Genomic DNA, 139,533 nt, shown 5'->3' with positions numbered 1-139,533 from the left:
GGGAACGTGCCGAGAGAGAGAAATAAACAAAAGGGAGGTTAGTCATGGTTACAGGTTAGTGTGTGAAGTCCATTTGGGAGACAATCCCACAGAAAGCAGCGATCCCTTGGCAGGGAGAAGAGGAGGGATATGGGATGGGGCTGTTAGCAGGGGCACGTGGGCACTTGGACTCCAGCAGTCTTCTCAGGGCATCCCCTGCAGAGGTGAGTGGTCTGGAAGGCTATGAGCTGCCCGTGGGGGCAGGGTTTGGGGAATGAGGGCTGGCAGGAATAGAGAAGACACAGCAATGGGGGGCAGAAGGCATCTTCTGGCTGAGACATGAACAGTCATTAAAAGAAAGGCACGAGTGTTACGCAGCATTAGTTAGACTGAGGGAGAGAAGGGGCCAAGGAGGAACACACAGATGGAGCCAAGTGCTCAACAGCTTCCTCTGTCTGCAGCCCTTGTCCCCAGGCTCCTCGTCACTGAGGGGCATTAAGGCAGCAAGGATGGGGAGTTGGGGAATAGTGTGTTGTATTCTTCCTGAAAAGTAATGTCTCTAAGCCGTCGGACAGCCAGAAAGGCAAGGAAGCCCTGTGAGGAGAGAGAGGGGTGGGAGGAGGATCAGTGAGAAAGATCAGAACAGAGCATTTGAATGAAACTGAAAAACAAACACAAAGATCCAGGGAAGAGGATGCCTTCAAGCACACGCAGCTCATGTGTCCAGGAGGACCCTGCAAGTGCTGCAAACACCCCTCTCCAAAAGGGTCCTTGCACAAGGCTTGGTTCCCAACATGCCTTCTGCTAGAGCTTGAGGAATGCTGCTGCTTGTCTTTGGCTCTCAAGGTGGGGGTCACACTGCTGTCCCTTGTCTCTACTGCCACCCACCTCGGTGCAGTGCCCAACTACTGCAGTCACAGGTGCAGACTGCATCCCTAGAGATGGGAGAGATGCGACTGCAGCCTCTTGTGGCCACTGAGGACATTTCAGGTGAGCCCCCAGCCTGCAGCTCCCTTCTCTGCTTAGCCTCATTGACCTACAAGTGCTGTTCAAAATCCTTTCATGGACAAGAAAATGCAATGGAGCTGCTGCCCATGGGGACCTATGCTGGAGCAACTCCTGAAGGATGGGCCTCATACTACAGAGCCATGTTGGTGCAATGCTTAGAAAGCTGCAGCCTGTGGGAAGCCCACGTGGGGTCAGTCTGGAAAGGATGGTATTCCATGGGAAGGCCCATGTGGAGCAGGGGCACGGAATGACCACGGAGATGACAGTGGTATAGACTGACCACAGCTCCCATCCCCACCCTCTGTGCTGCTTGAGGAGGAGGAGGTAGGTGGGTTGGATGGGGAGGAAGGTATTTTTAGTTCACTTTTAGTTCTTACTGCTACAATCTATTATTAGTAGACAACAAATGCTATTAATCTCCATATGCTGAGCCTGTTCTGCCCGTGACTGTAACTGGTGAGTGATCTCCTTGTCTTTATTTCAGCCAACCAGCTTTTTCCAATGCATTTTCTTCCCCTGTTCTTTAGAGGAGGAGAAAGTGGTATAAAGGAGCCGTGCAGCCCGAAACCACCACACTAGGCTTCCCTCCTAACTGCCTCCGCTCCTCCATTTCCTTCCCCAAGGCCATGTCATTTCCAGAAGGAATCACTTATCTTGTCACCTCCCATTCCCGCCAATACAATTGCAGAAGAGCCTCAAACTGACACTGTGGTTGCTTTACTCACCCAGGTGAAAATGGAGAAGAATGAGAATGTGATGGCTGCTCGGGCTGCGTCTCCTCCCTCGTTCATTGGGTTGTCTTCTTCTTTTGAAGCTTGCCACTGGTTAGTCAGAAAGCAGAAGCCAACAAACCAGAGGAATGCCCAAAATGCTTCAGGGGACAGAGATCAAGAAAGTGCGTGTGAGCAGAACATAAAGACATCACACTGATCTGCAAACTACAACCCCAAGCAACCCATCATCATGCTGCAAACTGGGCCATGTGTTGGTCATGAGGGCTTTCTAAGCCCAAATGAGCTTGCAGGTTCACTGAGGTATCATATCAAGCTGCGCTGGGTCCCTCTCCTTTTCTGCCCTGTTGGCTGCATGTGGGACTGCTAGGCTAAACATGAACCAACTTGGAAGACAGAAGTCCTTGACAAATTCAGATGCTGTGCTCTTGCTCCACTTGTGGTTCCATCACACCACTGTGGATGTAGGGATCTAGGTAAATTGAGCTAACCTTCAGGGCTGGATAAGATCTGGACAAGATCCTGCACAGCTATCAGGATGGGGAACGCCAGGGATCTGGCAGCAGCCCACCATCAGCAGCAAGACAGCAAGGAAAGGGCAGAGAAAGCCATTTGGGAAGCACACCTGAGACGCCGATATCTGAGAGCACTGCCTTCTTGCGGTCCTTGACGCTGCTGATCTGTGGGAAGTAGGCATCCAGAGCCAGGTAGAGAAGGCAGCTGAGGAAGGCGAGGACACCCACGGTAATGCCATAGTTGCAGGCGTTGCGGTTGCGGTTGAAAATGCAGTGCTCCTCTGATTCGTCCAGGCGGTTCACATACCCCTCATTGACAATGGAGCCAAACACCACGATGGAGAACACCTGGGGGACAGGCAGAGGGACATCAGCGCAGGTTGCTCTGGATGAGCTCCACGGAACTTGGGTGAGCCCCCATCCCGCTGCCTCTCCTCAACTGCGGCAGTTTAGCACGGGTGGTTTTATTTGATTTCAGAGGACTAGCTTAAAATAGGGCACATCTAGATGGAGTCTGTTCATCCATCTGATCCAAACCGATGTGAAGCAGCCTCAGCCTGGAGGAAGGGCGGCTTCCCGCAGACACACAGTGAGGCGATGCACAGTGTAAATGCAGATACAGCTTGGGTGCGGGTGCCTGCGTGCAAGGGCTCCCAGCAGCAGAAATCCGCTTAGTCTGCACTTATTTTCCCACCCACTCCTTTCCCTTCTAGGAATTCCTTGTCTCACTACACATTTACGCTCCAATTTTATCCATCTGGCTACTGTGCTCCTTTCCTTCTTCGCCTTCCCACAGCCCCAGATCTTCCTGCTGACCCATAGGCTCCTGCTCTGCCCATCTCCTTGCACATAAGCCCCCTCTCCCCATTGCCCTGCTTCAGCCCAGCCCGTGACACATTCTAACCTTCCCCACAGATTTTGCAGAAGCACCAGGAGTCTTCCCTACCCACCAACAATACTGCAGCAGCGCATTATGTTATATCAGGTAGAATTAAGGATGAGGCAGAGATGCCATAATCCACACCTGCCAGTTTAATCTTTGCTCATCGAATTAGCCTTTCCTCCTGCTGCATGGCCAGCCATCTCACACAGCAGGAGGAAGAAGGAAGGAAAAGAAAGGAAGGAAGAGAAAAGGAAGGAAGGAGAGAGACGAAGGCAGCATGCACAAGTTTCTCTTTGCAGGGTGTCTTGAGATCTTTAGGTCTCAAGACAACCCAAAAAGCAAAGCAGCAGCAGCTTGGTGAGCACAGGGAAAATTAAGTGTTGATAAACACCAAGCCCATACACAGTCTCAGGCTGCTTAGAGAAGCTGTGAATATCCCATTTCTAGAAGTGCTCAAGCCCAGGTTAGATGGGGCTCTGGAAAGCCTGATCTTGTTGGGGGCAGACCTGCTCAGGGCACGGAGTGGATTTTACTTTAAGGTCCCTTCCAAGCCAAACAGTTCTATGACTCAATGATTTCCCACCGGTGGGGTGGATGTCTCCGGCCCATAGCCCAGATCTCTGCTGTTTGGCCAGTGGCATCCCTGTACTCAGCACTGGTGAGGCTGCACCTCAAGTGCTGTGTTCAGTTTTGGGCCTCTCACTACCAGAAAGACATGGAGGCCCTACAGTGTGTCCAGAGAAGGGCAGCAGAGCTGTGAGGGGTCTGGAACACGAGTCTGACAGGGAGCAGCTGAAGAAACTGGGGTTGTTCAGTCTGGAGGAAGCTCGAGACCTCATCACTCTCTACAGTGACCTGAAAGAGGCAGTGAGGTGGGGTTGGCCTCTGTTCCCAGGGAACAGCAACAGAGCTAGAGGGAATGGCTTCAAATTGTGCCAGGGGAGGTTCAGGTTGGACATTAGGAGGGATTTCTTCTCTGAAAGAGCGGTGCTGCAGTGGCACAGGCTGCCCAGGGAGGTGGTGCAGTCACCGTCCCTGGAGGTGTTCCAGAGCCGTGTGGATGTGGCACTGAGGACATGGTCAGTGGGCATGGTGGGGGTGGGCTGGTGGTTGGACCGGGTGATCTTAGAGGCCTTTTCCAACCTCAATAATTCCATGATTCTATGATTCCAAGAACCAGAGGAACCCTATTCACTAGCCCTGACAGCTCTCAACTGGCCACAATGCAGCTGCCAAGCTTGAACAAGTATCTACTGATTCCAGTGTTGTTTTTTTTCACCCAAAGCCTCATCATTCAGTCCCATTTGGATTGCTGACCCTGGGTGTGTTTTTGACAGCAATATGACATAGATGGGGATCCTGCTCCTAACCATTGGGACCACATGGTTTCTTTGAAAGACATTTCTATGCTAGGAAATAAAATGACTGATTTGCCCTCCTCCTTCTTCTATCTGAAAATGAAAACTGTTCCTTTACTCAAATCGCCATGAAAAACAAAAGCCAGTAAAAATTATTTCTTCCTGAAGCAAAGTTTTGTCTTCAAAATTTTGGTCTGAATGGTTGAGAAAGGCAGCAAAATTGCTGACAATTACACACATGGTCTTTCCTTGGGAAATCTTGCACACCTTAACTGCCAGCAGGGCTGGCTGATCTGCCTGGCATCACTTGCAGTAGTTGCTGTGTTCCTCTGACTTACAGCAGGGCCATCTCCTGGAGATGAGATCCAGGTGCTCCCAGGGCTCACATGACTATGGTAGGATTAGATGACCTTGGTGGTTTTTCCAGCCTTCATGATTTTTTATGATGCTATGACCAACTAAGGCGTAAGCCTCCTGGTACTGGGGCTACAAAGTGTGTGCCTGGTTTTCTGCAGCACTAGGCAGAAAGCATACCTTCTCTTTGGAAGATGAGAACAAATTCCAAAGAGACACAGTCCAGTGTTCACTTTCAGTTTAGGGCTCAAAAATGGTGAAATGTCAATTGTCCGAGTCAGGCCAACCTTTGCAACAAGCTGCATTGAATCTCTGCTTGTCCATTTTTGGTTGAGTGAACCTCTTACTCCCCAGAGACACTTCTGTTTACTCTGACTCTGCCTTGACACACATCTCTCCTCTCATCTTCGGGTTTGCTGCTGACCTAGAAGGGCTCTCCCTGAGCAAAAGCAGCAGAATTATTCTTTTTTGCACTTGCTCCTTCACAGCTGTCCATGTCAACACTTCCTGATGAATCAGCTGCATGCATGAGACTGAAGGGACTGGTTGGAAAAGACCTCTAAGATCACCTGGTCCAACTGCCAGCCCATTCCCACCATGCCCAGGTCCTCAGTGCCACATCCACACGGTTCTGGAACACCTCCAGGGATGGTGACTGCACCACCTCCCTGGGCAGCCTGTGCCACTGCAGCACCACTCCTTCTGAGAAGAAGCTTTTCCTAACATCCAACCTGAACCTCCCCTGGCACAATTTGAGATCATTACCTTAAGGCCATTCCACAGATTGGGAAGAGAAGCTTGGCAAGATGTCTCCTTACCTTGGTGCCACTCCCCTGGGGACTGAATCCAGAAGTTTTACTGCACACTTAACCCCAGCTGTGTCTTTGGCACAGGTGGTGGGTGGAAGCTCAATGTCTTTGCAAGGCATTTCAGACCAATTAAATACTCAATATTTCCTAGGTTGCACAAGTTGTGCATGTGCCAAGATAATCCAGGCAGCAGGTGCAGTGTGAATGCCTGCCTGGATTATAAACAAAACACCACAAGCCTGCAAGAATAAAGCGTTTATGTTTCTGTCATCAGCACATCTGCATCACTTAAAAAGAAATGCCAGCCACCCTCCTTCCCCTGTGCACTGCCATTCCTCATTATCTGTTGGACTACAGCACCCTCATTTTCCACTGCAAGTGCCTGGTAGCATCCAGGGAAGCCCAGAGCCAGGCACCTTGTACAGCTGACACAGACAGAGGAACCAAAAAATGAACTGCATCCCACCATACAAAGCCTTGTTTAAATCCTGCCGGATCTGCTCTGGCTAGGCAGAACCTGCTGAGCATCATGTGAGGTCTGTGCAATGCGCCCATCCCCATCCCCAGGCATCATGTGATGTGCCCCGGCACCCTGCGGGGATTTTCCGGCACCTCCTCCCAGGAATTTGCCACAGTTTCTTCCCCAAAAGACCTATGACAGCCTGAGCAGGGACAAGGCTATTGAGTTAGGGTGCCCTCCAGCCATGGGCCCTGCTGCTTCCTCCCCTGCTTTATTCCATTAGGGAGAGGAAACAGTTCAGTGACATAACATCACCCGTGGGACTTCAAATCCAATCCACCTCAGGCAGAACAAAGCGATGACCTCTCCCATGCTGATCTGGCAGCAACGAGCAAGAATAAATCTATTTAAAAACACGAGGATGAGGAAGAGAGCAAACTGAGGAGATGATGGGGTTTCCATCTGCACTCATTCACCCGCAAACACAGCTTCTGGAAAGCATCAGAGAGCCCTGTACAGACGTGGATTATTATTATCATCCCCATCGTTAAATCTGCTTGTATTTAGCTCATTTTGAAGAAAAACACACGCGGCTTTGGGTGCATGTGGGAGCAGCAGCCTGAAAGCAGAAGGCCTCTGTTTAACTCCCAGCATTCTGGTAAGCTCTGATCCCAGAGCACTGCCCACCCCTGTGAATCCCCCCTGCTTTTCTCAGCTCCTGGAGGCAGTCCTGGCCAGCAGCCATGTGGCACTCGCCTCTCAGCTGAGCTGGAGCAGGTGATGCTGGGGGGAGCAGCTCCACATCCCTAATTCCTGCCCTGGGATCAGAGCAAGGCTCTCCCTGCCAGGCAGGTTTTGTTCACCATTAACCCTTCCGCTGACCACCATCGCCTCTCCTCCATCATGCTGGGACCACATAGCACACTTTTCTCCATCAGGGCCTGGCCCTCAGGACCCTCTGGAAGGATTCACTTTTATTTCAGAGCAACCACAGCCATTTGCTTTGGCTCCAAGATCCTTCCTGGCAGTGTTGCGCTGGGAAAAGCACTACATGCCATACTCAGCCCCAAACTGGCTGCACACATCCACCACCCTTCTGCTGGCACAGCCTGGTGCCCTATTCCCAAAATCCTCATCTCACCATGAGTCCTAGCAGCACACAGTGGCCATGGCAGCCAAAGCCATCCAAGGTGCACACAGTAAGGGCAGGAATAAGGTGGGGACTACAGTTGGCCCCAGACTCATCTGCTCCAATGCTAGGACAGCGTTTCAGTTCACACTTTACTTATTTATGGAGTTGGTGCTATGTTCAAAGCCTGAGGGTTGCATCCTTCCGTTGGTGTCGAGCTGCTCTGTTGGCCAGCTCTGAGCAAATCACAAGTGGAAAATTTTGCTTAGCAGGTACTATTTTGGACAAAGTCAGCCATAAGCAAAGAGGCAGTATGGGGAGTAATGCCTTAAAAAAGCCTCCAGAGCATCCAAGTAATCTGAGCTCGCTGGATGGGCTCTCCAGAATTGCTAGCCTTTGCCACAGCTTAGCATCCTCCTTTCCAAATATACCCCATCCCTTCCTCCTCTGCCAGCCCATCTGCTCCTGACCCCATGGCCCTCCACTGCTGGCAAAAGCCAGCATGGCCACCTGTTGGTACAACGCCCTACACTCATCCACACCTCGATGTCGCAACCAAGTTTGCTACAAGGCATGACCCAAGCACAAGGTCACTTCCTTGGGAAGCAACCATGGGATGTTCTGCTCCTTGTTAAAGCTCATCACATGAAAGTGGCTACATGGAGCCTCCAGCCTTGAGCATTTGAACTCCCTCCCACAGGGAGTGAGAAGGGCAAAACAACCATGAACTTGTATTTTTTGAGTGAAATTACACCAATTCATGGAAGGGCCCTGGAGGTGCTCAAGAACCATGTGACACTGGTTAGTGGGCAAGGTGAGGGTGGGCTAATGTCTGGACTAGGTAATCTTAGAGGTTAGAAATAACCTTAATGATTCTATGATTCTATAACGGTTCTGGTGCTAGTCACAACTTGAGACAGGACTTCAACACCCGTTAGAACCCTTCATGGTCTCAAGGCTGAAAGACAAATTCAGGACTAAATACATGGGAGGCAGCTTGTGGCTCCCTGGCCAGGAAAAGTAGGCGGAGGAATCCATGGCTGGGGAGAGAAAAGGCGGATGTGCCACTCAGGACCACCTTGCCAGGTCTTGGCTGACCCACAATGGATGTGACCTCCTCAGTACCGTGCAGGGCTGGTGAGCCCCATCCTGTCCTCTGCCAAGGTCAGAACAGCAGCCATAGGGGAACGTTATGGGGAGATGCTGGTCCCCAGAACGTTCTCCTTGCTGTGTGCTCAGGGAGCACTGAGATACTCCGGAGCAGAGCAGGTGCCTAATAAAAATACAGATAACCTGCTCTCTCTTTGTCTCACCTTTGGGAAGCCAGAACCCCGCAGTGCTCGAATGAAGTCATGAAGGAAAAAAAAAAAAAAAGAAAGGCAGAGAGGGTGAGAGAGAGAGAGAGAGAGAAAGAGGGAGGAAATTCTGCCACAGAGATTAGAAGCGGGAGAGCCTTTGTAGGTCACACTCCGTCCATCATACTCGGGCAGGCAAAGGGATGGGGCTACGCACCCCATCTCAGCCCCAAGCCTGATGTCAGTGAATCCAGACATACGGACAGATGGATAGACACCTGCATTAATGACATCCTCAGCCATCCCAGGGCTCTACAGCCCCCCTCACGTCGCAGAACCCTGAGGGACAGACAGCAGCCCCATACCCAGCTTCAATTCCCCGTTCCCGCTTCGGTGCTTATTTCATTTTATTTCATTTATTTTGCCCCGTGGGTGCCAGCACGCTCGTGCCCTCTCTCCTCCTCCCTCCTCCGCTCCCGACCCAGACCTCAATCTCTCCCGCGCCGGCTCCTGCCGCAGCTCACTGCCTTAATCCCAATGACCTTCGTATGGAGACGCGCGGGGCCGGCAGCCATAGGATGGGGGAACGCATTAGGAAGAGCAGCAGACTGAGAGGGGAAAGGAAGAGGAGGGAGCACAGACTCCCTCAAGCTCACCTCTGCCACTCTGTATACCCCAAGGCATCACCTCCAGCCTGCTGGCACCCCGCATCCCATAAATCCCCCAGCCAGGCGGAAGAACGCATAGATCCCCCAAGCAGATGGAGATGGACGGAGAGCCCATCCCGGCTCACCCCATCCCTCCCCAGGGCTGCAGTAGAGTGCTCTCACCCCGCACGGCCCCATGTGTGGCCCTATTGCCCTGCACATCTGCGTACCTATAGCTGTGCATCTATGGGGCTGTATGCATATGGATGGAGCTATGTACGGAGATCGGCACACCTGGAGGCAGACGCGGGCATGCGGAGATATATGTCTATGGATGGAGACGGATCCCTATGGAGACGTGCGTGTGCGCGGATATGCCTCTCCAATACATGCGGAGAGCTATGCGTGCACGCACGGATGACAAGCAATACGTATTACAGCATACATAACATCCAAAGCAACACGATAATCTGTATTATATAACCGCACACACACACGCACATGCATGCGCGGGGGGAGCAGAGGGCCCCGCCGCTGCGCCCCGCACCCCCGTCCCGCTCCCCCCCGCTCCGTGCCGCGGCCTCACCCAGGAGAGCAGCCGCAGCAACGTGTGCGGCTGCCGGAGGAAGGCCTGCGGATCGAAGGCGCCGCCGGCTTTCCCCGCTCCGAAGGCGCCCCCGTCCATGGCGGGGCCCGCGGTGTGGTGCTGCGCGGGGGGCTCGGCGGGGCCGTGCCGTGCCGTGCCGAGCCGGGCAGCGCCGCGCCTGGCAGCACGGCGGCGGCGGAGGCGAGCCGCGCGCTCCCGCCGCGGGGCCGCGCCGCACGCGAGCGCGCACTCCCCCTCCCCACCTCCCTCCTGTTTTGCGGCCGCGCGCGGAGCTCTGAAGCGGAGAGCTTACAGAGCAGATCCCACCTCGCCTCCCGCCGCTCCAGCCCGCGTGGGCCCGCGTTTCCCGCGGTGATGCGCTCTTAGGCAGTTAGCATTAGGGTTTGGGATGCTTTTGGGGGTGTCCCCAGTCGTCAGCCACCTCTGAGGGGAGTGGAGAGAGTTTTGGGCTGTTGGGGGGCATCTGGGAGATGTCCCAGCTGTCAGCGAGGTGCCTGCGCTCTCCACTCCGTCATAGAGAATCATAGGATGGTTTGAGATAGAAGGGACCCTTAAAAGCCATCTGCTCCAACTCCCCTGCAATGAACAGGACACCTACAGCTTGATCAGGGTGCTCAGAGACCCTCGAGCCTGACCTTGAAATTCTCTATGGATGGGACATCTGCACCTCTCTGGGCAACTTGTGCCAGTGCCTCACCATCCTTAACATAAACACCTTTTTCCTTTTATCCAATCTAAATCTCCGCTCTTTTAATTCAAAACCATTTCCCCTTGTCCTGTCCCAACAGATCCACTACAGATTCTGTCCCCCTCTTATAGCCCCCCCCTAGATACTGAAGCATCCCTATAAAATGGTGGCAGGTATGGGGTGGCCCTTCATTGTGTGAAGACACTCTGCACCACATCTCCACTGGGCCAACCACACCTCCAGCCCTTCTGAGAAACTGAGCTCAAAGGCTGATGAAGCAGCATGACAGGTCGGACCGCTTCTGGGCCTGTCACCTCCGGCTCATGCCTGAACACAACCAGTTCCATGGGGAACGTGCTCAGCTTGCTCCAAGCATGGGCTTGTGTTTTTGGCAGAACCTATGAGCCAGCCCTGCAATGTGACCCACCTGTGCTTTGTCTTTAGCTCTCAGAGCAGGATCTGGCTCTATAGGTCGGTGTTTGCTTCAACTCTTTAATTAATGTTTGCAGTAACTCGGTATAACCATAATGTGCAGCCCTTCTGCTGCCATCAGCATCCCAGCAGTGGGAATACAGGTGGCTTTGGCAAGAGGTGTGTGCACGGAGGAAGTGGCTGGCCCAGGGGACACCACCAGCCTACAGGATGCTGCCCCAGTGATCTCCCTGCAGGACACTCCTGATGTCTCAGCCACCCAGCCCCAGAATTACAAGCTTTGGGACCTCGATCAAGCTGTTTTTGTCACCTGCCCTGGAGCTCCCTACTCCCTTTGCTTTTCCATCCACAGAGTGGGTGTCTTGTGTCTCAACCACGTAAAAAACATGACAGCCACACACTGACCATTGTTATTGCAAGCGGTGACTGGTTCCTTGTGCTTTTACTGTCCAGGTAGCACTTGGGATTAAAGATGACAAGCCTACAACCCCACACCAAGGATCAGAGCCACTTCAGGTCATATTTCAGCCAGAGTCATGTGTCAAATCAGTTATCCTGCAATGGCACTCACACCGTTTCAGGTCTAGGGAAGTCTGAGTTTCAGCAGCCTGGTCCTATCCGATTTCCTGGTGCCCACAGAGGGAAAGTGAATAATTTAGCTTCCATCCTCCATCTCCCTTCCTGTTCAGGTTTCATCTGTGTTTCACCCCTGTGCTGATGTTTCTGTGGAACAGCAGAGCCAGCATCAGCAGTACATGGAGCAAGAGAAATAATGCGTGTACAGTATGAATGATAAGATCTCCAGACAGGTCCCACAGTAAGCCTTATTTTTAGTTCCTCTTCTGAGGCATAACTTTAGCACTTACGTTGTTGATATTGTCTATTACTAATTCAGCAGTAGCACAGAGAGGCCCTAATTGAATTTGGAGCTGCGTTGTACCGAGCGCCATGGAAATACACAGTGGGACACAGTTCCTGGAGAACACACTATCTGCTTGAGAACGTATCCCTGTGAGAAGGAATTTATTTGATCTCCCTCAGTGTTTTAAGATATGCAAATAAGCAAAACGGGTGCCAATGTTAGCAGGAAAACCTATTTTGTCTTATGAATTTTTAAATATCGTGTTTCCATTTCTTTGTTGTTCCTCTGTTTCTTCACATTGCCTAACATCTTTTTTTTTTTTAAAGTGTGATGAAGATTTGTCAAGCACTGTTTGAGTTACAGATCATTAGGAGATTCATTCAAGAAGTTGCAGGTGTTTTACTATATACTACTCTTTTTTTTTGTTGTTTAATGAAAATATAACATTGTCTGTATGTGTGTACACACGTTTTCAATAAATTCAGTAAGGTATTTAATTTTTTTTTTTTCATGGTTCTGTTACAGAAGCTTCATTGCAGGAAAGACTTATTTGCTTCAACGCTTTTACCTAAGGCACTCTTCATTGGCTGCTCTGTATATTCAGTGCTGTGGAAGAAAACCAAACACATCCAAAACTAATTCATAAAATTCAGCTAATTCATATTTCCAAGCTGGCTCAGCAAACTTTGTTATGCTGTGACAACCGTGGGTAGCTTTGCATAAAGCTTCCAGCAGCACAGCCCGCCTCTGCCTTGGGCTTTCCATTCTTATGGATGCTGGTGGGCAAGTTACAAACCACCAATGCCAGCAAAGCTCCTGCTGCTCCCTGCCTCATATTCTCCCGCATTTCATAAAATCATTGAGGTTGGAAAAGACCTCTAAGATCACCTGGCCCACTCCCATGATGTCCTCTGACCATGTCCTCAGTGCCACATCCACATGGCTCTGGAACACCTCCAGGGATGGTGACTGCACCACCTCCCTGGGCAGCCTGTGCCGCTGCAGCACCGCTCTTTCAGAGAAGAAATCTTTCCTAATATCCAATATGAGCCTCTCCTGGTGCAACTTGCAGCTCCACAGGCTGAAAACCTCCCAGCAGTCTGACTGCTTTCTGCTCCTGATACCATCCAATGTGCAAGCAAAGGAGCAGTAAGCCGTGCCAGTGCCATTCTTTTTCCAGGACACTGCTATGGGAAAGGTGAGTTGTGCATTCATGGTGGGGTCACCGTCCCTGGAGGTGTTCCAGAGCGGTGTGGATGTGGCACTGAGGACATGGTCATTGGGCATGGTGAGGATGGGCTGGCGGTTGGACCAGGTGATCTTAAAGGTGTTTTCCAACCTCCATGATTCTGTGGATGCATATGAAGGCCACATCTGCATGTGAGAGGCTGCTACGCTTCTGTTAGGAAAATTTCTGCCGCAATCAGCTTGCTCAATCATCTTTATCAAAAAAGAGACAGAATAGAGTCTTCAGCTCTCTTCATTTGAATAACGAGAACCCATAGGGAGCATCCACTGTGTGTAAGTTTTTTTAACCAGATCCTTGTGACTGAAATTCTTCTCAGCTTTTTCTTTAATTTGCTTTGCAGGGACCTCCTGTCCTTCCTTTTTTCTTCCCAAATTTTATTTGGGAGGATATTCCCGACATTTATTTGGCAAGGACACCTTCTCCTTGTTTTTCCTTCACCATGCCAAGCCTTACTGCCGCCTGGAAAAAGCAGGTCGACGTGGAAAGAGGAACGCAGACATAGGTGCGTAGCAGCAGCGGGTGAAGAAGACGAGGTGAGCACCTAAGAAATGTCAATGCTTTCTCCGGGACAAGATGGCGCTCGCTACCCTAGTGCGAGCCTGCTGCGCCTTCGCCACCATTCTGACCCCGCTCCCCTCCCGTAGCTCTGCGCTCCCCTTGCTCTCGCGAGATCTCGCACGCGGCGTGTTGCGTCACCTGGGGCGGGGCGATTATAAATACAGCGTGCGCGCAGTAACTCGCTCCTTCCGGCCAGGCGCGGGGACAAAATGGTGGGTGTGCGTTGTGGCGGTGGCTGGGCCCGGCCTTGCCATCCCTCTGGTATCGCTGCCATCCCTGCCCCAGTGGCTGCCAGGCCCTCATCCAGCTGCCACACCGCCCCTGCGGGAGGTGGTGCGGAGCTCATTTGGGGGCTCTGTCACCGTGGGTGGGTGAGGCCTTAGCGTGGGATCGTGGGCGGGCCTGGTGCCCGCGAGTGTGGGATCTCTGGCGAGATGGTAGGCAGCTGCGAGCTCGTGGTCACTGGTGAGGTTTGCGTGCCTCTTTCAGGAGGGGCTGGGGTGTTTTTCTGAGGAACTGCCGGCAGTACGGGCTGCTTGCTATGATAACCAGGCCGCGGTGTGCTCCAAGGTCAGGAGTGCCGATGTCAGTGCTTAGAGTTGAGCTTTGTCCCTCTGTTGGCTCCTGCTTGAATGGCGTGGCGTGGCTGTGGAGAGGAGCCGAGTGCCCGCATAACTGCATAACGATCCCTCTTTCAGCTGTGGGATCGAATTGCATGGTGAGGAGTGTCGCTCCCATGCAGTGGTATTGTGCTGGCAGCCTTTAGTCTTACTTAAGAGTCAGAACTACATTCTGGGCCTTGCCACGAGGTTCCCAATCCCAGCAGAAAGCCCTTTTGGAGACTGATATGCTTCTTAATGCAACTTCTGTGCTGGTGCATTTTTTAAAGCCTTTTCATTATTACTGTTTGCATATTGGATATTAGTGAATCTCTGAAGTAAGCATTATATATTTATTTTCTCTTTTTAGTCTCACCGCAAATTCTCAGCTCCCAGGCATGGGTCCCTGGGCTTCCTGCCCCGTAAGCGCAGCAGCAGGCACAGGGGCAAGGTGAAGAGCTTTCCCAAAGATGATCCCAGCAAGCCTGTCCATCTCACTGCCTTTTTGGGGTACAAAGCTGGGATGACTCACATTGTCCGTGAAGTCGACAGACCTGGGTCCAGTACGTATGACTCTTCCCTTATAAAAGGCAAAAGATAACCTACTTCTCATAGGTAGCTGTGACTTTAATCCTGCCTTAGCTTCGCACCTTGTTCAGTAGGTAATTCTGCTGAGTGGAGTGAGGTATAAAGAAAGCATCCCAAACCATTCCTACTTCATCATGAATGATATCTAGCAGCAAGATCTGGCACTAGTTGTCTTGTTAGTGGTCCTCTTTCTGACATGCATGACAACTTGCATAGGAGCCTCATGTTTTAGTTTAGCTGTACTCTCATGTGCTATTTAAGGATTTTTCTTGATGGACAGGTCTAATTAAATCACCTGCATCATACCTTTGTGAAAGGAATTTGTCTCCTTTAGGCTTGAAACTGTCTGAGAGTGAGGGAGAGCTGCTGCTGCTGGTGTTAACCCATATTTTTGTCTCACTGCAGAGGTGAACAAGAAGGAAGTGGTTGAGGCAGTCACTATAGTAGAGACTCCTCCCATGGTCATTGTGGGCATTGTGGGCTATGTGCAGACTCCTCGTGGTCTCCGCAGCTTCAAGACCATCTTTGCTGAGCACATCAGCGATGAGTGTAAGCGTCGCTTTTACAAGAACTGGTAAGAGAGCAGGACTTTTCACTCGTTGACCTATTTTTCTTCTAGGTTGCAAATTACTGCAGTGTAGCTTCTTGATTCAGTTTTTCCACTGGTGGCATTTGGCCTTAATGTGAGCCAGTGTAATATTATGGCGTGCCAGAGCGGGGCTTCTGGGAAGGTGACAGCATAGCATTAGTGCTATTCTTGACACGGGGTGACAACCCTAGTTTTGGCCTGAGCTCTCCTTAATAGGCTACATGTGATGATACTTCGACGGGCGGACATAAGGAAATCGCCTCTGGCGTTTGTTGTTGAATGTCGAGTCCTGACTGTAGCCCTGTTTTCTCAGGAAAGGGGAGGATGAATGTTACTTTTGATTACTGTTCCGGGCACTGTTGCTGTGATTTCAAGTATGCAGTTTGCCTGAGAGTGGCTCCAGCGTGTCTAGAGCTCACAGCTTGTTTATGAACTTTGCAGGCGGGGAAAATGTCAGAGTAGTGCGACGATTGTCTCACGGGTGTTACAGTGATGACCTTACTGTCAGGCATGGCTCAGGCTTACGGGGGGGAACTGCGGTGTTGTGTAGCAGATAGCAGTCATCTGACGCAGTTGCTTTAAAGATCTGTTTTTCTGTTATTGTTCGACATCTCTCTACAGTCTTTTGTCTTCTGTACTGTGAATATTAATGTGCTTTGGGATTCATGGCAGCTCCGCTCAGCTTTGGCAATCTTGCCTTTGTCTGATGAGCTCCAGGCTCCGCTTGCCAGTGGAAAAGACTGCTTAGAAGCTGGCAATGAGCCACAACTGGCTAAGGTGGCAGCTCCTTCCGCTCGTCCCCTTTCCCTGCGGGATCGATGAAGGGCTTAGCCAAACCTTGTCTCTGCTCTGCTCCTGAAGGCACAAATCCAAGAAGAAGGCCTTCACCAAGTACTGCAAGAAATGGCAAGATGACGAAGGCAAAAAGCAGTTGGAGAAGGATTTCAATAGCATGAAGAAATACTGCCAGGTTATTAGAGTCATGGCTCACACTCAGGTAAGTTTCCAGAGTTCAGGTACACAGTAGGAACAACTGAGATGGCAAGAATAAAGCCTGATCAATCTCAGCAGTGAGATTTCTACCCACCCCACAGTGTAATGATAACTGTTAAGCATTGAATCCCAATGGTCTTCATTCTTTATTAAGTGTACACTCACAGTGTGCATGAGTAGCCTTGAGGGGAACCACAGACAGTCTTCTACAGCTGTGCTCAAAAGAGGCTGAACCATAATGGGCGCTGCTTGGACTCGGTCCTTGTTGATGCCTGGCTCTCAATTCAGCAACAGATGGAAATAGACCAGATACTTAACTTTGTGTGGTCGTGGAATTTGAAGCTGTTCTGCAGGGGCTGGAGTTACTCAGGCTTTCAGTGGCTTCTGTGGGGAGCCAGTGGAGGAGGTGTTTTGAATGGTGCTGGTGTCTGCCTGGCTGTCGAGTGTTGTGTCAGGCTTTCTTGAGGTGTAATTAAATCTATGAGTTAGCTATAAGCACGGTAAGATGTCTAATTACAACTTTGCTGATTTTAATAAACTAGTTTCCAATATTAGACACCAAAGACAGCATTGAAGCTGCTGTTAGTAGTCCTAGCAATCCCTCTGTTCTAAATATGGACTATAAATGTGGCTGCTGTTCAGTTAAAAAAAAAAAAAAAGATAAGGCCAGACTGGAATGGTACTGGAATAGTTGATACAAGATCAATCTGGAAGAACAGAAACTAAATGCCATCCTTTGTTTTCCAGATGCGTCTGCTTCCCCTGAGACAGAAGAAGTCTCACCTGATGGAGATCCAGGTGAATGGTGGCACTGTTGCTGAGAAAGTGGATTGGGCTCGGGAGAAACTGGAACAGCAGGTCCCTGTGTCAAGTGTCTTTGGCCAGGATGAGATGATAGATGTCATTGGAGTCACCAAGGGCAAGGGATATAAAGGTAATTACATGGAAGCTCTGTGGAGTCAGAGTACGCGTTTTAATAAAATCCTGGCCTTTGGTTCTCACAGCTGAGTGGGCCAAGAGCTGAGGAGGTATTGCTGTCACAGTTCGGTGATGAAACCATGGAATAAGCGCTGGGCACAGCGCCTGACATCTGTGAGGAGTCATTCCATGCTGCCTTCCTTCTGAGAACACTTCCTAGGGACAGCCAGGGAGGGAACACTCACAACTTTAGGACAGTGTGCTTCAAGAAGAGCAATTCCTGGAGTGCTGTGTCTAGGCTTCCCTTTTGTTGCTCAGGGACAGTGCTCAAAAGGTCTTCTGAGCTCAGTTTGAAAACAGAAGTCGTCACAGCTTGACAAGAAACATAAACACTGCTTGGGTTTCTTGTTCCAGGTGTTACCAGCCGTTGGCACACCAAGAAGCTGCCTCGCAAGACTCACAGGGGTCTGCGCAAGGTGGCCTGTATTGGTGCGTGGCATCCTGCTCGTGTGGCTTTCTCTGTGGCCCGTGCTGGTCAGAAAGGGTATCACCATCGGACCGAAATCAACAAGAAAATCTACAAGATTGGCCAGGGTTACCAAATCAAGGATGGAAAGCTGATCAAAAACAATGCGTCGACTGATTATGACTTGTCTGACAAGAGCATTAACCCTCTGGTGAGTTGTAACAGCTGTGTGGAAAGAGTTGCTGTCTTCTGAGGCAATTGGGTGTGGTACAAGATGTGAAACGATTGAATGAAGAGCACTTGAGGAAAAAACTCAGCTGCTGTGGGTGGTGGTGCTGCTGAGTCATTCTCAGTATTGACTTGCGTAACTTTTGCTTACTGCATTTAATAATTGGCAGCTGTATTAAAGGATGCTAGGAATGACACTCATGTAAATGAGGAATAATTCAGCCATGAAAGCAGTTTGTTTTGTCGGCCTCAACATTGCCAGTGTTCTTAGCAGAATTCATATAGCAGCAGGTAAACTGCTGTAGCGAGAAACTTCTACAGTGAAAGACAACAGAAAAAGGGGTTCTCAGTGAGTGAAGGAATGGCCAAGTTGCAGAATTGGTGCAGGAACCTCAGGCTGTGGGCACATGTAATGGCTGATCTCACTTCACGGTGTGCGCTGACTGTTTTCTCCCTATCCAGGGTGGCTTCGTCCACTATGGTGAGGTGACCAATGATTTCATCATGCTGAAAGGCTGCGTTGTTGGGACCAAGAAGAGGGTCCTAACCCTGCGCAAGGTAAGTAGGGTTGGAACAGCTTCTGTCAGCTGCATTGCCTCTGGTTCAAGTATCTTTGCTTGCTGCTGTGGGGATTCTTAGATTCTTTGCTGGTGGGGGCTGATCACTGTTGTACAAACTATGAGTTGGCTTGTTAGCAAATGCTCCTTGTGTAATAGCAGCTGAAATAGGAAGTCAGAGTGACTTAAGTGGTGTTCTGGAGATGATGAGGAGAAAGTCGCCAGCTTTCTGGCAGGTTGAAAGGGTGCTGCTGCTGGACTCACCTGGCATCTCTCTTGTAGTCCCTGCTTGTGCAGACCAAGCGTCGGGCCCTGGAGAAGATTGACCTGAAGTTCATTGACACAACCTCCAAATTTGGTCACGGCCGCTTCCAGACAGCTGAGGAAAAGAAGTCTTTCATGGTAAGGATATTTTCTAAAGCTGGCAAGTCTCTGGGTGTTGCACACATCTTTTTGTGGTGGCACTGCCTTTGGCTTAAAACAGCTCCTGGTGGTAGTGTTTGCAGTGGACTGTGGGTGGCATTTCCCATGTGGCACGCGAGGAGGTGGAGCTGTAGTCCCTGTGCTGCTTCAATGTCAGTCCTTTGCAAGGGCAGTGTGCTGGTCAGCAGCTTGGTAGATGCACAGGTGCTTCCCCACTAGGTGGCACCAATGTTTCTTAATTAAATTTGAAGTCTAATTTGATGCAGCCTGTCAAGTTTGGCTTTCTGCTGAAGCTTTTCGCTTCCAGCAGGTGGCATCATTGAGGCATTTTATTTGTAGTAAGCAGAGAAGAGTTTATTTAAAAAAAGAAATGTGATGAAACTGCAAAAAGTTAATTGGTTGTGGTTATCAGTGGAATAGACTATTAACATTTCTTCTTCTTTCTCTTCCAGGGACCACTCAAGAAAGATCGTATTGCAAAAGAGGAGGCAGCTTAATCTGTGGAGTTGTCTTGTGTTCTGCAGCCTGTGTGCTGCCAGATCAAAAAATAAAGATTTTAAAGAATCTAACTTTGTTTCTTGGTTTACATATAGCTGCATCAAGTCAGGCACTCTGGCTGCAGGTCTTATGCATGGGATCAACTAAACAAAAACCTCCCATTCATCAATAGCCCAGTTCTAACAGGATTCCTGTAATGAGTAAGGGACTGCCCATTGCTCTCCTCACCCAGAGAAGATTTTGGTGCAGAGCAGGGCTCTATGTGGTCGTGAGAAGTAATGTAGAATACCTTGGTAGCTGCAAACACCGATCCTCTGCGTGGCAGCTAGGGCTCCTTTGCATTGAACTGTGGTTAGAATTAATGGAACTGTTTTAGGTAGCTGGTACAGCCCTGAATTTTGCATAAGTGCCTGTAGTGGGTGGCTGGCAACTTCCAAGTGATAAATGGAACTTGTGTAGTACTCTCAAGCTTCTTGGTGATGGGAAATGGGCCTGCCTGGGAGGAGAGGAGGGTGATATTTTCGCCATGATCCCTCAGTCTAATGCCAAGGAGGGAGCGCTGTGTGTGCTGCTGGTGTTGCATTACCGGCTGGCTGAAAATATGCCTCTGATCTTGGGGGGAGGGGGGGCAGTTTGGCTGCTGTTTCCAGCTGGGTTTCCTTGGTGTAGGATTGGAGATGCAGCTCTTGTGTACAGACTCAGCTCTTTATAGCAGGAGTCCTGACAAGCATTGCGTTTATGGGAGCTGTGGTGTTATACCAAGAAAGGCAGCACAGCCCTGAGCGCCTGGGTGCCTCCAGCCACAATAGTGAGATCACTCGTGCTTTGGGCCATAGCCTGACTGAAGGCTCATGTAAATTTAGATAACTGTGCTGGTGTAGTCTTTGCTGCCCATAATTGGAGAGGAGACTGTGATTAAGGCAATAACCCTCCAGATTTACACACCAAATGAATTGGCACGTGGATCTGCACTGAGATATATCCAGGGCAGTGCTATTTGCTTTGATAGGAATGGAAAAGGATGGATGTAGAAAATACTTTTCACTGTGATGCGTAAGAACCTTCTAAGAGTTAAAAGGTGGCCAGGAGGAGGAAAAACATTTACCTTGTTTCCCTAGAAACCAGACTCCATGACTGCACAATCTGGCTGGCTCGCTGTCAGCCTCGCTTAACACATGAACCTGTTGGCTGCTTTCAGCCAAGTGTAACAAGAGAGGTCTCAACGACCAATTTTAACTTTATTTTTTTCATAAGTCCCCTCAAACTGGCAGGCAGGTAAAACGAAATCCTAAATTAGTAATTCTCCAGTGCAGGAAAGTGGGATTTCCAACCAGCAGCCATCTCAAGGTGACAGCTTCATGAGCAGCTCTGAAGATGGAGGTTTCCCTTAGAGAGCCTTGCTCTTTTTGGTTGGCTGTGAGTTGATCATTTCACACATGTACATATGCAGAGCTCTTAGCCAGCCGTACCTGCTGCTGCTATTTGATCAGACCAGCCTGAGGTATCGGAGGGGACTGGGATTAGCAGTGAGCTGCTGGGGATGAAAACCCATGATGAAATATGCGCTGCTAATTCTGCCTCTTCCAAAATCTCAGAGACCTTGTTTTCCCAAACTGCACTTGGTGGCAGGGTCTCCAGTGGCAGCTAAGAAGCTGGTGAGTTTATTTTAAAGCAGCAATGACAATGGGGGGAATTTTTGGTCAAATTAGCACCTAATTAAAAAGAAGCAATCCTGAAGAAATGCCATCTGTGTTAGGGATACTCAGCACCCATCTCGCAGGAGGACCTCTTTCATTCAGCTGGGGACCTGGTGCCAAGCTTTCATTAGTTTATGCTTGAAGTGGTGGTTGCTGTTAAAACACTGACTGGGTAAGAAAACAATACTGCAAAAGTATTTTTTAATCCTTTTTCCTCCTGAAAACTTGGGGACGGGAGGACATCCAACGTCAGGAGATGGCGCTCGTCCCTCTCCAGAAGGTGGTGGCAGAGGGTGTCCATGACACTTGTCCCCAAGTCCAGTTGTGCCCTACTGGGAAAAAGCCCCACTTGACTGAGATTGGTCACCTAGTGCTCCTTGAAATGATTGGAAGCTGCCTGGTACAGAACAGCAGGCTTAGGTGTAAAGCAACTGAGATCATGGCAGGGCCACATGGATGGGAGAAGCTGTGGAGCACCAAGTTGTGCCTCTGTCACGTCGGTGTGACTTGCATCTCCTGAGCCTTCCCACTTCTACAGACCTCCATTCATCCCCCCCCTCCATCCACACATCCATTCCTCCATCTACCCCTCCCTCCATCCCTCTCCACCCATCCATCCCTCAATCCATCCATCCGTCCATCCAGGATGACAAGGACAGTCCCCATAGAAATGCTTAGAAGTCAAAGCAGGTCACACATTCGTCCCCCAGCCAGGGGACAAAAGATGGGCTTCTCTTCCCCAGAGCCAAGATCTTTATCATTATTATTATTGCTGTTACTATTATTTTAATCACTTATCTTCACTCTGAGCTTTTTCTATCACTGCCAACCCCAACCATATCTGTGGGTCAGAAGGTCAGGGAGGATCCTGCATCCTGACGATGCTCGGGGAGACCTGCTTGTCCTTGAGCCTTGGGGAGCAAGCAGAACTGTGGGAACATGCCTGGCCCCAGCTGGATGGCTGGGAAGTGAGGCCGACTTTCACCCCCGGCACCTGAAAGCCCCAGCACTCCCCAGCTGCCGGCAGCACGGGGGTTGGGATCGGGGGAGGGGGGGTGCTTTCACAGCTTCCCGCAGCACATCTGGGTCGGAGCTCTTCCCAGCGCCTTTCCTCACTGGAGATGAAACGAGGTGCAGCTGTGACACTCCAGCAGAGACGTTAGAAGTGTGTGAGGCTGCCCGGGGGGCACGGAGTGGGTTCAAGCTGGGGGTCTTGGCTCTTGCAATTAGCTCTGCAAGCAGCCCAGCTGACACCGCGCCTTTGATCTGAGTGACAGGCTCTGAGCTTCAATCGTGCTCGACATGGAAGAGGAGATCATGAACGTGCCCTGGGGTGGTGAGACTGGGTTCACGCAGTGCACACTGAGCCCAGCAGCACATGTCTGTGGGTCAGAGCAGGCAGGTTGGAGGCTGTTGCTCCCCATCTCACTGCCTCTTCAAGTTGCTGTTTGCTTCGTAGGGCCCCTGAGCACAGTGGACCCCAGCCCCTAGCTTCACACTCAGCGGAACCCAAAGGGACCCAAAGGGACCCTCAGACTGCAGCACCGCTGTCCCTCCAGCCCCTGATGCAGCACAACTGACTGGGTGGCATAGGACTTACAGGAGGCCATGTGGCTTTTGGGAAGTCCCCACAGCCATCACCAAGCTGGACAACCAGGCGGTGTTGCTGTGGCAGCCATGGGATGAAGCAAAGAAGACTAAATGTATCCCCCACCACACCACCTTTTCCATAAAGCATGGGTGCAGGGCTGGGATGGCCACCATGAGATCCCCAGGGTTCCTCAGTGCCATGCTGGAGCTTGATCCCATCCACCACCTCAAAGAGCTTTTATTATTACCATTATTTTGAATTTCCTTCTTGGCACCAGCAGCAGTGGGGACTGAGTTCAAGCAGCTACATGAGTGCGTGGATGCAGTCATTGAGCATCCTCCTGCCTCGGCTACAAGAAGACCCCCTCAGTTTTACTGATGCACATCGCTCTTATCTGCCACCATTGTCTGGTTCTGGATGGAGCCCAAAGCCCATTTGTTCCATTGGGAATGGACAAGCCAGCAGGCCTGGGAGATGCTGCTGGCGGGAGGTGTTTATAATCTTTGTTTAGTTACAGAGAGCCTGGACACCCACTGCCGCTTCCCTACACACAATAGGATCAAACGGCTCCGGGACATTTCCTCGCTCCTTGCAGATGAAATCGCTGCATCTGCTGCCCTGCTGCAGCCCCTGCTCCTGGCTTTGTGGGTCCCACACCCCATCAGTGCCCTGGCTCTCAGAGGGCTGTGGGGAATTTCTTGTTGCTGCCATCTCTGCCTCAAAATGGGGCATTTCCTCATTTCCTATCCCTGTTTCTGTTTTCAGAACCTGTGGGCGAGGGGAAGTGGTGTTGCTCATGTGGAAGAAATCATGTCACCACCTGCCCCCAGGGCAGAAGATAAAACACCCACCGGTGGTGCCCTGCCCATGTTTTCGGGAGAATGGAAATCTTCACACCTCCCTCCCCTATTGGTGTCAGGCTCTGGTACAGACTTTCCCTGCCCAGACCTTACCTGTTGGACCTCTGCGGATCTGTTGTTGGAGTGGAGCAGGAGCATCCTCCTGGCACCCACCTGCTTCACCATCTTATCCCAACCTCCTCTTCCTCCTCAGGATGCCCTCTTTGCCCTCCCTGGGTGCCACGGAGTTCAAATCCCAATCCCATCTGCTGGTGGTGTGCCTTGGGGAGGGGGCATTTCCCCTATGCCAGCTTTGGGAATACAAAAAATAGGAATAGTCCCTCTTCTTGCAGGCAACTTTCTCTCTCCCTTCCGTCTCCACCAAGGGTTAAATCTCCTCCTGGGTAAGTAATGTTTAACCTAACCCATTACTAATTAAATGGATGACTTCAGGCAGGTTTTGTTATCGTCTTGGAACACCTGATGCATGTGTCACTGGCAAGAGCTCTGCTTGTCTCAAGTTCACCGGCAATCCTTGAACTCCCGATGCCTTCTCTCTTCCCGTCCCGCTGCAGCAAAGCCCTGTCAGCTGGGGGACCCCCATCCCCACATTCCCTTTGGGGGGACACCACTGAGAGGGACAGGATGGAGATAAAGCATGGGCAGCCCCATACTGGAGGACATCTCAGCCCCACAGAAAGCCTCAGGGCTGGTTGACATCATTCTCATGCTTCAAGGTATAAATAACCAACCTGGTAAACAAAGGAAACTCCCCACGAAGACCATGTAAGGCAGAGCCGCTGTTGTACCATTTATTTATTAGCTCACCATTGCTATTTCCTGCCTCTGTTGGTCAGAGACCTCCTATGTTGGCCAAAAGTCAACTTTTCCTCCCCCGCCACGAATTTACAGTAACCCTTGGCTTACAGCTCAGGCTCTCAGGGTTGGTCCTTGGTTGGTCAGCACTTGGTCCTGGTCCTAAGGAGGACCAGCATCTCTGGTGGATCTTCCAAGCCATAAGTCTGGGGGATCATCACTCAGGAGAGCTTTATCTTGCAAGTCTTTGCTGCGGGAGGCAAAGGGAGCACTCGGTTAAGGGTGAACACACACCTGCAAGGGGGCTGGGAGTTGCTCACTCAACAAGACAGAGCGAGGCCATGCACGCGTCCTCTCCAGGACCCAGCTGTGCTCCCACTCCTCAGCCTGTCACTGCCTTCAGAGCTGCCAGTAGATTGGTCCGTGCATGTGCTTCCCATCTTGCTGCAGGCAACAGCAGTCAGGCTCGTGTGGGCCCCTTCTATCCTTATATCAGATGTGCACCAGCTGGTTTGCATGGAGAGAAGCTGGAGGACACTGGGGAATGGTGCAGAGTACCTGGGGATGGATGGGAGCTGCTCCAGATCCACAGCTAAATCTGGCTGAGGATTTGGGGCCATGGGAGAGGATTGTCCATGTTTTGAGGATGCTAAGCAATTCCAGCTCTCATTTGGGAATGCCCAGGGTGGAGGGACAGAGCGGCAGATCCAGGATCATCGGAGTACCTGTGGGCATCCGTATCCCTCCATCCCAAACTGAGATCTGCCCATGGATCTTGGGTGGGCTTCTGTGGAGCCAGGGAGCTGGACTCAATGAAAGATCTGGAGCAGAAGTCATATGGGGAGCGGCTGAGTGAATGGGGTTGTTCAGTCTGGAGAAGAGGAGGCTCAGTGGAGACCTTATGGTTCTCTACAACAACCTGAAGGGAAGTTGTGGTGAGGTGGGTGTCAGCCTCTTCTCCCAGGTAACAGCAATAGGATGAGAGGGAATGGCTTAATGTTGCACCAGGGGAGGTTCAGGTTGCATATGAGTAAACACTTATTCTCTGACAGAGCTGTAATACACTGGCACAGGCTGCCCAGGGAGGTGGTGCAGTCACCATCCGTGGAGGTGTTCCAGAACCGTGTGGATGTGGCACTGAGGACATGGTCAGTGGGCATGGAGGGGATGGGCTGGCAGTTGGACTGGGTGATCCTAGAAGTCTTTTCCAACATTCATAATTCTGTGATTCTATGGCCCTTATGGGTCCATTCCAACTTGAGATATTCTATGATTATGCGGATCACCATCTATCTTGGCTGCTCCTTCCCTCAGAAAGGAAGAGCATGGCTTGGTCCTTGCTAGCTGCAGGTGGGCTTGGAGCCATGGAGGGACAGTGCATTTGCTTTGCCATTGTGGGGATGAATGGAGCTGCCAGTAGGCTTGGGGGTCTCCCTGGATTTCTCCTTTCTGGCTGCTCATTCCCTACCCTAAATCAATACCTTAGGGCTGTTCAGGAGCAGGGAGGTGGTGTTCACCCCATCCAGTGCTGTCTCCTCTGTCATTGTTATTGAGGCAATTCTCAAGCAGCTTGGATCCTGTTTTTGTGCTGATGCTGCCTGGCCCTACAGGAGAGAGAAACACAGGAAATGGCTGCGACGGAAGCAGAATCATCTCCTGGAGAGAGCAAGGAGCAGCCCTTGCAGCCGCTGAGGGAACAAAGAGAGGGATTCAGAGGGGCTGTGTTATTGCCAGCCCCACTGCCAACCCATGGCTTCCCTCCACCCCGATCCCCTGGGATGAGCTCATGGACACGCTGCCTTCATGGAGGGCACAGCAGTTGTGCCCTTTCCCCGTGGTTAAACAAACTGGGATTTCTGCAGAGCTCTGCACTTGGATCCTTGCAGCACCATGGCTGCATGGGCACGGGTCTCATTGCCATCCCGGAGCTCTGTCCCTCCTCCCCAGAGTGCTCCTGTGCACACAACAGGCCCTCTGTCCCGCAGGCACAAAAGGAAATGTTGAGCCAAAAGGCCATTGGGAGCGTGCGAGAATATTCCTCGTGGCGTCATGGGCTGTCCCAGCCCTGTCCCCAGTGTGTCCCAGCACACGTCCTCTTCTCTAGGTGCTACTCATCCCAAAGAACAAGGATATCTCCTTATTCCCTGCACTAAGACCATATCCAATGGGACTTCTGTCCACATGGCTCCAGTGCAGGAAACTGCTGCTGCACTCTTGTGCGTCCCAGCCCTGGGACAGCAGCATGGATCATGGGGATGTGAAGGTACCTAAGGGGTGGCGCTGCTGGGGGAAGCTTACAGCACTGCTACCCTAAAGGCCAGCAGCTGGAGGGCTTCCATTGCTGGGGAGCGCAGCAATTCCCAGGCTCTGCCTTTGTGCAGTGTTTGTGGCTGCAGCATGAGCGCCAAAATGTCATCGGCCCCTTATCTGCAATGTATCCGGGTCCTTTTGGTACCCACACAGCCTCCAAAAATAGCCCCAGCAGAGGAAAAAAATACATCCCTAAAATAGCACTGCCATTCAGGCTGTCCAGCACCAGGCTTTACACCTGGTCAAGTGCCATTATGACTCTGCAAGGGGACAGTGGCTCCTCTCCCCTGTGCTTTCCCACCCTTCCCAAACCAGTACTGGGAGCTCTGGGACACACCAGGACACTGCCACCAACTGTTCCTTGCATAGGTTCTGTGCAGCCTGAGCCAGGTGTCCCCCACCACGGGATGCTGACACTGCTGCAAGAGGAGTGATCCTGCTGAAAGCCTCTCCTGAAAAGGAGTGCTGGTGAGGAGGAGGAAGCCAAGAGGAAGGAAGGCCTTGTTTGCCTGTTCCCAAAGCACCGCAGGAACTGCTATATGAGGCATTACCTGACCTCACTTACAACTCCGGATACCATTCTCCTGCTCCCCGCTGGAGCCTCCCCCAGCTCCCACCACCTTGCACTGTGCCACTCCTCCGAGCTGCCCTGACACCCACAGCTGCTTTCCGCCAAGCTGCAAGTTCTCTTCCGGCTCCTTGTGCTCCAAATTTATCTGCACCTGCTCTTCCTCACGGATGGACCAGGTTCAGTCCCTGCATGTGGACGCAGGAGCATCTGATGACCCAGGGCAAAACTGTTACGCGTGGTGGTCCACGCAATGTGGGCTTCCAGTTCTGGGGAGGAGTGGTTGTGCTGCTTTACATGAACACAGCTTGAAAACTGGGGGCTCGCGAAGAGGGAAACCACGGCTCTGCATCTGTCACTGACACATATTGGCTTCAGTACCATATTCAGCCAGGATGGATATTAGGAAATTCAGTTCAGGTTGGATGTTAGGAAAGATTTCTTCTCAGAAAGAGTGGTGCTGCAGTGGCACAGGCTGCACAGGGAGGTGGTGCAGTCACCATCCCTGGAGATGCTCCAGAACCGTGTGGATTTGCCATTGTGGTCAGTGGGCATGGTGGGGATGGGCTGGCTGTTGGACTGGGTGATCTTAGAGGTCGTTTTCAACTTAATGACTCTATGATTCTATATCTCAGTTTGCTCCCTGCCTCCTACAGTGCCGTGCAGCTGGACTTGTCAGTGTCCACAAAGGGCTAACAGACAAGACCACGACACAAAAGCTTCATGCTCTTTGTAGACTATTGCTTCCTCTGACGCCCTTCAGAAGAGCTTGGAAAAGATGTTTATGCAGAACACAAAAGGTCTGAGGATGTGAATTGGATGCGGAGGGATGAAGCCCAGCGTGACATAAATGCTCTGCAAGTTGAATGTTCCCATTGATCAGCATCTTCCGCTTTGTCTGTGGGGATGCTTTCCACCACGGATGACCTATTCATCCAGGGACTGCTACAGTTGCAACCTCACAGCACCTCACCAATCCCTGGTTAAATTTGGGGCTGCAGGAGGAAGAGGAGGAAGAAGGGGGTACATGAGTCAAAGCAGCAAAACACAGCAGCCTTGAGGAGGATGATTTCAGGACTGGAAAGGATCCTCTGAAATAACAGGTTATTTCCAGGCTTAGGAAATGAACCAAGCAGCCCACTGGCCCAAAGGGGACCATGGAGAGGTCTTGCATCCCTGTAATCAACAACCCGGTGAGCGAGCTGAGGTCACCACTCGTTCCAGAGGACAGGAACTCAGGGAGAGGAAGAGGGGACCGGATGCTTGGCCAAAATACCTTAAGAAGTGATGTTAAGGATATCCCCTCTCCTCCCAAGCCAAGCAGTGACGGTACATTCCTGGGGCTCCTCTGGGAGCAGTAGTGGGGGGTGGCTTCCATCAGGTGCCCCCTGGAGGGGTTGCCCTGCACCTCTTCCCACCACATTTCTCCTAGCCTTCCTCCACCCATACTGTGTTTCCACCTACCCACCTTCTTCATTCTGAAAGGAGAACCAGTGATGGAAAGATTCCAAACGCACACAAACAGGATGCAAGCGGATTGTGGCCCAGTGGGGAGTAGAGTGGGGCAGAGGCATGAAACTGCTGACCAAGGAGAGGCCGTGGGGAGCGTGGCTCTGGGGGGCTGAAAGAGCAGGACACCAGTGTGAATATCACCTTTGCCCTCACTTATCTACCAAGGACCATAAGAGCACAAGCCCGTTCATTACCACTGCACTGTTCAAGTCAATTGTGAGCCACAGTGGTGCCATCCCAAGGTGGCACGACGAAGCTCTGCCAGTGTGGAGATCAGAGGTCCTAGGCAGCCATGCTCACACATCTTCATCCTCTGTCCTGCAGTCACTGTTCCAAGCTGGAAGGACATGGGTCACCTTGTGCAGGTGTCACTCTCCAGGGTCCCTTGGCTCTCTGGACTGACAAGAGTGAATGTCTGAACTTTAAAACATTCCGTAAAGCCTTGTCGGTTGCTTGCTAACAGTTATCCAAAAAGGATGTGTGTATGTGTGTGAGGTTGTGAGTGGAGATGCTGCAGACCAAGGGGAGAGATGCACAGCTTCTGTACCTGGGGGACCATGTTGTTCAGATCATGTCCCCAGAACAAAGCACAACTTGTCAAGGGCCGAGGGGTTCCCAGAGTAACCAGACAAGCTATGTGCAGCCCCGCTTTGCTCTGTGGGCTGAGATCTGATGGAGGCCCAGCTTAGCACAGGCTGTGGCAGCTGCGTCATCCTTCCCCTCTCCCCACCCCCTTTTTCCCCTGAAAAAATCTCTAAGAGATTTTTTTTTTAATTGGCATTGTCCATTGGATCTCTAGTTCCTAGCCAGGCAAAACAAGGCATGCATCTTACTGGAGACAGGATAGAGGACTCTTGGAGTTAATCGTTTTCTCCATTGTCTTTCCAATGTGTGCTGAGATGTCCGTGGCTGAGGAACCCATTGTGCTGCCTTCCTGCTTGTTTTTCTAGCAGTCTCCAGTGAATAAAAGCAATGCAGGGCTCGTAATACACTTTCCGTGACCTCTAATCTCGCTGTACGATCTATCTCAATGCTAGGTTGCATACAGTATTCATTAACAGCAGTTCCACCTCCGACTCACTGACTTCTCCAAATCCCAGCTTAGAATCATAGAACCATAGAATAGCTTAGGTTGGAGGGGATTTTAAAGCCCACCCAGCACCAATCACCTGCAGTGGGCAGGGCTGCAGCCTACCAGACCAGGTAGACCAAGGCCCCATCCAACCTGGCTTTGAACACCTCCAAAAAGCTTCCCCCAACTTTCTCAAGCTTCCCGTATCTGGAGCACTGCCTCCTCTATTTCCATCTGCTCTCTCCTTGGCCGGCAGAGCATGCTTGCCGAGGACCATCCCACCACGAGCAGATCGGTGTGATGCAGTGGCAGTAACGCAGCTCCCTCCCAGTGTCAGCGGCAGCACAAGGAGCCAAAAGGCTGGAGGCAGTTTTGGGGTAGACAAAGCCTGCAGGTTTGCCTTCCCACCCTGGCTATGAGCTCATTTTGCCACACGGGCTTGATGAGATTCCCAGATGCAGAGGCACAATGAGGCAGGGAAGCCCTTGTTATTCGGTGGTTATTCCGCACGGCTCCTCTGGGAATATTTGCTTTTCCTAGCTTTTTCCTGCCACGCCGGAAGCCCTCAGGTGTCCCTGGGCTAGGACGGCCACCTGGGCTTCAGGCCTGAGTCATCCCGTCTTCCCTCAGCCTTCCTTTTTGCAAGTAGTGGTGAGAAACAACAAGAATGAATCACTCAGAGGAGGAGATGGCTAAGGCACCGGCAGCCCTATCCAGGTGCCCTGGTACATGGCGTCCCAGTCCTGGCATCACAGGGGACCACAGTCTAGGCACCATGCATCACCGAGTGACAATGGGCTGGGGACTGCAGGGGACAAGGAAATCTCTGAGTCATCTCACTGGAAGCTGTGATCACAAGTCCCTCCCTAAATGGACTGAGTTCAGTCTTTCCCAGCTCGAAAGGGCCATTCTTAGAACCAGAGCCAAATCCCACTTCAGGGTTTTGTGCTCAGACCTGGCTCCAGCAAAGAAAAAATGCTAGCTCCGTGTTTATCATAGAATCACAGAATGGTTGGATTGGAAGGGACCTTAAAGCCCACCCAGTCCCAACCCGTGCCTTGGGCAGGGCTGCCTCCCACCAGCTCAGGCTGCCACAGAGCCCCATCCAAACTGGCCTTTTCTCCTTGGTTTTTCTCTCCTTTGCTTCTTCACACCAAGCAATTACGGACAAGACCCCAGCCTGCCATGTCTGTGCCCACCTTGAAGAACCTGTGCACCCTTTCTCTCAAATTGCCAGGGCAATCTGCCTGCTGTTAGCAAGTGGGCACAGGCAGCACAGGGAGGCGTGGAGCTGGGACACCACCACAACCCATCTCCAGCCAAACTCACACTCCATGTTTGTCAGCCACATCTGCCACGGAGGCAACCAGCAAGTCTGTTCATGCTCTGGGATTCCCAAGAGCTGTGCAGCTGAGCTTGCTATGAGAAAACTGGCAATAGGCTGAGCTGCGCTGGGTCTGGCTGTTTGTGGATTCTCTGTTCTCTTCCCAGGTCTCAGGGAGGTTACCCAAGCTGGCCACTAAGCACATGGGGTGCTTGTATCTTGCTGTTTCACGCTGCTAGGAGCTGGCCCTGGAGCCATCACAACCACAGTAATATGGCCTGGGGAAGGGCTTGGCAAGCCAGAATATTTAGACTGTGCCATGCATGGCTGAAGAAAGAGGAGGAAGAGGTCAGTTGTTATCTTTGTATTTAGGAAGGCAGTCTGGAGATCAGCCTCATCTGAAGATGGTTCGGGCAGTTACAGAAGGGACTTATGGTTTGGAAGAACTGCTCTTCTGAATGAGATCAGACATGGCCTCTTCTGCCAGATAACAGCAACAGGATGAGGTGCAATGGCCTCAAGTTGTGCCAGGAGAGGTTCAGATTGAATATAAGGAAATTTTTTTTCCCAGGAGGAGCAGTGCTGCAGTGGCACCAGGGAGGTGGTGCAGTCACCTTCCCTGGAGGTGTTCCAGAACCACATGGATGTGGCACTGAGGGACGTGGCTTGTGGGCATGGTGGGGATGGGCTGGAGGTTGGAGTACGTGATATTAGAGGTCTTTTCCAACCAAAATGATTTTATGGTTGCATTACTCTACGAACAGACGATCATCGTGCTGTGTAGCTTGAGGACTGTGAGGGTCAGTAGATATCGATTTTCCTGATGCCCAAGGCAGGCCAGAGACAGCTCCCCCTCTGACAGACCCATAGTGAAACACTGCCCAAACATTCTGCCATCATTATCAGTCTTGGCTGTACTGTTCATAATCTCATTTCTCTTTTCCGAGCTGCTCCTTGGGTTACAGCTCCTGGCAGTGACCAACCGGAGGGGACATGGGTCAGCTGTGGAGGTAAGGACTGGGGGCTGTGGCTAGGCTGCTCCCCTCACAGGGCACACAGAAGGTGTGGGTGCTGCTGGGGGTGCTGGGGCTGCCCCTTCTTGCACTGGCCTCCAGGTAAGCTGCCTGAGCCTTGTGTTATCTCCGATGAAAAGCAAACAGGGGAAAGTGAGAAGGAATTCCTCATTCGAGAGGGCTCTTATCGCCTTTCCGCTTCCCGTGCCCCAGAGAGATACGGTGGGCTCAATGCTCCCTTGTTCCCCAGGTAGCCTCTCCACCCCTGTCCCCAGCACAGCATGGATACGATGAGGTCGGATCTCACTGCTCTCTCGTCATCTCCCATTGTACCTTCGTATGGGTGTTGCACACATTGGTCCTCCCTGAGCACCCACCAGCACCCTTCTCACCATCAGGGGGTCCCTCCAGGAGATGGAGGCCATCTGCTTGGGTTTCACTCCAGTCCCCCAGGCGGTGGTGCACAGTGGCCCCAGCCACGTGATGGTGACAGAGCTCTCCACAATCTTGAGCAGCAGATGTAATTGAGGCCAAGAAATCAGAACGAAGGTTGTTATCAGCAGTGCAGTGACCAAAGTCACCGGAACCTGCTGGCTGCGGGTGGAGGAGGTGTGGAGGTGTTCAGATGTCCCTCCAGCAGTGGGGAAGCAGAATTAATTAAATAGTTCATGTGGCCACCTGTGGGAGAGGCAGAGATACTGGAAACCCATCCTCCATGCTGGTGGCAGCAGGAGGAAACTACTGGTCAACACCATCATGAAACGGCAAGGCTCCTTCCACTCCACTCATGTAAGACGAGAACTTGGGAATGATTTTACGCGGCATGCCAGCTGCCAGGAATGGAGAAGCTATTGATCATCGGGTTACAGAGCTACCAAGTGAAACTGTGTGAATCCCAAGAGTGAACAGATGGCCAGCCCGAGTGGGGAAGAAATTGTTTTGTCGCAGAACTGACAAGCAGCTCAACTCAGTGCTAGCGCAGGAACTGGGTTGGGTTTGGCAGAGAAGACAGAGCGCCTGCAAGGCTCAGCAGTGCCACAGTTTTCTCAGTGCTCGGATTTTTATTCATCCTGGAGTTGTTTCACTTGAGTTGGGGATGCACTCACAGATCGCTCAGCAGTGAGTTGAGGTAGTTACCCAGATACCAGCATCCAGTTTGGCTTTGGATGAGGTGGTACATCCTGGCTGGCTTCCTGCTGCTGCTCTGGAAGGGTGTAGATCTCCAACAAGTCCTATGGCAAGTCATAGAATCACAGATTATGTTTGGAAAGGACTTCTAAGATCACCTAATTCAACCATCCACCAACCACCAGTATTGCCCAGTGAAGTCCACCAGCATCTTACATACACAAAGGTACCTCAGATGGCTTTGTAGCACAGACAACTCCCTGACAGCATGTTCATAAGGCAACTAATAAAAAAGATTTTGCTCATCATGGGGTTAAGGGACAAGATTTTTGTAGAGTGAAAGCAACAGGAAGCACACATATCTCCAAACTCTTGTCACACATTGGAGGCTGTGGGTGCTGGATTCTCCTCTTGATACCTGAGGTCTCCCACGGCAGAATGTTTCTGGCAGGTCTTGAGAGTCATGGAATCATAGAATCACCAAGGTTGGAAAAGATCTCCAAGATCATCCAGTCCAACCATCTACCTATCACCAATATTTACCCAGTAAAACATGTCCCTCAGTACAACATCTAAATATTTCTCTAACACCTCCGGGGGACAGTGATTCCACCACCTCCCTGGGAAGCCTGTGCCACTGCAGCACTGCGTTTTCTGAGAAGACATTTTTCCTCATATCCAACCTGAACCTTCTCTGGCACAGCTTAAGGTAATCACCTCTCATTCTATCACTGTTACCTGGGAGAAGGGACTAACCCCCACCTTGCTACAACTTCCTTCTGAGATGCTGTAGAGAGGAATAAGCTGAGATTCCTCCAGATTGAACAACCCCAGTTCCTCCAGCCGCTCCCCATCAGACTCGTGCTCCAGACCCCTCACAGCTCCGCTGCCCTTCTCTGGACACACTCCTGGCCTCCATGTCTTCCTGGTAGTGAGGGGCCCAGACCTGTGCACAGCACTTGAACTCAGTACTCACAGTGCTCAGCCTCATAGTGCCAAGTACAGAGGGATGGTCACGTTCCTGCTCCTGCTGGCTGCACTATTTCTGATACAAGCCAGGATGCTGTTGGCCTTCTTGGCCACCTGGGCACACTGCTGGCTCGTGTTCCATTTTGGAACAAAACTGAACAGAAATCATAACTGCAGACTAAAGAAGAAACATGCCAAATAGAGGAATTTTGCCCCAGCAGCAGAGCTCCTTGCAGCATCAAGTCTGGAGAAGGCAGAGGGATACGGGTAGCTCCGAACAGCTCACTCTCAGAGCTGTCTCATTGTGGTACCACTGCAGCAGGATGTCTGGGAAAGTCCCCTTATTTTTTCGTTGAAGAGGAGCTGGTGCCAACCTAAAGAAGCCTGGCAGAAAGCAGGGGCAGGTTCCAGCAGGTCCAGCCAGGGAAGCAGGGCTCTGCAGGCTCTGCCAACTTGGTGCAGGCAGCACGGCCCAGCCTGCTCTCTGGAGCCTGCTATTGGCTACAGGCTTTGGTGGACCTCACTTTGCTGGCAACAAAAGCAGAATCAGCTCTGGTTTCTCCTCGGCTGGTGAGGAAGGGCAGGGAGAAGGCTGGGATGCAACATTTTGGGAAGAAGGATCCCAAAGCAGAGGAGACTCCTGCTGACCTGCAGGCGTGTGTGGGGCATGGTGAGGTTCCACAGGGTCTGGGGCAGAAACCAGCTCTGTGATCTCTTCCAAATGAGGATGGCTCCTAACGTAATGAGCTGGGGCTCTCTCAGTGGGCACCTGGGGGCAAACTGCTCTTGCTTTTCTTTTTCCCCAGCTGCCCTGCAGCTCATCCTGGGCATGTTACCTGAATTACAATTAAACACATCCCTAATTTATCTCCATTCTATTCTCCCTGGAGAATGATTGTCCCAGGGCGATCTCTCCGATAATGAGAACAGCTTGTGAAAATTAACAAAATACTTGTTACAGAAACCCCAAAACCAAATACCTTGACATTAACAGAGGCTGTAAAACTGGGTGGATGCAAATTTGCACAGACTAGCAGCTGTTCACGTGCAAGATGATCACCCAGTTCTTCCAGAGCATTGACTGAAGCCCTACAGAACTATGAATAGATTAGGAAAATATGCTGGCAATGGCTCTGCTCTGCAAGTGGTTCCATGGCTATAGGGAGGCACAAGGCAGTGGAGCTGCACACCCACCCTTGGGCTGCTAGGGGCTGTGATACAGACATTCAGTGGTGAAAAAAGGAGAAATATTTGTTACTGAAATTCCAGTGAATTTTCCAGAGAGAAGGGATGAGGGAAAAGGAGACGACTGCCAGGACGGCCCTGGTGCTACAGTGCAAAGCATGACATGACTCGCCAGGCTGAGGGGTGTAAGGAGAGATGGACTGGGTGATGCTGCTGTAGTGGTGGTGCTAAAGCCATTAAAACCTTGAGAACAGAGTGTGGCCAGTTATAGGAAAAGCAGATCTCCACAGGGAGCCCTCAGTTAGACATTCCCAGAGAGGCTGTGCATTTGTCATTTACTCTGGGAGCTGTGGGTGCCCCCTCCCTGGAGGTTCAAGGCCAGCTTGGATGGGGCCCCGGGCCGCCTGAGCCAGTAGGTGACAGCTCTGCCTGTGTTGTGGGATGGGGGCTGGGTGGGCTTTGAGGTCCCTTCCAACCCAACCATTCTGTGATTCTATGATTCTGTGATTCCACACCATGGGTCTGGGTGCTGCCCACACTGACACAAAGCTCCATTCTGCGGAAACCAGCCACACTCTGCACGGATCCACCCAGACCTCCTCCAACCCCTGTCCCCTGTTGTCCCCACGGCCACCCCCTGCCCTCATCCCTTCCCCATGCCCAGCTGCTCCAGCAGAAGCCTCACACTCTCTGCCGCCCGCTCAGCTGACCTTTCCAGGACAATGCATGCTATTGAAGCCGGCGATGACACGGAGCTGCGGTCCCCCTGGCTGCAGGGAGGACCCTGCCCAGCCCCAGCACAGCTGGCCATGGGGGAGGCTGGCCTGGGAAAAGGGCTTCAGGCCCTGGCATCGCCCCATGCACGATGGCTTTGTGCGTCACGCAGATGGCTCGGCGTTTAGATGCGCAGCTTAGCCGAGTTAGTCCCACTGCAGTGTGCCAGAGTGCAGCACTGAGCCCAGAACGTGACCTCGGGAGCTCGTGGCAATAGTGAATGCCTTCCTGTGTGCCCACGCAGGGAAGAAATCATCTCAAATAGTTTTGGAGAGATGTACTTTGATGTGCTGAGTTGGACTGTGCTGGGATGGCTTAGAAGCAACTTACCGTGGCAAGGTTGGTTTCGCAGCAGACACTGATCACACCAAGCCTTCTGAACATGAAACGAGAGGACAGGAACCGATTTATCGACCGAACCCCTCTCTGGAGGGGATATCTGCTTCCCCACGTCTGCCTTGGGCTAACAATTCCTCCCTGTCTCACCCGGGAAAAGAAATGAGTCAGTGCGCACGCAGAAGCTGCAAGATGGAAATTGATATCTGAGGGCTGTGATGATGATGAATATTACTATTGTTGCGATTTTTCCTAGTTCCAGACAGGGCTAAAGGATCTGTTCTGTGCAACTCATGCTCCCTCCCCCCCCCACCCCCCAGCTCCCTCTCTTGCCTGCATTTTTGCTGAAACACCAGCCCCAGTCTGGCATTCCTACCCAGCACCATCTCCAGGCAGAATCATAGAGCCCATCATTATTTCCCTGCCCAGAGCTGGAGGAGGACTGGGGAACACTGTGATGCCACTGGCTCCTGATAAAGCCAGAATCTCTGCAGAATGAGGGACCAGATCACCTAGCACAACTATCAGCCCATCCCCACCATGCCCACTAACCATGTCCCTCAGTGCCACATCCTCACGGATCTGGATCACCTTCAGGGACAGTGATTCCACCACCTCCCTGGGCAGCCTGTGCCACTGCAGCACCACAGTCACACATTAACCTTCAGACTGGTTATTTTCCATCAATGTTAAAGGCAAATAAAAGATGTCTCTGGAAACAAAGGCATTGCAAAATGCCCTGCTAGCCCAGAACCAGCAGCTCTGACTCTGATGCACATCCCATCACCCCCAGTGCATCCCCTAGGGTGCTGCATGGGGTCAATGTCCCTGCTCCGTGCCAACCACCCACTGCCCCCAGCCCTCCCCGCTAGATTCCCATGGGTGTCCTTGGGAATAGGCTTCCTTTGGAACCAATAACACATCCCTAGTATCTGTTTTGCCACTGGGATGGTTTCCCTGTAGAGGGAGGAGGAAAGGGAGGGCTGGCTCAGGGTTTCATTAACCTGAAAGCTCATTGCAACAGCGACTTGTCCTAGTTAGGAACTGTGTCAGGGAACAGGCTGGAGATGAGGCAGAAGACCTGGAGATGCACACACCCCATAGAGCTGCCTGGCAGGGAGAGAGGGGGACTCGGTGTGGATGGTTTCAGGGCTGCTGTCAGATTCTGCCACCAGCAGCCAGCAGTGAAGCTGGTGCCTCAGTCCCGGCCATGCAGTCCAGCTTCCTTGCCAACAGGGCAGCAAGGTGACACCGATCCACCTAAAAACGACCTCCGTAAAAAAGAATAAACCCCCCAAACATCCAGAGGGAATGCTTTGCCAGAGGGAGAGGGGTGCAGGAGGAGAGCCGCTTTCTCCAGAAGCTTTTTCCAAGCGGCTCACGCCAATTCCGAAACCACACCCTCGGTCACAGACAGAGATGTAAATGTGTCTGTTCCTGCAGCGCCAGTGCACCCCTCCTCCCCAAAAGCCCCTGTTTGGCTGCTCTGTATGGCTGGAGGACAGGAGAGGATTTCTGTCCAGGGCTTGCTGAAAGACCTTGGATGTGGATCTAAGAGTGCATGAGAGCTGCAGAGGTGGAAGGATGGATGTGGGGAGGAAGGAAGGAGCTATTGTCACTGTGTGGGCTTCATGGGACCGGTGTTCCTGAAACCTCTGTGGCTACAAGGCTGTCCTGGCAGGGGAAGGAGAACGAGGCAGGTTGGCCAGAGGTGTTGCGTTGTTCTTGGAGCTGTGTTTTCTTGAGATAAGTCTGACCTATTTGCCAGACTTTACGTCTGACTTGACCTTCTATTGTGGCTCAGACAGCGATCGAGTGGCTTCCAAACTTCAGGATCCACAACCATGGGCAGTGCAGGGCTGCCCATGGTTCCCAGCTCCAAAGTAGCATATATCCAAAACCCAGGTGTTGAGTGGGGCTTTCGGTGGGAAGGAGGTGTGGTTGCACCTTGGAGCATGAGTCCAGCAAAAAAGGACCCTGGGGTGCAGGCTGGGTGCAAGGGGTTGTGCAACATGAGCGTTATAGCTGTGCCACACTCTTCTCCTTTGTCCAGGTTCTTCCATTTTTCTATTCTCAGTCTTCCCTCTGCCCAAGATAATGGAGAGGCAACAGAAGTGGCATTTTAAACTCTTGGCTCCAACCATCCACAATCAAACAAAGCAAAGAGGCAGGATGGGAGAAACTGCCTCTCTGGAAACTTCAGTTTGATGGCATGGGGTCACACCCCCTCAATGGAGCTCAGAGTCGGGGGTCATTTTACATCTGCCTTTGAGGAAGAATGGTGGGAAGGGAAATTTAGCTTCGATGAGCTAATTAAATATATATATAATTTCCACTCTGCTACCAAGAAGAAGAAAAAAAACACACACACACACAAAAAAAACCCTCAGAGCAGCTGCTAGGTCATTGTTTGTGAATTTAAAAATAAAAGCTTCTTGGCATAGGTTGCTGAGGTGGAGGCAGCATCTTGTGCTGTCATTCCAGAAAGGGAGAGCAAGTGAAGGAGGGACGAGGCCAGGCGAGGATAGCTCAGCCCGGTTACGTGTTGCTCAGGTGTGTCTTGGCTCTGAAGCCTCTTTTCCCTCTGGCTGGCTTAGGTAATCCACATCCTGCCCAGATGGTGTGCCTCACCAGGGACAGATTTACAGGCCCCACGCCCTGAAGAGCTGGGAATATCCTACCAGGGGATGGTGAATGGTTGTTGGCACCCCAAGGGCAGCAGTGTGACTCTGTGGCCCCAGCCAGGCTCTCCTTGCTTCCTATTGCTCTGCCCAGGGACAAGGAGGTCTAGGTGAGCTCAGGTGCTGCTGCTGGCCTGGGCCGTGCTGTGACTGGTCTCAGAATCAACCACAGAATCATAAAATCATTAAGGTTGGAAAAGACCACTAAGACCATCTAGTCCAACCGCCATGCCCACTAACCTTGCCCCTCAGTGTCACACCCACGTGGCTCTCGACAACCTCCAGGGACAGTGACTGCACCACATCCCTGGGCAGCCTGTTCCAGTGTGTTACCTTGTCCCCTGCTGTCCTGGTACCCTCATGGGTTGTCCTGGATGGACTCCATCCTCTAAGCTGCTGGTAGCTTTGTCCTCAGGATGCACCTTGGACCTCCCGCGCATCTCCTGTTGGGGCCTGGGCCTGACTCATCAACAACCATCAGCCGAGGAATTACCCTTTGAGCCCAGGTCTCCATAATGTGTGAGAACCCAACCTGCTGGTCATCAGGACCCTTGGTGTACTACTGTTCCTTGTGAGCCTCAACAAGACCCACCTCGGACTAGCTCTCATAGCCCCATTTAAGCCAAGCTGTGCTGTAGGTGCACCCAAAACCAGGCTTACTGACTGGTTTTCCCACATGGGCTCTTAGAATCACTTTGAAATGTGGCATCATAGAACCACAGAATGGTTGGGTTGAAGGGGACCTCAAAGCCACTTCAGCCCCAATCCTGCGCCATGGGCAGGGCCGCAACCCAGCAGCTCAGGCTGCCCAGGGCCTTATCCAACCTTGCCTTGAGCCTCCAGGGATGGGGCTTCATCTCTGGTCCTGTCTCTGTCTCTGCTCAGATGCTGTGGGGCTGCACCCAGATCAGCAGGGTCACAGCCTGGGCTGGTGTCACCTCTTGGGCTGGGATCTCCCAGCTCTTGGCTTGTTCCTCTCTTGTGCAGTAGCCCCACATTTGCTTCTGGTTGCGGGCCAGCTCATGGCAGGCGGCCTCATCTCCAGCAGCCTTCAGTGCTGATTTTTCCCTCCCCGCCCTGCTGCATCCATTAGCCTGATGCTTTCTGGCACCGGCTACACGTGGGATGGGAGACCTGAACTTTTCCATTCCCCCTGCCCCGGTGGGTGCAGCCCCACTCTGTTTTTCTACCCGCTCACATGGTGTTGGCTGGGGCTGCAGTGGCCGTCCCCATCCTCGTGAACATCCAGCTCTGCTCCTTTCCCCTCCTGTCCCACGCCTGGATTGCTGTCCTTGGCAGAGGCGAGCATCACTTCAAAGAGCTGCCCCTATATTCTTGGCAAAAGAGAAATAAGAATTAAAAAAAAAAAAGAAAAAAAAGGCTTGTAACTCCCCCTGCCAGATTACGCAGCCAGGGAAAGGGAGCAGAGCGTGGGAGAGCCTGGCTGCCTTCAAAGCCCTGCTCTATCCACCTGCTCGCTGCTCCAGCACCCAGCTGGAGGGATGGTCTGCCCAGGCACCCCCCTGCCCACCTGCACATGTCCCACTGTGGGAACAGAGCTCTGCACCTCCAGACACCCCACTGATGCACCAGCGCACTGCTCCTGTCCCTCCGCTGGCAGTGCGCAGGGCTGTCCGCACTCACATCCTGGGCTCCTTCCTCCCCAGGAGCAGGACAGAGAGGCTTCCCGCGTGAGCACTTCAGACAAGGCTGTTCATCAAGAGCTGTTGGCTCCCTCCTCACTGCGCTTATGGGAAGGCCTTTTTGTTTAAAAAGGAAAACAGATGAATAGATTTCCCTGACACCCAGCTTATCAGGCATGGGCCCAAGGGAGTCCCTTGTTTAAACATTGGGAGTGCATTGCTGGATAACACCCTCTCGGCCTTTTTTTTTTGTATGTGTGTGTGTGTGTTATTGTTGTTGTTGCACTGGGTTTTTTTTTCTGCCTCTATCTGCTCTTTTTGAGCCCATTTCTGCTGTGCCAGATCCACACAGGAGAAGCAGGAGGATGTTGAGGGCCCTTTACCATGGAGCTGTGAGGGGTCTGGAGCACAAGTCTGATGGGGAGTAGCTGAGGGAACTGGGGTTGTTCAGTCTGGAGATGAGGAGGCTCAGGGGAGACCTCATTGCTCTCTATAATGACCTGAAAGGAGGCTGTGGTGAGGTGAAGGTCACTGTGTTCCCTGGTGACAGCAATAGGTTGAGAGGGAATGGCCTCAGGTTTCTTCAGGGGAGGTTCAGGTTGGATATGAGGAAGAATTCCAATTCAGAGAATTCTATTCTCAGAAAGAGCGGTGCTGCAGCGGCACATTCTGCCCAGGGAGGTGGTGCAGTCACCTCCTGGACATCCCCAGAGGTGTTCCAGAACCATGTGGGTGTGGATGCGGCACTGAGGGATGTGGTCAGTGGGCATGGTGGGGACAGGCTGGCCGTTGGACTAGGTGATCTTAGACACCTTTTCCAACTGTAATGATTCCATGATTCTATGATTCTATGATTCTATAAGCCTTGGCATGAGCGCTGGAGCAGCTCTCTTCAAGGGGAAAGCCTGGGGCCAAGGATGGCTGCAGGTAGAGATACCGGGATGGAGCATAGGGACACTATGACACATTCCCACAGGCTGAGGTGGGAACGTTCGCTTTTTCCTGACCTTAAGTCTCCCTCCCGTCCATGCATATCTAAGCTGGTGAGGCAAAAAAATGCCTTGCTTCCCCCTCCCTCCTTGCAGAAATAGAGTTGGACTTGGAATTCCCCTCTGTCTCATGGCTGGGGACACAGGGTCTCGCTGGTGATCTCAGCCCAGCAGAAACCTTTCTGTGCTGAGGGCAGGCAGCAGCGGAGCAGGAGGCTGGGAAGGAGGAGGGGAGCCATGGCAGGAAACCAAGAACACATCAGACACTCTAAATTTAGATCTTTTTATTCAGCTCGGACAATATTGCTTGATTTCTCATTGTTCGGCAGAGGGCAGAGGGCAGGGGATCTATTGAAAGGCTTTGTCCTGAGAGATGCCACTTTGTCTGGGCACAGGGGGCTGGAGGAGCCGCACATTGGGGCGGATGGGGGCACCCATCCCACTGCTCCAGTGATGCTCGGGCACCTGCTCAGTCCCACTACCCGCAGGGTACCCCCTGTGCCCCATCCAAGCTGGGGAGTGCCGGCTGCGGGGCCCCATGGTAGGAGGTCCCAGTGCCAGCGGGGCAGCGGGCGCAGGGTGTGTAAATACAGGGTAAATACACACCCGCTCTATACGTCTCGCTGCCTTTCCGGCACTGCAGCTCAAAGTCTATTTTTAAACTCCCTCCTTTATTACACACGCCAGCAGATAGCCACGGCCTGCCCACCCCCATAGCAAGGTGCTGCTCTATTGTGTGCCCAGCACGAGGACAGGGCATGTGGTGGACCACCGACCCGCTCCTCTGCCCATTGCCATTGGGCGATCTGGGTGCCCGACTGCATGTGTGCTGTTGCAATGCAGCTGCAGGGTGCACATTGCCTGGGATGATGGCTGTGCAGAGCCTGTGGTTGATGCCAGGTCGATGGGAGTGGGATGCAGCATCACCAGAGCCACCCAGACTGAGGTGGGCACATCCAAATTGGGTGGGCAGAAGGATCTCATGGGGCTTCCCCTCTCCAGCCTGCTCTCTGCCCTGACCCCACCAGCAGGGCTCGTAGCTCGTCTTGCTTCAGCACACACACACATAGCAGGTGGAGGGGGAGGCAGAGCCGCTTGCTTTTGGTTTTCGACCCTCATATCTTCATTTCACATCATGAGTCATGTTACGTTCTGAGCTGAGTAACTGCTGGGGCTATTTTTACTCTGGCTCAGCGAGCTTCCTTCTCACCGCCGCCACCGCCACTCACTGCGTACCCAGGGGCAGAGGATGGGGATGAGGTGAGTGGAGGGGCTGCGGGCAGGGATGGGGCCGGGGTTGTGAAGGGGAAGGATGCCCACCTCCTCGCCCTGGGAACAAAAATAGCCGATGCCTCGTCAAAAACAGCAGCTGACCCGCGGTGCGTGGCGCGTTCACACACACGTATATATATTTGCTACACTGGGAGAGGGGAAAAGGGGGAGGGAGAGAAATTCCTTTCGAGTGCTATTCACCAGTCTGGAAAAATAAAGAAGGAAAGCAGAACATTTTTTCCTTTCATCAAAACAGGAAAGAGAGGGGGAATGGGGTGGGGAGCAGCTCCATAGACATAATGGATGGTTGCCAGAGTAAGGAAATTGTTCCCTTCTACCCTAAACTTGTGGGGGGGGGGGGGGGGGGGGGGGGGGGAAGAAATATCTGGTGGTGTGAACAGAGAAGGCTGCACTCCCTCCTCCCTGTTATATGTCTGCAGGAAAGCAATGGGAAATCAGTGTCCCCAGTTTTGCCTTCCATCCCTGTATCCTACTTGACCTGCATGCTCCTAGAATCATAGAATCGTTGGAGTTGGGAGAGACCCTAATAGGTCAGCCAGTCCCACTCCCCTGCAATGAACAGGCACAGTTCAATCAGGTTGGCAGTGGATGGTGGTGCTTTGATTCTCCTTCACCCATGGACTGGCACAAGCTCTCTCCCATCTCCCACTGTCAGGGTCAGTGCACTGTCCCAGGGATGTATCATGCTCACCTTTGACAGGTTTCTGCTGGGAAGGGGTGAGCAGACAGACACGGTGAGGGACAGAAGGAATTCCTCTGCCATGAAGCTCCTGGAGGAAGCCAGGCAGGTCCCACCAAACTCCCTGCCCTGGGGTCAAGTGCTTTACTCATCCTTGGAAAGCACTTTCCCTGCCAGCGCCAAGGGCAAGAAGGCGAATTGTGCAAGCCATGCATGCCCTGAGGCTCTGCTTTTCTCAGGCACCACATATAAACAGCAGGCTGCCTGCCTGTCTCTGCCTCCTTCCTTCGCTCCTCTTCCCCTTTCCTCCTGTCTTCCTCTGATAGACTAAACCCAGCCATCAGGAAGCCATGGCAGCTCCATCCTGATGGCTCTGCTTGGGATAAACCCAACGAGACTGTCCCCCTTGGCGTAAAACCGATGCGCCCTGAGAACCTCCTGATGCAAAGCTGCTCCCCTCCATTAACAGCAGCCACGGGGAGGAGGTGGGGGATGGCTCACCCTGCCCTGGGAGCAGTGCAACACCTAAACTAGGTGCCTTGAGTGGGCGGGCTGACTACACGCGGGCTGTCAACACCTCCTAATTTCTTTCCATTGATGTTTTGCAAAGTAGGATTCATCACGGAGAGGCTGAAACACCTCAGTTGTTTGGATTGATTCTTGCTTTCCATTGTGAACCCTGTTTTGTTTCCTGCTGTTTCACAATGCTCAAAAAAAAAAGGGGGGGGGGGGGAGGGAGGAAAAAAGAGATATCACCCTAAAATTATGCCTCTGTGGATGGTGGCAAGTGGATCATTTTTTCCACCAATGTAAGATGAGGGGATGGTGGCCCCACATCAAGGAGCCACGTGTTGCCCTAGGGCATGTCCTGACCTCCTCCCTTGCGATAAGAAAATAAATGAAGAGATGAGCACAGCTGTTTGCAGCTGAGGAGCTGCTGTGGTGGTGAAAGTGTTTAAATGAGAAACAACACTACAGGCTCTTAGGAAACCTGTTTGTGCTGCAGTTTGCCCGAGGAGCCACTGCCAGCTACCATGGTTGCAACAGCACCTTGTCAGGTTGCAGTGCTCCAATGGAACATGGAGTGGCCGCTCTACATAGCCTTGAAGCACCTTCCACTGCAATGCAACGGTGCTGGGCTCCAAGCCCACGTGCTGTGACATCTGTGGCACTGATCAGAGAATCACAGAATTATTAAAGTTGGTAAAGACCATGAGGACTATCGGGTCCAATTGTAAGCTCATCCCCACCATGCCCACTGACCACGTCCCTCAGTGCCACATCCACACGGTTTCTGAACACTTCTGGGGATGGTGACTCCACCACCTCCCTGAGCAGCCTGTGCCACTGCAGCATCGCTCTGTCTGGGAAGAAAGTTTTCCTGAGACCTCCATTGGTGGACTTGGCAGGCCTCCACCCCACAGGTCGTGAGAGGGGACGATAATGGTCCCTATTAAATTTAGGGGTTCATAGTGTAGATCATGAGCTGATTTCACAAAAGCAAGAGAATAAAGGGAACGCTAATCTCAGGGCACAGCAGTGTGTGCGTGCGGCCATGCTGATCTCAACCCCAATGAACTTGGTGGAGTGAGACTGGCACGGTCTGAATCTCAATACCTCACTGCAGAAAAATCTGTTCCTGTCTTAAAAGCAGAAAGAGCAAGGCAACACGTCTGAAGCCCGAGCATATCGCATATCGTCTTGCTCTATTTCCAGGCAGGGTCATAGGTAGATGATTAGTCAAATTCCAAACATCCTCTTCCTTGCTGTCTGGAGATTCGGCGGGGATTAGCTTTTTGTTTCTGATGTCGAGCTTCTAAAAACCGCCCTGCATCATCCACGTGAAAATAAATAACTCTATTTCTATCCCAGCTCACATGTAACATAGCCGGATATTATAAAAAAAATAAGCACGTAGCCCCCCAAAAGCAGGCCCTTGCAGCAGCTCTTGCTCCTACCAAGCAAGAAAATTAGCAGCACTCCCTGCTAGCTGCATCCTTCTCCTCTCTGATGGTGACAGATCTCCCTGCTGAGGAGTTTAATCAGCCCTCCCACGCGCAGGCTGTTCTGCCCTGGCACGGCGGCCAACACTATGGCACGGGGCAGCCTTGCACAACTGGAATGAGGCCACACAAGTTGTTTCAGAGCTCCTCGAAGGGCACATCGTGAACATCAAACGTGTTATGGGGTCACCCAGAAGCTGGTTTGGCCATCCTCCATCATCAGTGTTCCCCCACTGACCTCTATGGTTATAGTCTTCCTTCAGCTGGTGTTACCTGGAGTGAGGTGAGGTAGACCCGGACCCTTCCCAAATCCTTTTTTTGGAGTCTCTTACAGATCTAACCCAGGTAGAGAGTAGGGCAGCAGCTCCATTGAGGGGTTGGAGAAATAACTAGTATGCTATGGAGAATGAGTGGAATTCTGAGAGTTCCCAGAGGAATGTGAGGTGGGACAGGGCTAGCACTGCTGGAGCATCTAAGGTGAAGTCCTTGCTAAAGTGTCCGGCGGTGGACACAAGAGCAAAGGTATGTGTTGCATTTCCGCTTCCTCCCACTTGAGCTTCAGGCTGGGACTGAGCCACGTGAGGAACTTCCAGGACAATCTTCATGTTCTACTCCTGCAGACTCCCTGGGCTCTGGGACTGGCACAGCTCTGCTGAATGCCCCATTGGTGGAGAAATCCTCCCCTCGTCTTCCACGGTAGGGACAAGTGCTGTGATCTTATGCAACCTAAAGGCATCTTGATCCCTTGCAACCCAAGGGTTGCAAGCATCCAAGGGCATCTTGACGAGCTGCCCAACCATAAGGTCCTTCCATTTTGCGATTGAATTCTGTGACTCCGAAAGGGAAAGCTGCAGAGGGTCCCCAGCCTCATTATGACCTTCCAGACCAACCCTTGGGTCCAAAGTCAGGTTGGGGGCATAACTATCCAACTCGGAGGCGTTGTCACGCCTACTGTGCAAGGACGCTTGATGACACCTCGCATAGTGTATATGTGAGGGCTGGCGTGAGGTGGCGTGTTTCAGAGAGGATTGGCTGCATGAGAAACCCAGATAGTCTGAGAGAGAGTGTGTGATGCTGTGAGATGAGGCCATGAGGGTGTGCGCATGTGAGAAAGGAAGGGAGAGGGGGAGAGTGAAGGAGAACACATGGATGCTCAGGGATGTGTGAATGAGATGAAATCTGCACGTAGCCGAGCATGCGACGTAGCAGAGAGGAGGAGAGGGAGATGCTTGGGATGCAGAGCGATCGCCTGCTGAGTGCCTGCAGTGCATGACACTGCAGGAATGTGTCGGCGCAGAGCAGGCTGCACAAAGACGTGTGCTTTGCGAGTGTGCAACTCCGCACCGGGAGATCGCCCGTATGCACATGAGAGGGCGTGCGTACGTGTGTTTTTGCAATAGGTTGTGACTCTTTCCTGAACTCACCTGTTAGCAGCCTTCCCTCCCCCCCCCCAGCACTCAGCTGCTGGCTCAATTTCCCTTCAGATGTTTATTACATTGTGGGGATAATCACGCGGCAAAACACCTCCCGGTGCCACGAGCAACACCAGATTGCCTTGCAGCAATGTTTCGATTTCTCTGGCTTTTTTTTTTTTTTCCCTTGCTTTTTTTTCCCCCTGCACACAAAGAGATGCAGCTATGAAAGCCAGCTCCCTCCTCGCAGTAAGTATTACAAGGGAAGGAATCAGGGGAAACGGGCTCCCAAGAACCCAGGGCAAAAAAATAAACTCCCGCGCCGGGAACTCCGCTCTGCTTATCTCTGCCTGAGGAGAAAGGAATTGCCGTCCCTGTTCCTCCAAGCCACGTTAAAAGGGGTATCGTAGAGTTAGTCATTTTTAATTAATTAATCATTCCAATGAACACACTTTTATTTTGTCAGCCAGCAGCAGCTAGATTTTTCCCTTGATACTCGGCGAAGAGGAGGATGGCAAGTTATGCTCCACCCATCTCTCCTTTTAAAAGCGGCAGCCCCGGGTGCCAGTTCAGTCTCTCCCAGCTCGCTGCTGCCACAAAGCCTCACCAGCTCGCTCTGCTCCCGTTGCATTTCACTTTTTCGCTTTTCCCTCAGCAGGGTGCAGGAGGTGGCCGGGCTCTGAGGCTCATCGAGGCTTGCACACACAATCCGGAGCAATAAAACCCCTCTGATTGCCCTCACCTGTCTCCAAACCAAAGCAAAACCAATTGCCGGTGTTGGGAAAGGGACGGCACCAGAGCCAGCGCCCGGCGTGGGGATCCTATCTAAAGGGGAAGATCCGATCTAAATGGGCAGGTCTGATCTAAAGGGGAAGATCTGATCTAAAGGGGAAGATCCAATGTGCAGGAACGTCTGGAGGAACAAGAAGAAAGAAAAAGAGAATTTTAAAACAGAAAGACGCTGAGGAAGACTTTATTTTTGGATTTTGCAGCAAACTTAGGAAAAGTTGTTTTTATTTTAATACATCTTTTTTTTTTTTTTTTTTTTTTCCCCCCCAAGAACACTGCTGCCTGTTCCTAAAAGCTCTTCTTTTTCAATGCGCATGCATTTAAGAAAGCAAGAAGACCAAGAGGGAAAATAGCACACGGACTACCTGCTAAGGAGCCACTCATTGGAACACATAGCTGGATGCCCGGTGCTCAGAGGAGCTTCTCCCCATCCACCCTATGAGATAGCAGAGCCCCTCAGCCCTGCTCCCCGCACCCCCCGGTGCTGAGGCGATGGGGACCGGCAGCCTGCTTGCTGCCTGAGGCCGGCTGCCACTGCTTCCCTCCCAGGGCTCTCCGTCCATGTGCCCGCAGCCGGCGGGGCCTGAAGCCGGCATGAATTTCGGCGTGGTCTTCGCCGTCATCCTGTCCCTGCCCCTGGCCCGCCTGGAGGTGAGTCCCATAGAGGGAGCCCGGGGGAAAACGGGGGGAGGTGGGGAGCGTGCATGGAGGAGGAATGCGGGGAGGGGATCTCGGTCGTGCTGCCACAGATGGGGGAGGGCTGTGCCTGCAGGGTGTGAGGGCTGTAGGGTGTTTTGCCCCAGTTCCTCAGGAATATGAGTGAGGGCTGGGGCTGGGAAGGGGCTGCCCTTGTGGGTATCCTGGCAACTGGAGCCCTGGGACCCCAAGACATGCTGTGTCCTTCGGTCTCACGTAGGATTTTGGTGCTGCATAGGCTTCCCAGGGAGGTGGTGGACTCACTGTACCTGGAGGTGTTCCAGGGCCGTGTGGATGTGGCACTGAGGGACGTGGTCAGTGGGCATGGTGGGGATGGGCTGGCAGCTGGACTAGGTGATCTTAGAAAGCTTTTGCAATCTAAATAATTCTGTGACTGAAAGGATCAAAAAGATGCAGTGCCCAGTTCCCACTGCAGCCCTAGACAACCAAGCCATGTGTCAGTGAGTAGCTCAGCTCAATCTTCCACCCCAACTTTCCTCCCTTTGCATCATGTCTGCCTCTTCCTTCTCCATTTTCAGGCAGTCCCATTCATGGGTGGCAGGGAAGGGACCAGATGATGGCATCACCACCCCAGAGGCCCATTTTGCCTAAGCCACAAAGGGAAGCAGCTAGAGCTGCGGGCTGCCCAGTGGTTAAGTTTGTTTTTGGCAGAAGATGACATTTCCTCTATGAGTGGCTCAGATTTTGCTCTCCTATGCAATACCAAACATCAGCTCTGGTTGGTGCTGGGGTAGGGCAGATGTGCCCAATCCCAGGGCCCTGCTGATATGCATGGTTAGAGTTTGGCAATTCTGGTTCTCCTCTGGGTTTCTTAGGAGGAATAGTGACATTTATCATTTTATGACTGGAGAACTGAGAAGGCTTCTGCACGAGCAGGCAGAATCACAGAATCATTAACGTTGGAAAAGACCTCTAAGGTCACCCAGTCCAACCTCCAGCCCATCTCCACCATGCCTACTGACCATCAGTGCCACATCCACACGGTTCTGGAACACCTCCAGGGACGGTGACTGCACCACCTCCCTGGACAGTCTGTGCCAGAGCTCAGTCAGTCCCAGCATCTGCTTCAACGGTGGCATGTCACCTCCGCATCAGAAGCACAGTATGACTGCTACCAGGCTGCAAACAGGCTCCAGAGGGGGCTTGCACCCACACTCAGCTCTGCCAGGGACAGTGCAGCAGAGACTGAGACAGGGTCTCCCCAGTCTCTCTCCCTTTTCCGTAACACCCATTGGGAGCTGGAGGGCCCTGGAGCCCCTTCAGAGGGAGGGAGCGGGAGCACGCGCCCCAGCGGGAAAATATTTGCCAGTTGGAAAGTGAGGATGCAAACTGATTTGCATTTGCCCCACGGGCTGCAATAGCTGCCTTGCAACATTTACGGAGATGGGCTGAGCCAGGCGTGGCTTTGCCTGGGTGAAGCCCTGTTGGCAGGGCTTTCTGGAATTCCCAAGGAATGGGGTGCGGCTGAGCATTCAGCAAGGTAGCTTGGGTTCTGCCGTGCCTCTTCCTGCTGGGAGGTGACAGGGCTCATCCCAAGCATGAGGGAGTGACAAGGACACTGAAAGCTAAGGCAGCCAGTGATGGATGGATGGGTGGATGGATGGATGGCATGGCAGGGGTAAGCTGGTGGATGGAGCCAGGACCCGTGCTTTGTGCCATGGCAGCATCCCACCTGAAAGTGGTTCTTGCAAGGAAAGTTGTCCCCTCCTGCCATGACCCTTGGCATAGTCAGCATGGAAATTCTCAGAAAGTTTCCTTTGCTGGGCAGAGGAGCAGATAGCTGGGTGTTCGCCTACCTGAGACCAGCACATGGGTATATAGAAACAGTGCCCAGAAAGAGTGCTTGAGCATGTCCTCAGCTTCTTTCTCCAGGCTTGGAGGGTCTCCCTTCCCTCCCTGTTGCAGTCTCTCCTCCATACTACCTCTGCTAGTCATAGAGATGCTGCACCACCAGGAAGGACTCAGCAGCTCTTGCCTGTACATTGAACCATTCAGCATCCCCGGTGCTCAAAATCCTACATTGGCAGAAAGCTCCAGAAGTGGTGGGGCTGGGGGCAAGGCTAATTTTACAGTGACATAGGACAGAGGCAGCTTGTGGCTGTGTGCATGCGGGTTCACAGCAACCCCAGCTGCTGAGATCTGGGAGGAGGTCCTGTCCTTGCACCTACAACCTGCACATGGCTCTGCTGTAGGACGTGCATGGCACTGGGAGAAGGGGAGGGGACATCCCTGTGGGTGTAGTTCGGGGGAGAGCCAGGCACTGGGGGCAGAGGGAGGGAGGGAGGGAAAAACAAACTTGCTTTCTTCTAGGAATTCAGCAGCCATGCAGGAATACGGGGCCAGGCCTTGGGGCACTTGACAGCCAGCCAGGAGTCCATTGAGACAAAAGTCTTCTTTGATCTGCCGCACAGTTAAAAAAAAAGAAGATTGTTAACCTGTGTTAGACAAATAACTCCGAGGAGCTGTTAAGCAGGAAAAGCACCAGCTGCTTGGGCTGTGCTGCTGGGAATCCCTCCTCCTTCACTGCTCCCCACCTCCCGACCCCATGGGATCAGGTGGTGCTGGACCCTAAAACGTCCACACCAGGTACTCCTAGGTGTGCAGCCCTTGGTTGGGCTCAGGAGGCAGCAGCAAGGTGACACCCAACCTTGTCACACCTACCGACGCTCTCCCCCAGCGGGTGGTGGAGTCTAAAATAAAAGTCCCATTTCCTACACGTATTAAGTATCAGGAAGGAGCAGGGGCATCAGTGCACAGCAGTGTTCATGCACAAATGCTCTCAGCTGACAGGTGCAAGCACTAAAAAGCATTTCACCACCTGGTGCTGAGAAATTGCAAATGACTACTTTGCACCATGCATGGCGCAGGTTGGGGAGGTGCCCCAGAGCTCTCATTGCTGGGCTGCTGGTCCTGTTCGTCCTCACACCACGGGGTTGTCAGAAGGCATCTTCATTGCGCAGCGATTCAGTGATCCCTGAATGATGTGAGTCACTCCCTTGCTGTGCATCCATCACTGAGGCTGAAGAAGTGACGCCTGGGGCTCTGAAATCTGCATCCAGACCTGCTGTGAGATGTGACAGGGACAGAGCGGGGCACAGAGGCTTGAGGGGGTCACCTGCACCATCCCTGCTTGTGTTGCCCCACGCATGCAGGGCTCAAGGGGCTCTGAGTAGTGGGTCCAGCTGTGCACCTGACATCTGTCCCAGGAGGTTTCTGTCTCATAGCATTCAGCACGTTTGTCACCATATGAAGTACCCGCTCAATGGGATGGGAGCACTCCCGCTGCCCTATCAGTAGAGGTGATGGGTGGGTGGCCAAAGGATCCATGTGTTTGGGATTGTGCCACCCACCTGCTGCTTTTCCCCAGGCAGAAAAGAAACGTTCCGCCCTGAACCCATGCAGGGAAGGAGCAGCACTGCACCGGAGGGACCACACACATGCCACTGACCGCCCATAAAAGCCCACATGAAAATCCTGATGCTTCGCAGGCGCACGAGCCAAGCTCTGCTCTCAGTTACAGGGCACAGCTCGGGGCTGTGCCTCCAGAGGCATCCAGCACCCCGCTGAAAGAGCTGCTTTTCCACATGAGTAGCCCTGAATGGAGAAAGCTAGGAGCTAAGCAAACACTCCGGCCAGCACTTTCCTCCTCTCTTTTTATCCTCTTTCGGAAGTGTGCTTCAATCAGTGCTTGCTTTCCCACACCACTCCTTTGTTGTTGCCTTGCGTGCTGCCAACTGGACCCATTTAAGGTTGCGTAAGATTCCCAAGAGATTGATAGTGTTGCACCTGCCTGCAGGTCTGTCATCGGATGTCTACAGACCTGGTGACTTCAGGTTGTTGGCACCAGCGCCTGGTGACGTCCCAAACCAGCCCCTCTGCCCATCCCCGTTGTCCTCCCAGCACTGTTTGCAGTTGCGCCCGAGCTACGAGCTCAGCTGCAAAGGTCCTTGTGCCTCTCCGCCCCAAAGGTCTGTTTTTTAAGAGTATGCAAATGGTGGATATAATTGGGCCGCTGTGGTTTGAAAACACGCGCATGCACACGCACATACACCCGGTAATCTCACAAAGCCTGCGAGGGAGTTTCATAACGGAGGGAAATATTGGGAAGGTTTTATCTGATAGCGTAAGGGAAGTCTGTTAAAACGCCTGTACTGCAGGCAGCAGGAATGAGGGGCCACCTGGAGAAGTCATACGGTACCGGAGGAGGAAGCATTGCTGACTGCGTTTGTCGTGCTCAGGACTTCAGTGCAGAGCTGTGGCATTTCCTTGCATTTTTTAGGGTCTACCAACCACTTTGGTAGTGGTTTCAGGTTCATACTTTCATGAGGCTGTGTCTTTCTTACTATATCACTGGTTCTGCTGAGCTTTCCCCACGCTGCTTCGACTCCCCACACTCCATGATGCAGCATTTGCACATCACCCCTCTAATGTTCATTTTCCTTCTTTTTTTTTTCTTGTCATCTGGCAGGGGGACCCCATACCTGAAGATATTTATGAGATTTTGGGTGGCAGCTCCGTGCGCTCCATCAGTGACCTCCAGCGTGCCCTGCGGATAGACTCCGTAGGTAAATCTCCTCTTCACCAAACACTCTTCTCTCTTTCCTTTGCTCTTTCGGGAGAAGGGAGGGAGCAATCCATCTTCCTGCAGGCGCACTCCCTCATACCCCACTATCAATGCAGCAACCAGGAGCACGCCCATGTTGGGGTCGGAACTCGATGATCTTTGAGGTCCCTTCGAATCCAAGCCATTCTATAATTCTGTATTTCCATGATTCTGTAATTCCTTAACCACTCAGGGTCTGAGCCCTGGGCATTTACATACCCAATCCCCCTGAACCTACGGGAGTTAGGCAAGTAGATGCTTCTGTGGATCTCCAAACCTGCCAGGTCTACAAAAATGGTAGGGGATGTGTGAGGGGGGGAGTACTTGGAACACGGGCCAGCACTTCTCACCTTGCAAGACGCACATGCAGCACGGCTCGCTCTGGCCAAGGGTCAAGTTGGGAGGTGGAGAAAGGCGAGGTGGAAGCAGGAGAAAGAGGGCTGAACGATTCTCCGCTTGAGCTTGCAAGAGAAGCCACGTGCCCGGGGGTGAAATCGGGTTGGCCGGGGTAGCCCTGCCTCACCTCCTGCCCCCAGATAAGAGCTCCGGGGGCTGCAGTGCCGCGGGGTCACTTGGCGCAGAGCGATGGAGCGCGCAGGGGTCGGCACGTGTGGGAATTGGAGCACGCGCCACGGCGGCTGGGCTGGCCCAGGAATTTATTTATAAACGGTCTCTTCAGAGCAAATTCCTTTCTATTCTAACCCTGCTCCCGCCTGTCGTCCCCCGGCCCCCCCCAGCTCGCCTTCTTTCTCGTGTTTTGTCTGTTTGGAGCTTTGTAATCCTTGCCGAGACACTATCTACGGGGGAACAGAATTTCCTGCTTTTGTTTCCTATGCCAGTCCAACCACTGGCGCAGTCTCAAAAGCATTCCCGCTGCCTTTCAAAACGGCCCTGGAGGGGCAGGGGGGGGGGAACGCGAGGGGGAGGGCACCAGCTGCGTTCTGCTATTGTTTGCCTTAGAAAGAGGCGACGAGGCTCCCCACCACCGCCACGGCCGCTCCCTGCCCTCGCCCGTTCCCTCCTCCTCATCCACCAGCCGCACAATGGGGCAACTTCCAAAATTAGCCCCTCCGGATTGATTGTCCCAAGCCGGTTCCCCCCCACCCCGCCCCGAGCCTCTTCGGTGCCGGCCCGGCGTGTAGAAGGACAACCTGAAGAGGGAGGGACTCGCTTTTTCAATAGGAGATTTGTTTCGAGTCAACAGTTGTTGCTATTTTTCTCCCTCCCTCTCCTCTCATCAGCTTAACCTTTGCACAAAAGGCAGCCCCCACCCTCGCTGGATGAAATGCAGGATGGAGGGGTGGGGAGATGCATGCTGTCTGTCTGTCATCTCCCGGTGCCCAAGGAACAGATACATCTCTATCGCAGCCACCAGCTGCCTTCAAGGCTGAGAAATACAGCGAGCAGTCTCTTGCTGGCTTGGAGAGCCAAAGGGTACAGAGCAGGCTAGAGAGCTTGGAGTCATCAGTTTCACTTGAGGTTCCTGGCACTGAGCACAGGGACACAGAGAGCCAGGATCAGGAATTCCAGGAGCCAAGTGGACTGAGACGTTTCTTTCCTGACCTTAAAAACTCCCATAAGACCCAACAACTAAGGTGTGTTGGGTGGGAGTCATCTCCATTAACACTGGCTAGCTGTGGCCACTTAAGCCAGTCACCCAAACACCCTCTGTAGCCCTTGGAGATCTGTAGGTCCTTATAAAGCCCACCAGATTCTGGGTGTCTGCCTCTGGATGAAATAAATGGTGATCCAGAAGTGATCACACCTCTCCAGACACTCTGAAGGGAGTTCCCCTCATGCACAGGTGAAGGTGTTCCCCTCATGCACAATTCCTTCTCATGTATGCAGCCTCTGTGCACTATGCAAATCCTTCAGTAGCTGCTTCAGAGCTGAGCAGAGAGCAACATCCCTACTGGGAGGGCTCAGATAGCGCTGAGGAAGAGGGATGGGATGGGATGGGTATGGGAAGTCTGCTCCAGCGCATATCTGATAAACAGAGATCTTCCACTGGCCCAGATCTCCTGTAAGAATATTGCTCCCTCGATGCTGACGTCCATTCAGCTTCCTTCAGCTGCTAAAGCAGGCCAGAGAAGGAAAGAGCTGTGGCCGGGTGGGAGCTATCTCTGAGCACAGCCATTGTCCATAGCTCAGGAGGGGCTGCATGTTGGAGTGCTCCGTAGGGACTATGGGCATTTCTCTATTGAGCACTTCCTATGGGAAAAAGTGGAGGGGTGGGAGGGCCCTGCACAGAGCCGGGCTGAATGCGATCTGCTTTCCTCTCCCATCTTTGACAGAGCTACCTCCTGCTCCTGCAGCTTACCGTAGAGCAGTAGAGGGGAAAAACGGCCATTTTAGCTTCACTTTCATGTTCTGCTATCAAACTGACTCTAGCCTAGAGATTCTTAAGCTGGGCTGTGAACCCGCTTGCCACATCCTGGTTGCAGAAGACCAATCTGAACCTCTTGGCTGCTCCTTTCCCACTCCAGGTCATAGCTGTGATTTCGCTGTGCATTTACACATGCTTGACACCCCAGGGCCTTGGCCCATACCACTGCGCTGTATTTGGAGGGCAAAGCACCAGTGTCCAATGGTTGGACTAGATGATCACAGTGAGCTTTCCAACCTTCATGATTCTATGATTCTATTGTTGCATGATTCTATGATTCTTCTCCTGCCTCTACCCACTACTACCAACTTTCTCCTTCCTTTTGCAGAACAAGACAGCTCTAGCCTGGACCTGAATGCAACTCAGCCCAGCCAAAACCATGCGTCCCTGGCTCGAGAGAGGCGAAGCCTTGGTGAGTGTGGGGTGCTGCACCTCATATGTGTGCTGGGGTACAGATTATAGTACATGTGGAGGCACTGTTTCCAGGAGGGAGGTTGGCAGGTGAGCAAAGGGGAAGAGCACGTGAGTGTGGCAAAGCCATATGGGCTCTGTTCCTCTCCCCACTGATGGCTGCAGCAGGTTGATAACAGTTGCACAGCCTCTTTCATCCTCCCTCCTCCTCTCGGCCTCCACAGATGCTCTGGCAGCAGCAGAGCCAGCTGTCCTCGCCGAGTGCAAGACGCGGACGGTGGTCTTTGAGATCTCCCGCGACATGGTGGACAGCACCAACGCCAACTTCGTGGTGTGGCCGCCCTGCGTGGAGGTGCAGCGGTGCTCCGGCTGCTGCAACAACCGCAACGTGCAGTGCCGCCCCATGCAGATTCGCGTCCGGCACGTCCAGGTAAGGCAGCTCTCCCTAAACCCCAAACCCTCGTGCAAGGCTTGCATAGTTGCCCTTTCCCTGATGCTTTCTTTATGGTCACGTGGTTCTGCATGATCCATACAGTGCTGCAGTCTCTGGCATGGTGATGTCTGTGCTTTTGCTGTCCAGCAGTTGGGAACTGTCACTGCAGCAGTGTTCCCTTGCTGTTTCTATGTCTTGAGAGGGCCTCGTCTTCTGTGTTAGAGCAGAAGAACCAGGATGAGGCACTGGCACAGGCTGCCCAGAGAGGTGGTGGATGCCCCATCCCTGGAGACATCCAAGGTCAGGCTGGAGGGGCTCTGAGCACCCTGACTGAACTGTAAGCATCCCTGTTCATTGCAGGGGAGTTGGGCGAGATGACCTTTAAGGGTCCTTTCCAACTCAAATGATAAATCAAACAAACCAGGATACTTTCATTGCAGGAACTGTTTTCAGTGCAGAAAGAGGAGGGCTTGGTGATGTCAAGGCTCCATCCCTCCTCTGCAACAGGTGTTGCAGCAGCTTCTCCTCTTTGCCAGCCCCACAGTTACCTCCTGAGCCAGTCCAGAAGAAAACAGACACCTGACAGCTCACCTCTCTGTCCTCCTCTCTGCTAACAGTGATCTTCTTTCAGCTTCCTCCCACACAGCTCTTTTAAAAATAATATTCATCCCGCATTAATCCCCTGCCTGAGCCTTAGGAGACTCCCCCAGGCAGAGGCTGACTGGGAGATATTGCATTCAGGCAGCTCTGTTCATCAGGAAATTCCTTTCTCAGAAAAGCCAGGCTGAAATGAGGGAAAAGCAGGGGGTGCAGGAGTTGTTTTTGTGGAAAAAGCAAGCGAGAGGTCAAAAGCCAGCCACAAAAAGTGACCTGGAAATGGTTTCTTTGAGGACAGAGGTCTCACTATTGTTTGGCTGGAAGTGTTTGTCTAGTGAGCAGCGTGTGGTCTGAAGCGCATGGAGTGGGCTTTCAAGGAAAGATAAACAGCGGGGCCGCTGCAGTGCTGCCCTAGGGATGCTGCTGGGGGCAGTGGGTTTGCAGGAATTCAATCCCACATGCAACTATTTATAGCTGCAGAGCACTTAGGGACTGTGTGCTTGTCAGATAAGCTGAATGGGGTCAGACCCAGAGTGGGAGAACCCCAGGCTGTGGTGGGATGCAGCGTGAGCCTTCCCTGAGTCAGCACTGGTGGAGAGTCCGAGGGAATTTCCAGAGCACCGCCTTCCTCTGAAACAGAGGGCTTCAGCCCCATGAGTTGTTAAAGAGATGCAGACAGATTCAGACAGGCCTGGTGAGGCTATGTCTGCTCACATCGAGCACAGGCTGTTCTCCTTTTGCCCTTCCTGCAGGATCCTGCAGCGATTAATTCTGGTTGCCCCCAGGTGCACACTATCCCGGCCGTACAAACAGTTTCTGCATGTGGTCAGCCACGCATTCTTCTCCCCACCAGCAGCAGGGACAAGTTAGGAATGGGAGAAACAAGCAGTCAAATCCAAGTTTAGCTCTGCCCTGCTGGTGTGTGCAAAATTAGCTCTATATGCACCACCCCTGGTCTCAAACTGTGTGCTCTCCGCTGCCTTTTGCCCTGATAGGAAGAGAGCCAGTATGTAAGTGTACAGACATTGATGATTTTTGCAGAGCGGGAGCTACAGCCACGTTCATCTTTGGGCTGCATCTCTCTTCACATAGGTGAACAAGATCGAGTTTGTCCAGAAGAAGCCAGTATTCAAAAAAGTCGTTGTGCCTTTGGAGGACCATGTGCAGTGCCGGTGTGAAGCAGTGTCCCGGCCGCCCCCCAGGAGCAGCCGGCCAGCACCCCGTGAGCAGAGACGTAAGGACCTCGGCCTTTGTAGTGCAGGGGAAGGCTGGGGAGGGAGGAATGAGCTCCTCCATGCTGGGTGCTGGGCGGTGAGGCGCTGGCACAGGCTGCCCAGAGAAGCAGTGGTGCCCATCCCTGGAGGTTCAAGGCCAGGTTGGAGCTGGTGGGTGGCAGCTCTGCTTACAGCAGGAGGTGGGATTGGGTGAGACTGCAGACCTCTTTGGTGACAGTATGTGGGGAAAGGCACTCCAGCATGAATCCAGCTTCCCCACTCTGTACGCTCTCCCTTCTCTTTTGGCAGGCTTGTCGCCGTCGTTCACCACAGCCGCCGTCTCCCAGAGGAAGCGGGTACGCCGGCCGCTAGCACAGAAGAGAAAACACAAGAAATACAAGCATGTCAACGATAAGAAAGTGCTGAAAGAAATCCTCATAGCATAGAAGTGCTGGCAGGGGAGAGAGAGAGAACAAGGCAAGTGACAGCAAGCTGTTTTTCCCTGGGTCAGGGTTCTGTCCTGGTGCCTTGGACCCTTCCCACAGCACCTACAGCAACTCAGCATGGGCCCGCAGCAGGACCTGAGCGTGGGAACAGCCCAGTGCACATGTTCCATGTATGGCTTTGTGGCTCTTGGGTTTCAGCCTCCCCTTTGCCTCCCTTAAAGGCAGACAGCAAGCCCAACTTCTCTCCACACCTAAATTCCCGTGGGATCTGTGTTATTCATCTCTTCTGTGGAACAGCTCCTGTTCTCCTTTCTCTATTGATTCTCTGTTGAAAGAAGAGAATTAATGTTGCTCTGGGGATCCCTTTTCCTTTCATTTCATTAGTTTAGTTGGCAGAAGGACTCCAAAGCAGCAAAGCGCTTGGTTCATCCCTCTCCTAGCGGGAAGCCTGTGTGCTTGAGAGAGGTCACACCAGGGAAAGAAGAGCTGGAATCTCAGGCAATAGATCTGGACTTTGTCAGTCCAAGGCCTGATTCTTCTCTCTCTGACTTGTGTAAACAGGAGTAATTCCCTCATCATCAGAAGAATTTTACCCCGCCACAGCTGTTTGGAGGAGCCTGGGCCGTGCCCCACTCAGGACAGGGGGACAATGACTCTTGGTATCTGGGAACAGATCAGTTCAGCTCTGGCTTGAACTATCTAGAAGGAAATACAAAGAATGTCAAAAGCCCTCCTGAGCTCTTCTGTTTGGTACTTGAGCATTTCCGGAGGAAATGGCAGAGGGTTATAGGCTGCCCAGGGAGGTGGTGCATTCACCATCCCTGGAGGTGTTCCAGAACCGTGTGGATGTGGCACTGAGGGACGTGGTCAGTGGGCATGGGGATGGGCTTGCAGTTGGACTGGGTGATCTTAGAGACCTTTTCCAACCTTAATGATTCTGTGATACTTTATCCTAATGCTGTGCCTGTTTTTGTTTTCACTCCAGGTTTATTTAATATATTTGCTGTATTGCCCCCATGGGGTCCTTGGAGTGATAACTTTTCCTCTTTGCCAGTCTGCCTCAACGACTGATTCAGGCGGCAAATGGTGCTTCCCTTTCCATCAGTGGACCTTCTCCTACCGAAGCCTCTCCCTTCTTTCATTTATTAACATTTTAAAGTTTTACAAAAAAAACAAAACAAAACAAAAAAAACAACCAAAAAAAAGAAAAAAAAAAGACAAACACAGCTTATATATATATACATATATATATATACATATGAGAAAAGAACAAAGTAGAAATGAAACCACAAACCCCCCCAACAGTCAACGAGGACAGGACAATGCCCTCCCTGCTCAGGTGGACAGGATGGAAAATGTGAAAAGGAGAGTGGGGCCAAATCCTTACTGTGGGGAGGAGGAAAATGAATGGACTGAAGGAAGAAGGGGCATTTTCTTCCTTCCTCATGTGTTTCTGTACGGCCGGGGCCCGGCTGAGATCAGCACTTGCACTGGACCTGCGATTTGACACAGGCATATCTCAGACTGCGGACGGCATCCCATGATGGAAAATGCACTATATGGACTTTTATCACCCTACCTGGACAGAGATTTATTTTTAACGTGCGTGTGTATATTTTATTTGAAAAACCAAAACCACTGAAATATACGACATCTCGGGGAACAGAAGAAAAAAAAAAAAAGCAACAAAGCAAAATGAAAACAAAGAAGCCAAATGCCATTCCCTCCCTTTTCCTCTCCTGCTCCTGGTGCTGACTGGAAGGTGTTCCGACCGAGGGGAAGGAGCAGCCGGCGGCAGAGCCGTCCCCGTGCCCCGGCCCTGCCGAGGAGCTGTCTTTGCACATGCTGGTGGAGAACTCAACTTTCCAGGCTTGGACTCAGAGTATTTTTTCAATTTGCTCTGTATGTGTGCGCGTGTCTATGTGTGTATATGTATACGTGTGTGTGCGTGTGCGTGCGTATTTATACATACCTATATAAATATATATATATATGTTCTTAAATGGATTTCATTCCCGGCGGTGGGCAGTTTGGAGGCACACGTTGCCGTTGGCTCTATTGGGTTGGCATTGCACTGCTCATTGCCTGCGAGTTTGGGGCCGAGACGGGCAGATCCCTGCCCGCAGCTCTCTGCCTCGGGTTCCCTTTTCTCTCTCTTTCCACCGACACTCAGCACCACTTCCTCGCAGGAGGTGAAGCGGCGGTGCAAGGCGATGAACAACAGCCAAACTTAGAAGCATGACTTAATTTCATCAAGCTGTCCTCGCCTGCTCTGTGGTCCTGAGAGCAGAATCATGTCATTCCCCCGGGCTCTTTAACTCCTTCGTGGGTGTCCTGTGCACCGTGCCTTCATTGGTCTTCAGTTCTCCCATCTTTTGTTCTTTTCCCTCTCAAACTCCATCAGGATTTTACCCACTGGATGTTCCAAGCTCCTGCAGAGAAAGTTGTGCACCCCTTCATCATCTCCATCCAAAATGGGAATTCCCACTGTGGGACTTTGGCACTCCTGCTCCAACTTGGCAGCGTCATGCATGGCGTCACCCAGCAAAGCCCCAGGGGAGCTGGGGATGGGAGCAGAGCCACAACGTGGGGCTTCTCAGGTTGTGTATGGGGTCAGACCCCAGCCGTCGAGTCTTAATGCGCTTCGCTTTCCTCTTCCAAAATTTTTCCTTCAGTTTGTAAAGATGGTGAGGCTTTATTTTAATTTTAATTTTTTTTTTTTGCTTTTTTTTAACGTAAGATTAATTTATATTCAATACTGTATTTAAAGTTGTAAAAAAAAAAAAAAAAAAAAAAACAAAACAAACGAACAAAAAAAAAACGGAAAGCAAACCAAACCTCTCCTTTTCTCTCAAACCTTTTCTTTTGTGAGCTTGAAGGAATTACAGCAGAGACACACACAGCTCATGGTCAGACACAGTGGGATTCCCAGCGCCTCCTGTTTCGTTTTCAGACGCTTACACCCAGGCTGCAGCACAGAGCGAGTGCTGCAGGGACAGTCCTGCTCGCTCCCACGAGGGCAGCTCGGCATGCACCTGCCTGCAGCATCTTTGCCAGCTCATGGGCTTCTCCGAAATGAGTCAGGCCTTGGGGATTTCTTATAGAGGGTCCCCTTCTCGTTAGCAGCTCTACTTAGAGGCACAGCAGAATTTCCCTGCGCTTTCTTCGCAGCACCGGATTCCTCTGCTTTGAAGGAGCTGGGCCGGTGTTTATGCTCTTCAAAGCTGTGCAAACATTCAGCCAGGTCCCCCTTAGTCACACCGTCTAGACGCCGTCAGTCCTTCCCTTCTTCAGAAGGGCTGCTGCCTTTCCTGTTCCCCCGAGCAAAGGAGTGTTGCACAGTCAGTGGGTGCAAGACTTGGCAAAGCCGCTCGCTGGGTTTGAGTCTGGGTTTGAAGTTGTGTTTGGGTTTGAGTTTGGGTTTGGGTTTCAGTTTGGTTTTAGGTTTCAGTTTGGGTTTAGGTTTTAGGTTTAGGTTTGGGAGAAGCATTCTCTCCTTCCAGGAAGGTGGCATCTCGAAGCCACACTTGGAGCCCCCGTCGTGACATCATATCCACACATGGCAGGGAGTTTGGACACTTGGGACACCGAGGCAAGGCAGGACATGGAGGGGAGAGGGGATGCATCCTATAGTGGTTCCACCATGCTGTTCATGCAGAAGAACCCAGTGGGTCCTGGGGGTGGAGGAGCTGCCTGTGCCAAACAAGGCACACAGAGGGAGGAAAATATGAAGAATTAAAATCTACTTAGGAAAAAAGAGCCCACAAAGCTCTTCTCAAAGTGGTGCAGCTGTTCATAGCTGGCCTTTACACAGCCTGTGACCAAGCAGAGCCGTGTCCCCCCTGAGCTGTAATTTGCTGTGACCAAGCAAACACGTTGCAGACCTGGGAATTTCCCCTCTTAAAAGGCATCGGGAAGGAGCCAAATAGCCTCGGCTGCTTCCAGCTTTCATCCTGGGATTAGCGGAACGAGGAACCCCTGGGCCCCAAAATCCAAGTGGGCTGCCAACGTTTTGGAAGCACAATAGACTTGGAAAACACAGCCCCTTGGAATTACCAACTCAGCCAAAGGAACTGTTTGCAAACAATTAAGCAGTGACCCAGAAGTAGGGAGCGGGGAGGTTTGTGGCTTGACAGTCAATGTCGAAACATTTGCTGTGATTTTTTCTGCAGGCACTGCAAAAGCCAAGAGGCAGCACAGTCAGTTTGGGGATGCCGAGCAGCTTGGGAAACTCGCAGGTTCCCAAATCTGCTGACCTTCAGCCAATGCAGTCACTGAACTGCAGCTCCATGCCCCAAAAGCCTAGCTCACAGGGTTCTCCTGCAGGAGTAAAGAGAAGTGTTGAAGGTCAGATTAGATGGGGACCTGGGCAATCTGATCCATTGCCTGATTTAGTGGCTGGCAGTCCTGCTCACAGCAGGATGTTGGAAATGGATGATCTTTGAGGTTCCTTTCAACCCACACCGTTCTATGACTCTGTGGGGTCAGAGCAGAGCATGATGATGGATGAACTGCAGCATGCATCCCTCAGGTGGAGGCTGCAGGGGGACCTGTGCCTTTAAAGCATGCAGAGGTGTTATTTCAGTGGAAAAAGTGTTTCATGGCCATGATGGAAATTGTATCTAACTGACTGACCAAAGAGAGAGAAAGAGAGAAAAGACCTTCCTTCCCTGCATGGATTTAGGATTTTTTTTTCCACTAATCAAGAAGAAAAACAGAAATAATGTGCTGGGGGGGCTGGGAGGAAAAGGAGGCCTCTCTGATGTCCTATAAACTTGGGGGTTGTGAACAACACATGGTGATGGGAGCACAGTTGGCCCTGTGGAAAATGTGAGGCAGCCAAGAAGCACGGTACAGGGGCAGGAGCCCTGGCACTGTGTGGAGACATGGCAGCATGGCTTTGACCAGACCAAATCTGTGCTTCCAGGGGATACACAAACACAGATGAGGTCCACAAAGGACAGGATCAGAGATCTCTGCCATAAGGTTTTTCCCAAGGGAGGGATGGATCTCATCAGAATGTCCCTCAACTTTGTTATGGGCTCATCATCTACCTGGTGCAGCTCTCACCAGCGGGGCTGAACCTGGAGCTGAGTCCTGGCACTGGGTTTTGGCACAGATGATGCTCCTCCCCTGGCTGCTGTGAACAGCCCCATAACCAAATAAAGGATTTTCTCAGCACAGCCACCTCCAAGTGAGTTAAATGAAACAAAAAGGAGCAGCTGAACAGGATCTGCACTTTTCCCCCATGATACGCATTTTCCCTTTTTCATGGATAGTTCTACCAGCTGAGCTGCAACCTATGTTGTGCTTCTTTATTTACTTAAGTTTCAAAGCCTGTGGCCAAGAAGGAGCCACCAGAAGACGTGCTCTTGTCATGGGCGTCCACATTCCACTACCAGAGCTGCAACAGCTCCCATCCATCCATTCATGGATCTGCAAATGAATGTGGGGTGCAGGCGAGGAGTTGCAAGAAACAGCTATAGTGAGCTTGCAAAGGAGCAGGAGAGTGTATAAAGCTCAAGTAGGGTGGAAGTTGCTTTTGGGGGACTTTTTCTTCTACTCATTTCTACCTTTCACTCAGAGATCCCCCGTGCTTGCCAGGAAGCCCAATGGGGGCAAGCATTTTGCCACCTGGCTTATGCACGCACCGGTCGAGGAAACAATTCTGCAACTGAAGGAGGAAATCTCCATCCCAGCTATTTCCAACCTCTATTGTTTGTTCCCCTGCTCATGCATTACACAGCGCAGCAAGCAGAGCGGTGAGATTGCGACACTGTGCATGTGCTTTCAGACATTTAATTTTAGCCTTGTAAGAAGGATTTGTGGTATCGAGAAAGCCCAGTTCTAAGGAAAGAGGAAACCTGTGATTCTGACACTTGACTTTGACCAAAAAAGGAAGCAACTCATGTTGGTGACCTAATGGCTTTAGTAATCTGTGCTGCAATGCTCAGGAACACAGTGGGTGCCCAGGGGGGTTTTCTCACCCCAAGGGCCTGTGGCAAGGCTGGAGCCCTTCTGCACCCAGAGCTTCATGCTTTGGGCTCTGGAGAGCCTGGGACCTACCTGTCTCATAAGGACAGCATCAGTAGGGCTCTCTCAAGAGCCTTCCTAGAACTGGGGCACATCTCTGCTTCCTCAAAGGCAGAAGCATGATTGGTGTCCTTTCCCGGATATTATTATGTATATTTTTTTGAAATCTTGCAGATATAACAGTCTTTCAATTCCTCAAAACCTGCTTCTGCATGTGACCAGAGATGTCTCCTTTCCTGCCTGTCCCTTCCCCTTCTAACAGCACATGTGTACAACGGGTGGCTGGAGCCAGGGCGTCTCCTTCTCCTTTTGAACAGCCCACAGGGTACGATGTGTACATTTCACTGAGAAAGCCACCAAACCCCAGTATGGCATGGAAGGGGAGAGCTCAGCACCTTGCTTTGACCATGAGGGAAGACCAACGAAATGTAGTTTTAGCCCTGTTTGTTTTACTGTGTCAATGAAAGAAGGGGAAGAGGAAGATGCTGATTGAGTGCTAAATACTATACAAAATGAATCAGGGAGCTTGCCTAGACATGGTGCATTGCCCCAAGAGCTGCCCAGTAGTGAGGAGAGCAAAGATTTCTCACTCCATGAAACCCATGAACGCTGTATCCATGCACTAAGCCCTGCTGTGTCTTCCTGCTGCTTGGCTAAGGGCACGACATGGAGACTTGGCAGTTCCCTGCAGCCCTATGTGTTCCTGTACGGGGCCATGCTGCATGTACTTGAGGGCTCCTGGAGAAGCAGAGAGCATAGGAGAAGACCTCAAGGCTTGCACAGTGGGTGCCTATGTACTTAGCTCTCAGGTGAGGCTGCACCTCAGGTACTGTGATCATCTATGGCCCCTCACTACGAGAAAGACATTGAGGTACTGGAGCGTGTCCAGAGAAGGGCAGCAGAGCTGTGAGGGGTCTGGAACACGTGTGATGGGCTGAAGGAACTGGTGTTGTTCCAGTCTGGAACAGACCACATGGTTTGGAGAAGAGAAGCTCAGGGGAGACCTTATCACTCTCTACAGCAACCCGAAAGGAGGTTGTGGCAAGGTGAGAGTCAGCCTCTTCTTCCAGGTAACAGTGATAGGATGAGAGGATATGGCCTCAAGTTGCCCCAGGAGAGGTTCAGGTTGGATATGAGGAAACACTTATTCTCCATAAGAGCGGTGCTGAAGGCACAGGCTGCCCAGGGAGGTGGTGCAGTCACCGTCCCTGGAGGTGTTCCAGAGCTGAGTGGATGTGGCACTGAGGACATGGTCAGTGGGCATGGTGGGGGTGGACTAGCAGCTGGATCAAGTGGTCTTGGTGATCTTTCCAACCTTAATAACTCTGTGACATGGAGGTGGGTGCCTGGTCCTCAGCACCAGGCTTTTCTGCAGCTCTCCCATTCCCAGCCAAAGCAGGAATGCTAGGAATGTGAAATCCCGGCACACCAGCCCCATGCCCCCCCTCCACCCTGTGTCTCTGTCCCGTCACAAGAACAGGATATTTGCCCAAGCAACATCCACTCACAGTTCGCTATCAGGAAAAAACACTCAGTCAGCGTCTGGAGGGGCTGATGGGCTGATGGGGCTTCTGTATGGGGAGCAGGAGTTGAAGCTGCACAGGAGCTTCAGCACATGGGGGCTGCAGTCAGGCGTCACAAAACAAGACAGGAAAATACACAATGTGGGGATTTAACTCCATGCTGGAGCCATCTGACTTCAGGTAAAATGGGCTGGGGGCTTCTTTGTGGGCATCCCCATCCCATGGACACGTCCCACTTGCAGTGCAGGCTCCATAAATCTGTCCTGTCCCAGGTAAACAGGATCTGGTCGTGCTGCCTGACCTTGTTTACCTCCCCGAAAGAATCTGGCTGGAATTTTCTTTTCTTGTTTTTTTTTTTTTATATATATATTTTTTCTTTCCTCAGGGCCGGTGAGTCAGCCAGCAGAAATGCGTGCAGCCTTTCCACACTGACTCACACCGCTGCCCGACGCTTCCCTCTGCCCCACACCACTGGGCCAGGAGAAAGCCCAACATCCCCCTGATGTAACCCACACACCGCTGTGGGCCGTGTGTTGACAGTGGCATCGGAGGTGACGGTGGCAGCAGTGGTGACAGTGGCAGGTGGGAAGTGCTGCCAAGCACTTGAGCAGCCCCCGTGCCAAAACACAGGAAGTGCGCTGAGCAATCACCCCGCGCATTGTCAGCTCCAAAAACACCAAAGCAAACAAAACAAAACAAAATAATTTAAAAAAGAAAAAAAAAAAAAAATAGAATAGGTCTAACTAGAACAATTGCCCAGGAGAAAAGAGGAAAAAAAAATAATAATAAGAAAAAAATCGGAGGCCAAGGGACCTGGCCTGGCGCCAGGACCCTTGTTTTTGCTTCCCAACACAATGCACGTTAAATAATACTTCCTTCTCGCAACACGGCCCTCTTGGGCCGTCCCCTGTTTGTCACAAGGTCTGAGCTTAGGGTAATGGCCCTGGGGCAGCCATCCTTCCCCCCCCTGCTGCTCCTGCCTGCTCCCACTGCTGCTGAGGAGGAGTGAGGGCATCTGGTGGCTCTCAGCGCCCTCCCAGCCTCTGCCACCCATTGGCAGATTGGGGCTGAGATGACTTGTGGGGTGGGAGCTCCCCGAGGTCAAGCACGCAGCCATCACAAGCTATCCCCATGTAGACATGCCCAAGTTTAGGAGCCCTCCTATGCATGGCTCACAGCGGTCATATGGAATACGTTGACTTATTGCCAGGTTAAATAAAACAGAATTAAAAAAATATATATGCATAATTCATAGGATGAATGGTTTCATGACATTTCTGGCCAGGCTGGAAGCTTGGGATAAGGGGAAAAACAGTTCCTTGGCTCTCCATTCTTCAGGTTCCACTTGGCTCGGGCTCAGCTTTTTTCTCCTGGGGATTTCTCTTCCAAACGATAGTGCTGCTGGCCCCCACACCATTTAGATGTCTGCACTGTGGAGGAATTCAAGGAAAACCAGTTTTGTTTATTTTAGCTTCTTTCCTGAAATATTTAGCATCTGAGGCACCACACCTGTTGGCAGTAGCAATGAACAGCCATCTCCCTTTCTACCTCTCTTCTTTCTCTGTCTCCATTTCCATCTCTATCCTTTTGCCATAGGTTTATTGTGGTTTTGGTTTTTTTTTTTTTCATTAAGTATCAGGTGCAAGAAATGCTGGGTTTGATCCTTTTAAGCCCCATTCCCCCCCAGAGTCTTTATATACAAAATGGCAGTACTTCAGCTGTACATGTACTACCAGACTTCTGTTTTCTTACTGTGCTGGGAGAGATGGACCCAGCCTTTAGGATGCCCCCAAACCATTAGTGATAACTGTGGACACAAAAAGTGGGCCAGCAGCAGGGTTCACCTGACAACACACATCTAAACACTGGCTCTGAAGTCTCACCCAGCCGTCTCAGCTCCCTCCATAGTCAACAGTGATGGGCACCTCCATGAAGCAACTCAGCTTTATTTCTGGAGGGTTGGGATGAGTCATGTGGCAGCGTTCAATGCTCCCCTTTGTCTAGAGTAGGAGACAAAGGCTGCAGGTGTTTGACTGCCTAATTTTCAGCCAGCTCAGTGGAAGATACTTAACTTTCAGCTGGCAAACAGTAGGTACAGTGAATACAACCTTGGGAGAACGATGTGCCAGCACACAACAGGCAGTGGCAGGTCCTGGAACTTGGCTTCCACCTTGATTTTATTGAACAGTTGCAGTCACTGCTCGCATTTGATCATGAGAACCACTGCCTCAGCAAAACACAGATTGGTCAAACTACAGAGCGAGCCTCGTCCTCCAGAAAAATGTCGAAGAAAATGTTCTGTGGGGACCGTGAAGCACATCAGAGAGCGGAGCTGAGGCTAATGGCTTGCTTCTTTGAGCATGGGGCTTTCCCTGGGTCTGGCATAGCACTTATTTCTATCAGCTTGCCAAGCCTTTGACAATTTGCCCTCTTCTGATAACAGAAGAGAAAATCTGTGGTAGCCAGAACTAAACACTGAGCCCAAATCACCATGTGCATCCCCTCCAGCCCAGCACTGTCTGTTTGGCCATTTCAGCCCCTGTGTTCTGTCGGTGGCTGAGCAACGCTGCTGACAGCTCACCCTCCTAAAGGTGAGAGTACAGTGGAAAGTTTATTCAGCCCAATGTTTGTTGTTTGGCCTCTACTGCAGAGGGAGCAGGTGCTGGAGGTTGTTTGGTTAGCTGGTTAAACAAACTGCAGCATTCCTGCCAGCTCCTGCAAGCTCAATGGGCAGAAAGCAGCAACTCAGATGTTTCTGTGTGCTGGTTTGAGGCATGAGGGGTTGCTCTGGTCATTGCTTTACAACAGCCACACGTTCAGAGCTGAAATGGCCCTAGAAAAGGATGCACAGCCAGGGTATAGGAAGGTGAATATTCACATTAGGATAGACCACGTTGTCTCAGTGGGCAGTCCAGGTTGACTCAGCACTGTTCTTTCGAACTCTTCTTAATGGTCTTCACAGCTCCAGTTCGGAATCCAGTGCAGACAAGTGGTGGCTTGGCTGTTGCCTGCTGAAAGCCGTATCAACATCAGACCACGCCACTAGACTGAATTATCTTTGAGATGACCATCAGGTTGAATATTAAGAAAACATTCTGGTGATGATGCATTGGAACAGACTGCCCGGATAGGTGGTGGAGTCATCATCTCTGGTGGTGTTCCAGAACCGTGTGGATGTGGCACTGAGGGATGTGGTTAGTGGGCATGGCGGGGTTGGGCTGACTGTTAGACTAAGTGATCTTAGAGAGCTCTTCCAACTTTATCAGCTCTATGGTTCTATGATCAAAACAATCACTTGCCATGGCAACCTGTCACAGGGTTATGCTTTTTGACCTGGAAAATCCATTCACACCTTTAGTTCCGATGCTCATGCTCATTTGGGAGCAGCTCTGCTCTCTACAATGACAATGTGTATCATGATCCCATTTTACTTATGGGGCAGGCACGCATCTATGAAGTGTGATGAAATCCTGTAGAGCTGATCTGCGTCACAGACTGTGGGAAGCAGTGGTGGTGATATCAACAATGGCCAAACAACACAGAGTCCTGAGAACTCTTTGGAGAGTCAAGATGCCATCCCATTTGCTTCGAATCTTCCAGCTCTCTCTCTTTCACATTTCAATTATTTAAATGTTTATCATACAGAATACTTCTGTTGGTTGGATACTTGGCATCAATTCCTAAGACCGGTGCCTGCACACAATCTGAAATCTCTTAGGTGCTTCTAATTATTTGTTTGACCAAATCTTGCCAACAACTATCTTCCCAGCAGATTCTGCAAGCAGATAGTGCTGCAGCATCAGCTGGGCTGCACAGACAGATTTCCTTAGCAACAAATCTCACTATGTTACAGTTTCAGGCACTTCCTAAGAAAACTTTCTGAAATGTATCCGAAGACTGTATAATTTCAGAAGGGAAGCGTAACTGCCTACCAAGAAAAATGGGAACACGCACTCCATTTTAAGCCCATGACAGAAAGTAGTCACGCGGCCACAAAGCTCCGGCCATTCTCTGGCCAGCCCTTGCCTCCAGCCCTGCTCAGCAGTGTGCAGAAATAGCTGTGGGCATAAGTGTGCCCAGACAAAAGCCAGGGAGGTTTCTGATGTCAGCCGGGCACCAGACACCCGTGTCCCGTCATGATGTCCCCAGACACCTACGTTTGTCTTTGGAGTGGATATGAACCAGGATGCAGAGGGAGAAGTGGAGAGATGGATTTGATCTCTCATCCTGTGGTGGAAATACAGTGATAATTCCCTCTATCCCTCAAAAAGAAAGCTTTTTTTTTTACAGTTAAAAAAAGTGTTTGGCTGAATCACCAGACCAGCTGCTTCCTACATAAATAAGAGGCACGCACGGTGTGCAGAAAGGAATAGTTGACATTCCTAATCAATTAGATAAGGGGGAAAAAAGCAGTTCATTTTCCTGTTCAAAATCAAATTATCATGGTTACTTCAGATTTCAAGGGCATTTATCTCCCGGCCTCAGACAGTGAAGGGGAGGGGGGGCACAGGTGCTGGGTTGAGGCAGGACCCAGCTGCACAGCCCTGGCCAGGACAGGAGCAGCCTTGGTGTTTGCCTTGGTAGAGCCAGGGTATGTGCTCTTACCAGGCCAGGGTTAGCTGGCAGTGCCCAAGGGAGAGCCTTAAAACTCTTCTGCCAAATGCCACGAGGGGAGCACTCTGAGATCCTGCCTATGTGCTGCCTGGCTTTGGAAACCCAGATAAACATTTACCCAAGGCCATGCCAAGGGAAGCGAGGTGAGGAGAAAAGTGGCTCCCACAGCTGCAGGAGAATGGAGTCACTTTCCCTTCCCTGGTTCGGCTCTGGGTGTTTGTGGGGAGGAGGTACACTCTCAAAATGTGAGGCGTCTTCCACCAAAAGCGGAGGCAAGCGCTGGCCCCATGGGCCAGATGCAGCATGAGGCAGCATCTTCAGGTCGCTCCTTGCACTCACACCGCCGCGGGCTTCACGATTTCCCGAGAATTTGGCGATAAAATACGTAGCTGAGTCGAGGAGGGCCTGCACAGCCCTGATCCGAGCCTCGGGAGACTGCGCTCGCCCTAAATCCCAGCCTGCAGTGCCACCTAACGAGCATCTGCTGAGACGTGAAAAGCAGGCGTTGGCCGCAAAGGCTACTCAGGGCGCTCCCCCTGCCTCAGCCATCACCAGTGAAGGATCTCCTTCCATTAAGGAAGTCGTCAGCCCGTTTTGCTCTACCCTGGTGGCTCCAAGGAAGCTAGGGCACCACGGTGGATGGAAGGTTTATGGCCAAATAGTGTCTAGGAGAGAGAAATCACTTCAGCCTGGTGATCTGGATGCTCACCGGGGGTTGGAAGATGTGATTGCCTGCTGTGCTCCTGCTATTTTGTTTTTATTGTATATGACAGCGCACTGCAAAACTTACTGCTGGCCTAGGGGGCGAGAGCTTCACCAAACCCTAATTGCAAACCCTAATCGCACTCCTGGTGGCATGAAGGACTCTTGGGTGGTGTGGCCTGGCACGGCAGGGCACAGTGTAACAATTTTTGCCTGAAACGTGGATAAAGGTCACCTCCTACCTCCTGTATCTCCAGGGCTCAGCACAGATGCAGTTCAGTGCCCACTTCTGGCCCCAGACCAGCTCTGAGCACAAGTACCAATCCCATCACAGCCTGCACCCCTCAGATGAGGGCCTCGTAGAAAGCAAGCATCACAGTTCTGGCCCCTTCCCAGTGTGAGAATGGGGGATGTGTGCTGCTTTTCATGGAAAATGTCCTGTGGAAAGAGGCTTTAGGACTTAGGGTGCTCTACAGGGCAGGTGGGCTGCTGTCCATGAGTCGAGGAGAGCCTGCAAGCCCTGCTCCAAGCCTCGGGAGTCTGCGCTCGCCCTAAAGGAATGCTGCTGAAATGAGAAGCTTATATGTCCATGTGCATTTCCTTAAAACAGCAAAATTCAAATTCATTGAAACAGCAGAACTCGATTGAAATCACAAATACATGCATTTATGGAAACCCACAAAAGTGAGCAAACAAGGAAAATGACAAAGCACTTATTTTCCCTTGCCCACCCATGTTTCAGTCCTAAGGTTCGGAGCACTGAAAATCCTCCTAGAGCTTCCTGAGAAGGGAGCAATCAGCACTGTGTACTTTGTGTACCACAGCAGTGCACTTCAGACCTGCTGCGACACAGAAGCATTCAGCACTCAGAGCAGCCTAGGGAGAAGGAACCCCATTCTCTAGCAAACTGTTTATCTTGGAAGGTATTTCAGCACCTTCACAAGGACGTTTATGTATTTTGCATGAATCAGTCACTGGACAGCACGTGCATGCAGCCAGGGATTGGGACCAATACCAGGACACGGATCTCTTGTGCAGGAAAATAGCTGTGAGGTTGGGCTGTGTCATACAGCTACCTGTTCCCTGGTCCAGTGAGTTCTGAATGTGACTTGCATCAAGAAGGACAACGTCAGCAGGTGATTGTATGCCCCTTACTCTCAAGATAGACAATAACCCCAAAGATGGATTTCATGGTCCCAAAGACAGAAAAGGGATGGGACTTTGATGTCTAACACTAGTGTGTGCTGTAACTGCTGAGCTACAGTTTAACAGATAAGAAAACAACAGATCCTCTTTCAGCGGTATGTTCAAAGACAAATAGTAGCTGCTAGTTCTGGCACTGACCCTGTCCTAGGAACTAACTGAGCTCTTTGAGGAAGTCCAGGAAGAAACGCCTAAGAATGTTTTCCAGTTGCACCCAGGTGTAAGCTAACGTGCAGGAAAGCTGAGTGGCCCACCAAGGTGTCATCTTCCCTGTTTAGAGGACCACAGTCTGGGGTTTGGTGCTTGCTATCCCATTTAGATCACACTCCTGGCACCCCAGAGCTGCACTCAAGGCATGGCCACAATGGAAGGGAAACGCTGAGTGCTCTGATCTAGTGTGAAAGGCTGAAGCAGAAAGTTGTTAGGTGCAGCTCATAAAATCAAGGTGAAACAGCACCTTGTGCTGGGGCTCTGGCTTTTTGGCCCTCTGAATCTGGGAAATCCCTGAGCTGGGAGAGAATCAGAGCAAGGCAAGGCACACACAACAAAAGTGCAGCTTTAAACACATCATTTGCTGGCGGCTGATGCAAGACTCTGGGTAAACTGAGGGGCTGCCAATTGGCAGCAGAGGGCAGCTGCATTCTTTCCACAAGCTTTAAGCAAACCTATAGCATTAAGAGCACTGATCAATACAGGCATTCCCATTCCCATAGGGTAGCTTTTCTGGAGTCTAACTGCTGACACTCAGCACAGCCTGCATTTGCAAAGCCAGCTCAGCTCTGACTGGGCTGGACTCAGAGGCCGGTGCAGCACTGACTTCGTCCTTTTGCTGCCCTTTATTTTTGCGATGCGTTATGAGGCTGAGTACCAAAAGCACAACCTGCATATAAAACAGACCAAGCAGCGTAACGAGTGCCATCTACTGATAATTAAACACACAGCAGAGCAGAGCAATAGGCGGGTTTACCAGTCAAGCCAGTGATACATTGCAAACAGTATTGGCAGCACGACTCCCATGGCTGCCAGCTCCCATGGCGTTACAGAATCACGGCGGCATTCTGCTCCTGCTGCAGTGTTGTTTCCTGGAGCTACGTCAGGCAGCATTCATAGAATCATAGAACGGCCTGGGTTGAAAAGGATCACAATGATCATCTAGTTTCAACCCCCTGCTATGTGCAGGGTCGCCAACCAGCAGACCAGGCTGCCCAGAGCCACATCCAGCCTGGCCTTGAATGCCTCCAGGGATGGGGCATCCACAGCCTCCTTGGGCAACCTGTTCCAGTGCATCACCTCGCTCTGTGTGAAAAACTTCCTCCTAAAATCTAACCTAAACCTTCTCTGTCTCAGTTTAAAACCATTCCCCCTTGTCCTATCACTGTCCAGTACTTCTGTGATGTGCTGGGCTGTTTTGAAGCTGTGCTAAATCTCTGCTGCGCTTTTCTGAAAAAAAATAAAAAATAAAAACCCTCAGTAGAATTAGGATTTATAGAATCTAAATGACCGTTAATAAATTTCTAGTGTTAATGTAAGTGCCTGTATCTACTGCAAGCCGAGTCGTTTAATCAAACCAGTAGCAATTAAAATGGTAATTCCTCTGTACAAGATTTTGCTTGCAGTTTTTACTCCAGTAAAACTAAAACTCTTTGAAGTTAATTGGAATTTTGATTAAAGGCTCCTGGATCTGGGTTTCTGGATTTGTACTAAGGAAGGTTCAATATTTGCTTTGGTTTTCTGTGTATTGAGTTCCTTTCTATGTGTTAGTGTGACTGTACAATTAGTCATAGCAACTCCAGTGAAGGTTTTGGTAATCTAATTCCTGATATACTTTAAAAAGGTCTTTTATCACAGAGTGGCTTTTAAAGGTTGTAAGATCTGAAAGACTGGGCCGCTTGTTTGTCATCATTATTTTTAGTTCCTATAAAAGGCTGAGTAACATTCACTTAGCAGTCATTCATGACTTGGGACAGGTGGGAGGATTCTTGCTTTTCACCCCATGTGAAAAGTGTGATGCAAGTGATGGGAATGTTGTTATGCCACACGTGGAACAGTTGTTGGAGTGAGGTGAAGAATGGCAAAAGCAGGAAGGATGAAGGGGAGGATCATGTAGAAATCTGCCTGATGATACTGAGGACGTGGACTCCTGCTGTACACCTCTACTTATAACGCAGGTTACTTCGTTTCGAGAATGCCTTCAGTATTCGTTCTCTCATACTGACAATAAATATGTAATGCTTGAGTTTGAGGCAGCACAAATTCAATAAAGGGATGTAGATGTCCTGAACTACCAAGTGCAGCAGCTATCCATAAAGGATTCAGCCTCAAGTTTCTGTGCAGCAAAGGCGGGATTTCTCTTCCCCTCTATCCCAACACGGTCAATAGAATCATTGGAAGGTTGGAGGAGACCTCTCAGACCCCCTGGTCCAACCATCAAGCAGAACATTGTCCCCCATTTCTCAGCTCGGATCTGCTATAGTTCGCACAAGGATTAAAAGCGGTCGCAACCCAGAGAAACGCTCTGGGGTTTGGCTACGGTTTTTCCGAAGCTCTTCGCTTGGAGATGCTGAGTAGGCTGGGTCTGTGCAGGTACAGAGCCCGAAGCACGGTTCAGGCCGCTCTACGCCGCCGTTACCCAAATTCAGGGCCGTCACGTAAACGATCGAAGGGAGCTGGCAGCGCGGGAGCGGCTGTGAGAGGGGCCGAGGCGGGAGGCGGGAGCGGCCCCTCCGGCGGTTCCCGCCCAGCGCGAGGCTCCGCCTCCCCGCGCGCGCCGAAGGAAAACGTTGCGCAGGTTCTAAAGCGGGGCGGGGGGAGGGGGCGTGGGAGGGGGAGCGGCGGGCAACGGCCGCCAACGGCCGCCGACGGGCACCGCCGGCCTCGGCCCCGCTGTCCTCCCCTGCCATGGAGCTGTCGGCTATCGGGGAGCAGGTGTTCGCGGTGGAGAGCATCCGCAAGAAGCGTGTGCGGAAGGTGGGCCGCGTGGTGGGCGAGAGGGGTCCCCCCGGCCCGGCCCGGCCCGGCCCGCCTCTTTTCCTCCCTCCTCACACGGGAGCGGGGGGCGTGGTGGCGGTGGCCGCTCTGGGATGGGGCGGGGAAGGGGGGTGTCTCCGGGGCGGGGGGTCTGTGAGTGAGAGTCACCCTATAGTGGCTGGGGGGCTCGGCCTCAGCTCGGTGACTCAGTTTCCCTGAGTGGAGGAACCCCGTCCCTGGGGGGGTGGGCTAGCCTTATGCGTCTGGTCGTCGGGAAGTGCCTTATAGGGCGGTGTGTGCAAGCATCTGGAAGCTGGGGAGCCCCTCTGTTGGAAAACACGGGCTGCAGGGCTGTGCTTTCTGTGCTGTCACTTGGTGCCAGCAGCAGCAGCGCTTCCATCCTCCTGCAGTGCTCTGAGAAGCGTTTAACAAGTCCTGTGGTATAATATTAAAGATTTCTTTGCTGGTTGTGCACGTTCTTCTGGGCCTCTGCGTGTGGTTTCCGATTGCTGCGTGTTTGTTGTTTGGTTTTGTGCTTGGGGTGAACAGATAAGCGGTTAACACTGAGCTTGAGCTGTTTGGGTTGAAAGGTGGAGTGGCTGTGATGGATGGAGTGGTGCTCTGGTGCAGCAGCTGGAACATGCTAAAGTAACGCTTCATAGGATCTCAGTCTTGTATATCTTCTCTGCTTGAACAGATTCCTCTGACACCTGCTCCCGGCGTGCATCTCCCTCTTGCTTTTATGCATGCTGACTTCTTGCAGGGCTCCCTGTAAATGCAGGGATGGCTGCAGTCTGGCGTTTGCGATTCTGCCTGATGCTTTCCTGCTCCAGCCTACTGTAGGGAACCTGCTTTTAGAAGCAGGGTCAGACTTGATCTCCAGAGTCCCTTCCAGCCTCTGTGATTCTTCTCAGCGATGGTCCCAAGCTGTGGGGAGTTTGCATCCTTTTAAACAGCCCTCCGTGCCCACAGGGAAGGAGATACCACAAGTATAGTTGAAAGAGGAAGTGGTGTTGTTTTGAAAATGAAGTGGTGGGAAATGAGCTCTTTGCTCAGACCTGTTGATTGGTTGCTTCTCTTACCATAGCCCATATTTGGTTGTAGACTTTACCTGTTTTTTCCTTCTTTTTTCTCCCCTCCAGGGTAAAGTAGAATACCTGGTGAAGTGGAAAGGATGGCCCCCAAAGTAAGTTGTTTTACTTGTCTTTTTCTTAACTATTTATTAATAGTATTCACTGTATCTTTGCAAGCGAGAGTCTCATTCTTCACGGGTAACCTCATGTGCCTCATTCTGACAGCTGTAAACAAAGAGCCACAAACCAAAACTCTGTATTGTTTCCACACTGACAGCCGAAGGATGCAGTCTGTATGCCAACCTCTTCTGACTGTGTTTTGCCACTACTGAGCTATTTCATTTAGATGATTTTTAGTTAAAAAGCTTTTATAATTTGGTATGATTTGACAAGGAACCTTGATTCTTCAGAGCCTGGAATGGTGCTTGCTTTTCTGAATCAGCACCAAGGGGACTGCACTTTATTTGTAGAGCTATATGTAGTCTTGTAACATAGAAAACAAGGCAGTGGTCTTGTCTTTGTTATCCTGCTGTATCCCCTCCGCAATTCACAAAAGGGAAGGGGCAATATTTCAGATGGATTGTAGCCAACTGGAGGTGATCTTTGTCCCTTTGAAATTACTGCAATGCCTTTATTTCCTTGTCTGAAACCTTCTGTTGTTCTCAGTGCCTTTTCTGCCTTTGCTTTGGCTGCCATATTGCAAGAGGGAAACGATATATATATATATATGTATATATTGCATCATTGCTGTGCACTGTTTACAGATGCTTTTTTATTAAAATGCAGCTGCCGCTGAAAAAGAGTCATTGCTTTGTGTCTGTACAATCTGTGACATGCTTTGAGATTAAAAACATTAGGTAACTGGAGAACATTTCTGTGTCAGCTAGCAGCCTGATGGAACAGCCTCATGGTCTTACCCATGGGGAGAGAGGTCTGCTTTTCTGTAGGTACCCAGTGTGCATGGGTGTGACTGCAGTGTGTGTCTGGCTGCCCTGGACGGTGCTGAGCAAAGGCGAACTTCTGCTCGCTCATCCTTGTAGTTGCAAAATGCTGGGTGTGATCCTGATGGGTGTTTGGATGTGATCCCGACAGATTGTACCTCGTGTTTAAGAAGGTGGAATGTGTTTCTGTGTGCCTAATCCTTGCGCTTACAGGGCCTGCATAAGTAGCTTTCCCTCTCTGGTGGTGATAGTCAAATTGGGATGACTGTTTTCTTGACTGTAAATCCTGCTGTTGGAGTGTAACCTAGTGCTCTTAATGAGTACCAGCTGCAATGTGGATCAGTTCTTGGGCCTTTTTGCCCCTCCTAAGTAGCTACACCTAATTTAATCATTATCAGAGGTTGGGAACGTTTCTAGTCTGTGAGGCACTGTCCCCTTTGACTGGAAAAATATATCTGGAAAGGAGAATTGGGCAAACACAGCAAGATCTTTTTTGGCAAATGACATTGCAAGAGAAGGTGGAGTGAGACTTGGTATCACGTTTCTTTTGACAGAGCAGCCCTTATTCTTGCTACTGCCTTTTCGTGCCCTATACCTTGGAACTGTAGGGGAACAGGATCTCTGGGGAATTAAAAGCACAGCTTATGCCCAGAGAGCAAGAGAATATGAAGGTTCCCTTATTTTGATGTGAGAAGTCCGAACACCTTTTTCATGTACACTCAAGTTCAAAGAACACTTTTTTTTTTAACTGTAATACAGCAGTTTGATTTGCTTAAAACCAAGATGCTTTGAGCATGCAAGCTACTTTCATCCTGCTAGCAGTCTCTGTTCCTTGTTTCTAAACAGAAATATGCCTGTGATGGCATGTAACACCCCACAAGCTGTTTGCATCTTTGTCTTCCAACATCTGCTGTTTTCTCGTCCCACATCATATTTCTCTTCATTCCCCTCCTCAACCTTGTCACATCGTTCTTGATAATCTCCATACCAGTTATCTTGTGATTCCCACTGAATGCTTCATGGAAAAAAAGCAAGCATAGAACTGATGTTTGCTGCTTTAACATTTATTTGATATTTTACACTCAAGAAGTGTTAATGCCCCATTCCTCGGATTCCTGGACTGTACTGCTGGAGTCAGGGAATGAAGGAATGACTGCCTGATTCTAGCGACAAGCTTGTTTACAACTTGCCTTGGAGTTAAGAGGGGAGGGGGAAGAGGAGGAGTAGAAGGAGGGGGAAGGAGGATCATATGATCTATGTTTTCCAGAGTGCCTGCTCTCTGCAGTTCTGCTGCAGCCTGGGCTGTGTGTGCCCGTATGTATAGCTCTGTGTGTGTGTGTGTGAGTGTGTGGCAAATTGAACCGTGGTTGTTTTTTTTTTTTTTTTTTTTTTTTATATGCAGTGTTTTGCCACTGCAGTGAAGCCAGGAATTGAGCTGCAGAGAAAAAGGCAACACCCACCAAGGGTTTTTCTTTCTTTCTTTTCTTTTCAAAGCAGATTTTTCTTCTCCTGCCTATGAAAAGTGATCTGATGTCTTCCCCCCCCCCCCCCCCCCCCCCTTTACGTTACCATTTTTCTGAAATTTGAGGAATGAGTGCCAGAATCCCTGCAGCTGGGAGGAAACCCTCCTCTGTTCAAACAGCATCTTGGTTCTGACAGCTCACAGTCAGGTTGCTGCAAGAGGCTCGGGCGAAGGAGGGAGGGTGGATCAGTTGGTTATGAAGACATGTCTGTTCTTAACCCTCTGATGCACAGTGCACCTAGGGATATCTGAATTCCATATTTCTGCTTCTCAGTTTGGTATTAAAAACAAACAAACCTGTACCTCCATTTATAGAACCATTCTCCAGGATCTCTTCTGTCTTTCAGTACCTTTCTTCTAGCTCATGAGTAGATGAAAGGAAAAAGCAGTCCACCTTCCTGTGTACGTATGTGAGTGTGCCACATGTTGCCAGTGCAGGCTGTGCTTCATCCAGAAATGTAAGCCTCCTAAAATGCTTTTTCTGAGTTTAAAGGCACTGCTACAAGTGCACCTTTGCCACTTGTAAGTTTCTCCTGTCTGTCCCCCTCTCCAGGGGCTGGAGAAGCTCTGCTTTGAGACACTGGACATCACGTGCTGGAAACTGAATGCTCTGAGGCATTTGGGATGTCAGACTTACCTTTTTGCTTTAGGGTTTGCATGATGAAGATGTGCTGCCCATCTTTTCTTGGCAACCGTGAGCCCTTAGAATAAACCCACTGCAAGGACTGCCTTGTGACCCTTTCATCTTCCAGAAACCTTTCACCATTGGAATCTTTGGCTGCTTCTCTTCGATGTTAACCACAGCCATGCCCCTTGGGAACAGGTTTTGGTGTGGCCTGCTGTGTGGTGTCAGCCCTTTCCTGAGCAGCTGGCTCCATTGTGGCTGTCTGGCAGCGGAGGAAGTGGGAGCAGCAAATGACAGTGTTCATGGATTGCCTTCAGAGTGTCGAGTTCATTTTAAGCAGTTTCATTAGTTGTAACCACAGTGCAGGTGGGTTCCTCCTGTGCAACCTCTGCTAGGCAGAAATAACCTGCAGGGGGAGCCGAGTAAGAGGAGCAGTAGTTGGATGGTTGCCATCTACTTGCCTCAGGGCCCAAATCTAAACACGTTCGGTTGAATGGCAACAGTGAAGAAAAATTAAACTCTTCTTAAAGAAATACTTTTGGTTCCAGTGATTAGAGGTAATTAATAATGCAGGGAAGAAAGCATACTTAATCTTTGAGCGCTCTAAATTAAGAGAGACCTATTTTTCAGAAAGCTGTATCAGATTTCATCTTGCTGTCCCATATATTTGCTGGATTTCTGGGAGTGCTGCAAGTGCGACCTGTTTATGCTTTGCCTTAAGACCAGTTTGTGGCTCTGCACAGGCTTTGCAAATAGTGTGAAGGGAGCCCTGGGGGGAAAGCCTTCCCTGCTCTCCTGCAAATTGTTGCTTGGTGTTTGGCGGAAGGGGAGGTGATGTCTGGGGGGGACTGGCTAGAATTCCTAAGAGCTCTAGCAGTGTTGTGGCAGGCCCCACGGAGCCTTGTGAAGACAATATCCAGGGTCTCAGCACACTGGGAACGGTCCTGCAGAGGGAATATTTCATTAAAGCTTGTTTACTTTATATTCCGTATGTTTTTCTTCAGATACAGCACATGGGAGCCAGAAGATCATATCTTGGACCCTCGCCTGGTAGTGGCTTACGAAGAAAAGTAAGTGGGTGTGTTCTTTTCTTTCACTGGGTGCAGGAACTAGTGTCCTTATTCTGTTGTGGTGTCCCCACTTCAATCAAAGATGAGACGCGCAGCAACAAGTCCTTCTCCATCTCTGTAACCTGGCCTTGATGAGGCAGATAAGGCAAAATGAGGCCAAGCACAAGCATTGAGCCAAAGAACAATTGTTCTCAGGTTTTAATTGGGTCCAGAGCTGGACTGGAGTGATGGGAGGTGATAAGTTTCCCTAGCCCGTTCTTGATCAGTTAAGTCAGAGAAGTTCCTGTATTGCAAGAATTTCACTCCTGCAAGAAGCAGTTCTGGGATGCTTTCCAAGTCCATGCTATTCACAGTTGGTTTTTAACAGAGGAAATGAGGGAGCTTTGCAAAAGGTGGAAGTCCTGGCTAGGCTTTGTGCTGTGGTGTTTATTGCTTTGTTTGATTTGTGTTCATCCTTCACAGGGAAGAGAGAGACCGTGCTTCAGGGTACAGAAAAAGAGGTCCCAAACCAAAGCGCCTCCTATTGCAGGTAGCTTCTTGCTTTTCTTTTGTACATTTCTAATTAGTTAGCGCTGTGCTACTGCTTTGCTCACAGGAAAGTGGAAACTGTCCGTTCACTGTTGCATGGACAAAACTGGAGGTAAAATGCTAATGCAACTTGATCTCAGTGGGTAGGGAGGTACTTTTAACCTGTTAGCTGAACAGCAGGTAGCAAAATGGCAAAAAAAGACACAAAAGCACAAGAAACAGCTCTTGCTCTCTGAACTAGGATCTTGCCTGGTTGACATGGTCTTTTCACTTCACACTGGGCTTGGACTTTCCAGCATGTGAAAGGTAGTAGCTGCATGCTTTGATGATTGCCATACAAAGTAACCAGTCCTAGGCAAAGCATGTAAGGAAGAGTTTAGATTGCAGGTGAAGAGATGAGAGAAACAGTGTTGTAGGAGCACCACAGTTTCTCCTAGGTCACCTAGATGCTCAGGTAAAAATAGATTCCTGGCCCCCAGGTGAGAGCCCTGATGACTACATCGTCAGATTCCCATTCTGAACCTTGCTGTATTGATGTTCTTGTCAGCGGCTGTATGGCATGGACTTGAGGAGTGCCCACAAGGGAAAGGAAAAGCTCTGTTTCTCTCTTGCACGGAGGTTTGGAGGAGGAGACAGTAGCCTGCCAGGGGCCAAGACAGGGCAGGCAGAGTTCTCGGAGAAGACTGGGGGAACAGTCCTGCCATTCTCTCTCCGGAAGCAACGCAAAAACCAGAAGTACTTGCGACTGTCAAGGAAGAAGTTCCCCCGCATGGCAAGCCTGGAGAACCGCAGCTGCAGGCATGAGTTCTTCTTGAATGACGCAGTAGACCTGGAGACCCAGCAAAGCCCTGAGGACTGGGAGGCTGTGCAGCACACCGGCAAAGAAGGTAAGGCCAGACACCCCTTGACTGAGAAGTTCTGGGGTATGAGAAGGATGCTCTGCGTGCTGCCTCCTTACTTGCCTCATCCTGGGATTGTGGCTGAGGTCAGATCCTCAGAGCATCTCTTGCTGGCTCACGTGGCTTTCATTTCTGCAGGTTTCTTTCCTGGTTGGATGACTATAGTTTTTGAATGCTGTCACCTCTCTGTAGTCTTAAATCAACGGCACCACTCCCATGTTAGGAAACATGCAGAAGTTACTAGAAGTTAATGCTGTGTTCCAGTTTCCTTCTGGCAGAGGTGACAATAACCTCTGCCTCTGTCCACACGCCCGTATGTGTTTTTCCTGTTGCTCATGTAAAAGGAGCTTAGCTGGTCTTGGGCAGACTCTGACATTGGCGCTCCTCTACTGGTGCTGCTCTGAGAGCAAACAGGAATGTCCTTAGGAACCCACAGTACATTCCTTCTGCCCCCTCCTTCCCTTTCCTCCTCACACCCCACATCCTCTCTAAAGCCCGTTGCTGTAGAGCTTATGTGAGAGGGGGGTGAGAGAGAGAATTGAGGATGGTAACTGCCTGATCCCATTGAGTAGGCAGCATAAGTGTAGGCATGGGAGATAGCCTGGCACATTTGGCATTTCTGGGGAGGGATACCATCCTCTTGTGCAGGAGGGCTGTGGGATGTGTACGTTGCTCTGAGTTACCAGGGAAACTCTATCCTTGCATTATTAGAGCTTCTGAAGGCGTAAGGCTTCCTGAGGAGTGGAAAACAAGGGCTTGTGCTGCTTGTAGTAGTTAAGAGAATCCTGTTACTCCTTGCTGGGAGTAGTTGTTAGCCAGGCCAGATTAGGCAAGATTTTGGAGAGAACACTGTGTTTAGGGAATCAGCACTATCCCCTCTTTCAGCCTGGGACTAGAACAGCACCTGAAATCCAAGGGGGAAGCAGTGGGGCAAGCACAGAGGAATCCAGAGTCACATACTGGCAGCAGGCAAATGTGTGGGGCTGTTTTCAGCTAGAAGTGCTAGCCTCCAAGGCATTTGGGGATCTGAAGGGTGAATGGCACTGGAGATACATAAAATGGTTTTGTTCTCCCCATGGCATATGGGATGTGTGGAATTCTAATTAGTGTTAGGGTTACACACTTCAAGTGTGACAAGAAGAAGCCATAAATAACCTTTTAAGAATATATTTCCCATATTCTTTGCACAGCTTGAGGTAACAAGGTACAGTGCAGGTACAGTGGTAGAGGGAGGGTATATTTCCTTTCTCTGCCTATTTTTGTGGCTGTCTCTGGGAGCTAGGGATGGTGAGGTTTTGGATGGGGAGAGGGACTGTTAGTTATTAGTGCCAAAGTGCAGAAATATTTGGGTTTCTTATGGAGCTCTCGGGGAGCAAAGAAAGAACATGAGAAATGGAGAGCAGCCTCTTTGTGAAGTAATACTCATGTTTTGTAGCCAGGCTGCATTACAGATGCAATATGAAGAAGACCCTCATCTTTGGATCCCTATGCCTCTCATGAGAGGATCTAAGAGCTTGTGATTGTTGACTTTTCGGGGGTAAGACATTTGCAAGAAGGTCAGCTTGCTCTTGGATGAGTGTGTTTAGCTGATACAGAGGCACATGGGTTGAGAAGGCACAGGAGACACTGGGGAACTGTGAACGGCTGGAGGCGCTGGGTGTTGTTACTTCATCCTGTCGATCTCCATGTAGGCTTATCCAGTGCTGGTGTGTGTCTGAACACCCTTACAACTCTCTGCTTTTCCCTTTGTAATCTGCAGTGATCCTCTGTTTTTCCTTAGCCTCTGAAGGGAGGGCTTGCCCATGCTCGCTCTTGCCTCGTGTGTGCAGACTGAATACAGGCTGATTTCATCCACCATTTAACAGAAACGAGGCACCTTTTCCATCCTCCTCTTTGCTTCTCTCTCTCTCCCACCTTCTCTCCCTCTCACTAATATGCTCTGTCTGCCTCTCCTTTTGTAGCAGATGTGGATGGCAATCTCCCTTGGATTCCCACTGTGCCCCCCAGCGAAGTGACAGTGACAGACATCACGGCAAACTCCATTACCGTCACTTTCAGAGAAGCACAAGTGGCTGAGGGCTTCTTCCGAGACCGGAGTGCGCAGTTCTGAATCTCCATTTTCAGTGCTCCCCAAATCTAGTGCTTTTAGAGTCGGGCTAGGGAGGGCTTATTTTATCCCTTAAGAAGGAAAAAAAAAAATCCAAAATGTCTCAGAATGTTTACAGAGACCTTTTTTTCTTCTCCTTTTTCCCCTTTCAGATACGCAAAAAAAAAGAAAAAAGAAAAAAAAAAAAAAAGGCAGCATAGGGGGTGTGTGTTTGTCATTGCTTTGTCCATCTGAAAAACTGACAGCCCTTTCCCTGGCAAAGACTCCCCTCCTAGATGTCGAAGCAGCAAGCTGAACAATTTGGCTTTTATGCTGCTAAGTGGCAGCAGCTGCATTTGTGGGGAGAGGGCATGTGGAGGTGGAAAGAGAGCTAGGTCTCTAGCCTGCTGCCTTGTTCTGCAATTGATATCCCTTGGATAAAGATACTTCTCTATGCGTTGCTCTTCCCACCTTCCTCCTCCCTCTCTTCATGCAGCACTGAGAGACGGTGGATCCTACCTGTGTAGATCACTCCAGCCTCTTAAGACTTTCTCTCCAGTGCTGTTTTCCCTGGGGCCTGCTGTCAGGACTTCAGAACCCTATTTGCCTGTCTGTGGTAAGTAAGGCTGTGCAGCACAGCAGGTCCGTGTAGACAGCAGAGGTTTCTCTGATTGTTGGTCATACAGAAAAGACTGAAACGCGTGTCTGAAAAATAAATTGGCTAACTAAATTCATTATGCCCTTGTGAAAAGCCCAGAAACCCAGCATAGTGGAGGCATACCACTCTGTCTATGCTAAACAATATTTCCAGGCTTGTCTGTGCTGTGTGAGAAATATGTTATGGAAAGTGGGGTGTTCCTATCTTCTGCCAAATTCTGGCTTAATGACAGATGCTGCCCTGAGTCTGTGATGATAGTTGGTTGAAATCTGACTCTCCTTCCCTGGAAGGAGGGGCCGGTAAGACAACTGAAGCATTGCCTGGCACTGCAAAGATATTCAGTATACTGGCGCAGGCCCAGGACACAGGAATTGGACAGAACTGAGCTAGAAGTGGACCTTGATTAGTGGCAAATTCTGTTCTTGGATGCCATTGGGAGATCCAAGGTAAACAACATGCGGAGAAGGCATGCATTAGAGTAGAAGGGGGTGGGGTGGGGGTGGGGGAATTGTAATTCTTAGCAAGGAGAATGCTTGGATTGTACTGTCTGAGTAATGTTCTTTCGTGACTCCAGTCTCCTCACAGTATCTGTGATCCTGTACTTCTTTACTGATGGAAACTTCCCCTTGGAAGGCTTAAAACTTTGCCAAGGAAAGTGGTCTGCATTTCAATAGACCCTGCCTGATCTTGCACTTAAATGCCTCATGCTGGACTGCCTGTGATGCTTTGAGGTATTTGAAGAAATGCTGTATTTTGAGTTGGTAGTTTAGCATAGCATCTGTTCCTGCACATGCATATTCCCTTCCATTTTCTTGAAATCAAATTTTATTTAAGTAATTTAAAATTTTAAATACAAACATTTTCCTATGGAAAGCAAGAAAAGTAAGCTACAGTCTGAGGTGGGAACTTCCAGAGAGAGCTGCAGGAGTATGCTGGCTGTCATGATTTCCATCCTTAACTTCTTTGTTCCCTCTTCCCATTCCACACAAAGCATTTCTTTCCTGCTATATTTATTCTGTGTGAAACTATGAGCCTTCTGAGCTCTGAGGTATAGGCTCTGTGGAATTGGGCAGTGTTCAGCAGTTCCTTTGAAGGGTTTTGCCTGCTGACCTTCAGAGTTTGGGAGCTCTGGGACTTCTGGTCATCCAAACATCTGCTTCTTGCAAAATGCTTGGGCTGCCCCCTGAAGCTTTTATTAAAAGCAGATTTTACCTCTTATAGGACGTGACAGGTCAGTGCAGACTTAAGATTTCCCCTTCTATCTCAAAGCTGTATAAGTAGGCCAGTCTTCTGCTGTGTCGCTGCAGTTTCAGGACCACGGGGAAGACCCTGAATTTCAGAACGAATCTTTTGTCTCCCAAATAAGCAACGTGGAAGTTTAATTATGGAGAAATTAGAGAGGGTGAGAAGTGAAAAATGAGCAGGAAAGAAGCTTGGAACAGCAAGGGCAGACTGATGAGGGAATTATACAGGCCTAGGATGTTTGTTGAATGTGGGTGTCTGGAGTAAGGCTTCCAAATCTGGAATTGTATCACATAAACAGGTTTGCTCTCCTCTGCAGTGTGTGAGGTTGTGCAGTATCACTCACACTGTCACCCCCCCCACACACACACACACACATCCCCCTCTTCCTGATATTTTCCAAACAGGCAGAAAACATTTATCTTTTTTCTCACTGTGACCTGTGGGCATTTAGTATGGCTGAGTCTGCTCACTGGGGTTGCAGTAGGTCAGGTAGTCACAGTTAGAGAAGCACAATATTTTAGCTCATTTGGGGCAAATTCTTGAATTCCAGCTCACCCTGCTGAATCTTCATGGCATTTATGGGATCTGTTTTCTTTAATGCAGCTATTGCTACCATCACATTGTACAAGTACACCAAAATCCTTCCTACTTATTTAGGTTCCAGTCATCAGCTGACATTGGAAGCAGTACCAATCCCATGGCAGGAAGGAACTTGTCATAGTAAACCAGTTCTCCATCCTCTGCTTTTTCTTCCACTCACCAGCTGAGACTTCTCAGTGTTTTGTTTTGGCATTTCTCTTTAAACATCTTTTCTTTCTCCTGCAGTAGAGGTTTTCAAAAAACCTGTGGTGCTCTTTCAAAGAGGATACACCCACAGCTTCATCTCTTAATCATGCCTAGATTAGGTTAGCTTGTGTTTTTTGCAGTGACTAATCACCTGACTACATGGAGTGTTGAACAAGGTACCTGGCTCCCATGCTGCTTTATGTACAGGTCAGTTAGGAGTTAGGGACCAGGTTAAGGTGCAGCACATTACTTGTGCATGGGTTTGGTTTGTGTGTGTGAGGAGGAGTCTGTGGTAGGAAACTGAGCAGTTTGATTTCGTTTTGTTGTGCTTCTTTTGTTTTGCTATTGGGATTTTTTTTTTTTTTTTTTTTTTTTTACATTCACAAATGCAGTGTTAAAAATCCATTAAAGATTTTTCTCTTGGTCTTTCTAACACATTTCCAGTGTCTGGCAACATATCATTGTAGACTTCCTTAGTGGAGCTGGTCTTCAGGGACTTCAAAATTAACGTCAGTCTATGTCTGCAGATGTAGGGATGCATGAGGCTTTTGTACTTTTGATAGCAGCAGGGCTCCTCTGGGTTCACTTTTCTCCCATATCCCATCCATCTTTAGGTTCAATCCCAAAGTCTGGATATTGAGCTGGAACTTCTAGAGCTAACATATGAAAATTGGATGCTGTGCTCACAGTTTTGTTACACATTCCATTTGATTAGGAGAGCCAGAATAGCATCCAGCTGAAGCAGAGTTTAATAACTCTATTCAAAGCACAAGCTGAGAATAGAAATGGGCTAACTCTCCCATACCTCATTTGGCTCTATGGCTGTAAACAAGAAAAACAAACTTCAGCCAGTAGAACTTAGTGAACTGTGCACGAGAAACAAACCTCTCAAGGAAGAACTCTTCTAACGGTTGTTCTTCAGAACTGTGCCAGTGTGAGAATGACCAGCTGTGTTTAGGGGGCAGAAGTCTATCTTTCATAAATCTTCTCACAGTAACTTCACTGTGTGACAGGACCGAGGGGCTTCGTGGGATTAGAAAACCTTTGTTGTTAACACTGGTTTAAAAACAATTGGAAAGGTGCCTCTGTTCCTGGCTGGTTACACAGTAGATGTTGTTGCTCAGATATGTAAGCGATGCCTTGGAACAGCAAGTTTTAGCACGTAAATAGTGGCATTAAGTAGCCTTGTAGCTCCTGCATGCTCCCTTATTGTCTTGCCTTTGCTTGGGGGCCCTTTTGCTTGTGAAGTCAGACCGAGGTATTTATTTTATTTTCTCTTTCTTTCTCAAGCACAGCCAGGGTATTATTATGAGAACACCCAGATGCCATTCCGTTGTCCAAAATAAGCTTAAATTTGTTGGTGAACTGACCCTTACTTATGTCAGAGCCTCATACAGCAAGAAGCTTATTGAGAAAGGAATGGCTCTTTTTGTTGTTGTTGTTAGTGTTGTGAAACTATCCAGAATTGTTCTCTCGGTGTTTTGTGACTGAATGTATAAAATTGTTTGTTTGCCTCACAGGGTGCCAGTGGCCCCAGTGCTGTTTCCTGCTCTGTGGCAGCCAGTGTTGTTTGATGATTTCACTGGAATAGAGAGGGGAGGCCTCGCATAGGTCAGAAAATAGGCAGGCTTAGCACATGTAAGACCTTCGGTGGTAGCCACAACAGAGGCTGGGGTGCGGAAGGCAGCAGTGAGAGCTGTTAGCCACATCCATGCATTTGAGCAAAGCTCAATCTGCCGTTGCCTCCCCACCCCTTCCTCTCCTCTCAGGTTTTCTGAGGTAGGGAAAGTAGGGAAAATGACTCTTCCTAATGCTAAATGGTATCTGCTCCTCTTCAGCTCGCCCCTTCCTTGCCTGCAGCCTGAGAAGAAGAGGGCTGTTGGACCTTCTAGGAAAAAAATCGTAGGGGTAGGAAGAGAGGGAAGGAGGGGCCTCAGGTTTGCTCTTGCTAGGTTGCGAAGGGCAGGCCTTTGGGTGAGCAACTGAGAGAGGAGATGCGATGTAAGAGCAAAGAACTTGTAATGAAACTCAAGGGCCAAAATTGTCGTGATTGTAAAAGAAATACTGAGATGATTAACCTGATTTTTTTTTATTTTTATTTTTTGTAATTGTTCGTTGAGGTGGGTGTTAACTGCCATCTGTCAGTTAATAGCAGCGAAATGAAAGCAGCCTGCTCCTTACAGGCCCTTTGTGCTTCTTGCTTGGTTGTGAATTTACCTTAGTCTCCAAGAAGAGTGGGAAAATCATATGATGGGGAAGGAGAAGAGACAAGTAGGGGATGAAATGAGGCCACGTTCAGCCACTGTTCCTTCTGCTCCGAAACCTGTGATCCCTCACATCAGCTCTGGTGTGTCAGTGCTTCAGAGCAGTCAGTGGGTGGATGGCCCTCTGAGCAGGCCATGCAGAGAGGAGGTGCTGTGTTCGTGTCTCTCTTTTATCATTTGGAAAGGAAGGGAGGTACATGCTGACAGCTTACGTGAGGTAATTTCTGCATGGAAGTATATAGCATTAGCATATACAAGTGAAGGGAGCATGTCTCTTTCACTGTTCTCAAAATAATTGTCCCCAAGGGTATAGTAAACTTGATCTTGAGACAGCAGGTTATGATGAAGAGGCCCACTGAGTCTGACTGCAGTGGAGCTGTCTTTGCAGAGACAGCATGGACCTTCTGGGTGTTGAACCACCCATGTTCCAACCAAGCAACTGGGCACGCCTATGAAACTGTTGAAGAGAGAAGCAATCACTTGGAATGCAACTCAGACTTCTCAAATACTTTCCTGCAACAGGTACTTCCTGAATTTGATAATCCTTCTCTTTCCTCTTCCAGCTCTCTTCCCTTGTACCATTACGCTCTTAAAGTACAATGGCTTATTAGGGAGTGGGCCAAGGGTGATTCGCAGCTAACAGGGTTGTGTGCAGAGGAGAGGAGTTCAGGGGGAGTTTGTAATGGGTGTTAGGCCCGAGAAGGATGCCTACCAAGAGAGTGTGGGTAGAAACTTTGCTGCTGGAAGCTGCAAACCCTTCAGGGGTTCTTCTGAAACACACCCTGGTGATGTCTGAGAGCACCAATTGGATGTTGAAGGGGAGAGCTTGTAAGAGTGTTCAGAACCTCTATCAGCTTATCTCATTACTGGGATAGCAGTTTTGACTGGGAGGGGGATTTCAGAGGAAGTGGAAAGACTTGGTTTTATTTTATTTTTAACCAGAAAGCGTAGTGTCAGCACAAAGAAGCTCTTTGCAAGTCTGTCAAGACGTTAAGCAGCTTTTTTTTCTTGCTTTTAGTCTGAAGCATGTTTTGAAGCACTTTGAAAATGCAAAGCACTAGGAGTGCAAAGTACTCCTTGTCGTCAGCCTGAAAGTGGCATTTGAAAAACATTTTAAAAGCGTTTGAAAAGATGTATCTATTTCAGGCCGGTAGCTGTCCCTTGTTATTTTTCCAGAGTTCCCACCCAGCCCTTAGCCTCCCTCCCATGGCTGAGGGGAGAGTTTCCTCAGCCCTGCTGAGTGGAAGAGGCTAACCAAGGAGGGAGGGGAGGCTCACAGTGCCCTGTGTGCTGGCTTCCTCCCCACCACCTCCTTTATCTGAGATAAGGAAGAAGAGGAGGAAGTTCAGTTGCAGTGGTCCTAGTCTGGAACTGACTGCATCTTTTAGCTCTGGAGACATCTTTATATCTGGCCTGAAGAATTGCACCTTATGAGTCTGGTTGAGGAATGGGGAAGCACCTGTCCTCTTGCAGGTGGTGTGGAAAGGAGGGAAAGGTGAGCCAGAAGCTGTCTTCAGTAGATGCTGGATTTTTCTGGAGGCTGTTTCCTCACCTTATCTCCAACATAACAGCAACCAAATAACTGAATTCATCCAAATGAAGCTTTTATTTTCTGTATATCTAAAGAGCCTTTTGAGCAGGCTAAGATGAGAGGCTCTTCTTTCTTGCTTAGCATGCTCTACAGTCAAAGGAACCTTAGTTCTTTCCTGGGGTCTTTGGCTCCAACCTTCCCCTTAGCTTAGACACACCATTTGGACTCTTTGCACACTGACTCATCTAATGTGATCTGCTTCCCTTCTGCTGGGGGGCAGGAGATGGGGTCTACTGGGAGAAGAGGGTCCCTGGTTCTTGTTCATGTCTCTTCAGCTGTTGTTTCTGTCAGCACGCTAGAGTATGAGAGTCTTTGCACACAGAAAGCTTTCTTTTGCACAGAATGAGCTTCTAGCTTTTGTACAGACTAATTGAATGTATTTGGGGGGGTTGGGAGGGAGGGAAAAGGCCGTAAACCAATTCCACATGAACCAATCAGAGTATCATGCCTTGTCTGAGCGAGCGTGAGTCGTAAGCAGAGGTTGTAATGGCAAAGGGAGGGCAGGCTCAAGTATAATTTGACACAAAGTGTGGTTTTATTTTTGTACTGATACGGATAAGAGACTGTACAGCATCTATTTATTTAGATGATTTATGTGGTAAATGTTGCAAACAAAATTATGAAAATATTAAATATGAGAACTGACATTTACCTAATGGTCTGTCTGTGTGGTTATTTACCTCCTTTTCCTTTAATTTAACGGCTGAATTGTTTCTCCTTAGTTGCTCCTGTTGGTATAAACATGCAGCGTGGTTGGAAAAAGAATGAAAAAAGGCCCGTGCGTGAGAACGACCAGTAAAAAAAAAAAAAAGGTTTGTGAAGTACAGAGCGTGCAAAATGCTGTTTCTGGCATTACTCATTACTTCAATTCAAGGAGGTTAGGTTTTTATTAATTTTTAACCACTGGGTAAGTTAGAGCTATACAGGGGTGACCCGGGACAGCTGGTCTTTGATGGATCCGAGTTGGAGAAAGAGAGTGCTGCTCACGGGATGGCTGCTGCTCTGGGTTCATTAGATCTGCCAACAGCAGCTGGAGGAGAGCACGGCCATCGCCTGCATCCCACATCTCCTGGGAACGGCACAGCTTGGGCTGCTGCTCTTGTTGCCGACGGGGTGGCCTCGAGTTTGTTGGCCTGTGGGGCCTCCAGGGAGCTCTCCAAGAGCCCAGCAGCTCTCGGTTGGTGAGGTGGAGTTGGGCTCTGGATTTATTTCAGGTAGCTTGGAGTGAGGCAGTCATGCCAGTCGGCTGGCTTTGCCCACATTAACAAAATGCATCCAGCCTGCCTGTGATGAGCTGGTGGGGCTGGGCCTGACCGCTGGCATGGGTGCAGGCCTGCAGCCAGCCGCTTGTTTTGCTGGCAGCAGCTTGGGAATCAGGTGAAGGAGTAAGAAGCTGCAGTGCAGCATTACGGGAAAGCCTGCTCCAGAGACTTCCTTCCTACCCCTGCCAGTGCTGCAGCGGCTGGCTGGCACTCTGTGCCCAGTGCTTGTCCTTCCACATGCGTGTGCTGGCTGGAGTAAAGGTTGATCTGGATAGCTTATTTTTTAAATAGTCTGTTGCTGTGCCGCCTCTCAGACCCATGCAGGGTAACCTGATGGGATGCCTGAGAGCAGGGCATGCTCCTCAAGGAAGTGGCTTTGGAAGGAGGGATGCTGGAAGTCCGGGGGTGCTGCCGCAACCTGGGCCTGCCTGTGGAACTCGTAGGAAAGCTCTGGGGATACCGTGGGCACCGCTTAGGCTGGAGGGGTGGTGCAGGCTATTGCTTGGCCCACGGCTGCTGCAAGAGGAGGCACATCTTGCAGGGTTCAGCCTTGCTGCCGGGCAGCCTCGCTGCAGAGGTGTCAGTGTCGAAATGCAGCGTCTGCTCGGGAACGCTCGCAGCCCGGCTCTCGGACGGGCGCTAAGTACATTGACGCCTTAGGCGTTAATGAACGCTTAAATGAGCCAATCTCCGAAGGCTGCGCGGACTTCCAGCCGAGCCCCGCTCCCGCTTTGCTGCGGCCCCTTTAAGGGCCTTCCTCCCCCTCTCCCCCCCCCCCCCCCCCCCGCACCATATTGAGGAAGGGGAGGGAATGGGGGGGGGAGAGGGTCACGCGCGGGCGCGGGCGCGCGCGAGCCGGCGGGGGGGCGGGGCGGGGCGGGGCGCGCGGGATTATTATGGGCTGCGGGCGCCGCCGCCGAGGCGCACAAGATGGAGCTGTCTGCAGTGGGGGAGCGCGTCTTCGCCGCCGAGTCCATCATCAAGCGGCGCATCCGAAAGGTGCGGGGGAGCGGCCGGCCCGGCCCGGGGCGGGTTGGGGGTGGAGGGGGGGTGAAGTCCTCCCCTCAACCTCCCGTCTCACCCCCGCGTCTCCTCCGTGTGTTTTGCAGGGCCGCATCGAGTACCTGGTGAAATGGAAGGGCTGGGCCATCAAGTGAGTGCGGGGCGGCGGGTTGGGGGGGTGCGGGGGACCGCGGGGAGGTGAGCTCCGCTCTGACCCGCGTCGCGGTGCCGCCCGGCAGGTACAGCACCTGGGAGCCCGAGGAGAACATCCTGGACTCCCGCCTCATCGCTGCCTTCGAGCAGAAGTGAGTGAGCGAGCGAGCGGGCGGTGGGGGGCTGCGGGAAGGGCCCCCCCGGGACGGCCGTAACCCTTGGCTTTGCCTCCCCGCAGGGAGCGCGAGCGGGAGCTGTACGGGCCCAAGAAGAGAGGACCGAAGCCCAAAACTTTTCTGCTGAAGGTAACTCTTATTTACATCCCTCTGGCCTAGCGTGGCGCATCCAGCCCCTCGCCGTGCCCTCGGTGCTTGGCCTGAGCTGGGGGCGGCGGGGCCCCCTCACGGCCTCTCCCCTCGTGGCCCCTTCCCTTCCCTCGGCACGCCGTTCCCCACACCCTGCTCGCTGTGTGAGCTCCCATCTGTGAGCTGCAGGCACTGGGGAAGGAGCGGTGCTTTGGTGCCCCAGTAGACCCCTCGCCGTCATCCCAGCCTGCTTGCAGTGACTGTAGTCCCAGTGCAGCCCTGACCCCTCGATTTTACTCTTTTTTTTTTTTTAAACTAAGAAATGTGTTAGCTGGGGGGAGTGCTGTGGGTGTGTTAGCCCAAAGGCAGAGCTGCATGCTTTGCTCCCTTCTCCTTCCACGAGCATTGCGGTTCAGACAAACTCGGACAACGCACCTCAGTGTGACTGAGGCAGGTAAGGGAATCATAGTTTCGATCCCATATGAAGCCCTGGAACATCTGTGCAGTGAGGTATCTCCATCACCAGCTCTGTCTGGGGCTCACAGCAAGTCCTCACCCCTCTGTGCATGTTTTCCCGGTGGGTTAACGCTCCCCTCTGCCTGGCAGCAGCAGGAGTTTCGCTCCGGTTAGCCTAGTGCTTGGACTGAGTGAGAGGGGTAGGATGTCGTCTCTGCTTCCTGAAACAAATGGGGGAAAGGTAGGAATGGGCGCGTGCTGATGCCCTGAGCAAAACTCAGGGGACACGGTAATCCCCTGAAAGTCCCTCCTTCAATGTCCTCCGCCTGTTTTTCTGCTAACAGCTTTCTGCATCTGCAACCTGAAAGCTACAAACGCAACTGATGAGTGCCACCTCGTAATCTTTGTGCAGGGAAGCTGGGCTATGTGGTTTTTCTGGCAGTCATGCATTAAGTGAAACCCTGGTGTTTAGGTTTCCAACAATGCAAAGGAAAGCTGAAAGGGAAACCACCGCCTTAAAATAGTTCTCCACTTGAATTAAAAAGCGCTGGGATTTGTAACACCTGACATCGTTCAGCAGTAGGGAAGTGTTGTCTTTGTTTATTCTGTGCTTTTGACACTACTGTGTATAATCAGTTTCTTTTCTTTTGATTCTGAGTGGAGTGTGGAAAAATCTATCGCCAATTTTTCATTCTCATTCGCACAACAACAAAATCCATTAAAAAAAAGAGAAAAAGCAAGAAAAAAACAAAACCTTGTTCCTCCTCTTCTCCCTTTGCTCTTTAAACCCCTCTAAACTTGGAACCTGAATTATTCAACAGCATCCTTTGAATCACATCCCTGACAAGTTCCTGCGGCACATCTTCCTTCTGCCAGCTTCTCAAACGTTACCCAAAACCTGTAGGTTTGTGCAGCTGGTGCAGTGCTCCGGGGAGGGTGGAGCTGTCAGGAAGGTGCCCGGCTGAGGGAAGCGTAGATCAAGCAGAGCCCTGGTGCTCTCTTTCCAGAGTGGGGACAGAGCTGGTTCAACTGCTGGTGCTCCACTTGCTGCTTTTTGCTACTCCAGAACCTGCCCTAAAAATAACGCCCTGGGCCAGGCAGCAGGAGGTAACTCAATCTCCGCCAGCCCTATCTCAGCTTCTCTGAGCTCTGTTCAGGCAAATTGCAAGCAGCATGGCTGCCACCAGAATGGTTGAGACCAATGTGCATCTTGATCAACAATTCTGACCTGCTGAAGGTTGGCCTCTGCCAAGCCCACAGCGCTGCTCTGCCTCATGCGTCGCTGACAGCGTTTTTGGTTCTCGGCTTCCAGTGAGAATTTCAGAAGCAGGGGAAGAAATTTGACTCTTGCATCCCAGAGGGAGTCTTTGAAGTTGGCAGTAAGAACAATATTCTTTTTGATCTGCTAGCTGAACAGATTAGGTCTGGTGAAATGACGTTGAAGTGGGAGCCTGGCCTAGGGCTGCCTTGGTGGCCTGCCTGCCCTCGGCTTGGTGGCTTGCTAGGATCTCCCATATGTGACAGGGCTTAAACTTGGGCTTCTGAGTCTCCAGTATGGCATGGAAATAAGTGCTCCCACGTGCCACCGTTCCCTAGCCTGGGGGTGTTTCGATTTGCAGATGGGGATAGGTTTATCCAGGGATTAGCTGTCAAAAGCTGCAGATAGGCACCCGGGGGGATTTACAGAACGCATTCCAGCAGGTTAGAGGCCCGTGCCTTTGGAAGAGCTTTGAAAAGCTACATCTTCAGCCACCTGCTGCCTTTGTGAACTAGGCTACTGTTGCTGAAAGCTGCCTAACACTTGCCCTTTCCATCAGGCTGCCGAGGGCAGTCACAGGCCGGGCGTTGTGATATCGCTATCAAGATGGCCGGCATCGCGAGAGACCCCTTCAAACCTCAGCTGCAGAGTTTGGGGGCAGGAAATGGGACTTGATCCTCTGCATGCTAGGGGCAAACTTTCCCACAGCTGACTGAGCTCAGGCTTGGCGGGAGGCTGTCATTCTTGGGAGGCTCCTGGTATGCCGTAAGCTTTGTGCTGAGCACTCGGAACGGGCAGCGCTGCACACGAGGCTCTTGCTGCAGTGCTTAGATGTCTGCAGAAGGTTTCCTTGAGGACAGCTTGTGCAAGGTTAGAAAGCAGTATCGACCTGTCATGTACACTGTAGTGATCTTCCTCTCTCCCTCTGCTTGGTTTGCTCTTTATGTTTTGCTTTTCCCTCGGCACTCCGCTGCGAGGAACGCAAAGCTCACCCACTAATCTAATAAAGTGTAGTGAGTGCTATTAAGAGACAGAGCCCAGTCTCCAGGCTCAGTGGGTGGCTAGCAAAGGCTCCTCCTCGGGATGGCTGCAGATACACGAAAGGAAAAAAAGGCTGGAGAAGGTTAATGGAGGGATAAGTAACAGAGCAGAGTGAGAGGGGACGTAGGGGCAGAGCAGTGTGTTGTTCTGTCACTTCGCCCTTCCTTGAACTCTGAAGCTGGAGTTGGGTTTCTTTTGATCTCCTCCCTGTTCGTAAATTATCCCCGGGCGGTTTGAAAACAGTCTGTTCCCCTTTGTGGCATTTTGTTCCCCTATCCAGTAGGGAAGCTGTAGTTTATGGCGGTGTTGCTCGGGAGAGCTGTGCTATGAACTGGCTTGCCATTGCCTTGTCACTTGGAAGGCTGCAGAAGAAAAAGGGTAGTAAAAAGGCAGAATGGCAGCCAAAAAGGGGAAAGAAGAGCTGGTCGGAGCAAGGACTGTGGGAATGCAGGTGGAGAATAAAAGACAAAGCAGAACCAGTAATGTATGAGAGAGCGGGCGCTACTATGGTGCAGCAGTGGTGCTGGAAATCACTTGATTCTGAAGTAATCAACTAGAAATCTGCTGCTTTGCAAGGTCTTTTTTTCTTCTTTTTTAACCTCCCTTCCCCTTTCAGATTGCAAAGGTTTTGATACAAATCAGGTAAGCAAGCCTTCACAAAGCACGTGTCAGTGCATGTGCTTGTGTGCCTCAGTGCGTTCAGGGAATGAATGAACAAATATGCGTGCTGGGCCTCGAGGGACATTTATTCAGAAATAGTAGGGAACAAGGGAGATAATACTTGTTCCCAGAGGCAATGGGAAAGAGCTGCACAAGCTAAATAAAGGTGATACAGATCCCAAAAAGGGAGTGGGGGGAAGGGAAGCAGTTGCCTTGCTCCCGTGACAGAGCACTGCAGCAAGCCTCCAGAAGCTGCTCCTGATGTAGGCTGAGCTGTAAGCAGGCAGCAAATTACTTATGTACATGCTGAGTACTTCTTCGGTGGTGAGCAAATCCTGCGGGTGAGAACAGCAAAACCCCAAGAGGTAGCTTCCATTTGGAGAAGTTCTCAGCTGAGTAACTCACTGGTGATGCAGCTGAAAGGATTAAACAGGTTTGGTTTTAAAGACTTTGTGTTCATGCAGCTCTTGAGCGTTTTAGTGTCGTGGGTCTGAAGCAGGGAGCTGCCAACCTGAATGCTGAGTCTTCTGCAACCCAAAGGTGCAAGTCGCTTAAAGTTGGAAGCCAGAGAAGGAAATGACTGAGCCCCAAAAACATGCTGTCCTCAGCAGGGAAGAGGCTCGAGTTTGTATAGCTGATGCCTGAATAAACCTGATCCTGTAGTAGGAACACTGATCTTTGCAAGTGAGATGATGGTGGGGGCTGGTCTTAGATAGAGCATCTTGATACTATTTTTCTTGAAACCTTACCTGGAAAAACAAGCTGAAGGTAAGTTGTGTATCTGTATATTGTTCATTGAAACCGGCACTGAAGCTGGTCGCTGGGGACAGCACCTGGGGAAGGCCTGGCTCACCTCGCTGCTTAACAGCCTGGCCTCAGCAGTCCGTGGTTGGTGTAGGCTGCTCAGAAAGTACCAAAACTGGAATTTAACGAATGCGGGGAGGAACTGGAAACACAGACACACAGACAAACAAAGGAGACCCGGTGGTTCTGGCACACTGGGAAGGTCCCAGCCATGTGTGTTGGTCTGTGCTAGCTGCTCTATAAGCACCAAACAAAGACAGGTCTCTTAGTAAAAGCAAGACAGGGGCTGATTAATGAGCACAGGCAGAGAATGTGGAGTCAGTGGGACTTCGGAAGTGACTGAGCAGCAACTGTCCCAGCATTATCATTTTTTTTTTTTCCTTTCAGTTGTTGGGAAACTCCACCAAGGAATTCAGGGTGTAGAAAGCAACTGTGGTTGCTGGTAACTGCTTCCTTTAAGCTGGAGGGCCAGGGCAGACAGAATCATATCTAACTATTAATTTTCTGTACTGTTCAGGGCACAGAGTGATGCGTGAGGCTGAGTGGCACAGGTGAAACTTTGGTCTGCATTTTCACATATTACAGGGGACAGAGGCCTCTTGGTCACAGTCCTTTTTAAAACCAGGATGTACACAGCACTGCAGGGAACAACCTGACGTTAGCCAGGGAGGAACAAAATGTCTTCACATCCCTGTTCTCTGCTTGTTCAGGGTCTTCTGTGACTCTTGCTGGGCCCTCGGTGGGAGTCGAGGGGCAAAGGGCTCTGAGCTCATTGTGTGAAAGGAAAGGGCGCCTGGGCCCCTCGCTCAGATCTGTTAGATTGCTGTCTTGACAAGAACATTTTTTTCACCAGGCGTTCCTTCGGTAGGAGGCACAGCCTGCAGGGTGACAAAGGAGATGGTGTTGGAGTACTTAAGCTCTCAGCTGGCAGGCAGCCATCCCGATCTTGGCTGGTGCGAGGGGGCAATCGGAGAGAGAAGTCGGGGAAGAAAAGCAGCTGTCTGTAGCACTGCAATTCTTGTTGTGCCCACGAGGTGGAGGAAGCTACTTGCTAGCTGGGTAATGATGGGAGAGGGGGCTCATCCCAGCTCCAGGTGTGGGCTACTTCTGCTTCCAAGAACCACTGAGAGGCATAGAGATGGGGTTTTGTTGGGGTGAGGAATGGTACGTGGGAGGCTGCATGAGGAGTGGGCTGTATGGTGTTCCAACGGACAAGACAGTGCCTTGTTTGCACTGCAGGATAGGGATAGGCAACTTATTTGAAAACTCAGCTCCAGATCTCTGCGGTTCTTGCTCTTAGCTAAGACAGCTTTATGAGATCACCATCACCCACCTCCATGTTTCTCAAGACCCACATTCACCCTGTTTGGTGGAGCAGACAAGTCTGGTTGTGGGAGCTACCTGGATGTAGTTCTCTTTGCCTTCCTCTTGTCTCATGCTCATTTCCAGAGCATGCGGGGCAGCTCCCCTCCCTTGGGACTAGTACTTAGTTTAGGATGCTAACTCAACAGTGGCCAAACAGTTCGTGCTGAGGATTACCAACTATTAGGAACCGTTGCTTGTAACATGGCTGGAGCCTGGCAGTTTTCTCTGCTGGGAAATATGTGCCAACAGGAGAGTAATTAGCTGCACATAAAGAATCTGGATACCCTCCTTTGCTTGTTCAGGGACTGTGCCACAGCTCCCAGCAATCCACGGTTGCAGACAGCACATACATTCCACCCCATCTCCCCATGCAGTCCTTAGCATGCTTGTTGCCACATGATGGTGGCATCTCTCCGCTGTCATCAGGCTGGGGATGAAACTGGGAGTTGGGTGCTGAAAGTGGGAGCTCACAGTGTTGGAGCTGACACTGAGAGCATGCAGGGGGAGTGATGAGCTGGCTCATCCCTTCTGTGGAGCAGACTCATAGGGGCACGTTGACTCACCAGCGGATTGAGTAGGAGGATGGTGTGGACTCGTGCTCGTCATTTATGTAGATATAGATGTGATATGGCATTTCCCTTCGGCGTGAGGCAAGCAGTGTTTGATCTGGGATTTGGCTGCACTTAGGCTACCTCTCTGACCCTGTTTTTGTCTCTCTCCCCACCACCGCAGGCTCGGGCCCAAGCGGAGGCCCTCCACATTGGGGATGTACACTTTTCTGTCAAGCCTGGTTCTAGCACCTCGTCTCCCAAGCTCCACTCCAGCGCCGCAGTGCACCGGCTCAAGAAAGACATCCGGAGATGCCACCGCATGTCCCGGCGTCCCCTGCCCCGTCCCGACCCCCAGAATGGTGGAAGCGTGGGAGGGGGGGCTGGCATCCGTCCCCCCGTCTCACCCTTCTCGGAGACCGTCCGCATCATCAACCGTAAGGTGAAACCCCGTGAGCCCAAACGCAGCCGCATCATCCTCAACCTCAAAGTCATTGACAAAGGTGGGAAGCCAGCCAACGGGGCCGGGGCCCTGGCTCGACCCAAGATCCCTTCCCGAAACCGTGTCATCGGTAAGAGCAAAAAGTTCAGTGAGAGCGTCCTCCGCACTCAGATCCGCCACATGAAGTTCGGCGGCTTCTCGCTTTACAATAAGCCGTCTGCTGCGCCAGCCCCCTCTCTGGAGGGCAAGGGGGAGGCCGAAGGCTCCCAGGCGGCCTCCTGTGGGCTCATGATGGGCTCCACCCCGTACGATGCCCCCAGCTCCAGCTCCTCTGGCTGCCCGTCGCCCACGCCCCACTCCTCTTCTGACCCGGATGATTCTCCTCCGAAGCTGCTCCCCGAGACCCTCAGCCCGGCCATCCCCGACTGGCGCGAGTCAGAGGTCCTCGACCTCTCCATCCCACCTGAGTCAGCTGCCACCAGCAAGCGTTCTCCCCCTGGAGGCTGCAGCGGGGCGCAGACGCCCTCCTTGCCCCTTTCCTCTTCCGACCCAGAGCTGGAGGCCGGCGACTGGCGTCCCGAGATGTCCCCTTGCTCTAATGTGGTGGTCACGGATGTCACCAGCAACCTGCTCACGGTCACCATCAAGGAGTTCTGCAACGCGGAGGATTTTGAGAAGGTGGCGGCGGCGGGTGGTGGGGGAGGCGGCAGCAAGTGAGCCAGCCAGATCCCCCTGCTCCAGGGATGTGGGGGTTCTACCTGCGAGAAGTCGTGGTGTGAATGGCTGTCCTTGGTTCTCTCCTTCTCCCCTGCGCTGTCCCTCTGCCCTCACGGCCACCCTTCCTCCTCCCCCTCCTGCCCGATCCCTCTGGTGCAGAGGCCAGAGTGTTGCAGTGGGGGGAGTCAGGAGGCAGGGTGGGCCGTGGTTGTTTGTCCTTGAATGTGGTGGCGTCCAACTGGCAGTGGAGCCTTTGGGGTGAGCGTGTTTCTGTGTGCCTGCGGGGTGGCAGGGGGGCTGCACCTCCACCCCTTCCCCTTCCATCTTTGAGTGAAGAGGAGCTCCAGACCCTCAAGAAGTGGGTGGAAGGAGGGCTGGAGCCTACACCCCTGAGCCTTCTCCCACAAGGTGCACACAGTCTCTTCCATTCCTGTATTTTTCCCCTGCCGTGACCTGGATCCTACTGTCCTTGCCTTCCTTGGCCCGTGGCCTGGATCTGCCATCTCTGTGCTGCAGTGACAGATCCAGATGTCCCGCAAGGAGGAGAGGGGTGTGAGGTGAAGTGTCATAGCTGCAAGGTGCTCATGACAAAGCTGGGGTGGCTGAGAGAGCCCCACACAGCAAACATCCCACGGTGGCTTCTCTGTTCCTGCAACTATCGGTGCTACCTTGGCAGTTGTATGGTCACTTTTGGGCAGCCTGGTGTCTCCTCTTCCCCTGCATCTTCCAGCGTGCTCAGCTTTGCAGGTGGAATGGGAGAGAAGGGGAGCCTGCCTCCAGCCAAACCTTCCTCCTGGCATTTCATCACTTGCACTTGTTGGGGGAGAGGGAATCACATACCCCTCTCCCCCTCCAGCCCTTCTGTGGTGGGAGTGGAAGCACCTGTCCTTCGGTCTGGGAGGAGATGGTGGTCTCCTGCCTCCTCAGCAAGCTTCCCCTGAACCTTTTTGCTCCCTCAGAGGGAAGGATGGGTGCCAAGGTGGGTGGCGTGCTCTACCCACTCCCTCTCATCTCTCCTGCTCCCCTCTCTCTGTCTAGGATGTCTTGGAAGGAGTGTTCCCCTCTGTTTTTCCAGGATCTGAAATGGCCCCTTACAACTGCCATCAAAGGTGCTAACAAAAAATTGCTCTCACATCATAAGCACGCGTGCTGGCTCTCTCTGAGAGCACCTCTGGGTTGATACAGACATTCCTTCTCCTTGGCCCTTGCAAGTAGGAGCAAGGGAGATCACAGCTCTTTCCCTGATGCTCTTGTCATGCCCCAAACGAGCTCTCTCCTCTACCTGCCACTTCTGGCTTGCTTATCCTAAGCATCGTGGCGAGACGCCACTCCTTCCTCTCCCTTCTCCTCTACTTGCATGTGGTTGGGCTGTAGGGGCGAGGAAAAGGTGCTGATGGATCAACCCATGGGAGAGCCTCCCCTCCTAGCCCTGTCCCCACTGCTGGGATTGGGGCAGGGGGGTTTTACTTCTACGTCTGTGGTGCAGAGGTGGGAAAGGGTGGAGAGAATTCCCCACTCTGAGGCCTGCAGCTGTGCCCTGAGCGGGTGAACACTAGCGGAGCCGACCCTTTGGTGCTTCTGCATGAGGGACAGGGTGCTGGCAGCCGACTGCTCTGGCAGTGCTCCTGCCTGGAGCTGTCATTTTGTGGTCTGAGGGTAGCAGCGAGGCGGTCTGTGGGATAGAACTGGGGTGGCAGAAGGACCGACTGACCACTGACTGTAATTAGAGCCTCTCTAATTGCAGCTCCTCAGTGGGTGCAGTGAATGCCTCGCTGCCTGCCCGCAGGAATGCCTCGCAGCGGATGGGGTTTTGTTGGGTTCAAAGGGGCTCCAGGTGCTGCGATCTCCACCCTTGGCACACCTCTTTGTTTCTCTTCCCTTGTTTTAAGAGCTCAGCAGGTGCTCTGGGGATGTGGCTGCATTCACAGCTGAAGTCAGGGGCAGGGAGAAAGAGACTTCCCTGATCCATTCACCCAAGCTAAGGCTTCCTATAGCGTGTTGGACTCGTGTGCGTGTCTGTATTAATACCTGCCTGTATTCTTTGTGTTCTTACTTTTGCATCTTTCCTGTGCCTGGCACACCCAGGGTCCCTTATTTGAGCATAGCCTATCCACTGCTTCAAGGACGAGCAGTCCATAGTTCTGGGGAAAAGCTCTTCCTTAGGGAATCAGCGAGGAGATGCTTCTCTTTTTTCCCCTTGTAAGCAACAACAACAAGAAACCACAACTATTTGGAGGCTACAGGATAAGAGGAGCTTTATGGGGTGGATGCAAACCGGCCTGTCACCTTAGGTTGTTCAGTTGCTGTTTGGTGTGTATGTGGTGATGTGTTTTGTTCTGTGATAATGAGGTTCTGAAACAAATCGGAGCGTTTAAGTGGGAGATAAAAGGGAACTTTAATAGGAAACTCTCGATGTGTTGTGGCCAAGGTGCGTTCGCTTGGCAGACTTCTTTTCTCCGGTGTCTCTTATATGGTGTTCTTTAGGGGCGGGGGGGCAGGAACTGTGTAGTTGAAGGGGTTTTGCCTTTCTCCGGAGTGACAAGCAAAGGGGACCGTCTGAAGAGCACACGGTGGGTCGTGGTAGGGGTGCTGTCGTGGCGGGGAAGCTCGTGCGGTACATGCTCTTTGCGGAGGAGGAAAGGAGTGCCATCCAGCTTGCAGACACAGCTCAACCGCCTGCGCGACGCATCACTGCCCGGTTGCGTCGCCAGGTGGGAATCAAACCCTGAACCTCTGGATCTGGAACACAGATCCCCTGCTGCTTCCAGGTAGAGGCTGCTATCTGGAAGTCTCCAAGTGCCCTCGGGTGGACGCGCCGCTTGGGGCCGGCCAACCGACCTTCGTATTCATGTGGGTTACGCTCTTCCTCCTCAGTTTTTGCCCTTGCTCTTTAATGGAGATGGGAAGGAAGATCCATCCATTGCCCTTTGGAAAGGGCTTGAGGTTGAGGGGAGGAGTTCATTTGAAAGTATCCCCTTCCCTTCCCCGTACACCCTAGGAAAAAAAAAAAAAACAAAAACAGGGAGATATTCTCTGTGTCTGTGCCATGTTTGTTCTCTTGTCGTCGTGTTTTTAGAGGAGATTTTATGATGGAGTGGAAAAAGTGAAATGATTAGTTTTGCATAAAAAAAAGAGAAAAGCTTAAAAAAAAAATTTCTACAGGGAGAGAGAGAGCGAGAGAGTTTAAAAATGAATAATAAATGCGGTGATTGCACAAACTGTAGCGGTATTAGGCGGTCCTTAGAGAAAAGAGTATTTTGTAGTATCGAAGCATGTGTGTCTGGGATGGTGTTTGGTTGCTTGAACCGGAGGGAAAGGCATTCTGGGACTGGCAGCGATCTCCGAGTGGAGAAGGCGAGTTGCGTGTTGGAGGAACCCCGTCTGTCTGCAGCCCCCTCTGCCCGCGCCTCCCACGTGTTGGAGTTCCCTTCCCTCCCATTCCTCTCCTGTGAGCTAAGGTGGAGTCTCCAAATGGTTTTTCTGGCCGAGCAGCCCTCAGCAGTGGCCGCTCCTGGCCCACCACGTGGAAACAGTTGACTTTCTTTGCATGCACGGCAAGCTGCTAAGATTTGGGGTCAGCATGTACCTTTCCTGCCAAATCGCCGCCTTTTCTCCCTTCCCCTTGTCAGAGCAGGATGTAGCACGGTGGGCTCATCTGGGAAGAGGATGCACCTCCCCTCCGTGGGGTCTTTTTAAACTGAAGCAGGGGAGGTTTAGGTTAGTTGTTAGGAGGAAGTTCTTCACCCAGAGGGTGGTGATGTACTGGAACAGGCTGCCCAAGGAGGTTGTGGATGCCCCATCCCTGGAGGCATTCAAGGCCAGGCTGGATGTGGCTCTGGGCAGCCTGGTCTGCTGGTTGTCGACCCTGCACATAGCAGGGGGGTTGAAACTCGATGATCATTGTGATCCTTTTCAACCCAGGCCATTCTATGATTCTCCCAGTGTTGGGTAGGGAATGGCAGTTTTCTTGCAGGATTCACCACATCATGTCAGAGAACCCAGCCCCATCCGCCTGTCCCATCCCTGACTGTCACCCGTCTTCAGGGCAGGTGAAGGAGCGCTCAGGCTCTGCTGAGGTTGAGATGCACACCCTCTTCTCCAGGTTCTCTCTGGGGAGAGGAAGGCTCCAATGGGGTTTTGCGTGAGAGGACCACGTTCTTCCACTCCTGCTTCCTGGAGTTGTCCTAATATTGTCCTAACATTTCAAAGCAAGGAGGTGTACCGTGGTGCACTTGCTTCCCCATCTGAGATGGTCGTGCGTTTATCTGGTGTGGGGAGAAGGCAGCCACCCAGCTCTAGGGGACGCTAGGACAGATTTTCTCACCTGGACTTCTCTTGGCTTAGCAGCGGTAGGCAATGGGCAAACTGCTGCCTCCCGCAGCCTGTGCTGTTCCTGGGGATTTTCTCTTCTCTCTGAGTTCTGTCAGTGCTTCCCACAGCTTTCGACTTGGACCCGCCACCTCCTGGCTCATGCTCTTCTCGCTGAGCAGTGCGGGACCAGAGAGGTGTGCAGAGATGCAAGCTCCTTCCAGCGTGGAAAATGAGCAGACTGTGGTGAGCCGCTATTGCGTTTTCAGCAGAGAAAAGGGAGCATTTCTCCACGTCTCCCCTTTCTGAGATTCCCAGGGAGATTTATGAGATAATAATTGAAAGGCAAAATAGAACGCCACCAATCCTGCTCTTCACCAGGTAGGAGCTGTCTGTGAGCTGAGTCTTCCTAGGGATTCCACTCCCTTTCCCAGCCAGTCTCCACGAAAGGGGCTCCGGCAGCTCCTGGCGCTCGGAGGTGGCCGCATCCCAGTCCCTCCTGGTGGGGATGAGAATGTCTTCCCTGGGCTCTGCCCTGCTGAGGGACACTGCCCCAGGTCCCCGCACTCCTGCCTGCTGTGGGGCAGCGTGGGAGCAGATCCTTCCCCCAGGGAGGTGTAACAAGCCTGGAGCGCGTGCCTGGCTACGTGCTGATTTTCCCCTTCCCCACCTTCCAACAAGACCTTTCCTTCCTTGCCTGGTGCATCCTTTTACTCCAATGTCGCTTGCTTTTTGCTGCATCTTTCAATAGCCCAATAATCGTGCAAGAGCTGGGATCTTATTTACTTTTTTATATAGAAATCTATAAAAGAAATGCCCCCTTCCCTCTCCCCTACCCCCTTCTCCCCACCGCCCTCCTCTGCGCTGTGCTGCCGAGGGCTGGGTTTGGGGCTGGGCATTAGGAGCCGCAGAGCTCTGCTGGGGGACAGAGGAGGGCTGAGCATGGCTTTGGAAGTGCCCTTCTCCGTGCTTCCTGCCCTAGGTGGCTCCAGCAAGCATCTCGATGCTGTGGGTTTGAGCAAATAAGTGGCTTTATTTTTAATTTTTTTTTAATTATTGTTTTTTGTAAGGTCCACCCCAGAGCACATGGTTTCTTTTTGGGAGGGACAGATGAGACGCTGTCTCCATCCTTGCCTGCTCCCCCTTTGCTCATCCATCCGCCCATCCATCCTCTGCTTTCCTTCTCACATAGGGTTCGGTCCCCATCTGTGCAGGGCTTGGGTTTCTCCCTTCCTGCAGCTTTCTCCTCCCAGCAGTGAGAGGTTCTGTCCCCAGCCCTTCCGGGAAGCACAGAGGCTCAGGCCATGCTTTTAAGCAGACCCCCTGTTCCAGCATTGTTTTTCATTTGTTTTCTTTCTGCATAGATAGCCGCCCAGCGGTGACAAAGGACAGGGCCCTGCCTCATCCTTTTCTCCCTCTCGCCCTCCCCAGTGCCAAGCATAGGCTGAAACTCCACAGATTCTGAGCTGTGGCAGCACTAGAGCCCTTTTCCTCCTCATAGAGAAGGTCAGAGCTGCTCCCAGAGCGCTGGGGGCTCCAGTGCAGCCCATCCATCTCCTTACCTCCCTCACTCAGCATACAGAGTGAAGGCGGTCATTTTTTTTTTTCGTTGTTGTTTAATTTAAAACAAATATGTATCTTTTTTTTTTTTTTTAATTATTATTTTGGAGGAAAAAGAAAAACCTATAAAAATTGTGCACGGATGAATTGTATATCTATATATCTCTCTTTTTTTTTTTTTTTTTGTCTTGCGGTTTTCATTTTTCAATAGAGCGTTTGCCTTTGTTGTTTTCTGTTCCATCCAGTTCCCAGCTGGCTAAACTCTGAGAGGAGGGGGGGGGGACACGGTGGGGGGCGATGGGATCGCCCCTGCCCAGCTGCCCCCACACGGAAGCGGTTGGCTCCAGGTTTGGGGTGGGGGTTGTGCTGATGACTCTTGTATTCTCTTGTACATTTTGTTCTTTCTGCTGCTCTTGAATATTGTATCGATGCCAGAAATGGGGAGTTAAAAAAAATAAAAAAATTTAAAAAAAATTTAAAAAAAAAAGGAAAAAAAAAGACACACACACACACACACAAAAAAAAATAATAATAATAACCCCAATAAATTGTTACATTCCAAAAGCTGCTGTTGTCTTACTGTAAGAAACACTCAATGTGCACAATCACAGCCCCAAAGCACCGTGTTGGGCTGGAGCCCATAGAAATGCACAGAGGATGCCAGGAGTTGAGTCGTTCCTGGAAGGGCCCCGCGGTGCATCCACAGCTACGAGAGTGGCGGGGCAGCTCTCCAGCAGTGACGTGCCTTGGCTCAATGGCAGCAGGGAGCACTGTCCACCCAAACAGAATGTGGCCGAGGCTCAGTGCCGCTTGCGTTGTGCTGTTGGGTTGGCCGTGTCTCCGTGTGCTACTGGCCAGTGGAGTGGCCAATAGAGCCATCTTTGGCCCACAAGTTGGGGCTGGACGCAGCTATACCTCCAGTGAGGTTCTTCCTGAGCACACAGGCAGATCTGTACCAGTGGGGGGTGATGTAAGCCGTGTTGGTGGGAACGCGAGAGCTGGGAATAGAGGTCTGCATGTAGGATGGGCTGAAGGCTCTTGGCTTGGGCTGGGGGCACTGTGTTGGATCATCCCCTGGGTAAATCGTATATAGAATCTATATATCATACAGAATGGCCTGGGTTGAAAAGGGCCGTAAAGATCATCCAGTTTCAACCCCCCTGCTATGTGCAGGGTCGCCAACCACCAAACCAGGCTGCCCAGAGCCACATCCAACCTGGCCTTGAATGCCTCCAGGGATGGGGCATCCACAACCTCCTTGGGCAACCTGTTCCAGTGCATCACCACCTCTGAGTGAAAAACTTCCCCTTAAATCCCCAGCCTGAGGCCCCAACACCTTTTCCCATCCCACCTTAGGACCCACCCATGTTTTGGGGGTGCCTGCCCCCCAGAGGTGCCATTTGAGCACTAATTGCAGATGGTAAATCTGCCTGAACTGCTTGCTCCAGGCTGAAGGTTTCATTGCCACTGAGCACCAGGGCTGTGCCACGTGTATGTACTGTGGCTCCATGGAGAGGTTGGTTAGGTTAGGATTAGTGTTAGGAACCTTCTCATCCCAGTGTGTGGTTTGGGGCTGGGTGTGATGTAATTGAGCTGATCGCTTTCACCTCACTGCTCTTATAGGATGAGAACGAATGGCCTCAAGTTGCACTAGGGAGGGTTCGGGTTGGATCCTAGGGAAAACTCAGAAAGAGCGGTGCTGCAGTGGCACGGGCTGCCCAGGGAGGTGGTGCAGTCACCGTCCCTGAAGGTGTTCCAGAGCCGTGTGGATGTGGCACTGAGGGACGTGGTCAGTGGGCATGGTGGGGGTGGGCTGGCGGTTGGGCTGGGTGATCTTCCTGGTCTTTTCTAGTCTTAATGGTTCTATGATCTTGATGCGCTGCGCTGTGCACTCGAGTACTAAGCAAGGAACAAGCAGGTGCCTGAGGTGCCTCATTCACATGACGGATGGAAAGAGTGGGCCGGCTGCACGCACCCGCTCCCCGAGCAGCCCCACATCTCCTTCCCGAACAGCCGCACGGCGCTTCGGACCGCGGGCAGCGCCGGCGCTGCCGTTCCCGTTCCCGGCGGAACGGTGGGGGCGGCCCGGCGGCGGCGGGGGCGGTGCGTGCGGCTCCGGCTGATATAAGCGCGGCGCGGCGGGGCCCGCCGCCGGTGCTGTTGCTGCCGGTAGCGTCCGTTTCTCCATCTGCTGCCAGTCCCTCCGTCCGTGCGTCCATCCATCCATCCATCCATCCATCCTTCCATCTATCCATCCTTCCATCCATCCTTCCTTCCATCCCTCCCTTCCTCCTTCCCTCCGTCCCCGTTTTGTTTTCTCGCCGTCCGCGGGCTCGGGCCCCCCACGCCGCTGCCACCCTGAAGTTTCTGGCGGTGCTGCTGGCGGCGGGCATGCTGGCTTTCCTGGGGGCCATCATCTGCATCATCGCCAGCGTCCACCCGGCGGGCACCGCCGCCCCCGCCGCTCCCACCGCCGCCGACAATGACTCGGCCGCCGCCGCGCTGCTCCCCGCCGCCGACAAGGGGTTGGGAGCGCTGCACGGCCCCGCCGAGGCTCTGGCCAGCGCCGGGCCTCGCCTCACGGGCTCGACGCCGCTGTTCAGCCGCTTCGTCTGCACTCCGCTGAGCGCCGAGTGCCCCGCGGCCGCCCCCGGCCCCGCCGCCGCCGGCCCCGAAGAGCTGCTGGCGCTGCGCAGCGCCGCGGCACAGCTGCGCCGCACGGCGCTGGAGCAGAAGGAGCGCATCCGCATGGACCAGGAGACCATCCGCGAGCTGACGGGCAAGCTGAGCCGCTGCGAGGGCGGCCTCCACGCCGCTCCCCCCGCTGCCGGGCTCCGCGCCGCCCCCCGGCCCGGCACCATGGGGCACCCCCCCGCCGAGCCGCCCGCCGTGCGAGAGCTGGAGGACGCCGTCCGCGCCCTGCAGGAGCGCATCGACCGGATCGAGGTGGGGAGGCCGGGGGAATCCCCCAAGCCCATCCCCCCCAAAACCTGCTCTTTCCCCTCCCGATGTTCCCGCCACCCCTGGGGGGCTTTGGGAAGGTCTTCCTTGCCCCCCTTCCCGGCATCGCGGTCCCTGCTCAGGGGATGGGGGTCCCTCAGTGCTCGCCCTTTGCCTCCCGCCCATTCCCCCCATAGCGGGTGGCCCCAGACATCACTTCCTGACCAGCCGCTGCCCAATGTGGGAACCATGGACTGTGTCCAGATGCTGCCCTCCTGCTCAGCTCCATCATGGCCATAAAGCGGGGCTCCTTACAATGGAAAGTGTGAGCGTAGCCCCCCAACCCAGAGGGGTTGAAGAGTTGGGAAAGACCCCAACCCACACCTGCTCCCCCCGAGCATCTCTACCATGGTGTCAGCCCATCCTGGGGTCAGTGTCCATTTGTCCATTCCTTGGGGTTAGGATGGGTTCAGTGGCCACACAAACCTGGTGGGGGTTCATGGTTACCTGGAGGCTGGCAGGGAGAAGTGTCCACGCTGGGGGAACGGATGCAGCGGGGTGAAGCAGGCAAGCTTCGGGCATGTGGAGGCTTGCTTTTCTTGGGTTATTTCCCCCAGATTGCCATTGCTCCAGGGACAATGTGTTGACCTGGAGGTCAGTTGGGGCCACAGCCACCTGCCAGGAGTTTCACATCAACCTCAACCCCATCCCACCTGGTTCCCATTGCCATCCTGTTCCTCTCTATCAGCACAGTGGCACGTTGAGAGCCAGTGCCCCATGAACTTCATTAACAACAGAGGGTTCAGGCAAGGAGATGGCAAAGGGTCATCCATGCATCTGGGCCTCATAAGGTATAAAGAGATTGAAATGGAGAGGTGTGGATGGAGGACACCTCCTTGGGGGGCTAGCCTGGGGGTGATGCTCTGGCTGTTGGCAGCAAAGTGATGGATATGGGTATGGACACCCAAACACTGACAGCTCCAAGCGAGACCCAAGGGTGATGGAGATGTGCTGCTGGATTGGCTCCTCCAAGGAAACCCCCGTCCCTTGTGGTGCAGCGGTGGGGGCATGGAATGCTGTGCCAGCAAGGGGCGGGCACACAAGTGGGGGAAGTGTCCAGCGATGGGCCCCACAGGGGGCACCTGTCCCCAGCCCTGCTCTCCCCACTTAGTTGAATGCCGGCACGGGGGGGAGGGAAGCCACGAGGAGCAGATTTGCCAACGCATTAGTAAATGAAGGCTCTGATCCCCTTACATAAACGAAAGTGCATTGTGCCCAACAATGAGCACCGCCCGAGCCCCCCCGCAGCCGCTGACATTTCACGCGCTGAGCGCTACCTGGCAGCTTTCAATCTTTTCTCCAGCTCTGGTGGCCAACGTGTGCCATGCACCTCCCCCGCTCCCGCTGCCCACTCCCCAGCTGCCCGTGCTGTGGCGGCAGATGGGAGCCCTCCCCAAATTGGTAAATAACAGCTGCACAGCTATAATTAAGTGTTTCGCAAAGAACTGGGGAGAAGCGTGCTTGGAGGTGCTTATGGAGATGCAGTGCAGGCTGGGAGCTGGGGGGCTGAGATGGTCCCGTGTCCCCACATCCCACTGGGGTGGTTAGCCTCAGGGATGGGGTGGGGTGACTGGAGTTGCGGGTGCCACCTGCACTCTTCCCTCCTGGAGAGTCTTTGCTCTCTGCAAGAGCATCCCTGCACAAAGGTGGATGCTGGAGCTGCCCCCCATGCACCTTCGCCATTGATTTTTGCTTTTCTCTTTGGTTTTCTTTGCAAAACCCACGGAGGGTTTTTGCCTTGGCTGTCCCTGCTAGAGGCTCTTCCAAAGCCCAGAGCTTTGCTGGCACTCGGCAGCATCTCTTCATTTCCAGCCTCAGCGTGCTCCCGCCTGGTCCGGGTCCATTTGTGCTCACGCCAACACCATCTCCTCGCTTCCTCTCCCTGCTACTTTCCCCTGCCGTTCCCATCCGTGGAGGCCACATCCTCCCTGCCCAAGCCTGGCTCAGCTACAGGGAGGTGTGGACAGGGCAGGGGGGTCACTGCCATCAGCCTTGGGGACTGGAGGTGTCCCCGAGTGCCACTGCTGACCCCGTTCCTCTTGGCACACATCCTGGTAGCTGGGGCTTTGCCAGCAGATGGGCGATGCCGGCTTTACATTGACGGAGAGCTACCTGCTGACCTGGCACGTGTGCACGCACCCACGCACATGGGCTGAGCTGGGCTAAGAGGATTGCTCAGCCGTGCCACAACAGCAAGCGAGCAGCAGGGCGACCTGAGCTCCCAAAAGTCATTGAGAGCAACCAACGTGACCAACCCCATTTTGTACCAGAGGCTGATGGGACAAAGCCCTTGGGCAAGATCCTGGGTTGTGGTCCCCATGGTGTCATGGGTTGACGTGGTCCCTGTGGTCCGCATGGTGTCGTGGGTTGACATATCACGATTTAACCTTCCATGCTGACATGATGTTGAATTTCACCCCGCCGCCGAGCGCAGCAGGAGCTGCCATCCCGCCCCAACGGGTCAGCGCCCACCGCCCCAGCGCTCGCCCGCGATGCGCTGCACAGCAAGATGGAGCAGCTGGAGGAGCAGCTCCTGGCCAAGATCCTCGCCCTGCAGAAGGAGAGGCACGCCGCCAACACGGACCGCAGCCAGCAGCAGCACGACATCGAGAAGGAACTCAGTGCCCTGCAGAACCGAGTGGCGGAGCTGGAGCACGGTGAGTGCTGCCCAAGGGGGACAGAGGAGGCGTGGGCTGACACTGAATCCAAGGGCAAACCTGGAGGAGCGCGGGATGGGCACCTTTACTCCTCACCCTTCTCTTCTCTCCTCCCATCTGTGGCATGCAGGAGCTCCAAGCTACAGCCCTCCTGATGCCTTCAAGGTGACTATCCCGGTGCAGAACAATTACATGTACGCCCGCATGAAGAAGAGCCTGCCGGAGCTCTATGCCTTCACCATCTGCCTGTGGCTGAAGTCCAAGGCCTTGTCAGGGCTCGGCACCCCTTTCTCCTACTCTGTCCCCAGCCAAGCCAACGAGATCGTGCTGCTTGAGTGGGGCAGCAACCCCCTGGAGCTGCTCATCAATGACAAGGTCAGCCCAGCCTTCCCACGCTCTCTCCATCCCAGTTCTTGGAGGTTGATTCCCCATCTCTGGAGGTGCTCAAGGCCAGGTTGAAAGGGGCCCTGGGCAGCCTGATCTTGTGGCTGGCAGCCCTGCCCATGGCAAGGGTTGGAAATGAATGGTCTTCAATGGCCATTCCAACCCAAAGCCAGTCTGCGATTCTGTGATCCTAAGTGAGTTCCGTGGGAGGTGGCATGGGGGACCACAAGGAGGAAGGGCATGGGGAGGACAGCTCTGCCTAGTGGGTCTTGATGGAGAGAAGCAACAGTTCTGAGTCCCTCAGTGGGATATGCTGGGGCCCATTGGCAGCCCCAGTGAGTTTCATTCTCTTGCTTTCTACCCACAGGTTGCCCAGCTGCCGCTGAGCCTGAAGGACAAAGCCTGGCACCACGTCTGTGTGGCATGGACCACTCGTGATGGCAAGTGGTCGGCGTATCAGGACGGTGAGCAGCGGGGCTCCGGTGAGAACCTGGCTTCCTGGCACGCCATCAAGCCACAGGGCGTCATCATCCTGGGCCAGGAGCAGGTACCTGCTGCAGCCTATCGGTTGCTATGGGTGTGAGCATTCCCAAACGGAGTTTGGGCAGAGGCAGCCCCAAATGGGGCCCGGGGTGGGGACTGTGGGGCTCAGATATGAGGGCTCTCTGCCTTCTCATCCAACACCCAGGTGGGTTTCTTGTCCTCAACATCTTTTCCTCTTCCCTTTCCTGTCCCTCTTCACCTCCACCTCCACGCGGATCCCTCCCTCTCCCCAACTCATCCCCTTGTCCCTGCTCTCCTCCTGTCCCCAGGACACTCTGGGCGGTCGCTTCGATGCCACGCAGGCCTTTGTGGGGGAGCTGGCCCATTTTGCTGTTTGGGACCACATGCTGGCTCCAGCGGAGATCCTGGCCTTGGCCAACTGTACCTCGCACCTTCAAGGCAACGTCATCCAGTGGGACGACCAGGCTGTCGAGGTCTTTGGAGGGGCCAGCAAGGCAGCCTTCACTGCCTGCGACGAGGGGAGGAAGGCGTGAACGACACTCTCAGCTCCAGGCTGCCCTTCCAACCCTCCCAGATCAACGAGACCCTCTCACCACCACCACCACCCTATGATGGGGCGATGTTCGAGGCCTTCAGGGGAGGTCCCACGGCAGCCCTTCGCTCCTCCTGCCTCTCACCTTGCCCTGTTTTGTTTTGGGCCCCGGGCACTGGGGATATGGGGGGGCTGGGAGTGGGACATCCCCTACACTTCTTTATTTTCATCGCCCTGACGTCTGGTTTTGTGAGCCTGCTCCCTCCGAGCCCTTCTTCTCCATCAGCCATTCTCCAGAATCGTCCTCCCCCCATAGGATGAAAAAAGTCCTGTGAGTGGGATCTATTTCTTTTATTTTAAGCCTTCCCTGTGCCACATAAGGCAGGGAAAGAGGGTCAGAGACTCATCCTCATGCACCCAGCCCTGGTCAGGGTGGAGGAAATGAAGCAAAAGTGAGGAAAAGGGGCACGGGGAGAGGTGTGCCCCATTGCCCCCCAGCCTTTTGGGGCTGAGCTACTTGCAGGGGTGCTGGCCTCACCCGTGCCTTGGCCCCTGCTTTGAGCTGGCTGGGGCTGGGGATGCTGGTGGCCTCAGAGAGTGCCTGAGGATGTGATGTTTCCTTGCTGGTGTCTCAATATGTCTATGCCAGGGGTTTTTTTGGGGGGGTCTCACGGTGTGATGTCCAGCTTCCAGCACTCCTCCAAGCCCAGCATGTCCCACTTTGCACCTCCTGCCCAGGGACCGGGGGGCAGAGGGGACAACCCACCAGGGTGGGGGGGATGCAGTGGGGATGCAGTGCAGCCTCTGTGCCGAGTGGGAAACACTGTGATCTTCATGCCACCCCTCCCACCCCCCCAGTCGCTCGCTTGTGCGTGGCCGTGTCGTGTTGGGACATTTCTTTTGTAACGCTGGCTGTGGGCAATAAACGTGGCGTGTCTGTCAGAGCCTCGTGGGGCTGCAAACCTGGTGGAAAAAGAAGGCAAAAATCCCTGTGGGGATATTGGGTGTATGCCTGGAGGAAGGCAGCAGAGCTCTGGGAGCTCAGGGCTGCAGGATGCTCTGCAGCTCTCACCTAAGGCTCTCTCCTGGGGGCTTGGAGGCAATTGGGCTGAACGGGGGACATGGAAAGGCTATAATTTACCCAGGCATTTTAAAGGCTTATGGCAAACTCCCCCGAATAAGGCTCTTAAGGAAATGAAGTCATTATGGAGAGATTAAAAACTAGTTAAGAGGCAGGAAATCAAGAATGGGAATAAATATTTGATTTCCATTCTCAGTGAGGCCTCAGCCCTGATGTTCTGTGGCTGCGTATTCTGTAACTGGGTGGAGAAGGAGAAGCAAGGTGTGGGTTTTGGTTGTCTGTGCCCTATGAGAAGCAAAAACTGGTTATGGGGTTTAGGAAAGCAGCTGGGGAGATGGCAGGAGGCGAAAAAATCGATGGGGTTGCAAAGAATAATTGCAGCGGCTTACAGATGCTGCTGGCTTCTAAATTAAGCAGAGCCACTGAGGAAAAGAGCTGTGTCTCTCTGAGGGCAGCATGCTGGAAAACAATGCTTTGTGCACTAAGACAAGGGAAAATGAGATGGTTCTTAGGAGGGTTAATGAAGGAGAGGTGTAACAGCTGTGCTGAGAGCATGCTATGGCTCGACACCTCTGCAAAGACATATTGGATGCTGACACTATTAATTATGAAGCTCTGAAGCCATTAATTATGAGGCTTGAGGAGAAAATGCTGTAATTCCCAAGCTGGGAGCTGGGCTGCAATGTGTCCCAGTGGGTGCCACCACGATGAGCCCACTTTGTCCTAACGATGGGGGGCTGCTCTAATTGCCTCCATGTCCTCCTGCAGGCAGGAAGGCTCAGCAGGGCTGTGCTGTGGTGACACACAGCTGGCTGTGTCCCCATTTCCCAGCCAATGATGGGCACTGCAATGCAACCTGATGCTGCCGTGCATCAGTGGCACGTTGTTGTTTTACCAGCACAGAGGTATGAATTCAGGCTATGCTGAACAGTGCCAGGGTTTCCCATGGGGAACATTTCCCCTCCTCCCCCGGCTACCCTGGAACCACACTGATCAAAACCAAAGCACAATTAATTGCAGGCAACATCACGCAAACGCTCGCATACAACACACAGCCTCAGACAGAGCTCGCACCGACTTGCTGCTTCCCAGCAAAAGTGGGTGAACTACACAGGGATTAAAGCATTAAAAAAAGCACAGAAAGAATACGGTGCTTGAAAGCGCTGTATCCCCAGAGAGATTAGAGTAGCTGCCTGGAGATAGGGTAATGATGGAAAGATCTTCTTCCCAGAGATTCTGTTCCTAATTATCTCCTTTGCACACACATGCGCACACACACAAAAAGGCTGATCTCCCAGCTTTTATCTTTCTCTCGATGGTTTTAGCGCCTCGTTGCAAGAGGCCCATGCCTGCAAAGGAGAAAAAGGAAAAGGAATCGGCCCCAACTGCAGGAAGACTGCAACTGTCATGGAGGGAGGGGACTGGAGGCAGCATTTCATTTCTGTCACCGGCAGCAATGAAGGCAAAGGGAAGAGAAATGATCACTGCAACACTGTCCTCCCAGCGCTGTCAGGGCAATAGCAGCCCTGGGCTCTGCTTGGATGGATGGGTGTTGGGTGAGTAGGGCTGCCTTCGCTCTGCAGCTGCTGGGAGGACATTTCACATACACACCAACAGGATACCATGTGAACAATCTGGCCCTGGACATGTCCTGCATGACAAGGATGTGCCCTGATGGAGAGCCAGACATCACTCTTGGTGACCGGGGAACAGAAAGTGAGATCCCAGACCTGTATTTTCCTTCACCTGTATTAATTTTAGACTGAGATTTTGGGCCCATGAGAACCTAATGAGGTTCTGCAGGGTCAAATGCAAGGTGTTGCATCTGGGTCAGGGCAGATATGAGTATGAACTGGGAGAAGAACTTGTTGAGAATAGCCCTGCAGAGAAGGACACAGAGGTGCTGGGGAATGAAAAGCTGAACATGAGCCAGCAGTGTGCCCAGGTGGCCAAGAAGGCCAACAGCATCCTGGCTTGTATCAGAAATAGTGCAGCCAGCAGGAGCAGGAAGGTGACCGTCCCTCTGTACTCAGCTCTGGTGAGGCTGCACCTTGAGTTCTGTGCTCAGCTCTGGGCCCCTGACTAAAGAAAGACATGGAGGCCCTGGAGTGTGTCCAGAGAAGGGCAGCAGAGCTGTGAGGGGTCTGGAGCACAAGTCTGATGGGGAGCGGCTGGAGGAACTGGGGATGTTCAGTCTGGAGAAGAGCTCAGGGGAAACCTCATCACTCTACAGTGATGAGGTGACTCTACTTGAAAGGAGGTGCTCTTTAACATCTTTATCAATGACATCAATGATGGAATCGAGTGCACCCTCAGCAAGTTTGCTGATGACACCAAGCTGAGCGGTGCGGTTGACACGGTGGAAGGAAGGGATGCCATTCAGAGGGACCTCAACAGGCTTGAAAGGTTGGCCCGGGTGAACCTGATGAAGTTCAACACAGCAAAGTGCAAGGTTTTGCATTTGGGCTGGAGGAATCCCCGGTATCTATACAGACTGGAAGGAGCGGTCCTCGAGAGCAGCCCTGTGGAGAAGGACCTGGGGGTCTTAGAATCATAGAATCATAGAATCACCAAGGTTGGAAAAGACCTGAAAGATCATCCAGTCCAACCGTTCACCTATTCCCAATAGCTCCCACTAAACCATGTCCCTCAACACAACATCCAGCCTTTCCTTGAACACCCCCAGGGTCGGTGACTCCACCACCTCCCTGGGCACTCTGGTGTCAGTCCAGTGCCTGACCACCCTTTCTGAAAAGTAATACTTCCTAATGTCCAGCCTGAATCTCCCCTGCCGTAGCTTGAAATCTTGATGGATGGTCTTGATGCATGAAAAGCTTAACATGAGCCAGCAGTGTGCTCTTGCAGCTCGGAAATCAAATGGTATCCTGGGTTCCATCTGAAGAGAGGTGGCCTGCAGGGACAGGGAGGTGATTGTCCCCCTCCACTCTGCTCTTGTGAGGCCCCATCTGCAGTACTGTGCCCAGATCTGGAGCCCTCAGTACAAGAAAGACAGGGAGCTGTTGGAGAGGGTCCAGAGGAGAGCCACCAAGATGATCAGGGGACTGCAGCACCTCCCCTATGAATACAGGCTGATGGAGCTGGGCTTGTTCAGCCTGGAGAAAAGAAGGCTGCGGGGTGACCTCATGGCAGCCTTTCAGTACCTAAAGGGAGCCTACAAACAGGAGGGGAATCAACTCTTTGAAAGGGTTGATATGTGTAGGACGAGGGGAAATGGTTTTAAGTTGAGGGAGGGGAGATTTAGGTCAGACGTCAGGGGGAAGTTCTTTACCCAGAGAGGGGTGAGGTGCTGGAACAGGCTGCCCAGAGAGGCTGTGGATGCCCCGTCCCTGGAGGTGTTCAAGGCCAGGTTGGATGAGGCCCTGGGCAGCCTGGTCTAGTATTAAATGGGGAGGTTTGTGGCCCTGCATGTGGCAGGGGGTTGGAGATTCATGATCCTTGAGGTCCCTTCCAACCCTGGCCATTCTGTGATTCCATGATTCTGTGAGGTCGTGATGAGGTGGAAGTAGGCCTCTGCTACAAGGTAACAGTGATAGGATGAGAAGGAATAGCCTCAAATTGCACGAGGGGAGGTTCAGGTTGGATATGAGGAAAGATTTATTCTCCATAAGAGCGGTGCTGCAGTGGCACAGGCTGCCCAGGGAGGTGGTGCAGTCACTGTCCCTGGAGGTGTTCCAGAGCCGTGTGGATGTGGCACTGAGGACATGGTCAGTGTATGGTGCGGGTGGGCTGGCGTTTGGGCTGGATCATTTATGCCTTTCCGACCTAAATGTGCCTGCGATCCTACTCAAAACTAAAGACGGAACCACATCCCCAAACACGCTCCGCATTGAAGCCACTCCCCGCCCCCACCCCCAGGCGGTGGCTCAGCACAGGCACGCCGCGGACACCCCACGCCGCGCGGCCCAAGCCCCCTCCGCCAATAGGGTGAGCCGGGCGGCGCGCTGGCAGCCAATGGGCGGCGGGGAGGCGGGGCTTCCGGTGGCGGTTGCTAAGACAGCCGGGGCTCTTCCTTAGCAACCGGTGCGGGCCGCGGCGGCGGCGTAGCTGAGGCCTCGCTCCGCTCCCGGCCCTCTTTTCCTCCCTCCCGGCGCAGCTCTTCGGGCTCTGGAGCCACGCGGCCGGTGCTGTGGCGTGCTTTACCGAGCCGCCCCAGCCAGGCTGCCCTCAGACCAAGCGGGAGGGGAGGCACCTCGCTGTGAGCGAGAGAGCCGGGGCAGGCCGCAGGGGAAGGCTCGGAGTTGGCTGGGCTGCCGTGCCCAGGCTGTGGTTGGCTGATTTGCCTGAAGCAGCGGCCTGGTGCTTTCCTGTACGGGAATCCCCAGCTGGCAGATACCTTGGGGGTGAGAATAGCGAGTGCCCCAACGAGGGCTGAGGTGTTCTGTTGAACACCGGATCCTGTTCCTCACATACACGTGCACTTTGTGGTGTACCAGACCGGTCATGGTTGATGCCCTCTCGTTGTTTGTGGGAAGTGTTGCCCTGACTTGGCATGTCCCTCAAGCTGGGCTGGTGCTTCTGGGAAATGCTGCCATCCTGAAGTCTCACCTATGGGAAATGATACGTTTTTAAAATTTGTTTGCATTAATGTGTTGTGTGACAGCTCTCTGATTGCATGGGGTGTGAAGAAGTTACTGTGATACAGTGAGTAAGTGGAAGTAGGGACAGCATTCTTGTAATAGTTTTTGCCTTCCATTTTAATGCAAAGCTTTCTTCTTGTCTCCTATTTGTTGTTTGTTTGTTTCTGTTTAAGCGGTGTCCTCTGGGCTGGGAAGCTTCCCCACTGCTGATCCTCAGAGGCACACTCCCTGAGCCATCTGCACTGCAGGGCCTTGCTGATCTCCATCTCAGACCCCTGCCCCTTCCCGGGGTCACTGGGGAAAGACCATGGCTGACACTGGGGAGGGGAAGAAGGAGGAAGCTGATTATAAAAGACTGCACAGCTTTCCACTGATTAGGGTAAGAAGGAAAATGAGTTATGTCTTTAGCAGTGTTACAGATATGCAGTGCTACCTTTGTTCTTCCCTACCTTCCAAAATAAGATTTCTCCCACTGACAGCTGCTGTGAGAGCTGTGCTGTACCCTAGCTGTTCCTTGATTCAGGATTAATTCAGTCACCACCATTTCTTCTGCCTGTCCATCAGGCAAGGAAATCAGTCAGCCAGGGGAGCGTGGCACAAAGCAATCATCTAATGTTCCACACATGCCGCCTTTGGAGCCCTCTGCTCATGTTGCTAGACACAACTTGCTTTTATTCTGTTTAGAGGAGCAGGAATAAATGATCTTAGCCAGCTAGATAGCAGAAAAGACTGTGTAATTTAGACTTCTGTTATGCTTATAGCCATAACTAAGGACGGTTGAAGCAGTGCTTTCTCTTCATTTTAGCACTGAAAAACTATTTATCTCCTCCTTTAAGCTATGCTTACTTTTATGCTAGTCTTAAATTTGGAAGAGAACAATTTTGCATGGACTGGGACAAAGGAAAGAATGGACAGTCAGTGTAGTAATCAGCCATTTTCATATTAATCATTCTAATGCTTGGTATTCTGACAAGCCTGTATCGCTGATGATGATCTGCTTTAAGCTAACACTGAACGTCACGTGGAGTAGCTGCCTTGTGTCCGTGCCAGCAGTCTGGGCTCTGTGACAGCGTGGGCAACATAAGGGCTGTTTTCTGTTGTCTTCTGTCTAGCCTTTATTTTTCTGCTCAGTTCCTCTTTCTTGTTTGCTCTTTGCAGCACACAGACATGCCGGAGGAGATGCGCGTAGAGGCCATGGAGCTGTGTGTCACAGCGTGTGAGAAATATGCCACGAACAATGAGGTATGAGCTGAATCCATCAGGCCAACCTTTTGTTACTGCAGCTCAAGGAGTCTGCAGGAGCAGGGCTGGAGCTGTAGGGCACAGCAGAATCACATACTGACAGATTACTCAGTTTCTGTTCTGAGCAAGGGCAGAAAGAGACAGCTTGGCTAGATCTCAGATGTAGTTGCTTTTGTGAGTGAGATCTGTACTAGCTGTTTGCTTTCATGCAGGAAGCAAAGATGAGTCACAGAGCGATGCCGCCTCACAAACCTTATCTCCTTCCTTCTCTGTGAGCTTCTTCTCTGTTCATAAAATGTCCTGTCTGTCCTGAGGGCCTGTGTCAAAACTGTGTGAGAGTGGCCTGTCCCAAAATGTGGGTCCATCTGTCAGCGTTGAACAAGATCATCCCCATCAGGGCAGGGAGGAGACTCTTATTTTGGAAACGAGCAAATTAAGCTCTTTGAACCTTTAGGTACAGTCTGTTCAGTCTTCCCTGTCAGCTTTCAGCCTCTTGAATGAAATTACTGAGAACACGTAGATAGGGTGTGATGGAGGAGTTACAGTCTTTTGAAATATTACCCTCATCTTTGAGGTAGAAAGATGAATGAAACACACTTGCTCAATGGGCAGGGCACAGATTGCTTGTGCTAGAGGAGCTCTGTGCTGGAGTGAGGCAAAGCTACAGAGCAGGAGATTCCTTCTGTCCCCTCATGCCTGAGACAACAAGTGTCACTGCAAAATCTTCTGTTCTCCTTTTCTAGACCTAACAGGGTGTGATCTTAGAGAAGCAAGCCTTCTAAAAGTCAGCCTAGTTTCATTGTTTTGGTAATTAGCTGGAAAAATATATATATAAATGGACTCATGTAAAAATAGCTGCAGCTTAGTGACCTGAATCTCCTACCATGCTCAGCGTGCCCAGCGTAACTCCACCACCATCAAAAACAGCTCTTGCTTCTCTCTCAGACTGTGTGAATGAGAAAAATGCCTGCTAGATGTAGTTGTTTAATTTCTCCTAGCTGCTGTGTTGGAGGCTGCTGCAAACAGTAAGCTGCTTTAGCCTTTGGCACAGCCCTGAGGAGCTTCCAGTTTGCTCAGTGCAGCTGTATACCTGTTGCCTTGGCTTGAGTACTTTATTAGAGAGGAATAGCAGGGGGATGTTTGCACGGAAACTTGCTGCTTGCTCTGTCTCACCCTACACTTTCCTTCGTTCTGCAGAGTGCTGCCAAGATGATCAAAGAGATGATGGACAAGAAATTTGGGTCTTCCTGGCACGTGGTGATTGGGGAAGGGTTTGGCTTTGAGATCACTCACGAGGTGAAGAATCTGCTGTACATGTTCTTTGGTGGCAGCCTGGCTGTGTGTGTCTGGAAGTGCTCCTGACATCTGGCTGGCTCGCAGACTCGCTGCATACAGGAGATTTCTTCCTTCACAGATTTTGTACAATGTGGAGGTGGGGCTTTATTTTTAATAGTTAAAACATCAAGATTTCTTTCCATACTGACATAACAGTTCTATGGGATGCGTATATTTGGGGTGTGTGTGTGTATATAACTTGCTAAGCCTGTCCTCGCTCATGGGATTTCTGATCTGTCTGTGGCTCTTTCTTTGGTGTTTGAGTTTAAACAAGAAGGAGGTGTTTAAATAGGTAATCTCATGACACACCATGCAGCAGCACTGTGAAGGCGAAGAGGAGCAGAAAAGGTGCTATCTAGTCCTAAGTTTTTTCCTCCCACTTGTTCTACATTGTGTCCTCTCTTCTCTGCCTCCCTGGCTATGTGTGGTATGGTTCTGACCAGTGCCTCTTTCCTCCCTATTAACAGCCCCACCTTCCTGTCTTCTAAATGACCACGCAGAGCTGGCTGTGTCAAGGGTGTCCCTTTGGGTTGTCCGTGGAGGTGTTAGCTGTGGGGAATTAGGCTTGTTTTACCCTTTTCTGCTTGATTTGGGAGGACAGCTGAGCTGCCTGGATGTAGGAGGCTGCTATGCAAGCTACCCCCTCCTTTCTCACCCACTGCATGCTGAGATGGCACTGAAACACAGGCGGCTGTCGATGCCTGGGGAGTGGGTGAGAACTCTTCGTACTGCTTGAATGCCTCCCTGTCAGTTCCTGGGGGTGTTGCAAGTGCTGTGTACTTTCAGCATCTTGTTTGGAGGCTGGTAGGGGAAGGAGGTGCCATGTGAGATATCACTTGGTCATCAGAAACCTAACGTCCTTTTGGACTTGCTTTTTTAGCCTGTTTCTTCTTTTAAAGCTGTCAATGTTGGAGGATGGAGTGAACGTAATTGTATGTTACGTATATGGCTTATTTATATAAATCTGGGGAACTGTGTTTTTTACAATAAAAAAAACAGTAAATTGTCCTTTTCTGTGTTTGCTCTAAAATAAAAACCCAATGGTGGTGGATGAAAAAGAGAAGTAGTTCAGGAAACATGGAAGTAAGCAAGGAATGATGTGGCTCAGGCAACAGCTGATGGTGGATACACACCCTGCTTCCTTCCTGGGTGACTCCAAGGGAGCAGAGAAGCACTCTCATCCTTCCCATTCAATTCCTTTTGCTGCTGCAAGCCTGCTGAGGAAGGTTGCCACGTCCATGGTGTTGCTGACCCAGGTCCTCTGTGTGAGTAGCATCAAGGGGGTGTACCTGCGTCCTCTGCCCAGCCAGCGTGCATCTGCTCTGACCTTTGGGGTCTGGCATTTGTGACTTCTATGATTTTTCAGACTTTGCTCTGAGGAAAGCCACCAACGGTGCCACTGGCAGCTCATGTTTTGTGAGGCCATACTCGAGTACATAGTTCAATTCCAAAGGACTTTTCTGCACTAGGGCCTGCAGTGGATCAAATGGGAAGGGTTTTCCATTTCCCTTAGTTCCTTCTGCGGATCTCAGTGTTATGATAGAGATGTCTTTCTGCCGTTTCAGCATGTCAGGAATTGGAGTAATATAAGTCCATTAGAAATTATTTCGATTTTGCATCATCTGTGCTGGCTGGGCCCCACATCCTGTCATGTAATTCTTTACTGATCAAGTGAAAGGGACTTGTAAGGTAGTGGGGAGGACACAAAACTGGTACCATGTCTGCCAGGTGCCGGGATCGTTGTGCAGTCTGGAAGACTCCAAACCCAGGAGCTTCCTGTTGGTGTGATTACTCTGTCTCGCTTCAGCTGGCTGACTTTTAAATGAAAATAGCACTGTTGACTGGCACTTGCTGCAGCTGGCAGGTGGAAAAGCTGGTTTTCTGTTCCAAGACTTTCCACCTCCTTTATGTTTTATGTCTGGATGCACAGCCAGAAGAAAAGGTAAAGTCACCATCTTTGGAATGCCCTGTGCTCGCTGGAGCATAGTGATACCTTCGAGCCATACCACAGTCTCCTTAATTGTCCTTCTTTCACACTAATGAATAATTAACTGCTGTGTGCATGTCCACAGACAGGCTGGTCATGGGCATCTCTGTGGGGTCATGCTGACCTGCAGATATTCATAGGGAGAGGGAGCTGCTTACCTCAGCATGCAATCTCTTGGCCTTGCTACCAGCCTGTTATCACTTTGGCCACCAGCTGACCGAAGCTAATGTCTCTGTGACCTGCATTTGCAATAGGCAAACGCTGACCGGTCCCCAGCATCCTCAGAGCACGAGCACACAAACAAATCGAGGTGAGCTAGGTGTGAATTTGCAGCAAGTCAGCTCCTACGCTGCGACTCCCGCAAGGTAAGCAAGTGCAAGGTGGCTCACAGGAGAGTGCCAGGTTATTTTTGTTTCCAAGGGCAACAGCTCTCCCACAGGAACTTACCACAAAAAGCCACCCCATTTTTGAATGCCTGTTATATGTGAAAGCATAAACCTCAACTTTCCAAAATTCAGCTGTTTGCGTCAAGGCCCCCAAGCAAGTATTTGGTAGGCTCAGCTTTCCTGCTTGTTGCAAGTTGAGTCATGTCGCACTGACTCCTGTGTGCTACAAGAAACTCCCACCCTCTTTTTGCTGTGGAACTAGAGCACGGTTTGGGGCTTTTGCTATGGAACTCGAGCACTTTGAGGCATGCCTGTAATTCACATGGCAGTAAGGTTCATGGATTGGAGATGGTCTCTTCTTGTTTCATGTTATCCTGCAAGTAACCACTCTGCTTCCGATGCTTTGGAGCCTAAAAATGCTTTTGACTCTGAAACTGCCATCTCTTGCTGGAGGTTTTTTTACCTTAAAAGTTTTTTAGCAGAAATCTGGGGAGGTTGGCACTGAACTATTCTATTCTAACTATTGTTTTTCCTCTCCCCGTTGTGTCTTGCCACCTGGGTGTCGCTGCTATTGCCGTCAAAGCACCGAAGTGAGTCAGAGGTGGAAAAGGAGTTGAAAAGCTCAGGGTGATACATCGGTGCCAGTCAGAATGACCCTTTCTATCCATCCATCCCAGCAAGCCAGTGTGCAGCGGTAGCAGCTCAGAGGGCTGCGCTCATGACTTCATCCCTCCCTGCTGAGGGCAGATGAGGAGCATCGTTATCGGCTGTCGGCCTGCGTGGCGGGGAGTCCGCGCTCTGTGCCAGCAATGGAAATGTCCTTGGGCGTAGGGCTCCTCCTGCATCCCAAAGGTGACTGGGCCCTGCTGAGAAGGGGTGAAGAAGCTGGAAAAATGGAGGAAAGAGGTGCAAATTCAATCGCTTCTCTGTGATGATGTCATGGCAACGAGGTGCACTGATGTGCTGTCAGGCAATCAGGGCAGGCTTTGAAGCTCCCCAGCTCTTCCCCGTTGCTGTAGGCTCGCGTCTGGCTTTCTGAAAAATCTTTTGGTTAATATTTAATGGCAGCGTTGAAGTGCAAAGGGGGGCAAGCACCCCACCTATTCCCCTTTCCTCTACATTCCAATTTGATGCTAAATTAGAGTTGGGGAGCGGGGAGGATTATGATTTACCATAGCATGGGAACAGGTCTCCTGATGAGAAGGATGGCTTCAACCCATAGTGAGGAAAAAAGGCTGCAGGCTCTGTGCCTCTGTGCCCCGTGTGTGCAGCAGCCCTGATAACTCAGCAGGAGGGAGCTACCTACATCACAGACCTGTCCCAGTCTGGCTCTGGGATGTGGGAAGGATGCCTTTGTCACCCTCCCTAGCCAAGTTTGGAGCTGATGCTGGGCCACTGGAAGGAGCAGGGGGTCTCCCTCTCCCTTTGCTCTCCCAGAGCTGGCTTTGGAATAAAGGAATCCATGGCCCCTCTCCCAGAGCTGAGCCCCGCTCCTTTGATGCAAGTAGTTAGCACATGTTTTTATTGGCTTTTTTTTTTCTTTCCACTAAGCAATGACCTAACGATCCTGTGTTCCAACCACAGCCCCTCCTAAGCTCCTTCTTTCCAAAACGTGCATCCAGACCGGATCCAGCAAATCTCCCGGTGCAAGACGCCGTGTTCCCTTCCCCAAGGAAGCCATCTGCTCCCCTCTGCCCGGCTCCTTCTGCATGGCTTGCAGCTCGCCAGCCCTGTGGGAAGCTCTGCTCCTGTCGGCCATGCTGTTTGTGCGTGGCAGGGGGAAGGAAACACGGTGCTGGCTGGATCTGGGGCTGCTGGCAATGTCAGCTGGAGGCGGTTTCCAAGCAACTGTCGTGCTGCAGGACATGGAGAGCCAGGAACACCATATTCCTGCTGTCCGTGTGGGCTGGACGGAGCCAGCACGGGGCTGGTGCGGAGAGCAGCACGAGTGAGAGAGTAGTGTAGGGCTGTGGCACTGGAGGAGGTCTCCAGACCTGCTCCTTATCTAACTGCCTCCAGCAAGGGGACAGCATGATGTATGGGATTTCACGTGTCCTCTGCATTTTTGGGGAGATTAAAAAGGGTAAAATTGCTCCAGCTGCTGTTTTATCCTATTTATTTTACCCACTGATGGGCAGTTGCATACGAGCATCCTTGAATAGATGGAGAGGTGGTAACAGTGCCCTGGCTGAGCAGTGGGAGCAAAACTGGATGGCGAGTGCGTGGATATAAGCATGGGAGCCCAGCAGATAGGATGGAGCTGGGGAGTGGGGCAGAAGTATGCAAACAAGGAGTGAAAGCAAGGGGAGCTGGGCAGGAAGAAGCCCAGAGAGATGGGACAGTGCAGGGCACCTGTTTGATTGCCAGTGTGCAGGTTATCTGTGACCGTCTCTGTCCCCGACCCACCTGCAGCTATTGATTTGGAACTTGCCCTGTTCATGCTAACCTTGGCACTGCTAGCTCGTCCCTTATAAATCCTGCTGCAGCTCCTACCCCTCTCTCTGTCCTGCCACCAGGGTTTTCCCACAGCTCTGCTTTTTGCTGCGATGTTTTAGATGCAGGACGACTCTCCCTGATTCCTGCCTGGAGGAGAGACGGGGCAGTGGAAGCACTGACTCTCTTTGCCCCGTGTGGGTACCCGCCCCTTGGCAAGGAAGGATGCGGCGCCAGCTGCAGACACTTGTCCAAAGGAAGTTTAAAGTCCTCCTCCTCCTGCTGCTGCTCCTGGCCTTTCTGCTGCATGTCACGATGGACTTGGCTCTCCCTGAGAGTCGCAGGCTCTGCAGCTGCGATGCAAAAGCACCAAAAGCCTTGGGTACCCCCACAGGCAGCCCTTTGCTGGCCAGCCTTGAAAAGCTGAGCCTGCGCATCCTTCAGGACTTCAGTGGCAGCAACGGTTCCTTGGAGAAAAGCTCCCAGCCTCAGGGAGCAGGGCCACTGGGAAAAGATGGGGACGTGGGGATCCAGCACCAGAATGGAGACGTCAGCCCAGCATGGGCCAAGGGATCCAAGCTGGCTGCACTCTTTGAGCATCCCCTTTATAACATCCCGTTGCCGGAGGTGAAGGACAAAGACAAGCTGTTTGTCGTCAATCCCATGGAAAAGTTCAGCCTACGGAGCAGTGGGAGCGATGAATGGTGAGGAGTGGGCTGGTCTGGGGGGATGAGTGGAGCTTCTCGAGGGGACACATGGCAGGGAGCAAACAAATTATTTCCTTGCTTGGCTCAGCATCCCACCTGGATAGCCCCAGTGCCTCAGATCTTATCTCAGCCCCGTTTCCAGGCTGCTGCCCCGGGGAGCTGTAGGGAGCCTCCTGCCCATGTGGCGCATGGTGAAGTCCAAGGGGAGGCCTGAATTATTCATACTGTTACATATAATATCTTCTAGGTCATCTCCTCCTCTCCTTACCCAGCACTGGGCTCTCACTGTAAATTTCTGGGAACTTCCCAATGCAGACTTCTGACCAGTTTGATCCCCCTCTCTCACCCACCTCATGTTGAAAATGCAAAACCCCAAATGTCAGCTGGCTCTTGACACCAGACCACGGCAGTCCCGTGTTTCTCAGGGCACTTTCTGACCTCTTTAGGCTCTGCTGGGTGGTGAGCTCACCACTGCTGGGTGCCTATTTTTGTCCCTGCACTACTAACCTCTAATTAGAAAGGAAGATATTAATGGAGATACCTTGGGTAATACGCAGCAGATTCCTTATGGAAAGCACACCTTCCAGAGGTGAAAATACTAAGATGGTGGGACCAGATAACTCAAATTCATGCCACAGAGAAACCAGGGGGTGCCATGGGTCTGGCCAGGGGGAGTCAGTTGCAGGTGGGAGCTCAGGATGCTGCTGGGAAGCATTCTTTTATGGATGTTTTGTGTTCCCCTTTAACTGTGCATAGCTGATTGCACACCTGGGAGCTGATCCCCTGGGGTGAGATCAGCTGGAAATTGAGGGCCAGCTGGGAGACCATGGGGACTTTCTGTGGGGGACACAAAGGTGTCCATCCGCTGCCAAGGGGACCTGCCCTAGGGGCTTCTGTCACCACCCAGGCCTTGTGCCGGCTCTTCCCAGAAAGAGCCTGGGAACAAGACCCCATCCCAACTAAATGTTGTTGTTGTTGGGGTGGTGGTGGCTTTTGGGCTGCAGGGTCAGCAGCAGTAAAGCCGAGATGGTCCTCCCGACAGGGAAGACAGCCTACGACACCTACCCTGCCTGGCTCAAGTTCCACGTCGGCATCAACCGCTACGAGCTGTACCCGCGCAGGGACTCCCTGATGCCCACCCTCCTGCAGGACCTGGCCACCATGAAGATTGTCAGCTCGGGTATTCGCCCCTACCCACGCCCCTGTCCCATTGGCCTCCCCACCAGGCCCAGTCACCCTCGTGTGCCCCCTTCCAGTGCAGAAGTCTGGCGGTACCCAGCTGAAGCTCATCATGACCTTCCCGAACTACGGGCAGGCCCTCTTCAAACCCATGAAGTGAGTAGAGCTTGACTTCAGCCCCAGTGCTGGAGGCCCCTTCCCCTACTGTTGGCAGCAGGCTTGGTGCAGCTTGTGATGGGGTAGTGACCTCCAGTGGTAGGAAGGAGAAGACGATCCATGAGGACCACTTCCCAGCCCTTGTCCCAGAGGGATTTGGGGCTGCGCCACACAGCGGGGTACACCTGTGCCTGGTCGTGTCTTGGTAGCACCACAGACACAGCACAAGGGGTGGTTTGCAAACAAGCAGGAGGTGATCCATTCTTTGGCCACCATCCCTGCCCTCCCCAAATCTTCTCAGGCAGAGCAGGGAACAAGAGACCCCCGCTGACTTCTTCTACTTCTCAGACTTTGAGCGGCACAATGCAGAGATTGCAGCCTTTCACCTGGACAGGTGAGTTCTCGTGTGGCCTGCACCCAAAAAAGGGCCTCAGCCCTTGAGGACAGAGGTGGAAAACCTCAGCCTTGGGTGCTTGGTGGAAAACACGGCCAAAAATCTTCCCTCTGGGGCCTGTAGCCTCCCAGCAAACCTCACATCCAGCCCTGGCCAAGAAACGGCTCCTTCAGCCACCTCTTCCTCCTCTATTGCAAGGACGCCTGCATCTCATGGCACTTGTACTCACTGGGTGTAAAAAAATGGCTCCACTGGCAAGAAATTGTGCTGAGTTTTGTGTTTTAGGATCCTGGATTTCCGGCGAATCCCACCGGTTTCTGGTCGCTTGGTGAATATAACAAAGGAGATCCGGGACATCACGACCGACAAGAAACTGGCCAAGACTTTCTACATCTCCCCAGGTGAGCTCTTGCTAACCTTTGGCTCTCACACAAGGGCAGGCACCCATCTGGCGATGGCTCCAGCTGCCACCGCGTCCCCATCTATGGAGGTGGTTCTCAAGAAGAGTCACCATGCTATTGCATTATGCATGTGGCATGGTGAGAAGCTTCATCTGGTTCTTGTTCAGTCATCAGCCTGTGCTTGTCCCCCATGCCAGCGGGCAACGTCTGCTTCTACGGGGAGTGCTCCTACTACTGCTCCACCGAGCACGCTCTGTGTGGCAAGCCGGACCAGCTGGAGGGCTCCATGGCAGTCCTGCTGCCCGACAAAGCTCTGGCCAAGCGTCGCTCCTGGCGCAGCCCCTGGCGCCGCTCCTACCACAAGAGCAAGAAGGCTGAGTGAGCTGGGACTTGGGGGGACACAAAGGGACTCGAGGAGCACGGGAGGGCTGGCCCTGTGGTCGCTCTCATGTACCCATTGTCCATTCTTTGCATGAAGGTGGGAGCTGGACTCCAACTACTGCACCCAGGTGCGCCGGACGCCGCCTTATGACAGTGGTCATCGCCTCCTTGACCTCATCGACATGGCAGTACTTGATTTCCTCATGGGTGAGAGCATCCCTCCAGTTTCTTCTCACTTTCCAGTAGGTGATGGGAAAGGCAGTGGTCAGGCTTTGCACTGTGAAGGCACTCTGCCTGCTTGTCCCCACGGCCTGATCCCCACCTGATGGCATGTTTGGTGCTGAAGAACCGGTGGCATGTTGCATACAGTGAGTCACAGAATTGAGTTGGAAAGGACCCTTAAATATCATCTAGTCCAACTCTCCTGCAATGAATGACATGAGTGAGGCTGCTTTGCCCTGTACCACCACAATGTCGGGGTGCTTGTCTCCTGCCAAAACTCAGCGCAGGATGACATCGTGCAGGAGTTGGCATGGGGCCATGCGGGTACCCATCCCAGCACCCCACTGCTGCCACCCTCTGCTCACCCTTTCAGGCAACATGGACCGGCACCACTATGAGACCTTTGAGAAATTTGGGAACGACACCTTCTTGCTTCACCTGGACAACGGCCGCGGGTAGGAGAGAGGGGAGCACCCGACCACCTTAAATGGATAGAGCTGGGGCTGAGGGATGCCAAGAGTCAAAATGAGAGCCAATGCAGGGTGATGCTACGCACACCCCGATGCCAACCCTTGGGTTTCTCCCTCAGCTTCGGCACGCACTCTCGTGACGAGATGTCCATCCTGGCCCCGCTCCAGCAGTGCTGCAGGTAAGCGGCTCCCACCACCATGTTCCCAATGGGGAGAACCCACCCTGATGTCAGGCTCTCTCCTCCGCATCGGCAGCATCAAGAAATCCACCTACCTGAGGCTGCGGCTGCTGGCCACCGAGCCCTACCGCCTGAGTGAGCTGATGCGGGAAGCGCTGGCTGCCGACCGCCTGGCGCCCGTCCTGGCCGAGCCCCACCTGCAGGCATTGGACCGGCGCCTGGGCAAGGTGCTGGTAGCTGTGGGACGCTGCCTGGCCACGGCAGCACAGCCCCACCAGGTGCTGGTGGATGACATAGGGTCGTGGCTGTGACGTCACGGAGACGGTGACGTGGTGTGATGGCAATCACCACCCTGGGAAGAGCTTGGAGTGCGTGGTATTGGATGATGCAAGGGGAGAAGGGCGGGTGCGCGCGTTATTTAAATAAATAGGTCGGCCTCGTGGAGAAAACATGATGTGGGATCCCAGCCAGCGGGGCTGTTTTTCCAGTCCCAGATTCACGTGGCACGGCCATCCCTCCAAATCCTTTTATAATGAGAGAAAAAATTTTCATAGAATCACAGAATGATTGGTTATGGAAGGGACCTCACAGCCCACCCAGTCCCACCCCGTGCTGTGGGCAGGGCTGCCACCCACCAGCTCAGGCTGCCCAGGGCCCCATCCAACCTGGCCTTGAACCTCCAGGGATGGGGCACCCACAGCTCTCTGGGCAGCCTGTGCCGGTGCCTCACCGCCCTCTGAGTAATGTATTTCCACCCAAGACCTAGCCTAAATCTTCTGTCTTTTAGTTTAAAGCCATTCCCCCTCATCCTGTGCAAAAAGCTGGTCCCCTTTCTCGCAGTCAGTCCCTCTCCAGCCTTTCCCCAGCCCACAGTTAATGGGGCCTTTGGTGAGCTTTCACGTGGTTCACCCAACCTGCAACGCTCATCCCTGCCCACGCTCTTCCCACACCCACCCAAAAATCCCAGCGGGCGCCGCGTCCCTCCCGCAGAGGTGGCTCTGGGATCCACACCGGGCCCAGCACCATATATAGTGCCCGGCTCCCGGCTTATCCACTAATCCTGGCCGGGGTTAATCTGCGGTGGGTCTGCGTCAGCCGGGACAGGTGCTGTGGGACGGGGGCTTCGTGCCCCATGCTGGGGATGAATGGTGGGGATGGGTCTCTGGGGTGGCGGCGGGGGCACGAGGTGTCCCCAGGACACGGTGCAGAAAGCAGCAAATTGGGCGAATTGGTCGCTAATGAGCTATGGGGAAGGGGGGGGGGGAAGGCAGCGGCTAATGGGGCCTGGGAACGGCAAGGGGAGATCGAGGCTAGAATTAATGGGCTGGAAGGAGGGGGGGGGGGGGGGAACAACAAAGAAATAAGCGACAAAAAAACCCAAGAACTTGGAGAAAAAGAAAAAGGGGGAGAGAGGGGGGGAGAAAAGAAATAGCAGACAAAGGCGCGCTCTGCGCGCCGCACACGGGGACGCTCCGAGCGCAGCGCTGCGCCTCGCCGGACCCCCCCGCCCCTCCCCGGAGCTGCCGGGGCGGAGCATTGGGGCTGGGCGGGAGCCGGGAGGGGGGGAAGGGGGGGAGAAGGGGGAGGAGGAGGAGCGGGGGGGCCGCGTCTTGCAAAACAAAAGGGAGAGGAGCGGCGCGGGGAGCGGGCGGCTCCGCGGCTGTCCTCGGCCGTGCGGTGAGTGCTGGGGGAGGGATGGGGAGGGGTCCTGGGTTTCGCGGGGTGGGGTCTGGGGGGCTCTGGGAGTGAAGAGGTCTTGGGGCATGGGGGGGTACTGGGTGGGGTGGGAGGAGTCCGCTCGTGTCTCGGTCGTGGGGCTGCCTGGACCAGCGTGGGGGGGGGGGGGGGGGCATAAAGGGACAGCGCAGCTGTCACTGCCCCGTGAGCAGGTGCTCCTGGGTGCGTTCGGGTTGGCCTCGTGCGTCCCTCGGCACGGGGGTACTTAGGGGTGTCCCCGAGCGTGGCTGCTCCCCTCTCCCCGCCCATAACACTGTTTCCCCCCCGTGTGCCCCCCAGGTGAGCCGCTGTTCCCCCGCCATGTCGCGCCGCAGCCAGCGCCTCGTCACCTCGCGCCTCTATCCAGAGGATGAGGACGGCACCAGCTCCCTGCTGGGCGGCCCGCAGCTGCCCTTCAAGGAGAGCACCGCCAGGTTCGGGCGTACCGCGGGGACGTGGGAGGGGGGTGGGGGGGGAAGGGGGCTGGTTCAGGCTTTTTGCACCCAGCAGCTTTGGGCCCGATGGCGGGAGGGAGGGAAGCACTGCGAGCGCCGTGCCGGAAAACCGCAGCGGTGTAAGCGGAAGCGGGGCCGGGGGCTCCCCACCTTTCGGGGTTTCGCAAAGCAGCGGTTGCGCCGTGCCGAGCATCCTCCCAGCCCTGCAGCGCTCCCGGTGCCGGCATCGTAACCTTGCCTCCGCTATGTGACGCCGATCGGCTGGTTCTCATCCCGGCAGGACGGCGGCGAGGAGGAAATCAAGCGGCACCAAGCGGCTGTCGCCCGGCCCCAGCACTCAGACCTCCTATTACAGCGAGTCCTTGGTGAGCGAGTCCTACCTGGGGGGCAGCCGGGGGCTGGCTGCGCTGGATGATGCTCTGGATGGCAGCACTTACTGGGGTGAGCCTGTCCTCCTGTGACGTCTGTCATCTCAACCCTTGGGGCATCCCAGTTGTTTCAGAGTGGCTGTTTTCTGAGCTGTTTCTATGGAATGTTTTGGGGTGGGTAAGCAGGCAGGGAGCTCTCCACCAGGAGGAGAAGGGATACAGGAGACACAGAGTCCAGCAAAGTCAACGGGCTGCTGGAGAGCCGAACTTACGACACCTACGCCTCCTCCTCGGGGTACTCCTCAGAAGACGACTATGCAGGTAGGAATGCGGTGGTGGGATGCTGGGGATCACAGAGTCCCAGCCCCTATATCAAACCCAGGGATGTGGGTTCCATTCCATCTCTTGCTGCCTCTCCTCATGTAGAATCCCAGAATCATTAAGGTTGGGGACCTTAATGGGGTCCCCATAAAGGGGACACTTCTAGGATTATCTAGTCAACCATCAGCCCATCCCCACCATGCCCACATCCCTCAGTGCCATATCCACACAGTTCTGGAACAGGGATGGTAACTGCACCTCCCTGGGCAGCCTGTGCTGCTGCAGCACCACTTTTTCTGAGAATAATTTTTTCCTTATAACCAACCTGAAACCTCCCAAGGCACAAACTCAAAACTGTTATCTCTTGTTCTTATCTCTCTCCAGGACAGCTCTACTCTGCCCACAGCAGCTCAGGGTCAGGGCTGAGGACAGCTGCCTCCAGGTTTGGCTCCTTCCTGTGGCGGGTGTTCACTGCACCAGGTGAGTGAGGGCCTGAGGGGGAAGGGGTTTTTCTCCTCTGCACACTTGTCCCATGCCTGTGTGGAGGTTTGTTGTCCTACAGGGCTGCTTTACTCTCATGCCAACTTGCTGTTGACCCTGTAGCAGTTGGTTTCTTCCACATCTTGCAAATCTGAGGCAGGGAGGGAAGGGGATGCTGCATGCATGGATTGTCTTCGTCCAGAGAGCAACCCTGGAGGCAGAGGGGATGGCCTGGGGTTCCTCTGATCCTGCTTGTCCTCCCCCAGCCCGATTTGTGGGATGGCTATTGTCTTGCATAGCCACTGCCTGGCACCATGTCACTGGAAGGGCTCCCCAGCTACAGCGTGTCCCCCTGTCCAGGTGAGTGGGATTCCAGCCCCAGAAGTATCCCACCACTGCAGGACACAGCCCATAGCCCTCTTTCTTCCCCACTCTGCAGGCGCTACCCACGGCTGAAGAAGTCCCTGTGGTTGCTGCTGCTCCTCTTGCTCCTTGCTGCAGTTGCTTATGGTAAGCCCACTGTCCCCTCGTCCCACCGTGATATGAGGCTGGAGAGCCATTGTCCCTGTGCTGGGATGGCAGTGAGCTCAGTGCTTGTGGCTCCTGTCCCCCATCACCATTTGACTGTTGAACCATCTCATCCCCTGCGTGCCCAGGAGCGTGGTACCTGTACCCGTATGGCCTGTCAGCACGCAGCCTCCCCATCTTCTCATGGTGGGGTGCAGGACGCTTCTCCTCCTCAGACGTGCCCGGGGCACGGGACATGACTGCACTGGACCAGGTACAAACTGGTTGCCTTTGGGGCGGAATGGCTGGGGCCGGTCACCCAAGGAAGCTCTGTTCCCATGGGTGCAGCCCCTAAAGTTTGGTACATCCCAAAAATGGAGGGAGGGGAAGCAGTAACGGGGCACAGCCACTCATGTAGACCCGCAAGGTGCCCGGGGGCTGCATGGCATTCTCCTTCCCATCACAGGGGCTGCGAGGAGAGCAGCAGCTCCTGGCCCGTTTCCAGGCCCTGGAGAAGCGTTTCGAGGCACTGGAGGCTGCGGTGTCACGTTGGGAGCTGGGGGTGGCCAGGGGTGAACCCCCACCGACGGGAGACGTGCTGGGCCTGTTGGAGGGGCTGTTAGACCGCCGCCAGGCCGGCATGGAGGAGCGGCTGCGCAGTGACGTGACCGAACACCTCCAGGTGAGGGGAGCGGGGTGGTGCAGGCATGGGGATGTGATGGGGATGGGTTGTGATGTCCCCGTCTCATCCTTGTCCCGCAGGGTGAGCTGGATGCCCTGCGGATGCAGCTGCAAGCTGATGTGGATAAACGTCTGGGGAAGATGGCGCAGGCCTCACAGGTGAGTGATGCGCACCCTGTGGGGGTCCTTGGGGCTGGTGGGCAGCATTCATGTGGACTCTTGTGCCTTTGTGCTGGCAGGAGATGGAGGCCCGTCTGCAGGAGCTGAATGCAGAGTGGCAGAGGTATTGTTGCTCAGTGTGGGGGGAAACCCCACTGTTTAGGGTGGGGTAGATCTCAGCCTGGCATTTTGGGGCATTTGGTGGTGCTTGGTGGCATTTCTCTCATTGTGCTGGTGGCACAGGTCTGTGCAGGAGGAGCTGCAGGGCCGCTGGCAGCGGGCGACGGGTGAGCTGCAGCAGGAGGTGTCAGCACTGAGGAGGGAACTGGCAGGGCTGCGCTCAGACCAGGAGGCTGTGAGCAAACACCTGGAGGCTGTGCTGGAGCAGATCAAAGCAACACGGGCTGATGTAAGTCCAGGATGTCCCCCCTTTTAGAGACCCTCACCCCCACCCAGTGCTCTATTTGAGGCAGAGGTGAGGGTCTCTGCCCCACAGCTGAGCCCTGTGCCACACTTCCAGGTGGAAGCACAGATGCCAGCATGGATCAGCCACTTCTTGGCACAGTCCCGGCAGAACGACGGCACGGCCGGGCTGCTGCTCCAGCGGGAGGACTTACAGGCAGAGCTGCGCGCCCTGGAGCTCCGGATCCTTGCCCAAATGCGGGAGGAGCGTGGGCTGGCAGCACGGGACAGCATTGGTGTGGCCCTGCGGCAGGGGGGAACGGGGGGGGTGACAGAAGAGGTGAGTGATGGCCGAGCTCTGGGAACATGGGTGGGGATTCCATGGAGCTTGCAAACAACCAGGGCCACCTTGTTTGCTCTGTCCCTAGCAGTACTGCTGAGTCATTTGGGGCAAAATGTTGCAGCAGGATGACAGCAGAGGAAAAAATGAGCCTGTTTGCTTTGGAAATGTTTGTTGGCAGCTCCCTGTGGAGGGAGGGAGGGATCACACAGGACTAGTGTTCCCTTCACCCTGTACAGGCTCTGTGCACGTGGTGACATTGGGACACAGCTTTAGGATCAGCTCTGGGGGCACTGTATGGCCTTGGGCCTGGTCCTTGTCCCCCTCCTCATCCATCAGCACTGGGAAGGGTGAGCCCAGTCAGCCCAGGCTCTGCCCCTTCCTTGCACAGCAAGCACTTCTTGTCCCGGGTATTTTTAGCAGCCTCTAATGAGGCTTTGCAGCCAAGCGCACGCCTGCTCCTTTTTGCTGCAGTGATTCATCACTGCCTGTCCCGTGAGAAGGTCCCTGACCCCATGGGCTGGAGGCAGGGACTGGACTCCGTGGCTCTGACCAGGCCCTTCTTTACCCCCCATAGCAAGTGCACCTTATCGTGGACCAAGCACTGAAGCGCTACAGTGAGGACCGCGTAGGGATGGTCGACTACGCCCTGGAGTCAGCAGGTAGGTGGCAGGGGGGTGAGCTGGAGGCAGCCAGGGAGCGCTGGCGCTCTGCTTTACCACTGTGCTCCTCTCCCTGTGCCAGGGGCCAGCGTCATCAACACCCGCTGCTCTGAAACCTATGAGACAAAGACAGCGCTGCTGAGCCTGTTCGGGATCCCTCTGTGGTACCACTCACAGTCCCCACGTGTCATCCTGCAGGTGGGCACTGAGAGTGGGTTGAGAGCCCCGGGGTGATGCAAAGCTCACACTGGGCGCAGTGGCTGGGCTGGCATTGATGGGAGAAAAAACAGTGCTGATGGTGATAATGTTGATTCTGATACCTAAGAGATGGCATTCCTCTTCTGTGCACGTAGCCAGACGTCAACCCCGGGAACTGCTGGGCCTTCCGTGGCTCCCAGGGCTTTGCTGTCATCCGCCTCTCCAGCCTCATCCGCCCCACAGCTGTGACACTGGAGCACGTTCCCAAAGCGCTGTCACCCCAGGGAACTATCCCCAGTGCCCCTAAGGACTTCACTGTCTATGTGAGTAGAGTTGTAGTGGGAGGCTGGAGAGTGGGTTGCACCTTTGTGGCCTCCATTCCCCATCCTGAACGTTCCTGTCTCTTTCCTGTTCCCTGTAGGGCCTGAAAGAGGAGCGAGAGGAGGAGGGCCTTCTCCTGGGGCGCTTCACCTACAACCAGGATGGTGACCCCATCCAAACATTCTACTTCAAGGTGAGGCACAGCGGTAGTGGTGGAGCACTTGCCGTGGGAAGGAAGTTGGGTGACAGTGTTGGATGTGGGGAGGTCATGGGGTCCCTCTGTGCTCAGAGCTTTCAGTGAAGTGGGGCAGGGGCTGATGTCCACCTTAAGCCTCTCACTGGGAGGCCGTCTTGCCTGCCCATTCCTGCATATCTTCTCCGTGGAGATCTCCAGCACCCACCTGGGCTTGACCCTGGGCACCCTGCTGGACCCAGAGATCCCTTCCAACCCAACCATCCCGTGCTTCTGTGACACATCTCTCCTGTCCCCAAGGGTGACGACGTGGGCGCCTTCCAGCTGGTGGAGCTGCGTGTGCTGAGCAACTGGGGCCACCCTGAGTACACCTGCATCTACCGCTTCCGCGTGCACGGGGAGCCGGCGCTCTGACCCCCCCCTGCTGCCAGACAGGGCCGTCCTGGGATGCAGGAGGTTGCACTGCCCTTCGCCTGCGCTGCTGCTTGCGGAGGAAAGGACTTTTTGCCTGCAGGGGGGTGAGGCGAGGACATCCCACGCGGGTGGCTCTCGGTGCGTTTCGGACACTTCTGACTTCTGAAGCTCAATTTTTCTATTGGGGCTGCGCCGTCCCCTTTCTGGTGGCACATATAACCTTCCCACAGCTGGGAAGGAGGGAACTCCGTGATGCGCTGGGGCACCGTGCAGCATGGTGCTCCCCTCTGTGTTTCTCAAGATCTTAAGGACCTCAAACCCTTCGATGCTGGGCAGGCAGAGGGGACATGAGACAGTATTAATTGAGTATTGTAAAAGTAAAGGTTTGGGGGCAGCAGGAGGGGAGAAATGTGGCAGGTGTGGGCTTCAAAGCCAGTCCTGGGCTGAGGTCCATGCACTAGGACCAGCAACTGTGTTGGGTCCCAGTGATGCTCGGGTTCCCCTTGCCTGGGACTGCCTATCCTGCTTGCTAAGCTTGAGGATGCTACATTCAAACCTCGCCTGCTTCCCCTTTTGGATTTGCTCTGCTGTTTTTTTTTTTTTAAGGGGTGGGACTGTTTTCCTATTAGGGTGTCGAGGATTTATTTTTTTTGTATTAACAACGGAAAAAACTTTTTCCATGCAATTTCTACTTACGTGGAGTTGGGGCTGTGACATGATACCACTGGAGCGAGCGGCTTCGCTTGGCAGTGGGGCTAGAGCTTTGCTTGGCACAAGGATGCACACACTGTAGGATAAGTTGCAATAATAGGAGCACAGCTGGGCTGGGGGACGGGGCCCCACACCGGGTGCCAGCAGGACATCCTCCGAGCTCACTTTCCCACTGGCACACATGTATAGAGGCAGCTGCTGCTGGGAGCTGTTGTCCTTGGGTACCATTTCTTCCATCTGGTTTGTGGGATGGGCCATCGGTTTGTGGGGTGCAGGTGGCTCACTGAACCCCACAGGGCCCCCCAGCCTCAGT

At 52.3% G+C, this 139,533-nt stretch overlaps 9 protein-coding genes across 10 annotated transcripts in view; 8 read left to right on the top strand and 1 right to left on the bottom strand.

The window, feature by feature from the left end:
* Positions 1-9,853, bottom strand: part of SYNGR1 (synaptogyrin 1) — a gene marked incomplete at both ends in the record, with an annotated part of 10,127 nt that extends 274 nt beyond the window's left edge. Inside the window, 4 exons of one of the 2 annotated variants that reach the window (XM_079539419.1) lie at positions 475-573; positions 1,713-1,858; positions 2,344-2,581; positions 9,755-9,853. In XM_079539419.1, coding sequence (XP_079395545.1) covers positions 475-573; positions 1,713-1,858; positions 2,344-2,581; positions 9,755-9,853 — 582 coding nt within the window. Of the gene's footprint in view, positions 1-474; positions 574-1,712; positions 1,859-2,343; positions 2,582-9,754 lie in introns of those variants that run through there. The other variant, XM_079539418.1, reaches the window with a different exon arrangement.
* A 3,726-nt stretch (positions 9,854-13,579) lies between these two features.
* Positions 13,580-19,494, top strand: RPL3 (ribosomal protein L3; the record flags this gene model as incomplete). Its single annotated transcript, XM_079532793.1, has 9 exons — positions 13,580-13,825; positions 14,534-14,726; positions 15,157-15,325; positions 16,202-16,337; positions 17,081-17,267; positions 17,666-17,928; positions 18,408-18,503; positions 18,785-18,904; positions 19,378-19,494. 9 exons carry the CDS (start codon positions 13,580-13,582, stop codon positions 19,420-19,422), a joined length of 1,455 nt encoding a protein of 484 aa, XP_079388919.1. The 3' UTR covers positions 19,423-19,494.
* A 29,113-nt stretch (positions 19,495-48,607) lies between these two features.
* Positions 48,608-60,073, top strand: PDGFB (platelet derived growth factor subunit B; the record flags this gene model as incomplete). The annotated part of the gene is made up of 7 exons (XM_079538921.1): positions 48,608-48,697; positions 53,232-53,328; positions 56,081-56,164; positions 56,388-56,593; positions 58,286-58,427; positions 58,717-58,884; positions 59,839-60,073. The coding sequence occupies 6 exons, from the start codon at positions 48,608-48,610 to the stop codon at positions 58,851-58,853; spliced, it is 756 nt and encodes a 251-aa protein (XP_079395047.1). The 3' UTR covers positions 58,854-58,884; positions 59,839-60,073.
* Positions 60,074-75,826: 15,753 nt separating this feature from the next.
* On the top strand, positions 75,827-84,663 carry CBX7 (chromobox 7; the record flags this gene model as incomplete). Its single annotated transcript, XM_079544715.1, has 6 exons — positions 75,827-75,895; positions 77,038-77,081; positions 81,061-81,126; positions 81,589-81,655; positions 82,202-82,541; positions 84,515-84,663. 6 exons carry the CDS (start codon positions 75,827-75,829, stop codon positions 84,661-84,663), a joined length of 735 nt encoding a protein of 244 aa, XP_079400841.1.
* Positions 84,664-93,375: 8,712 nt separating this feature from the next.
* CBX6 (chromobox 6) lies at positions 93,376-101,196 on the top strand (the record flags this gene model as incomplete). The annotated part of the gene is made up of 5 exons (XM_079539588.1): positions 93,376-93,444; positions 93,555-93,598; positions 93,687-93,752; positions 93,839-93,905; positions 100,222-101,196. 5 exons carry the CDS (start codon positions 93,376-93,378, stop codon positions 101,194-101,196), a joined length of 1,221 nt encoding a protein of 406 aa, XP_079395714.1.
* Positions 101,197-109,455: 8,259 nt separating this feature from the next.
* On the top strand, positions 109,456-114,142 carry NPTXR (neuronal pentraxin receptor; the record flags this gene model as incomplete). The annotated part of the gene is made up of 5 exons (XM_079549253.1): positions 109,456-110,010; positions 112,499-112,721; positions 112,852-113,096; positions 113,473-113,652; positions 113,918-114,142. 5 exons carry the CDS (start codon positions 109,456-109,458, stop codon positions 114,140-114,142), a joined length of 1,428 nt encoding a protein of 475 aa, XP_079405379.1.
* Positions 114,143-120,127: 5,985 nt separating this feature from the next.
* On the top strand, positions 120,128-122,424 carry DNAL4 (dynein axonemal light chain 4; the record flags this gene model as incomplete). The annotated part of the gene is made up of 3 exons (XM_079549111.1): positions 120,128-120,199; positions 120,979-121,062; positions 122,260-122,424. 3 exons carry the CDS (start codon positions 120,128-120,130, stop codon positions 122,422-122,424), a joined length of 321 nt encoding a protein of 106 aa, XP_079405237.1.
* Positions 122,425-127,428: 5,004 nt separating this feature from the next.
* On the top strand, positions 127,429-131,603 carry LOC306957748 (extracellular serine/threonine protein kinase FAM20C-like; the record flags this gene model as incomplete). Its single annotated transcript, XM_079549064.1, has 10 exons — positions 127,429-127,907; positions 128,915-129,090; positions 129,167-129,245; positions 129,547-129,639; positions 129,925-130,040; positions 130,238-130,418; positions 130,519-130,628; positions 131,017-131,098; positions 131,233-131,292; positions 131,369-131,603. 10 exons carry the CDS (start codon positions 127,429-127,431, stop codon positions 131,601-131,603), a joined length of 1,611 nt encoding a protein of 536 aa, XP_079405190.1.
* Positions 131,604-133,329: 1,726 nt separating this feature from the next.
* Positions 133,330-138,509, top strand: SUN2 (Sad1 and UNC84 domain containing 2; the record flags this gene model as incomplete). The annotated part of the gene is made up of 17 exons (XM_079549525.1): positions 133,330-133,442; positions 133,744-133,904; positions 134,018-134,152; positions 134,537-134,632; positions 134,899-134,992; positions 135,072-135,142; positions 135,289-135,413; positions 135,606-135,821; positions 135,902-135,979; positions 136,060-136,103; positions 136,223-136,388; positions 136,500-136,721; positions 137,299-137,383; positions 137,466-137,581; positions 137,737-137,904; positions 138,003-138,095; positions 138,396-138,509. The coding sequence occupies 17 exons, from the start codon at positions 133,330-133,332 to the stop codon at positions 138,507-138,509; spliced, it is 2,097 nt and encodes a 698-aa protein (XP_079405651.1).
* Positions 138,510-139,533: the final 1,024 nt, after the last annotated feature.

Source organism: Tetrao urogallus, assembly GCF_951394365.1.
Source record: "Tetrao urogallus genome assembly, chromosome: 1".
Lineage (NCBI taxonomy): Eukaryota > Metazoa > Chordata > Aves > Galliformes > Phasianidae > Tetrao > Tetrao urogallus.
This window is presented reverse-complemented; position numbering and strand designations above follow the sequence as displayed.